Source organism: Anabrus simplex, chromosome 1 (genome assembly GCF_040414725.1).
Source record: "Anabrus simplex isolate iqAnaSimp1 chromosome 1, ASM4041472v1, whole genome shotgun sequence".
Classification (NCBI taxonomy): domain Eukaryota; kingdom Metazoa; phylum Arthropoda; class Insecta; order Orthoptera; family Tettigoniidae; genus Anabrus; species Anabrus simplex.
In genome coordinates, this window is record NC_090265.1 from 1,636,047,352 (window position 1) to 1,636,159,629 (window position 112,278).

General features: G+C 40.4%; 1 protein-coding gene across 1 annotated transcript; it reads left to right on the forward strand.

The window, feature by feature from the left end:
• Positions 1–35,523: 35,523 nt before the first annotated feature.
• Positions 35,524–95,246, forward strand: LOC136858634 (myrosinase 1). Its single transcript, XM_067138335.2, has 11 exons — positions 35,524–35,652; positions 40,129–40,262; positions 40,352–40,486; positions 42,760–42,882; positions 51,949–52,132; positions 62,850–62,944; positions 74,543–74,690; positions 79,239–79,390; positions 89,201–89,335; positions 90,104–90,210; positions 95,030–95,246. Exons 2-11 carry the CDS (start codon positions 40,155–40,157, stop codon positions 95,154–95,156), a joined length of 1,314 nt encoding a protein of 437 aa, XP_066994436.2. The 5' UTR covers positions 35,524–35,652; positions 40,129–40,154; the 3' UTR covers positions 95,157–95,246.
• Positions 95,247–112,278: the final 17,032 nt, after the last annotated feature.

Below are 112,278 nucleotides of genomic sequence, written 5' to 3' on the forward strand. Positions count from 1 at the left end.
CTGAGAAATCACGGTACGAAGTGGGCCATTCACCAACGCCGTGTCCCATTTATCGTTCGCTACGTGCGCAGCACAGCGGCGCATTTCACATCATGAGCATACCTCAGTGACGTCAGTCTACCCTGCAATTGGCATAAAGTTCTGACCACTCCTTCTTGGTGTTGCATTTGCTCTGTCAGTCAGTGTAAATAAGTCCAAAACAAAAGTAATGGAGTGCAGTCGAACGAAGGCAGGTGATGTAGGAAATATTAAATTAGGAAATGAAGTCTTAAAGGAAGAAGATGAATATTGTTACTTGGGTAGTAAAATAACTAACGATGGCAGAAGTAAGGACATAAAATGCAGACTAGCACAAGCAAGGAAGAGCTTTGTTAAGAAAAGAAATTAGCTCACATCAAACATTGATATCGGAATTAGAAAGATGTTTTTGAAGACTTTCGTGTGGAGCGTGGCATTGTATGGAAGTAGTATAACTGGATGGTTCGGCCGCCACCACCCCCACCGGCTCCCAGAGGCCTCCTCCACCACCACCACAGCCAGAGGCCTCCCTGGGGCCTCCTCCACCACCACCACAGCCAGAGGCCTCCCAGAGGCCTCCACACCACCACCACCATAGCCAGAGGCCTCCCAGAGGCCTCCTCCACCACCACCACCACAGCCAGAGGCCTCCCAGAGGTCTCCTCCACCACCGGCGGGAAATTTGAATTTGTAAACAAAGCCACGTGCTTTTTGACAGCTATCATCGACAACAACGCATCGCTAACCTCAATGCTGCCATCTTGACGGGCCTAAACCTCAGTAGTACCAACTTAACCTAACTAGCGCGAGGTAAACAAAGCCACGTGTTTTTTGACAGCCACGTGCTTTTTGACAGACAACAACGCATCGCTAACTTCAGTACTACCATCTTGACGGGCCTAAACCTCAGTAGTACCAACTTAACCTAACTAGCGCGTGGTAAACAAAGCCACGTGCTTTTTTGACAGCTGTCATCCGCCATCTTTGAACTACAGAGCACCGTGCTGCCTTCTTTATCGCAGTAGCTGTAAATTCGTCACCTGTCATCCGCAGTGCTGACATCTTAACGGGCCTAAACCTTAGTGCTACCAACTTAACCTCACTAGCGCGAGATAAACAAATCCACGTGCTTTTCTGACAGCTGTCATCCGCCATCTTTAATCAACAGAACACCATGCTGCCCTCTATATCTTTGAAATGTGGTGGCGGATAATTTGAAAAATGCTTTTTGATAGCAGCCATCTTTAATCAAGAGAGCACCGTGCTGCACTCTATGTGGTAGCGGCAATTTGAAAACTTCTAAGTGCCCCTGTTTGGAAACAAACCACGTGCTTTTTTGACAGCTACATCCACAATCTTTAATCAAGGGAGCACCGTGCCGCACTCTTTAGTTGAAATGTGGTGGCGGCAATTTGAAAAATTCAACGTGCTCTTGTTTGGAAACAATGCTACATGCTTATTTGACAGCTACCGTCCGCCATCTTTAATCCATAGAGCACAGCACTGCCCTCTTTAGCTACTTACCTTTGAAATGTGGTGGCGGATAAATTGAAAAATGCTTTTTGACAGCAGCCATCTTTAATCTAGAAAGCACCGTGCTGCCCTCTTTAGCTAGATACCTTTGAAATGTGGTGGCAGGCAGTTCCACATGACAGCAGCCATCTTAAATCAAGAGAGCACCGTGCTGCCCTCTATGTGGTGGCGGCAATTTGAAAAATTCTACATGCTCTTGTTTGGAAACAAATTCACGCGCTCTTTTGACAGCCGTCATCCGTCATCTTTAATCAACAGAGCACAGTGCGGCCCTCTTTAGCTAGATACCTTTGAAATGTGGTGGCGGAAAAATCCACGTGCTCTTGTTTGGAAACAAAGCCATGTGCTTTTTGACAGCTGTCATCCACCATCTTTAATCAATAGAGCACTGTGCTGCTATCATGCGGGCAATTTCGTCAGTTGTCTTCCACCATCTTTAATCCGCAGAGCACCGTGCTGCCCTCTATCTGGTGGCGGCAATTTGAAAAGTTCTGTTAGCTGTCATCCGCCATCTTTAATCAAGAGAGTTCCGTGCTGCCATCTTTAGCTAGATACCTTTGAAATGTGGTGGTGGCAATTTGAAAAATTCTATGTGCTCTTGTTTGGAAACAAAGCCACGTGCTTTTCTGACAGCTGTCATCCGCCATCTTTAATCAATAGAGCACTGTGCTGCTATCATGCGGGCAATTTCGTCAGCTGTCATCCGCCATCCTTAATCTACAGAGCACGGTGCTGCCCTCTGTAGTAGCGGGCAATTTGAAAAGTTCTGTTAGCTGTCATCCGCCATCTTTAATCAAGAGAGTTCCGTTCTGCCATCTTTAGCTAGATACCTTTGAAATGTGGTGGTGGCAATTTGAAAAATTCTATGTGCTCCTGTTTGGAAACAAAGCCACGTGCTTTTCTGACAGCTGTCATCCGCCATCTTTAATCAATAGAGCACTGTGCTGCTATCATGCGGGCAATTTCGTCAGCTGTCATCCGCCATCTTTAATCTACAGAGCACGGTGCTGCCCTCTGTAGTAGCGGGCAATTTGAAAAGTTCTGTTAGCTGTCATCCGCCATCTTTAATCAAGAGAGCACCGTGCTGCCATCTTTAGCTAGATACCTTTGAAATGTGGTGGCGGCAAATTGAAAAATTCCACGTGCTCTTGTTTTGTAAACAAAGTCACGCGCTCTTTGTCAGCTCTCATCCGCCATCTTACATCGCAAACCTCAGTGCTACACTCTTTAGTTGAAATATGGTGGCGGATAATTTAAAAAGAAAAATTCTACATCAGCCATCTCTCGACTCTAATTGCACAAGATGGTGGCTATACATGACTCCTTAAAGGTGCTTATGCAAGATGGCTACTATACATAGGTTCTTATGAGACTCCCTTGGGATGCTTGCGCAAGATAGCGGTTATACAAGGCTCCTTATGAGACGCCCTAGAGATGCTTGCGCAAGATGGCGGTTGCTGTTATGAGGCGGCTTAAGGGTCCTTGCACAAGATGGCTAGAGACGCCCTAAGGATGCTTGCGCAAGATGGCGGACGCAAGATGGCGGCTATACACGACTCCTTATGAGACGCCTTAAGGGTGTTTGCGCAAGATGGCTGCTGCTCTTATGAAGAAAGCTAGCTTAGAGGCTAAGGTATCGTGCTAGTTCGATTCATTAAATTTGGGGCTTAAATGCAAAATGTTAAATATCTCAAAAATGGTGCATCGTAGAGCAAAACGGACAAAGTGTTTCTACCCAATACCTCGGTTCGCAGTAAGGGGAGCAAGCAAAACATAGTCTATTGATGAGATCAACGGTTCGGTTCCTACTTAGGCCCTTTGGCATTCGCTCTGTTTTAGTTTGTGTTGAAGCAAGTCTTCGCAACATGATCAAGTCTAGCTATGGTAGAGAGTATAACGTGCCGTGCAGGTTCGATTCATTAAATTTGGGGCTTAAATGCAAAATGTTAAATATCTCGAAAACGGACAAAATTTTTCTACCTAATACCTAGGTTTGCAGTATCAGGAACATGATAACATAAGAAAAACATAGTCTAATGATGAGATCGACGGTTCGATTCCTACTTAGGCCCTTCGGCATTGGCAGCTATCTATTTCTACAAGGTGGCAGCTATACATAGCTTCTTATGAGACAGCTTAAGAGCGCTTGCACAAGATGGCTGCTGCTCTTATGAGACGCCCTAAGGCTGCTTGCGGGAGGTAGCAGCGACAAGACGATGACTATGCACAGCTGCTTATGATACGGCCTAGAGGTGCTCACACAAGATGGTGGCTGCTCTGATGAAGAAAGCTAGCTTTGCATCGCGCAGGTATTTTTACAGCACTCAACCTCATACCTTTGAAATTTGGTGGCGGGCAATTTGAAAAATTCGACGTGCTTTTTCTTCACAGCAGCTATCTTTAGACAATAGCGGCTATACATAAGCTGTTAAGGCCTCCTCTTATGTCAAGGCATAGCTCTATCGAACAAGTTTAAACCTGCATCGGAATAGCTAGAATAAGCACGTGCTGCAGTGATGACGTCATTATGCATATTTAGACTTGCAAATCACTAAAGAAACATAACAAGACTAGAATCGAATACTGCACTCTATACCGTGATCATGTGATCGGAACATTGATTGAAGTGTTTAGAACACTAAATAAGTGATCAAGACTATAATAGAACACTGTACTCGATACAACATGTGTTTAGAACATGTCAGGGATACCTTTGTTCTAAGAAGATTAGATTACCGCACATTCCTTGTAGGGCTAATAGGCGAAAGGGCTAATGGGCTAAAGGGCTAATGGGCTAAAGGGCTAAAGGGCTAATGGGCTAATGGGCTAAAGGACTAAAGGGCTAAAGGAGCGATAACCTCATCGATCGCTATCAGCAAGAACTCTTGTACTTTGTTAAGTGTAGAAAATTAATCTTTATTTGTAAATGGTTTCATGTTCAGAACAAGGAATGGAACCTAGGGGTTACGTCTTACCTAATAAAATCCCCGAGGTGCGATGAGTTACGTTTTTCGAACTAGTGTTTGGAACACTGAACTTTTCAAGACGATAGCAGAGAGTTTAGCAATGTTCTGTTGTTGGATTATAAATTCCGCGCTACAACATGCATAAAGTGGCAGCCTTGAGGTTTACCGCCGTAAAGATGACCAGAGTGAGGTTAGCAATGTTCCGTTGTTGGATTTTAAATTCCGCGCTGTAACATGCACAAGGTGGTAGCCTTGAGGTTTACCGCCGTAAAGATGGCAGCAGTGAGGTTAGCGACGCTCTATTGTCCTTCAAAGTGCGGTTAGGGTTCGTCAAGAAGACAGCTGTCAAAAAAGCACGTGGCTATGTTTACCAAACCAGAGCACGTGGCTGTGACGTCACGGTCACGTAGTATGCTGCGTCAGCATGAAAAGATTAATGTCTACACCTACGTAGTTAACACTCTGCTATGTTCACAAGATTTTTTACACATAAGTATTCTTTATGCTTTACGTTCGTGTACATAGGTTATATTAAGATAGCAGCAGATACAAGCGATGGTCACACGCTCTAGTAGAAGATGCATGCATTATCAAAAGGTGGTGTGTACACCCTGTTAAACCGCGCTATTCTTACCGCTGCCATGTTCACAAGATTTTTAAACATCGCTATTCATTGTACTTTAAGTTCATGAACATAGGCTATGCTAAGATAGCAACACAAACACATGGGAACTTTGTACATTCTAGTGTAAATTTTTGAACTGCGTGCATCATGGATACATGATGTGTACGCGCATTTAAACATTGCTATACTTAATGCTGCTGCTATGTTTACAGGATTTTTATACATTGCTATTCTTTATGCTTTAAGTTCGTGCACACTCAAGCGATAGTCGGATAGTCGTACGCTCTAGCAGAAGAAGTTTAGTACGATAGTCGATACATACATTATCGATAGGTGATGGGTACACGCTTTAGAACATAGCTCTTCTTTGTGCTTTAAGTTCGTGCACATAGGTTAGGGATACACAAAAGCGATTTCTACATGCTCTAGCGGAAGAAGCCTAGTACGATACTCGATGCATGTAAAATCGATAGGTTATGCTAAGATAGCAACACACTTACACGATTTTAGCACAATCTAATGGGAATAGTTTAGTATGATAGTCGCTTCATGCAAAATCATTAGGTAATGTGTACACGCTTTGAAACAAGGCTATTCTTTGTACTTTAATTCATGCGTACAGGTTATGCTAAGATAGTAGCACAATCTAGTGCAAGAAGTTTAGTACGATATTTGTTGCTTGCGAAATCGATAGGTAATGTGTACACGCTTTGAAACATGGCTATTCTTTGTACTTTAAGTTTATGGGTATAGGTTATGCTAAGATAGCAGCACAATCTAGCGGAAGAAGTTTAGTAAGAGAATCTATGCATGCAAAATCAATAAGGAATATGTACACGCTTTGAAACATGGCTATTCTTTGTACTTTAAGTTCATGTGTATAAGTTATGCTAAGATAGCAGCACAATCTAGCGGGAGAAGTTTAGTAAGAGATTCGATGCATGCAAAATCAATAAGTAATATGAACACGCTTTGAAACATGGCTATTCTTTGTACTTTAAGTTGATGTGTATACGTTATACTAAGATAGCAGCACAATCCTGCGGAAGAAGTTTAGTAAGGGGTTCTATGAACGCAAAATCAATAAGTAATATGCACACGCTTTGAAACATGGCTATTCTTTGTACTTTAAGTTGATGTGTATAAGTTATACTAAGATAGCAGCACAATCTAGCGGAAGAAGTCTAGTACGATATTTGGTGCATGCAAAATCGATAGGTGATGTGTACAGGCTTTGAAACATGGCTATTCTTTTTACTTTAAGGTCATGCGTATAGGTTATGCTAAGATACCAGCACAATCTAGCGGAAGAAGTTCAGTACGAGATTCGATGAATGCAAAATCAATAAGTAATGTGTACACGCTTTGAAACATGGCTATTCTTTGTACTTTAAGTTCATGTGTATGAGTTATGCTAAGATAGCAGCACAACCTAGCGGAAGAAGTTTAGTACGATATTTGTTGCATGCAAAGTCGATAGGTAATGTGTACTCGCTTTGAAACATGGCTATTCTTTGTACTTTAAGGTCATGCTAAGACAGCAGCACAATCTAGCGGAAGAAGTTTAGTACGAGAGTCGATGCATGCAAAATCGATAGGTGATGTGTACACGCTTTGAAACATGGCTATTCATTGTACTTTAATTTTATGTGTATAGGTTATGCTAAGATAGCAGCACGATCTAGCGGATGAAGTTTAGTACGATGGTCGATGCATGTAAAATCGATAGGTGATGTGTACACGCTTTGAAACATGGCAATTCATACTGCTGCTCTGTTCCCAAGACTTTTAAGCATAGCTAATCCTAATGCTGCTCTTAACGACGACGAGCTAAGGATTGATTACGTGACCGTGAAGTCATAGCCACGTGCTCTTGTTTGGTAAACATAGCCACGTGCTTTTTTGACAGCTGTCTTCTTGACGAACCCTAACCGCACTTTGAAGGACAATAGAGCGTCGCTAACCTCACTGCTGCCATCTTTACGGCGGTAAACCTCAAGGCTACCACCTTATGCATGTTATAGCGTGGAATTTAAAATCCAACAACGGAACATTGCTAACCTCACTCTTGTCATCTTTACGGCGGTAAACCTCAAGGCTGCCACCTTATGCATGTTGTAGCGCGGAATTTATAATCCAACAACTGAACATTGCTAAACGCTCTGCTATCATCTAGAAAAGTTCAGTGTTCCAAACACTAGTTCGGAAAACGTAACTCATCGCACCTCGGGGATTTTATTAGGTAAGACGTAACCCCTAGGTTCCATTCCTTGTTCTGAACATGAAACCATTTACAAATAAAGATTAATTTTCTACACTTAACAAAGTACAAGCGTTCTTGCTGATAGCGATCGATGAGGTTGTTGCTCCTTTAGCCCTTTAGTCCTTTAGCCCATTAGCCCATTAGCCCTTTAGCCCTTTAGCCCATTAGCCCTTTAGCCCATTAGCCCTTTCGCCTATTAGCCTTACAAGGAATGTGCGGTAATCTAATCTTCTTAGAACAAAGGTATCCCTGACATGTTCTAAACACATGTTGTATCGAGTACAGTGTTCTATTATAGTCTTGATCACTTATTTAGTGTTCTAAACACTTCAATCAATGTTCCGATCACATGATCACGGTATAGAGTGCAGTGTTCGATTCTAGTCTTGTTATGTTTCTTTAGTGATTTGCAAGTCTAAATATGCATAATGACGTCATCACTGCAGCACGTGCTTACTCTAGCTATTCGGATGCAGGTTTAAACTTGTTCGATAGAGCTATGCCTTGACATAAGAGGAGGCCTTAACAGCTTATGTATAGCCGCTATTGTCTAAAGATAGCTGCTGTGAAGAAAAAGCACGTCGAATTTTTCAAATTGCCCGCCACCAAATTTCAAAGGTATGAGGTTGAGTGCTGTAAAAATACCTGCGCGATGCAAAGCTAGCTTTCTTCATCAGAGCAGCCACCATCTTGTGTGAGCACCTATAGGCCGTATCGTAAGCAGCTGTGCATAGTCATCGTCTTGTCGCTGCTACCTCCCGCAAGCAGCCCTAGGGCGTCTCATAAGAGCAGCAGCCATCTTGTGCAAGCGCTCTTAAGCTGTCTCATAAGAAGCTATGTATAGCCGCCATCTTGTAGAAATAGGTAGCTGCCAATGCCGAAGGGCCTAAGTAGGAATCGAACCGTCGATCTCATCATTAGACTATGTTTTTCTTATGTTATCATGTTCCTGATACTGCAAACCTAGGTATTAGGTAGAAAAATTTTGTCCGTTTTCGAGATATTTAACATTTTGCATTTAAGCCCCAAATTTAATGAATCGAACCTGCACGGCACGTTATACTCTCTACCATAGCTAGACTTGATCATGTTGCGAAGACTTGCTTCAATACAAACTAAAACAGAGCGAATGCCAAAGGGCCTAAGTAGGAGCCGAACCGTTGATCTCATCAATAGACTATGTTTTGCTTGCTCCCCATACTGCGAACCGAGGTTTTGGGTAGAGACATTTTGTCCGTTTTGCTGTACGATGCACCGTTTTTGAGATATTTAACATTTTGCATTTAAGCCCCAAATTTAATGAATCGAACTAGCACGACACGTTAGCCTCTAAGCTAGCTTTCTTCATAAGAGCAGCAGCCATCTTGCGCAAGCACCCTTAAGGCGTCTCATAAGGAGTCGTGTATAGCCGCCATCTTGCATCCGCCATCTTGCGCAAGCATCCTTAGGGCGTCTCTAGCCATCTTGTGCAAGGACCCTTAAGCCGCCTCATAACAGCAACCGCTATTTTGCGCAAGCATCTCAAGGGAGTCTCATAAGAACCTATGTATAGTAGCCATCTTGCATAAGCACCTTTAAAGAGTCATGTATAGCCACCATCTTGTGCAATTAGAGTCGAGAGATGGCTGATGTAGAATTTTTCTTTTTAAATTATCCGTCACCATATTTCAATTAAAGAGTGTAGCACTGAGGTTGCGATGTAAGATGGCGGATGACAGGTGACAAAGAGCGCGTGAGTTTGTTTACTAAACAAGAGCACGTGGAACTTTTCAATTTGCCGCCACCACATTTCAAAGGTATCTAGCTAAAGATGGCAGCACGGTGCTCTCTTGATTAAAGATGGCGGATGATAGCTAACAGAACTTTTCAAATTGCCCGCTACTACAAAGGGCAGCACCGTGCTCTGTAGATTAAAGATGCGGATGACAGCTGACGAAATTGCCCGCATGATAGCAGCACAGTGCTCTATTGATTAAAGATGGCGGATGACAGCTGTCAGAAAAGCACGTGGCTTTGTTTCCAAACAAGAGCACATAGAATTTTTCAAATTGCCACCACCACATTTCAAAGGTATCTAGCTAAAGATGGCAGCACCGTGCTCTGTAGATTAAAGATGGCGGATGACAGCTGACGAAATTGCCCGCATGATAGCAGCACAGTGCTCCCTTGATTAAAGATGGCGGATGTAGCTGTCAAAAAAGCACGTGGTTTGTTTCCAAACAGGGGCACTTAGAAGTTTTCAAATTGCCGCTACCACATAGAGTGCAGCACGGTGCTCTCTTGATTAAAGATGGCTGCTATCAAAAAGCATTTTTCAAATTATCCGCCACCACATTTCAAAGATATAGAGGGCAGCATGGTGTTCTGTTGATTAAAGATGGCGGATGACAGCTGTCAGAAAAGCACGTGGATTTGTTTATCTCGCGCTAGTGAGGTTAAGTTGGTAGCACTAAGGTTTAGGCCCGTTAAGATGTCAGCACTGCGGATGACAGGTGACGAATTTACAGCTACTGCGATAAAGAGGGCAGCACGGTGCTCTGTAGTTAAAAGATGGCGGATGACAGCTGTCAAAAAAGCACGTGGCTTTGTTTACCACGCGCTAGTTAGGTTAAGTTGGTACTACTGAGGTTTAGGCCCGTCAAGATGGTAGTACTGAGGTTAGCGATGCGTTGTTGTCTGTCAAAAAGCACGTGGCTGTCAAAAAACACGTGGCTTTGTTTACCTCGCGCTAGTTAGTTTAAGTTGGTACTACTGAGGTTTAGGCCCGTCAAGATGGCAGCATTGAGGTTAGCGATGCGTTGTTGTCGATGATAGCTGTCAAAAAGCACGTGGCTTTGTTTACAAATTCAAATTTCCCGCGGGTGGTGGAGGAGACCTCTGGGAGGCCTCTGGCTGTGGTGGTGGTGGTGGAGGAGGCCTCTGGGAGGCCTCTGGCTGTGGTGGTGGTGGTGTGGAGGCCTCTGGGAGGCCTCTGGCTGTGGTGGTGGTGGAGGAGACCTCTGGGAGCCGGTGGGGGTGGTGGCGGCCGAATCATCCAATTATATTACTTATGGAAGTGAAACATGGACGATAAGTAGCTCAGAAAGAAAGAAAATAGAAGCTTTTGAAATGTGGTGTTACAGAAGAATGCTGAAGATGAGGTGGATAGATCGAATCACGAATGAAGAGATACTGAATCGAATTGGTGAAAGGAGATCGATTTGGCTAAATTTGACGAGAAGTACAGATAGAATGATAGGACACATCTTAAGACACCCAGGACTTGTTCAGTTGGTTTTTGAAGGAAGTGTAGGTGGTAAGAACGGTAGGTGTAGACCAAGGTTTGAATATGACAAGCAGATTAGAGCAGATGTAGGATGCAATAGTTACGTAGAAATGAAAAGGTTAGCACAGGATAGGGTGGCATGGTGAGCTGCATCGAATCAGTCTATGGACTGATGACTCAAACAACAACACATGTATCTACGGGCTTATACCGAATGCATTACTTTTAACAGTACTTAAAAGATACAAACAAACTCTCTTTTACGGCATCGCTTTAATTATAACCCTTATTATAGTAACTTTTTAGAAGACAGGATACAATACATACAATAGTGAAACAAGAAACATTCCTCCGTAAACACCTTTGGAAAAAATCCGTTAGCCTCTTCTGTTTGTTACAGGTAACCTTTTCTCCCTTCACGTTGAAACTTCTCGTCAATACCACGCAGCCGAGATTCATAAATGGAGCTTGTCATCCGCGACTTCAGGGGTTGCTTTGGTACGTAACCAGTTATTAAATCACACCTGAGAAACAGCGAGGTTTTGCTGATTTTCCGATCACTAGAAGTTTTAGTTTTTCGGTTCCTGTCATATTAGCCCTCGGCAACACTGTAACTCTTTCTTTACTAGTTAAGTGTTCTTCACAAACCACAAATGCCGTATTGCACAGTTAATGTTTGCTTCGAGATATCGAGAAATTCGTGTAACCGAATTTCGGGCAATAGAGAAATAAATGCACGTGTAGAATAGAACAAACGGCTGGGAAATTTAAATTACTTCGAGATACTGGAAATTCGATTTATCGAGGTTCGACTGTAAATAAACCTAAACTCAGCAGATTCACTCTTGTAACACTGACCTAAAACCAATGTGATCTATATTCCGTCTAAAATACCAATGACGGTGGCTTTCTGGCTCGGCTGTATTCTGTATGGGCATTTGAGGCTTAGTCCTTCAAACCCGCCTCCCCTTTTATGATTCCTTTTCTTCTTTCATTCATCGAGTCACCATTTATGTTCTTCTTCTCATTTCTATTACCTCGTTAATCAATACGGGCTAATGACCATGACCATGACAGTTACGACAATAATCACCCCCATCACTAGTTAGTTCGACACCGAGCTCGATATCTGCAGTCACTTAAGTGCGGCCAGTATCCAGTATTCGGGAGATAGTAGGTTCGAACCCCACTGTCGGCAGCCCTGAAAATAGTTTTCTGTGGTTTCCCATTTTCACACCAGGCAAGCTGCCTCTGTGGATCAGCAGTAGAGTGTCGGCCTCCGGATCCCAAGATAGCGGGTTCAAACCCGGCAGAGGTAGTCGGATTTTTGAAGGGCGGAGAAAAGTCCATTCGACACTCCATGTCGTACAATGTCGGCATGTAAAAGATCTCTGGTGACACATTTGGTGTTTACCCGACAAAATTCATTAAATCTCAGCCATAGACGCCCAAGAGAGTTTCGGTTTACTCGGTCTGCCATCTAGTGGGCCTAGAGTAAAACGGAACGTCGAAACTGACGAGCAGACAGCCAGATGGCGTCAAATTGAAATGTCTGCACACGGTAGCTGAGGCCATACGATGATTATTTTTACACCAGGCAAATGCTGGGTCTGTAAATTAAGGCCACGGCCGCTTCCTTCCCACTCCAAGTCCTTCCCTGTCCCATCGTCGCCATAAGACCTATCTGTGTCGGTGCGACGTAAAGCAAGTAGGAAAAAAAAAAAAAAGAAAAAAAAAGACACTATGACGACCGGACAATAATACGTGTTGTGTAGCACCTACAGTAGAATACTGTAGCTCGCAGTAGGTCTGTTTTTAGATCATGTCTGAAACTAAGTGTTCCGGTGCTAAGCGGCGAGAATTTGTGCACAACATTGTTATATTATATTATATTATACTAGCAAATGTACCCGTGCTTCGCTACGGTATTCTACATTGTATACGGATATCGACGTAATTACTGTGCGTGCAGCAAATGAGATTGTTTTAAAATTGCATGTCTCTTAGCCTTATCCGAGAAATAGCGTGGGGAGGTCCACATACGTTGTTTCCAATGTAAAGTGAGGGTTGCGGAGTTGAGATGATAACGCCAGGCTCACTTGCCTACTGCCATTCACAATCGAGTTGGCAAGTTTACATTATAATTGCAGGCCCCAATGCCTACTGCGCGCTCACAATCGATTTGGGGAGTTTTAGTTACAATGGCAGACCCATTTCCTATATACTTTCAGACAGGTTACAGTTGAGGAGTTTTTATTATAATACCAGGCAACTTCCCTACCACCAGTCAAAATTGAGTTGTGCAGTTATCATTATAATGACAGTCCCTTTTTACTGCTTACTGCCAGTCACACGGAATTAGTGAGTTTCCATGAAAACAGCAGGCCACTATGCCTAATGCTAGTCAAATTTTAGATTGGAACATTTGTTTATAATGGCGGGCACCCTGGCCTAGAGCCAAACACAATAGAGTAGGGGACTTTCGAACAAAACTGCATGATCCCTTGCCTTCTGCAAGACAAATCGAAAAGTGAATTATTCATTAAAATGGTAGGCCCTCCTTACTAATGCCAGTTACACAGGAGTTGGAGAAGGACCCCATTCCTACTGCCAGCAGTCAAAGTCGGTGTAGGGAGTACTGATTACAATAGCAGACACATCCTTTCTCGATCGCTACAAATCGACATCAATGAATATATACAGATGGACATACGAAAGTATATGAATGTTTACAATATTGCAGACCTTCATTTACAGATTAACTGCTGCTAAACGGTACGTCATATCGACAAAGGATTGTACCGTAAGGCGCAGTATTTAGCGATCTAAATGGCTGGTCCTATGAAATTTTCTCGCATCTAATCTATTCATGGGTCAGATTGAATCAGAAACGTTGAATAGGTTGAAATTTGTGTAAGATTATCTTACATTGCATTACTTTTCGGATAATTATGTGACATAGCATTTGGCTCACATATGGGTACTGGGTGGGCCAATGTTCGTGAAGAGTTTGATCATACTATCTTTCCTGTAAGTGATTGAAATGATGCACATGAGAAGAAAGGGTTTAGAAATTAATTTCCATTAAGGCAGGTAGATTTCCATTAAGTTTGGTTGTGTGTATTTTGAGGGAGTGCAAAATCACGGTTTCGGTTTCGTATAAACCCCCAATTAGTTCAGGGATTTAGAAACAATATTTGCCCTAAAACCTCCCCAAAGGATAGGTGGATTCTAAATATGAAGTTTGGTGGAAATATATCCAGTAGTTTTCAAGTTAGAAAAAGACAAACAGACCAAACAAACAAACAAACAAACTAACTAACTAACAGACACCAAGGAAACCTACCCTTGGACAGATGGATGCTATACATAAAATTTGGTTCAAATATCTTGTTAGTTTTCAAGTTGTAAGAAGTACGCTTTACACGCACCCGCTCTTGCGTTAAGTCCGCTGGGATTTGTACCGAAAAACGGTCCGTTAATGATATCTCCCTTACTAAATCCTGTTATCGAAATGATGCACATGAGAAAAAAAGGTTTAAAAATTAATTTTCATTAAGGCAGGTTGATTTCCATTAAGTTCGGTTGTGTATACTTTGAGGGAGTGCAAAATCACGGTTTCGGTTTCGTAAAAATCCCCACTCAGTTCAGGGATTTAGAAACGATATTTGCGCTAAAACCTACCCAAGGTGAGGTGGATTCTAAATATGAAGTTTGGTGGAAATATATATTTAGTAGTTTTCAAGTTATAGAAGGACAGACAAACAGACAAACAGACAAAGAGACTAACAGACAAACAAACAAACAGACACCAAAGCTAAAAATGATGCAGATGGTCATTATTACACCTGAAACGGATAACTGTACGGAAATTTCGCCAAAATAATCAGTGTACAGACACACAGTTTGCGCTAAAACCTACCCAAGGACAGGTGGATTCTAAATATGAAGTTTGGTGGAAATATATCCAGTAGTTTTCAAGTTATAGGACAGACAAACAGACAAACAGACAAACAAACAGACAAACAGACACCAAAGCTAAAAATGATGCAGATGGTCATTATTACACCTGAAACGGATAACTGTACCGAAATTTCGCCAAAATAATCAATGTACAGACACACGGTCGTTACGATTTTATTTATATAGATGACGGATAAGCATGAGCACGTTGAAAAGTGCAGACTTCCACTTCGAGATTCATATATCCTAAATGGTTTATGATATTAAGAAACGGTTTGCGCCATCAGACGCCTCATTTATCGCTCTACATGTTTGTTTCTAAACCATTTCCTCGTATCTCCCATATTAAGGGGGTAAATTGAGTTCAAATTTTGAATAGGGTGAAATTTGGGTGCATTTTAAACATTTTACATTACATTTTGCCTACTTATGTATAAGCTAGAATCATGAAATTTGGTACACATATGTCCCTTAATCGTGCCAATGTGCGCACACAACGTGATGATCCTATCATTCTTATAAGTGTGTCAAACAATAAAATATACTTGTAAAAATCACCAAATTTACGAACAATCCAGAAATACGGCCAAATTTAACGTATAAGGGAGAGAGATACGACAAAATGTCACAGGACCAAAGTTGTAGATCACTCCGAATTGAAGGGACATTGTGCCATCCGTTTTGTGATACGACTTACCGTTTAGCCAAAAAAAATAGCTCAGAAGGAATGTCTGCACAGTCATTAAAATTGCCTCCATATTTCGATATCCTTGGGGGTAAAAAGTGAAAAATTTGAACATCTTGGAATTTTCCCGTCGGTTAGGGTTCAAAAGCTATAATTTCACCAAATTTCAATTGTCTACCTCGTCTCGCAGGTTGTGCCGCCATCTTGATTTGGGGGGATGGGGGATAAAAATGAGGAAATTCCCGAAAATTTTTAAGCCCACGAAACCTATAGGTTATCGTTTTGGATATACTATACGACTGTGTTCTTATACTGAGCCCAAAATTTGAGCCCCCCCCCCAGCGTGCCCCCTTCAGGGAATTTTGAGAATTTCCGATTTTTCTAGGGATCCTGGGGTCATCAGTTTCCCTCGTACCAAGTTTCAAATTTCTGAGATTTCTGGAAGTGCCTCATTAATTCACGTCTTTTTTCATTTTTAAATATTTATATATACATCGCTCCAGCCCGACTTGCTTTTATATATATATATATATTATATTATATTATATTATATTATATTATATTATATTATATTATATTATATTATATTATATTATATTATATTATATTACTAGGTGATGTACCCGTGCTTTGCAACGAAATTTACATTTTATACAGTATTCTAAGTTAAATAGTGTACACGTTGTGAGCAAGATTGTATTAAATTGCGTAGCTCTTAACGTTACCCTAGAAACGCGACGGGGAAGTCACAAAACATTTTTTCTTATATGAAGACTGTGTTAGGGAATTTCCAATGTAATGGTAAGCACGCTTGCCTACCATCAATCACAATCAGGTTGGGGAGTTTTCATTATAATGGCAGACACACACCACCTGCCTTTTTGCATCCTCAGAAAGACGGTCTTAGTGGTTTTCCCAATTGAAATGAACATAGGTCATTACAATGACGTCAGTAGGAATGGCGCCGTCTTTTTTTCGGGGGGGGGGGATCGAATAGTGGAGAGTCGCAGGGCGAAAACTATTCCCTTTTACTAATCTGTTTCCTAGGAGTACCCGATGAGTCGGAAAATGTCAATTCACTACACTGGCGGCAAATGTTTACTCCAAGCCAGGGGAGAAACCCGCTCTTCACTGCTAATTTGGCTACTACTAAGTGAGTGTGCATACTGCTCATTCAAAACAGCAAAACAGCGCGTCAGAGTAGGGATCGAATAGCTGGAATAATATGATGAACCAGTGTGTTACGTACCAGCAGTATCAGAAAATGTATGAACCAGAGGAATGGCATGCTAAAGAAGAAAGCTATTTCCCGCCAACATTCAGTCAGGCTATTATACTCGATACGCAACAGTAATCCCATGTATCGGAGTTGAGTGGCTGCATAAGAGAGAAAGAACATTATAGCAAACAATGGTCAATGTAACGTTATTGTTGATCAATGTTATGCGGTTCCGATATTGTAGGTCTTCACGTTAGTTTTCTTCCGACTCTGAAATACTAGTCGGTACGATAATACTGAATAAAATATAAGTGATCGGAAATTGATTCTCTGTAACTTTTTTATGTAGTACTTTTCGACAGGACCAAAACATAAGTACATAATTTTTAGGCGCCTTCCTCTAAACTACAATTTCATCCAGGGTGAATAAAATTGTTTATAGCTTAGACTGCAGTTTCTTATTCCCCGACTCTATATACCGATTTTCATTAAATTCTTTTAACCCATTTCCTCGTGGTTCGGCGTTGATATGGACTTAGCAATAAAAATACAAATTCATGGATATCTGTGTTATCATAGCCGGTACGATAAACATGTATAAGACATAAATGACCTCAAATTTAATTATGTATAACTTAATTATGTAGTATTTATCGATAGGAACAATAATAAAAATGAAAATAATGAAAATTAAATTTGAGACCTTCCTCTAGATTGTAGTGGCTCATCCTCCAACTTTATATACCGATTTTCATTAAAATATCTTCAGCCGTTTTCTCGAGATGCGTGTACAGACAGACAGACAGACAGACAGACAGACAGACAGACAGACAGACAGACAGACAGACAGACAGACAGACAGACAGACAGACAGACAGACAGACAGACAGACAGACAGACAGACAGACAGACAGACAGACAGACAGACAGACAGACAGACAGACAGACAGACAGACAGACAGACACGGACGGACGGACGGACGGACGGAGGACGGACAGACAGACAGACAGACAGACAGACAGACAGACAGACAGACAGACAGACAGACAGACAGACAGACAGACAGACAGACAGACAGACATTACGGAAAAGTAAAAATGTGCATTTCCTTGTTACTGAGGACTGGCTGATACAGAAATGCCATTCTTTTCAAATTCTGAGCAATGTACAGACAAAACCGTTATTTTATATATAGAGATTTTAAATACATTTATAGGAAGCTACATGTTTACAATACCGTATGTAACACGCACTAAAATCTCTATTAAAAGTGCTTGAGATCTTTCCTTTTCCGCTTATATTGGGACGCAGTTGATTGTTGCAGGAACAGGAATAATTCACCCATCATGCTCGGACCGTATTGGCCCTGGTACCTGGATACCATCGTTGAGATGTCCTGATGTAATCTCTCAGCATGCTTGTCACTTACAATGCCGAGATTTGATGATAAAAAGTTAAGGTGTGGAAAGAGAAAGTACATTTTAAAGACACCCGATAACCTAGATAACATGCTCAGATAACATGCTCTAAGCATGTTATTATTTTAAAAATGTACCGTGATAGAAAAAGAAAACGGACTTCAGATCTGTGATCAGCACACTCAAAATAGGGCTGGTACACGTGTTTTTATTCAGTAGAAAAATTACTGTAGACCAGTGTTATCGACATACTAATGTAAAACAATCAACAGTTCAAGATGTTTCTGACCTCTATGCGTACCTTTTCTACCTGTGTTGAGAAGGACTAGGATAACCACCTATTTGTATCTACCTTATCAGGCTTATTATATAAAACATAACAACAGCTTACACGAATCACTTAACGACTCATTCTTCTTCAATAACTTGACGAAGATCATCATTATCTTCATTATCTTTCTTCATGAGAGCTACAGGTGTGTGTTTCATTAACATGTCGATAAGATTACGATAAATTTTGTAGTGTTTACTGTGTAGGAGTACCCCTAAGCAGCCCAATCAGCTGTTGGATCCAAGGCTCTATACTGAACCCATAAATCTAAGTTAAAGGGTTCAATACTTACTAATAAATGTTAGAAATACTACTACTACTACTACTACTACTACTACTACTACTACTACTAATAATAATAATAATAATAATAATAATAATAGTAATAATAGTAATAATAGTAATAAAATCCCTGTAACTCATGTACAAAACAGCACTCTTCCTCCACCCAAATAACACGCAATTCCTCCTAAACGGAAGATTCTGCCCACCCTCCTCGGAGGTCCTGCCGTACAAGAGCTGCAACTGGATAGAAATAACCACAGAAAATCATAAAACTACTAATGAAGGCATTTTATGCCACTTAGGCTGCCTACATGTCAATTTCAACGTTCTGTTTTACTCTTCCAGGTGGCAGAGAATTCGAATCTCTGTTGGGCGATTTATGGCTGAGTTAGTTTAAATGTTGCCATGTAAGAAGCAAATATATAGCCAGATATTTGTTATGCGTCGATATCGTACGACATGGGAACGTGAATTTTTTTCGACTCTTCAAACATCCGATTATCTCCACCGGAGTTGAACCCCGCCATCTAGGGATTTGTTGACCTACACTCTACTACTGACGTGCATAAGATATGAAAGTATTATTATGGACAACGTAATTTAATGAATATTTATGAAGACAAGAAAAGTTCTTGCAACTTTCCATACTTAAGACCTAAAAATGTTTATAAAAATTACATAATTTGAACTTAAGCGCTACATTTTAGGACTACTAAAAGTGGTGTTGTACTGTACCTATAGTGGTTCATCCTGTCTCTTCACATGCCGTGTTTTATTTATTCTTCACCTATCCAACTTGGTCAGATTCTATTTCATGGTCACGAGCATCAACTGTAGGCTGCCTTCTTCTCCTTCTTCTTCACGGCCGCTTTCTTCATTCTCAAAGAGAATTTCGTCCTCACCACTAGAAGAATTATTTAGCGAAGTACTTATGACTAGACCTGGGATATTTATGTGCTAAAGGGTTTATGTTAAATGCTTAAAATAGGTTCTCAAATATTACAAAATAGGTTAAATTTTTTGTTTTAGGTAGCTTCAGTTTTACGTATTAAAAAAAAACATGTATCAATTAAGGCGACACTCCGGAGATAAAAGTCGATATTTTGGTCATTTTGGTGAAAATTTTTATCACTGATATTGAAAGGATTGAGTTTCTTTTTTTCTTGTGACGAAGTAATTCCACTGAATTCGAACGATTTACCACTGTAATAATGTTTTGTTTGTCTATTGTAATTTTACATTTAAATCCCATTTTTCTCCCAAAATATTCTGCCAAATGTAACAAATTATGAATGGTATGTATATCACCTGCTTATGGAATTTCCTATTGCAGAATTTTTTAAGTAGTAGGGATTTTAAATCAAAAATATAGAACGTAAAATTTCCACAAAATTTAGTACGATATATCTCCTTATATAAATTATGTACAGAAAAATCCAAACGTAGTGCTTTTAAAAGAAGAATTATCTACCTAATTAAAATTTTCATTAATATGTTAATTAAATTTCATGAAAAAATCAAATTAAACACCTCAAAAAATTATTATGGAAAAACTGCTAATTGTATCCGAAATTGTATATTTTCGTGGTATCTCTACTTTTATGTAGATGACATTCCCACAAAGTTTCGTGAAAATCCATGTATTAGGAAACATATATATTTATCACCGGAGTGTCGCCTTAAAATGCCATTTTTATGTTGCTAAATTGATAATAACTTATGGTGTAATATAAAACATATTTCACTCTCCTCTTTGCTGCAAACATCACAATAATTTTACCATCCGATGTGGAATGGGGTCCTGTAACGACTGTTTGATTAAAGGCAACTTGGCAGCCGGCTCTTTCGGCATAATGCATACACTGAACAAACGGAGAACTGAAATGTTCTCACAGAAAGAGTTTTGTTTCCTGCAGGTCAGTGGCCGCCTCGTGACACACAGACTACGAGAGTGTGCACTGCGGGGGGTCCTTAAGGTCACCCGGAGATTGTGGTTTACGGCTTGCGACTTTTAAGGCTTTGTTTCAAACGTATTTCAAATTACTGAATATTCAAGATACTGAATACGAGTCGGCAAATAATTTAGTTCTCGGGATAAATTCGGATAATTTTAATCGATTAGGTAATAAAATATAAAAATTACAGGAATATAGGCAGATACTGTGTAGGTTCTAACGACAATTTAGGCATTTTTAGGCATTATAGGACCACTGTGTTTAACCGTAAATACTTCATTTTAAGTGATCCCTTCAGGAACAAAATAGGATTTTGCCTAAAATTGGCGGTCTACTTATGACCAAGGTATCCACAGTGCTCGGAATTATCTTCTTCTTAGGTTTTTTTGAGGTTTTATTTTTATTCTCAACATAGTATATTACAATACATATAATTCAAATACAATATACTTCAAACGAGAAGATTGCTAAACAACAAACACACACCTTTTGTGAGTCAATGACTAACTGGAGTATTCTATGCCAGCGAACACAATATACTATACAATAAGTGAATAAAGGAGCGATAATTTACATCAGATACACATTCCCTGTCTACAACAATACACACCAACCAACCAGCGTCACAGTAATCGGAGCTAAAGAAGTAAAAAAAAAAATAACACAAGCTAACCCATATAACGCGTGCACCACCGTGTACGTTCGCGTAGGAAACGACACTCTTGTGACAGAGAGAGAAGTTTTAGTAGGTACACTATTCACACAGTTGCATAGTTAGATGACTGCTACCAGTTTATTAATAAAGTCTCCAATATAGAGCTTCTTCTGGGGGACGAGAGGGCTTTGTATACACTAACACTGATGTCTGCGAAGAGCTCTTGTTTGGTGTAGGGTCTTTTGGCTTGTAACACACAACGTACATAAGTGCCTAAGAGGAGCACTACAGTATTATTTAACTGAACCGGTCGCAAGCTAAAGGTAGGTCGAATTGTCCACTCAGAGGCAATATAGATCTTAGGCTGATTTATGATATAATGTAGTTTCACTTTAAATTCACTCCACACTTGTTGGGTGACGTCACATTCCGTCAGTCTATGTTGGATTGTATCCCTAGGAGCTCGGCAAAATCCACAGGCATCGTTGTCCTGCATATGGATGCGATGGAGGTTGCTATTTGTAGGAATGATGTCATGAACTACCTTATACCACGTATCACATATTATCTGAGGGAGAATGTGATTTGAGATGTTCCGCCAGACGCGGTGCCAGTTTATTAACATCGCTGTCCGAACAATTTTCGGGGCTTGATATTGCTGTGTATGCACATACGTATAAAGTTTCTTCGTTGTTATGTCTGGAGATAGGAGGAGACTACGAGGAACGTAGTAGATCATCTCACATCGCATATATCGTGCATGTGGCGCGTGGTGGTGGACATCGTAAAATGCTGGCGGGTTCTTAATCTCTTCCGGGTTACACATTCCCAGTAAAAAATTGCTGGATCTGCGGTTGTCTGCTGCTTGCATCATTCTGAGATTCCGTAACAAGAAGAGCACTTTACTTTTAAGCTGTACATCAATAAGACCAAACCTCCTTCAGATTTAGCGAGCATGAGTGTAGGTCGTGTGACGCGGAAAAGTGATCCTTGCCAGATATACCAGCCTACTGCTGAAACTATACGGATGCCAACTACTCTTGGCATTGGTAAAATTTGGCTTAGATACCAGATTTTGCTTAGACCGTACATATTGACATATCGCACTCGTTGTTGTAACACCACGAATTTATATTTAACTTGGTGCAGTATACTTTTCACCGATGCAAGGGCAAGGGACCAATTTTTTTTAATCATCTGATGTATGCTATTACAGAACTGGATGCAGAGTATCTTAATCTCATCAGTTACCTGCATCCATGAGGGAACAATTTCGGAAGTCCTGCTTCGATACCCTATCCGCATAGTTTTAGTTTTTTGGAAGTTGAGATGTGCACCGAAATAGCGTCCATAAGTGTCAAGCTCGGTGAAAAGACGCTGGTAGTCAGCATTGCGATCCAGAATTAATGTGACATCGTCAGCGTAGACAAAGACATCGATCATACCAGGGGGGAAGGTACGTAATACATTGACAATAAAGGCTTCCAAGGATAGCACAAAAAGCATCATCGATAAGGGACAGCCTTGCCGTACTCCTCGTGTAATTTTGATAGGGTTTGAAAGGTAACCGTTCACAGTTATTTTAGAAGAGCCGCCAGTCAGTATCTTAGCCATCAGAGTGGTAAAAGGCATAGTGAAACCTAATGCTTTAAACACTTCGATCAAATAACCATGGTTAACTCTATCAAATGCGTGATCAAAGTCCAAAGAGAGCAGCTGTCGCCGTTGCTTCTCTACGAGTGACTTACTAATCATATCGCGAATGGCACAGACAGTGTTCAAAATACTTCTTCCCTGAACAGCTCCTGACTGTTGGCTGGAGGTTACGTCTGCTAAGAAATTGTTGAGCCGTTGTTTCAAGCAGCGAGTAAGTAACTTGTAATCAAAGTTGAGGAGTGTGAGAGGTCTAAAGTCGGCTGGGGTCGTTGGTTTCCTTTTCTTTGGAATTAGAACTATTTGACCTTCCTTCATTTTTGTAATGTTCTTGTCAGGTTGCAGGGCGTTATTTAGTATCAGCACAAGTTCGGCTTTGATGATGGGCCATAGCTGTACATAGAACTCCTTCCCCAGTCCATCTATTCCTGGTGATTTATGGGATGCGCTCTGCTTGATTGCTTGATATATTTCGTCTTCCGTTAACTCAGCCGTCAGACTGTCTTGTTCACGGTGCTGAATCCTTCCACGAATTCCATCGAAAAACGTGTGTCGGTGATCAAGATGGGTTACCTCGCCTTCTCCATACAAGTCTTGAAAGAAGTTTTCAAGTGTTGCTTGTATTCGTGGGTGGTCTTGAACAATTTGGCCGTCCTGGGTAGTAAGCTGATGAATATATTTCTGTCGCCCCCTGCGACATTCTCGAAGGAAGTGATATATGGAAGGAGCCTCTTCGCTGTTATAATGGTTGTCTCGAGCGCGAATTTTCAAACCTTCCTGGTATCGCCTGTGCAGTGTCAATAGCTGGGCTCGTACCTGCTTAATGCGCTGGTACGTTCGCGGGTTGGTAGGATCTGCAGTATAGAGCTGCCGTAAACATCTGTAATAAAAGTCCGTAGTCTGGTGGAGTAGCCGTCGACGTTGGGAACTGTAGGCCTTCAATAACCCTATTGTTCGAGGTTTAGCATATAACAACCACCAATCTAATATATCTCGATATTGGTGTATATGTCGTTTCCATCTTTCCCATTCAGTTGAGAAGCGGTCCTGTAACTCCTCTTCACGCAAAATATTGCAGTTTAATTTCCATGTACCCCTTCCACGTGCCGGCCCCATAGCCGGCTGTCTGACCTTACAAATATAAGCACAGTGATTCGAAAATTCCACCGGGCATAAATCAACTTCACGTAGCTCGTCTTGTAACTGTGTACTTATGTAAATGCGGTCTAAGCGAGATGCTCCCGTGTTGTAAAAATATGTGTAGCCAGGGCTGTGGGGTTTCTTCATTTCCCACGTAACTTTCAATTGTAAACCTTGTATCAGCGCAGCTAACGCAGGGCAGCCCTGAAAGTTACCTGTTTAGTCTTTAGGCGAAAGTACTGCATTAAAATCGCCTCCAAGGATCATGTTACCCTTAAATTGTTGAAGAAGTCGTCGTAAAAAAGGTCCTTCGTTCGAGTCTTCCGTTCGAGCCCGATGGTGAATAAATATTTACTATTAATAGATCGTTAATACGAATACTGCTTCCGCGAGAGTTTAGAAGCAGAACTGTATCGGTGTATTGGATGTGGTCTTTGATGTATATAGCAGTACCACGTTTGTCTTCGTTAACATTTAAGATTTTCTCATATCCAGGTATTAATTCCAGATCCTCCGTAGCTACTTCTTGAAGAAGGGCAATATCAACATCCTGGTCACGCAGAAGTTGCCGGAACAGAAGTTTATGTTAAGAGATAATATCGTGTAAGTCAGCAGCATGATCCTAAGGGGGACCATTGTATGTCGTCTTCCTAGTAATTATGGGAAGGAAAGTGGCGAGTATTCGTCGCAGTCTTGGACCGTTGTGTTTAATGTTTACTAGCTGGCGTCCCATTCAGTAGTGTTGTCTTCATTGTATAGGTTGATAGCCTCAGCATTCGAGGTGACATTCCTGATAGGGCAAAAGAACAGAGGGGTGAGCGGAGGGCAGGGGGGGGGGTGTCAGGGAGAAACTATCTTCTTTCTGCAATTCTACTCCCGTGTAGACGCGGATCTCTTGTCGTGTAGGGCTTGTGGGTTTCTTCCCGCGAGTGTCGTTGTGTTTTCAATTTTGGTGTGATTTTCGCCATGGCGGCGTCTTTTAATGGTGGTTCATCGACCTGTATGCTTGCCGGGGTCCCTGACCCCGTGTCTTGAGTTTCCATAAGGGTAGAGGTATCGTCTTCTATTTCTGCAACCCACTGCATGCTAGTGGTCACTGGATCGGGAGTGGGGTTCTGATTCGGGGGTGGGACATTTATGTCCCCCTCCCCAGCTGTCTCTAGTACCGTAGCAGGCAATACACTCTCCACGTCATTGTTGGTAGGTGCGCTGCTAGTTCCTTCTGGAATGTTGTTTATAATCAAGCTGTCTGTTCCTACAAGGTTGTCTATCTGTGGCTGAGTATTGGCAGATGTTTGGTATTGCTCATGTGTGTCCAGCTTTGACTGTTGTGGTTGTGGCTGTGTAAATATTGCAGTTGGGGAGTCGACCCGGCTGACTGGTGTCTGCGAGACGTGAGGTGAGTCATCCGTTTGTTGTTGTTCTGCAACTTGTGGTTGGACCGGGACCGGGTTTTCTACGTGTGTGGTACTTGTGGACATCCGCTCTGACTCTAGTACAGCCGGGGGGTCACTGTGACATTCATTATCGGCAACTATCTCACTAAGGAGTCTAGGCCCCGATTTATTTTCTTTCTCTCCGCGCCGTATTGGACAGTCCTGTCGAAAATGATCTGTAGCATTACAGAAAAAGCAGGATTTCGGTTGCCCTTCGTAAACTACCTGCGACCTGTATCCCTCTATAGATACAGTGGGGGGTATGGCAGTTTTTAACTCTATGCGCATGGCCCTAATTCCACTGTCGATATTATAAATATAGGTGGAGGACCACCTCTCATTCCGGATTTCTCTTACTTTGCCATACTTGCTAAAGAAAGATATTATTCTTTCATTTGGCATTTCTATGGGGAGGTTCATTATTCTCACTAATTTGCTATCCACGTCTGCACATGTTATCACCACATCAGATATAGAGCTATTAAATTTTCGTACCTGTGAGTGTCCATTGGTCGTGAGTAGGATCTTCTCCATTAACAGTTTACTGGTTAACTTGATGTAGACTGCCGTTTCCAGATTGTCAAGTTGTATGGCCTCCAGTTGGTCGACATTCAACTTTAAAGTTTGCTGTATCCACTCGTGTATTTCTGCAGGGCCGGGTTTATTTGCCTTATCAGGGAAAGCACATTTAATTGTATTTTTCCGGATGCCGTTGGTTGCCATTTTCACTTTACGTAATTATACTATAGAATAATAGAACACTACATGTCACACGCAATGAGGCAGAGTCGCGCGAACCGCCTCCTGCCACAGCTCAAGCTGGACTGTTAGGTGGTAATATGATAGGAACTAAAAATTACTGATGCCGTTATAACAGTGCGTAATCCTATGCTTACCAAAATGTACATTTAGGTATTCCCTTACATTTATTATGGATATGAAGGGAAATAAGCATAAAATTTACCGTGATTCAAAAGAAAAGTTGTTTTACGAATAGGCGCGTGAGGGACACCCGTGACCGAGCAGTGTTCAACGTCTTCTGGCTCTGATACGAAGGCAGCGATGGAAGGTATGGTTATCAGATATTATTCGTGACAATCTCCTTGACGGTACTGAAATATACGCGAACCTAGAGTACATGAGTTATGTTCCCTGCCTACAGTTTCCGAGACGGGAAGTCATATTCACTCAAAACCGCTCGAGGAAACCAGATATCAATTTTAAGCGGAAGTAAATAATTAGTATTAGTGTGTCACAAGGCACAAGGAATGTGTTTGTTCCGACCTTTAAGACTGTAAATAGCTGATTAATGTTATCCTGTCCTAACATGTCCCAAGTCCCTAAGAAGGCTGTCGCCAACCAATGTGATAATGTGTTTGTCCCAATTCTAAGATTGTAAATAGTTACTCATTGTTATCATGTTTCCAAAGGAAGCTGCCGCCAACTAATCGCTTGAGGCAACTTCCTCTTATTGACTGTTTGTCTCCTATCACCTGCGGCACTGCTGACCAACATCCGCTCATGTGATATTGTATCAAACTTGTTGTTTTCCCCTTAATGATAAGTAAGGGATATCATAGTATAAAAGCAGACTCCACAATGTATCGGAGCTCACAACATTAGATTAAGTCTTAGTGTGTAGACCACCAGGTCATATTCGACTTGAGAATAAAACATTGATAAAATTTGTGACTTCTTCTTCTACCAGTCAGTACTGCGAACCGACGGTCGAACTTGTGACCATTGTAGTAAATCCAAAAACGACTACAAAAACTTAACTGGGGGCCCGCTCCGGGATAGGCAAGCCGTCTATCTTAGCCAGATCGACTACAGAGCAGATTGGAGGTGAGCGACAACTTCTACGAGAGGCTTTCGGCTTTGACCACACTAGTTGGACTTCGCTGCTGCCCGCCTGCCGATTTGCCAGCTGCCTATCCGTCAAAACTGCCGCAACTGACGACCAGAGGGGAAGCCGCCGACCATCCACTGCAGACCGAGGATGCTGAAATTGCTGTTCATCTTCTCAAGCCTGTAAGTGAATATCAACAAATTTTTTCAATGTGCTATTTCTAAAAACGTGCTAACGGTAAAATAGCCGCCTTCACTTTACGTGCCAACGGTAAACTGCCGCCTTCACTTTAGAAATATTATTCTGTGAGCCCAAGTTCAGAATAGCCTGGTTCATTTTTTTAAGTTCAATTAAGTTCAATTAGTTTAAGTAAAAAGAATAATACAAATTATTCAAACACTAAATAAGCATATTTTCCTTTCAATTAGATGGCGAATTAGTGGGATTGAATAAATGCGCTGCTTTTTCAATATCAAATCGAATTAAAACATTACGAATAATTAAATAAGCATATTTTCCTTTCAATTAGATGGCGAATTAGTGGGATTGAATAAATGCGCTGCTTTTTCAATATCAAATTGAATTAAAACGTTACTAACAACTAAATAAGCATATTTCCCTTCAATTAGATGGAGAAATAGTGGGATCGAATAGATGCGCTGCTTTTTCAATATCAAATTGAATTAAACTTTACTAAAAAGAATAAATAAGCATATTTCCTTTCAATTGTAATGAGAATTAGTGAGATCGAATAGATGCGTTGCTTTTTCAAATATCAATTGAATTAAATCAATGAATTACTAACTACTTAATTTATATATTTATTTTAATTGAATGTGAATTAGTAAGATCAAACAGATACGTTACTCTTCACAATCAATTACATTAGTTAATTAATTAAATAATTGTATTTACGGCAAAACAAAATTTTTAACTTAAGAAATGGAAGGAGAATTACTCTCAAAATTTGAATATGCCCACATACAATTATTGCCAGAATTTGATGGCACCTCTTCTTGTAGCCTAGATTATTTTATTGCTAGGTGCGACTCATTTCTGAATAATTTTAGAAGAGTTGCAACAGTCCCTCATGCGGACTTAATTAACGATTTCCTATTTAATGTAGTGAAATCAAAACTCAAAGGAGAAGCGAGAAGTATATTAGACTTAGATGCTAATACTAACTATGACAGATTCAAAGAAAAGCTTGTCTCAAAATACGGAGATGTTAGAAACGAGCGACTTCTGCTCCAAGAAATTTCTAACTGTTTCCAAAAGCATAACGAACCTTACACCAATTACCACGAACGATTAGAAGCACTAATTCTTAGATATAAGAGCCTGTGTAAACTCAACTATAGAGATCAGGTTCTAGACTTGAAGTTGAGAGAAATAGAGGAGCTAGGTCTGAGCACATTTAAAGCCGGAATATTAGAACCATACCGAGCATTCTTACGTTACGCTCATGTCCCAGATTTAAGTCATGCACTTAGAATTTGCAGATCTTATGATAATGATAGAGCACATGAGAGCTATATGGATCAATTAAGAGGAGGACATAAACAATTTCTCCATAAACCTGTTCCTAAACACTTGCCTAACACGAATCACAATCCATTCACAGCTCAGAGTTTCTTACCGAGGTCAGGTCCTCAAATTATGCATAATACGCACAATCCAGTACCACAGAACGTACAAAGTCAACCCAACAATCGGACCAACTTTGTCTCGTCCAATACACCACCACAAATCACGCAACAAAGAAACACAATACCCATGAGGCCACCACAGCCGACAAATCGTCCTTATCCTACTCCGAATAATATTGGAAGACGTTTCGCTCCGTCAGATCGAAATCTTCCAAGACCCATGTCAGGTGTCTCAACAATCAGAGGTAATTTAAATTCTCACGCAGAGAATCCCCAGCACGCAGAATTTGAAAACTGTCATTCTGAAATTCCACATGTCGAAGAATTGGAACAAGATTTCCAATACCGCTACGACTCATATTTGGAGCCAGTAGAACAATTCGAATCGGAAATTGAAACACAGAATCAGGGTTTTCGCTTGGCCCAGCCGTCACGGTCGAAGACCTAAACAATATCTATAATGCACCTCAACTACCATTTATTAGTTTGCACGGACTTAAAATCCTAGTTGATAGTGGAGCTTGTAATTCTATAATGAATCCAAGCGTAGCATTCGCATGCTTTGCTGATCATTTATTTAAGGAACCATTTTGTATTCAGTCAGTTCACGCCCAAACAATAGGCAATGATAATGTAAGCTTTCCAATTTTTTCTGAATACAATATTGACTCTCCAGTGAAATTTAGAGTAATGAAATGGCATAAATATTTCGATGCTTTAATTGGTACCGCAGATTTCGCCAGACTAGGCGCAAAGATAGACTACAGTACTAATAAACTTACTCTATCAGGACACGAAATACCACTTCATTTTCACTCGCCTGCCAAGCAGAAACGCACACAGCCTGCCGAAGAACCACATTTCATCTCAAATAACATTAAACAGGGAGATGTATATATTCCACAGTTTGAGCATTATGGAGCTCACTCTCCTGACGCAACCCTGAGTGCGAAGGGTTACCAAGTACTTTACCCAAGTAAGACACATCAAAAACCAAATTTCAAAGACCCCATATCGGTCGAACCCATTGAAAACGTGGATATTCAACCACTAGAAACCAATTCTATAACAGATAGAGAAATCAATCTGAAAGTACAACTGGACAAGACTGAATTCCTTCATAAGGAAGTAGCCTTTTTGGGTCACGTTGTGACACAAACTGGAATCAAACCGAATCCAGACAAAATTAAAGCAGTCAAAGAATATCCCGTCCCCAAGACCACCAAAGAGATTAAGCAATTTCTCGGATTGGCTGGTTTTTATAGGAGATTTATTCAGAACTTCGCGAAAATTGCACAACCTATAACACGGTATTTAAAGAAAGGAGCCAAAATTGATACAGAGAATTCTGAATATCAGAATGCGTTTAAAACACTCAAGACCCTTCTAATAAATGCCCCTGTCCTAAGCTATCCAGATTTTAATGAATCTTTCACTCTGACAACTGATAGTTCAGACTTCGCAATTGGAAGCGTTCTCTCACAAAAGGGACATCCTATTGCTTACTATTCACGGACACTAAATCCAACCGAACGAAAATATTCAACTATCGAAAGAGAATTACTCGCCATAGTAGATAGTTGCAAACATTTCAAGCCCTACTTATATGGAAGGCATTTCCAAGTAGAAAGTGACCACAGACCACTACAGTGGCTCTTCACTTTGAAAGACCCGAGTTCGAGACTGTATCGCTGGAAAATTAAACTAGAAGAATTTGATTTCGATATCAACTATGTAAAAGGAAAAACAAACTATGTCGCGGATGCCTTGTCTCGCATTGAGATAAACGCAAACGATGAAACAGACTCTAAATTAGCTATAGCTGAAAATGACGGATATCAAGATGACATTGATAACCAAACTGTACACTCTAACCAGGAGGATCCCATTTTCACGCTAAAAGCTTCCGAAAGGAACTTAAATCAAAACCGCAATCAAATCATTGTAAAATATGGAAACTCTCCCAAATTAATTAAACAGACACTATTCAGAAAGAACACACGACATTACATGATAGTCACAAAAACAAACCTTTACCAAGATTTGAAAGATCTCCTACTAAAGGTAATAATAACTTCAAACAAATATGCTGTTTTCTTTGATGATATAACTTTAGAAATTCCCTTCATTAGAACTTGCCAGAAACTGTTCACTTCTGAACTCATAATTATCAGAGCATCAAAATTGTTAGAAGATGTAGAAAACTCCGAAAAACAAAAGCATTTAATTTTGCAATACCACTCAATTAATCACAATGGAACCTCAGAGACCATAGATCACTTGCAAACCAAGTACTACTGGCCTCACTTAAGAGAACAAGTTCGAAACTTGATCAATCAGTGTAATCTATGTCAGCGAAATAAGTATGAAAGACATCCCAACCGGGTTGAGAACCAAGGACCGATAACAGCAGACCACCCTTTCGCTCAAGTCCACATAGATACATTCCATTTTGAGCAAATACGGATTTTGACAATACTAGACGTATTCTCCAAATACGGCCAAGCCTATATATTGTCAGATGGCACAGCTCTTGCTGTATTAAATAAGTTACAACTTTATTTCTCACACCATGGCCTGCCTAAAAAGATCACACACGATCAAGGCGGAGAATTTGAAAACAATATTATAAAAGAATATTGCAAAGCTTCAAACATCGAGTATCACGCAACCACTCCACTGAACTCCTCATCTAACTCTCCTGTAGAGAGGTTCAATTCTACACTGCTCGAAAAACTACGCATTTCAAGAGACAATGACAAGTTCTCTCCTATATCCGAACTCTTAGTGAACATCATCATAAACTACAACTCTTCAGTACACTCGACAACCAAGAAACCACCTTTTAATATACTCTATGGACCCTACTACGATGTATTAGATCACATATTTTCTCCTACGCCAAAAATCAATGAATACGTTCAAAGACAAAGTGACCAATTTCGAATCCTAAATGAAAAGAATCCTAAACCAAACAATCCTACATTCGAACACTCCTACAAAATCGGAGAAACTGTTTACGTAGCAAATCCATTGACTAGAAATAAAAAGTCAAAGAATTTGTACAATGAAGGTGTCATAACTAAAATAGAAGGTAATAAAGTACACTGTACAATGAAAAATGGCAAAGTGCATGTCAGAAATTTTAGAGACATAAAACCTAAGAGGAAAATCTCTTCTCTTCCAGATTCCTCTCAGGATATGGCTCAATTAACGTCAGAAAAATAAAAACCCAGGGATTCTACGCAGATTCACTTGGACCTGCGGTAATAATCAACAACTATCACAAATTCATGTTTCATTTCAACCTAACTAATTTATTCCAATCGTATATTAATACTCAAAATGCAGTTTCATCTCTTATAACGTATTCTAATAACACTTTTCCATATCTATCACAAGAGTTAACTGATACACTAAAAGATACGCAGGATGAGCTAAATAAACTTCTACCTATAAAACACAGAAATAAACGTGGACTCATTAACGGCCTAGGTAAAGTAATTAAATTTATCTCAGGTAATTTAGATCAAGATGATTTAGATAATTTACAAAAACAAATTAAATCATTAAGGCAAGGCAATATTAAAGAAATGCAACACATAAATAGTCTTGTATCATTTAGTAACTCTGTTGCTAATAAATTTTATAAAGAAATGAACCATGTCAACCTCAATCTGGGTATAATTAAAGATAAGCTAGAGAAGGCAGATTTCAAAATAAGCACATTGGAACATCATCAATACGTGTTAATGTGTGTGAACAAATTAAGAAGAATCATCAAGACATTGGAAGACACCATCAGCCTTTCCTTCAACGACATAACCAATATAGAACTGTTTTCTCAAGAAGATGTACGAAATATTGTAAAACATTTGTATTCTATTTATCCTACAAAATCCCTAATACATGCTGATCCTTACCACCTGTATGAAAATTTAAAATTCACCAAAACCCAAACAATAATGTTGGATACAGAGTTAATTGTAATCCTTTCTGTACCTATTACAGATGAAAATAATTATCAATTGTATCAGATTTACCCTGTACCTACTGTTGATAATATTGTATTTATTCCCTCTGAAAAATATTATTTACAGGGACCCACATCAAAATGGTCTACTATACCATGTATTAAAGGAACACAAACTTATGTGTGTATCCATTATACAATAAGGGTAACACCTTGTAATTTAACTAAAACCACTGGATGTGAATTTGCTAGTGTTAAAAACAATGTGCAAATATTTCAAGCGCTAAATAATGAGCGTCTCCTTTTCTTTAGTGCTAAGCAAGAGACACTGTTACAAACGTGTGATAATAACCAAAAGACTGTACGAGTTACAGGACCAAACATTGTGTATTCAAATGACTCATGTTCAATTTCCACTATGGGAATCACGTTGGAACCAAAACCAACGAATTACTTTAAGCAATTTCCTCTTTTGTATGTGCAAAAAGAACTCTATATAAAACATGAAGTAAACTTCATATATTCGCATCTCGATGCAAATGAACTGAAACTAAATATAAAACCAATTACTCCAAAGTATGATGTTGTAAAAGAATTTACTCCAATTAATGGAATAATTATTTGTATTGTACTATGTATTGTAATATTAGTATGTAGAAAAAGATTGTATCAAATATGTGAAAAATTGTATGAAAAATGTAAAACAAGAAAGTTAAGGGTTACTGAGGTCAGTAACGATAATCTAAGGGGGGAGGAGTTATGTTCCCTGCCTACAGTTTCCGAGACGGGAAGTCATATTCACTCAAAACCGCTCGAGGAAACCAGATATCAATTTTAAGCGGAAGTAAATAATTAGTATTAGTGTGTCACAAGGCACAAGGAATGTGTTTGTTCCGACCTTTAAGACTGTAAATAGCTGATTAATGTTATCCTGTCCTAACATGTCCCAAGCCCCTAAGAAGGCTGTCGCCAACCAATGTGATAATGTGTTTGTCCCAATTCTAAGATTGTAAATAGTTACTCATTGTTATCATGTTTCCAAAGGAAGCTGCCGCCAACTAATCGCTTGAGGCAACTTCCTCTTATTGACTGTTTGTCTCCTATCACCTGCGGCACTGCTGACCAACATCCGCTCATGTGATATTGTATCAAACTTGTTGTTTTCCCCTTAATGATAAGTAAGGGATATCATAGTATAAAAGCAGACTCCACAATGTATCGGAGCTCACAACATTAGATTAAGTCTTAGTGTGTAGACCACCAGGTCATATTCGACTTGAGAATAAAACATTGATAAAATTTGTGACTTCTTCTTCTACCAGTCAGTACTGCGAACCGACGGTCGAACTTGTGACCATTGTAGTAAATCCAAAAACGACTACAAAAACTTAACTCATGAACCAAGAATGGAATAAAGAAATGTAAGCGCGGGTAACACCTGTCCCTCCTCGCGCCTGCTCCACAGTTATGGGTCGTTATGTACATTCACTTTCGAATGGTCATCATGTTCCTTGATTACCCCCGCCTTCCACCTTAAACGATTTCTCACAGACTGAGATAGTAAAACGATTGTTGGACTTGTAACAATAAAATAATGGAAATAAACAATTGTTTTCGCCCTTAAGCGCCCAGATGTACCGCAATCTACGTGCAAGCGCCCTAGACGGTATGCAAACATTTAGAGTTGTGAAGAAAATGCCTGTGAATATTTTTATATGAAATATAACTCCACATCCTATTTCTTACAATATATTCGTCATTTTGGTTTTTGATTCTCAAAATCATCAACACTGTGGACTCCTTCTCCATGGAAGAGATTTGGAGACCCCTAGGGAACGGTGGACCACACTTTGAGAAATACTGGGATATGACGTGGCAAAAAGTGCGAGCAATTATTATTAATATCTTACAAATTGCTTGCGGTAATAAGTAAATACACGTGAACTTTTATACAGAGAATTGAATTCTAAATAGACTTGGATAGCTCTAGTTTTAATGGGACAAGCAATTCACGTAAAGCATTCACTTTTATAGGCCACAGGTGCACAGTCTTCCCGACTTTCTCTACTATTTTAAGAACTGCTCCCCAGATAAGTCGCCATATTAATACATAGCCAGTAATTACCTAGAAGAAATAAGATTTAAAAATGGTGAAAGAATAACTGAAATCGGTTGAGTAATTTTCAAAGTTACTCTCACATACAAACAAACAAAATTTCTCTTTTTATAATATTTGTATATATTATCCCAATATCTGCCAGGCACTTCGCATATGTTCCTTGTTAGATATTTTAAATAGCTTCAGCTGATGGTATATCAGTTCTGTAAATGTTGTCTTTGAGTACGTCTCTATGAGCTTGTGTGCTGCTCTGACCTCTGAGAATTTCATATCATATTGCCCCAATTCATTGTTGTATTTCTGAAAAGACAAAACTTCCAATTCTAGATTTGAAAAATCACGCAGGACATCAATCAAATAATCATGTGACAGCATATTGTCTCCATGCAGAAACACTTCTCTATCTTATCATGGCCAGTCCTTGACGAGTGTTTGTCCCCTTATCGAGATAATATGTGGTATAAAACCGATACTCTGTTGAATAAGATACCGCTGTCAAGATGTGGTCCTCAATCTCAACATGTCTACTGCTAGTAGGTTTGGCTCACGGCGCGGCAAGGTCTGGAGTGGCCAATACTCGATTTCCAGATAATTTCCTCTTTGGATCTGCTACCGCTGCGTATCAGGTGGAGGGAGGCTGGAATGCGGATGGTAAGATAGTCCTACGTTACATTAAATTAAAGAAGACATAGGTAGGGGCAGCTCTAGACTCCAGAAATTTAGTGGACAGAGTTTGGTGTACTTACAGTAGATGCAGAGAAGTGCAGAAAATTCTGGCTTCTACTAAATTGATTTTATTGTTCCCCTGAAGGGGGAAACGGGCCTCTTAGACGGTGACGCCATCTCTCAGGCCAAGAGCTTTCTGGTAGTGATGGAGATGTGCGGAGAAGGTGAAAGGTTGGGACCCGTGGCCTATACTAGAAACTGTCACGGCGTTCGCCTTAGTGCAAGAACATGTAAAACCATGGCAAACAATTCTCAGGACAGCCCTCAGTGGAGGTCAACCCTTATCCGTCTCCCATATGCAGTGGTGTAGCCCCACGCTAGAGCCGTGACCACCCCTCCCCTGTTCGGTTGGTCGGTCGGAGTGCAGAGCTGTCGGACCACGGACCAGCCGTGGCCACTTGTAAGGAGAAGCCTACTCTGCAATCGCCAACGAAAATTCTCAGTATCATCTCACAATAACATATCTATTTGAGGAAATCTATTTAATGTCTGCTGACTTACAAAATGGAAAATCACGAAAGTTCGTCTAAAGTTACGTACGCACAGTACGTAAATATTCGGCATTATTAATAGTACGAGAATGAACGCTGTTTTTGATGAGTGTTCATAAATTACACAGATATATGCTTTTACGTACCGAGTGCTAGAGATACATACAGCTTAGTAAGGTGGGTAGCCTAAGACACCAGGAGCTTCGAAGAAGTAGATTTTCAAACCAAACTCCTAACGTGTCGGCAAATTTTCTACACTACCTGCGCACCGGGTCAGGAGTATGCTGCAGGGCGAGTCTTTCATCACTCAGTGGGTGGGGGTTGAAGTATTGTGCACGAGAGAACGTTATGACTTCGCTTACAATAGAGCATTAGCAAACGTTCCGATTGCATGTCGTTTGTTCTTAAATGTGGTAGGGACGGTATAGTAAGGACGATTAGATGGGTATGCTGTTAGTGTATGAGGAGAATCCAAGAAATTGATTTCTTACCTGATAAGCTGGGTGAATTAATGGGAAGGATTAGTGAAAGATTGTGTAAGCAAATATTATGAGGGGTATGTGTAGAACAAAGTGATAGTAATTTTGAACTTGAATTGTAAAGAAAATGGATTTGCACAATAACGGAATTGCATCATTTATGTATGGTTTTCCTCTTTTAAATTTTATTATTCGAGGCTTTTTCCTTTGGAGTAGCACATCAACAGAATTGCACCGTTTATTTACCTTCTTTTCATTTCGTTATTTGAAGCTATCTCCTTTGGAGTAGATCGACCCGCTGCGCAGATGAAGCAGAGAGAATGCCGATGCATCAGGTGGTCGAAAGAAGCAGTTGTTTACGAGAAGTAAACTTTCAGTACTAAACATAGTACACATTAGATCATTTACTGAATGGTATAGAAAGCCAGAAAAGGATACAGTTGGGTGGAAATACAGTGATAATTTTGCCTGTACCCTGAAAAAAATAACAGTCTATAGTGAAGATATATGTGTGTATTCATAGATTATAATTATGTACTTTGGTTTCGTTATTGATGTTTCTCTCACTATTTTTCTCCCCTTCTGATTACTATCAGTTGTGATATTTTTTAATTTTGTAGAATTTTAATTAAAAGCATTAAGCGTGATGAAGTGTATACAAGGGTCTAGAACACTAACACCACCACCAATAAAGATGATATCTTGCCTAATCCTATTTTAGGCCTATTTAACTCGAAGTAAATGAGCTATTCGTAGTGATCATATATAAGGAAAGAAACTAACTCAGAATTTAAATGGTACATATCTCTGTTATCAATGTCTGAAAGAAACAACAGTATAGGGTATTTTCTAATACTTAATGTCATTTTATAGTTTTATCTGTAATTTTTAATGGGATTAACGTTACTGGAGTTACTTTCTATTTCGTTTGCATATCTGCCTTTCTACAGAATTATTATTTTCTAAAAATTGTTTACACAGTCACCTTTATATAAATTTGAAAGATATAACTGCAATTTCACATATACTATTTAAACATGACAAAATTCTTGCTAGTTACGTCTTGCACTAGTACTTAATTAATTTGGTTTTAATTTATTTAAACTCGTTTTCAATTCTATTAATGTATTAAGTTTTAACTATTTTCATTATGTAATAAAAATATAGTTTATAATATGAGAGAACCTAGAACCCATAATTTGTCACTGTGAAAGGGAATAATGATATTTAAATAACGACATTTCATTTTGATCTATTTTCGAAGTTTTATTAACAGCTTCAAATTCCTCCGTTATATTTTTATGTTTATATGACTGCAGAAAGGAAACACGTTTATTTGTGTACGGTACACTGATAAGGAAGAAAGTGCTAACAGAATAAAACTTTTAAAATTGGGTAATTTCGCGTCCAACACTGTAAATATCACTGGATAACATTTCGTCATTTTGACTGAAGAATTTGTTATACACTTAAACTACTGTATTTGTAATGTAACAGTGACATTCACGAGGTGTGAATAGTGTTACATGCAAAGGCTAAGTATGATGGGAGTATTGAGTGTTGTTTGATTCAAATAACACCCTCCAGAAAATCATTGTATAACGCATCACGGTGGTTTATCATGCAGCGACGGGCGGAATGCATCATCAGGTAAGTTGCTGGAAAAAATCATTCTGGGCATTATCAAAACGATATGGCAATCCTATCGCATGTCCTTGAATTATTCTTAAGACCCTGCGATTAACAGACCCTTGCGATAAAAAAATACAGCATCGCTCAGACGCTAAGAGACTCTGGTTATATTGCACGAAAAAGTCCACGGCTTGTCGGTCGACGATAGCACCCGCAGGATGGACATGATAGTCTGCAGGGACAAAACTGATGGATAATTCGTCCAACAAACAGTCCGGTTTCAATCTGACGCCAATGAACCTAGTGAGGCCAACGATGAAAAAATAGAGAATAAAAAATCCGATCACCTCATTTCTACCACCGAGAGTATGGACTTCGGAATATAGAAGTAATAGCCCTGCTAATCGGAGCAAGAAGAACAATTCGTAAGACTTAGTTTTGTCATGCCTGAAAGGTTCTCTTCCAGTACTATGACACCATTTGTATAACATGGTACTGCAAACTGTATCTGGCAAGCAAATAGTGTAAGTTAGTTTTCTTTCGTCTACATATGAAGCACAATAACAAAGATTGATGGCGCAGAGGAAGATGTCAAGGCTCGCATCCGGAAAGCAAACAGTTCGTTCATTTTACTGTATCCTATTTGGAAGAACAGTAACCTCTTACAAAATGCCCGACTCGTTGGCTGAACGGTCAGCGTACTGGCCTTCGGTTCGGAGGGTCCCGGGTTTGATTCCCGGCCGGTTCGGGGATTTTAACCTTAATTGGTTAATTCCAATGGCACTAGGGCTGGGTGTATGTGTTGTCTTCATCATCATTCCATCCTCATTACGACGCGCAGATTGCCTACGGGCGTCAAATAGAAAGACCTGCACCTGGCGAGCCGAACCCGTCCTGGGATATCCCGGCACTAAAAGCCATACGACATTTCATTTCATTTCTTACAAAAAAACCTAGATCTGACTTCTCAATACCAACGTGAGGTCTGCTCTCCTTTACGGCTGTAAATGGGTGAAGGTCACTAAACAAATCACACACCAACTCCAAGTGTTCGTAAATCGCTGTGTGCGATATATCATCAATACAACGTGGCCTGAAGTGATCACAAACGAAAACTAGTGGAAGGAAATCAAGAAAAAACCCACTGACGTAGAAATAAGGAGAATGAAGTGGGGGCGAATAGGAAACTAATTAAGAAAACAGGACGCAGCAGTAAGTTTTGGAATGGAACCAAATAGGAAAGAGTTAGCGTGGAAGACCTAGGGACGCTTGGAGGCAAACAGGTGGAGCGGAACTGGTTAGGATTGGAAGAAATGGGATGAAGTAAAAGACCTGGCTGAAGAAAGTACCGAATGGAGGTGTAACTTGCTCCAGAAGGAGAAATAGGAATTTGATTAGATTAGATTTGTATAGCAACACATAAATTGCACTGGTACATTTTGCCGTTTCAGGTAAATTCCTCTTGCTACAAGTGCTGGTTCCAGTATAGAATAAATTGTACGTGTAACACGTAACAATTCAGAATGAAAGAGTACTAAAGCCCATTTTGTTTTCTGCCAAACATAATGTTTAATAACCAGAGTGGAAACCAAATTTTGTGATGTTTTTATAAGTATTTTACGCAATTCACGTCTTTTCACATACTTTTAGTGGTTTTACACATGTATGAAAGCAAACAATAACCTCATTTTATGATGTTTTGTAAGTATTTTATACAATTCACGTTTTTTGCATATTTTTGTGGTTTTACGCATGTAGGAAAGGTTTTTGTGCCCGTAATTGCACATCTCTGGTTGCAGGTAAAGGAGAAAGCATTTGGGACCGTATGTTCCACGAGCACCCTGAGTACTCACCAGTTGGGCAGAATGGAGACGTGGCGAGTGACTCATATCATCTCTACAAAGAGGACGTGAAACTGCTAAAAGAACTGGGGGTGAGTTCATTCCCTTCGTATCATTTTAAAGAAATATATAGTTACTGTACTGTTACTTATATCACTCACTCACTTGCGACCTGTTTCAGGTGAACCATTACCGTTTCTCCATCTCGTGGCCTCGAATCATGCCAACCGGAGAAGCGAACAATATTAACCAACCAGGAATGGACTACTACAATAACCTGATTAATGAGCTGCTGGATAACGGGATAGTGCCAGTGGTGAGTTGATTCTTTAGCCATCGTTAATATCGAGTGCAGCATTAAGTATGAATGAATTTTGAGACGGGAGGAACAGTGAGGCTGACATCTAGAGTTACCAGCCCAGTTGAATAGAGCACAATACAATATCTATGTACGGTAGAAAATTAGTTGTGAGTGATTCCTATATTGGGGCTAATGCCTAGTATCACTACCGTGCTTATATTCCTCAACTGCGATCAAGTCTTACTGGGCAACAATGCTTGAACAATATTTCACCTGCAGAAATGATTTTTGAAAAATAGTTCTGTCTTCCAACATATTTATTGGCCTCCAAACTTACCTGACATCAATCTCTGACAACTGAATGCGGTTGTGGTTAGGTACGTCAACTATACCACCAAATGGAAGGTCACATTACCTTTTCCTACAGGTACTCTTAGTTCAGTGACCCCTCAAATTTGCCATATGTACCAAATTAGCCGTGTCTGATAAGTGTTTAATATTTTAGGGTAAATAACGCCTGTTACTTTTGAAGGATATTTATTATATTATTATTATTATTATTATTATTATTATTATTATTATTATTATTATTATCGGAATCATTTAGGCCAACTATAGACCACGTGGTCATTAACTCTAGCGGGTGCATGGTGGGCCTTTTTCTTAGTCTAGTACTCTCTCTTCCTTGCGTTGTGAGTGTCTTTTCATACCTGTGTCCATTTCACCCCCACTTCAAGGCCCAGAGTTTTGGCTGTTATTGACGGGGGAGGGTCTGATGTTTTGATCATCATTCTGTACATATGTCTGTTGTAGATCTTATTGGGGTCAATTTATACTCGTTATACGTCTTTTCTAACTACTCTAAACCACTTTGTGCTAAAGTTGGTTTTGTAAACACTCATATTGAGTCTGTTTTTCAATCCTTACTACGTGACCACAGAAGATCAGCCATTCTTCTCGTGGCAATTATAATTCTCTCTAGTCATTGGCATAGTTTATTACTGTGGCCGATTATGTATTTACCTTCCTCTTTGATGCGGCCCATGATATTTCTCACGATCAATCGATCCTTCATATCCAGTTCCCTTTCTTAGCAGGTCTTTGGTCAGGCAGCTGACTGTTAGTTTACCCTTCCAGTAACTGATTATCAGGCCGGAGCCGCCTGCTGGCGTGTTCATTCATTCATTAACGACTTTCCCCCGTTGGCAAGTGAAGAGGATTGGATATAAACTATTCCCTTGCCTAACAACAATTGTCTCGAAGCTCTTTGATAGCTCCCATCTGAATTCGTATTTGTAAGCGGATCGGTCAGAGTCGCTTTCACAGGACTTAGGTCTTGTTATCTAATCCTAGTTCAATGAATGTTTGAAGACGGGTTTGCCTCTTAACCGAGTCTTAGGCCTTCTAGAATTCGACGAAGATTGCTACGTAGGGGGAATCACCTAGCTTCTTGCAGATGAGGATGGTTTTGAGGGTCAGGACCTGTTCTAAGTATGACCTAGACTTCCTGAAAACAGCTTAATACATTCTTATGCAGGAGTTTATTTGGGCCTGTGATATCGTGAGGGGTGCCTTGGAGAGCATCTTGTAATTCAACAATAGCAGGGAGATCCGTCTGTAGTTGTTAAGGTCTAACTTGTCTTTCTGTGCAATTGGTGGCTGATAGCCGAGTTCCAAAGGCTTGGTAGATTTTATTGTTAATTAATTAAGAATGAAATAACGAATACAAAAGGATGTTTTAAGAGCTAGAGAATAATGCTTATTGGTCATCTCCTCGGAATTTCAGAGTCATAATGTCCCGATTTACATTTCTCTAGCTGTGGGATTCAAAAACACGCAGGATACCCAGACTGCATGGATAATACTCCAGAATGGCCCTCCCCCTGTCCGTCGGCCATATTTGGAAAGGTTATCCATGACTGTCACATTTCAAACCATATGATGGGTTCTACTATAGATCCTAGAGGTAATCAGGAATGTTTTAGCCCGTTTGGTTAGTTACGTTATTTCTTGTGGGAAAATTTACTGGCATATAAAAGGACTCCTGCGAGAATGGAGTTCTGGCATACCACAACTTGGCAGAACTGTTGGTAATATTTTTGAGGCATATATTATTATTATTATTATTATTATTATTATTATTATTATTATTATTATTATATCTTAATTCTCCTTCTTATTTCAACTCTTCTCTTGTTCTCTTTGTCACCAGATTTTCCACCGAGTAAGGTGAAATATATAGTCGAATTCTGGTGAGAGAGGTCTGATTGCTATTTTTCTGCTCACAGGTCACCATGTACCACTGGGATCTCCCTCAGTGGCTGCAAGACCTTGGAGGATGGGCCAACCCCATCATTGCTGACTACTTCGAGGACTACGCCAGGGTGTTGTATGAGAACTTCGGTGATCGAGTGAGTTCGTCTGACTGTATAAAGTGACGTTTCAACTTCAGAAAATATCACATCACTTTTATAATAGGTCAGGGTCAGTTCATGTAGGACTACAAAACAAAACTAAAACAAAAGCCAAATAGAAAAAAAAAGAAAACTTAAAACAAATCAAATTCAAGCAAAAACAAACCAAACAATACGAAACCAAACAAAACGCGACGTGATGTGGCGTGGCATAACGATAAACAAAGAGAAGAAAATAATGATAAAGAATAAATGAACTTAGTAAAATAAAAACAACAAAGGAACACAAAATATGCGAAGCATAATAAAACCAAACCATCGAATATAAAAGCAATGCTAAACTAAACAAACCAAAAACAGAGTAAACTAAACGAGCCTGAGATAAAGAAACCAAATTGGAATAAAAAAAGGAAAACACATAAGGAAGAAGCGAATCGAAATATGTGCAAATAAAACTAATAGCTAACAACGAAAGGAGAGCTATTTAATTCTCCGCCTAAGTCGTAGGATATATATTTTATAGCCATTATTCGTCAACGCACTCAACAAAAGACGACTACGGGAAGAATCATCCCACACCCCACCAGAATCCAGCCCTTACCATTCTAGCATGTATTTGCCATTTCCATTACGTTGTATATTTTACGCACACTTTGCAATAACAACTCTTTTGTTTACTTTTAATTTAGTCTATTCTGAATATTGAAAATTCATTGCTTATAAATACTTCAGTCTCTCAACGGAGAAGGTCCAAAAGACTCAGTATACTCACCTCCTGATGAAGTACAGTACAATAGCTAAACGAAAATACGTGTGAGGACACGGGAATGACCGTTTCGCAGCGTTTTCGGGACATTGCCAAACGGGCTGAAAATGAAAGACATTTTAGATATCTACGAAATCGCTGGAGAGGTAGAGGGAATATTTTGAACATCTTCTCAATGTAAAACGAAATCATCCTGGGGGTATTTCAAACAGCCAAGCTCATGGGGAGGAGGAAGATGATGTTGGTGAAATTATGCTTGAGGAAGTGGAAAGGATGGTAAATAAACTCCATTGTCATAAGGCAGCAGCAATAGGTGAAATTAGACCTGAAATGGTGAAGTATAGTGGGAAGACAGGTATGAAATGGCTTCATAGAGTAGTAAAATTAGCGTGGAGTGTTGGTAATCGAGGTATCTCATTGATTAGAATACCAGACAAAGTATTCACTGGCATCTTGGAAGGGAGGGTGCGATCGGTCGTTGAGAGGAAGTTGGATGAAAACCAGTGTGGTTTCAGACCACAGAGAGTCTGTCAGGATCAGATTTTCAGTATGCGCCAGGTAATTGAAAAATGCTACGAGAGGAATAGGCAGTTGTGTTTATGTTTCGTAGATCTAGAGAAAGCATATGACAGGGTACCGAGGAAAAAGATGTTCACTATACTGGGGAACTATGGAATTAAAGGTAGATTATTAAAATCAATCAAAGGCATTTATGTTGACAATTGGGCTTCAGTGAGAATTGATGGTAGAATGAGTTCTTGGTTCAGGGTACTTACAGGGGCTAGACAAGGCTGTAGTCTTTACCTTTGCTGTTCGTAGTTTACATGGTTCGTCTGCTGAAAGGTATAAAATGGCAGGGAGGGATTCAGTTAGGTGGAAATGTAGTAAGCAGTTTGGCCTATGCTGACGACTTGGTCTTAATGGCAGATTGAGCCGAAAGCCTGCAGTCTAATATCTTGGAACTTGAAAATAGGTGCAATGAGTATGGTATGAAAATTAGCCTCTCGAAGACTAAATTGATGACAGTAGGTAAGAAATTCAACAGAAATGAATGTCAGATTGGTGATACAAAGCTAGAACAGGTCGGTAATTTCAAGTATTTAGGTTGTGTGTTCTCCCAGGATGGTAATATAGTAAGTGAGATTGAATCAAGGTGTAGTAAAGCTAATGCAGTGAGTTCGCAGCTGCTATCAACAGTATTCTGTAAGAAGGAAGTCAGCTCCCAGACGAAACTATCTTTACATCGGTCTGTTTTCAGACCAACTTTGCTTTACGGGAGCGAAAGCTGGGTGGACTCAGGATATCTTATTCATAAGTTAGCAGTAACAGACATGAAAGTAGCAAGAATGATTGCTGGTACATACAGGTGGGAACAATGGCAGGATGGTACTCGGAATGAGGAGATAAAGGTTAATTTAGGAATGAACTCGATGGATGAGGCTGTACGCATAAACCGGCTTCAGTGGTGGGGTCATGTGAGGCGAATGGAGGAGGCTAGGTTACCTAGGAGAATAATGGACTCTGCTATGGAGGGTGAGAGAAGTAGAGGGAGACCAAGACGACGATGGTTAGACTGTGTTTCTAACGATTTAAAGATAAGAGGTATAGAACTAAATGAGGCCACAACACTAGTTGCAAATCGAGGATTGTGGCGACGTTTAGTAAATTCACAGAGGCTTGCAGACTGAACGCTGAAAGGCATAACAGTCTATAATGATAATGTATGTATGTAGATAGCTAATTCAATACAGTTTCATTTACGAGTGGTTGATGATGAGTACAAAGAGAGATGAGCCGGACTGAATGACTCAGGCGGTTGAGGCTCTGGCCTTCTAATCTCAACTTGCCAGGTTCCATCATGCCTCACTCCGCTGCCATTTGAAGGTGTTTATTTATGTCAGCCTCGTGTCAGTAGATGTACTGGCATGTAAACGAACTCTTGAGGGACTAAATTCCGAAACCTTAAACTGTGAAAGTGGTTAGCGGGACGTAAAGTCAATAAAATTATTATTATTATCATTAGAGAGAGATGCGTGCGTTCGTAGTGGACAAAAACACGCCACTAAATAACTAAAATCAAAATTGAAATAAATAAATACTCATTAGTTACTTGTAATGTTATTATTTTGTTATTTTTCACGAACTAACTTATCTGGCTGGTCACCTAGCGATATAGATAGTTAATTATTTTAGCCCGGATTTTAAGGCAGTTATAGGTTAGAATGCAAATTAATTTGGTTATTAGGAAGTATAGCGCATCCCTTCTTCCGTTATGTAGCGAGAGTAACATAAATTCTAGGGGACCTGATGGGTAGCACCCCTATGTTTATGCACAGCACATAGCAGAACGGTTGTACAGGATGCATTTTATGAACTTTTGGATGTATGCTTCTCAAGAAAACAAGGTGAAACTCTACGTTTCCAAGACAACTTTGCTCCGCGTCTTCAGAAGGAAATCTCGACTGTTCACGAGGAAGATTTCTACAATAATGAGGGTTTGAATTGAAGATTGTTTTACCGTTGGAGCTGTAGCGGTACGCTCGTTCGTCACCAGGTGGCTCGCTGTATGCTGGCACAGTGCTCCAAGCGGGAGCTGACGGCAACATTCAGCTCCAGTTAAGATGTTCATCACACCGCGTTTGCGTGGGGAGAGGACATCAGACGAATCAGGGACGAATGTGGTAGAAGACGAAAACAGAAACTAATAAAATGCAACGAAATACACCAGGATAGAATAGAACAGAGCTGCAGAATGAACAGAAAGTATGTGGAGAAAACCAAGGGATGATAATGATGTGGCACGGTGCGAGGGGTGGGGGACATAACCGGTGTACACACGTTATGAAAGTATGCCATTATCACATAACACATACCTTGGAATGAACCAACTGGTAATGACGAACTTACGAATTTGAAAAACACCGAAGCTAAATAACAATATGCGAAGGACAAAGGTCAAGGAAGCTAACTACCTACGTAAATCCTTAGTGGCTAACAACCACGTATTGCTTAATTGATAGCCAGTGTCCCTGTTGAAATTGTTAGGATTTTTACGTATTTCAATAGCTTCTCGTATTATCCTAGACGCACGATTCAGTACGTCCTATATGAGGCTGAAGCAACTTGCTTAGGACTTACGTAGGTAGTTCTCTTCCCTGTCCCTTCTCTACTGTTCTTTAGTTTCGGTGTTTTTCAAATTCGTAAGTTCGTCATCACCGGTTGGTTCTTTCGAAGGTATGTGTTATATGTGATAATGTCATAATTTCATAACGTGTATAAACCGGTTATGCCCCCGCCCCTCTCACAACGTCCACATCATTATCATCCTCTGGTTTTCTAAACATACTTTCTCTTCATTCTTCAGCTCTGTCCTATTCTATCCTGGTGTCTTTCGTTGCATTTTACTTTATTAGTTTCTATTTTTTTATTTCTTCTACCACATTCGTCCATGATTCATCTGATGTCCTCTCTATTACTCGTCATGCACACACAGTGTGATGAACATATTAATTGGAGCACGGCCGACTGGATCCTTCGCTGTAGCTAGAGCGACGCATTTAGTCGGCCGTGATTGGAGCTTTATGTTGTCGTCAGCTCCCGGTTGGAGCGCTGTGCCAGCATACAGCAAGCCAACTGGTGACAAACGAGCGTACCGCTACAGCTCCAACTGTAAAACAATCTTCAATTCAAACACTCATTATTGTAAAAGACATCCTCGTGAACAGCTGAGATTTTCTTACGAGGATACAGAGCAAAGTTTTCTGCGAAACTTAAAGAGTTTCTCCTGGTTTTCATGACACGGCATAAGCCCAAAAGCCCATATCATGTGTACATGTACGGGCCGTGAAAGCCTCAATGTCAACATTAGATTATACTTGTACCCACATTATTAAGTTTCCATTCTAAACTTTTGTTGACAAAAAATCCAGGCTCTAGATAGCTCGAGCATATCATGTTACAATACATTTGATATAGATGCATACAACTTCATTATAGACTGTTATGCCTTTCAGTGTTCATTCTGAAATACTCTAATTAATTAAACACCTCCACAATATTATACTTGAAAATATATCTTATTATTAGAACATTAACAACTGAGACTAACCGTCGTCAGCTTGGTCTGCTCCTACTTCTCTTACCTTCCATGGTCGGGTTCGTCATACTCCTAGGAATCACATCCACCTCCATCCACCTTACATGATCCCATCAACGCAACTATTTTATGCGTACATCTTCATCAAACACATATTCTTGAGTTAGCCTTTATATCCGCATTCGAAGAAGACTAACCTCTTGTCATTATTTACAACTGTTGGTACCTGAAATCATTATCGCCACTTTCGAGTACCTTACTTCTCTCTTATGAATAAGTTATCTTGAGTTTACCCAGCTTTCACTCTCGTATAGCAAAGTGAGTCTGAAAACAGAGAAGTACAAAGATAGTCTACGACAAGAACTCACTTCTTTCTTACAAAATATTGTAATAATAATAATAATAATAATAATAATAATAATAATAATAATAATAATAATAATAATAATAATAATTGCAGAGATATTTATTTATTTATTTATTTATTTATTTATTTATTTATTTATTTATTTATTTATTTATTTATTTATTTATTTATTTATTTATTTATTTATTTATTTATTTATTTATTTATTGATCTGAAAGTACACAGGTTTTACACCCAATTAAGTACCTTCTTGACATTCATTAACAATCTGTATCTATGAAGTTAAAGTTTAACAAAATCAAAGTTAAAAATCAACAAAAAGAAAAAGAACAAAATTAACATTATATCTGATACCATTTACAATTTATAGGAAATGAAAAATTCACTACGATATCACACGGTAATACAAAGCAAAAGACAATACCAAAAAAACAAAGAAACTTAAAACACGAATGAGTACACTGGGAAATATGGTGAGTACCAGAAAGAAGGAATTATTAAAAATTTACAAATTGTAAAGGCAGGCTTCTAGTTTTTTATTGAATTCATTATCCGATTCGGTGAATATATCGACTTCTTTGGTTATAGTATTATAAAGCGCTGTCATTTTTACAAACGGTGAATTTGACTGATGCAAAGTTTTTGACCTTTGAACATAAAATAATTGGTGCTGACGTGATCTTGTCTGCGGAACATGGAATGAAATGCGTTTTAACAGATCCATAGAATCAAATCGTCCTGTTACAATTGTTCTTAGTATTTGTATAGAAATTAGGGACCGTCTGATTTTCAATGAAGGAAATAGAAATACATTCCTTAATAACTGGGTTGATGTGTCGAAAGGGCAAAAAGTGTTAAAAGTTTTGAAATAAAGATAACGTACGAACTTGTTTTATACAATTTCAATAGCATTCACTTGTTGCTTTGTATACGGGCTCCAAATTATTACAGAATATTCCAGTATGCTCCGTACTAAGGTAATGTATAATTTATTCAGTACAGACGGCTGGGTAAATGGTCTCGAAGTGCTTATCAGAAATCCTAGCATTCGGTTAGCATTCTTTGTTATTGTATTAATATGATCTTTGAACATTAGCTTACTGTCAAAAATTACACCAAGAAATGACATTATTAATGTCCTTTTGCAACTCGTCCTGGTCTTGATGGTCACTAATATATTTGAAAAGTTTCAAATCATCTGCAAAAAGTAAACAGTTAGAGTGGTAAATATTGTCTGGTAGATCATTAATTAGAATTAAAAACAAGAGAGGTCCAAGATTTGAACCTTGCGGAACACCAGAAGGACTGATAAAATTATCTGAAATTCCATTGTTAAAATAAACAAACTGCTGTCGATTTTTTAAATATGAACACATTAACTGCAACAGCTGTTTAGAAAAAAACAAATTTATACATTTTTGTAATTAAAATTCTATGGTCGACTTTATCGAATGCCTTTTCTAAATCCATATAAACAACATCAGTCTTTCCGTTGGTATTAATTGCATCATACAAATTTTGAGTATAACCCAGAAGATTGGTGATAACTGATCTGTTAGGTACAAATCCATGTTGAAATTCAGACAGAGTAATCTTAACATGGTTATAAATCTTACCGTGCAATATATGTTCGTATACTTTAGCTACAGCGTTGATAATGCACACTGGACGATAATTAGATATCATCACAAAACTGCCTGTCTTAAAAATGGGCGTAACTTTAGCGACTTTCCATTTCTCAGGAAAGGATGAAGTGCGAATAGAAAGATTAAAAATGAAAGTTAATTGATTAGCCAATAAATCGGCACAATCCTTAATTATATATGGAGGTATGCCATCAGGACCACTCGATCTTTTAGGCTTTAGTTTACCATTAATAGCCTTTTTCACCTCTTCAACAGATATCTCACTGACATGTAATATATCAACAGAGGGAAATAGAGGAATGTCATCTAAAGCCAAATTATCTAGTATATAATTAAAATCTGATCTGACGTAAACTGACGAAAAATATCGAGCAAAGCCATGAACAACATTATCGCCTTCGTAGCTCTCACCATTATACTCGAACGAAGTTCGTCCTGATCTCGTGAATCGCTTATTTTTAATGTGCCTCCAGAAATGTGTTATATCACGTTTTAAAATAACCTCTAATTCACTGATGTAATTTCTATATGCGGAATTTATTTTTACTTTCAAGTCAGATCTGAGCTGTTTGAAACGTTCATCATAGTACCTAGAGAATTTCCTCTTTTTGGCACACTTCCTTTTCTTTTTGATTATCTGAATGATATCGTGATTGAACCAGACTGGAACTTTCGATTTTTTAATGACTTGACCCTTAGGTATGCAATTATCGAAGCATCTATATATTGACGAGTAAAGGAAATCCACAGCCTCATCCACATCCTGATATGTATAATAATAATAATAATAATAATAATAATAATAATAATAATAATAATAATAATAATAATAATAATAATAATAATAATAATTCTACCGCTTTTCCCACACTTGTGGGGTCGCAGGTGCGAATCGCACCTTTGGATTTGGCACTATTTTACTGTCGGATGCCCATCCTAACACCAACGCTATATGGAGGGATGTAATCGCTATTGTTTCTCTAGTGGCTGGTAATGTTTTGCGTTGTCTGAATATAAATAAGAGAGAATTGGGACAGACACAAACACCCAGTCCCCGAGCCAGAAGAATTAATCTGAAGCTATTAAAATCCCCGATGTGGCCGGGAATCGAACCCGGGACCGTCTGAACCGAAGAGCAGTACGGTGACCATTCAAACAAGGAGTCGGACAATAATAATAATTATCATCATCATCTGAATCATAATCATCATATGGGATAACGCTTGGAGGGAAACAGTTTAGGATGGCAGAGAATTTCAGTTTCCTGGGAAGTATCATAAAGGAAAGTGGAAGAAATTATAAGGACATAATCGAGCGTGGAAGACAAGCAGGAGCTTTCCTGAAATGTGGCAGAAGCCTGGTTTGGAGCAAAGATGTCCGGCAGAGCAGCAAAAGAATGATATACAGGACGTACAATGTATCTATTCTGACGTAAGCAGCAGAAGCTTGGGTAATGAAGCAGAGAGCCATGACTAGGATACAGTAAAGCGAAATGAAATTTCTGAGACGGAAGATAGGAGTGACATTAATGGAGAAGATGAGAAGTACGAAGGTTAGATATAGCCTATAGTAAAAGAGGAGCCACTGCAGAACAGGATAGAGGCATCTAGACGTAGATGGTATGGACACATGAAGAGAATGACAGAGGAAAGGATATCCAGGAGGATCCATGAAATGGAGATAACAGGAAAAGTACCAAGTTGAAGACCAAGAGACAGGTGGATAAAAGGAGTGCAGGAGTGTGTGCAGAGAAGAGGAAAAGGAATGGGCAAGAGTGAAGAGGGAGTAGTGGGAAGACAAAAGGAGATGGAGGAGCTTATATTCCAAGAAGACCCGGCCAGCAGATGGATGATTTTTATCACCGTCATATGGCCTCGTCTAGAGTGTGCAAGCTTTTTTGATTCGACACTTCATGTTACTTTGGGCTATACATTTTTATTGTAGGCTACTAATAGGCAGATAAACCTAACTGTAAACAGGGCTGAATTTTAATAATTTTGTCGCGTGAACAACAAATATTTCACGAGAGATCTTTTACCTGGTGACATCGCACCATTTTAAGAGCTGAATGAACGTTTTACACTCATCAAAAATTCGACTAAAGCTGCGGGATTTGAAAGCATTGCACAACTACACATTGGTACTAATACTTCTAATTGTAACAGAAAAATGTTATTGTTGGTTTCAGGTGAAATGGTGGATTACGCTAAATGAGCCTGCGTCTTTCGTGTCTGGTTATGCATCGCAAGGTGGACTAGCGCCCTCAGTCAATAAGCCAGGTGTTGGGGACTACCTCGCCAATCACAACTCGCTCATTGCTCATGCTAGAGCGTATCACCTCTACGATGAGCAGTACCGCGCCAAGCAGCAAGGTGAGTGGGGTCTAACTGTTTCTATCCTTCTCTCCACAGCAGGTTAATCCTGCACACATAGCCGGAACTCCTGATCGAAGTGGCCCTTGCTTCTGAAGCCTAAAAGCTGGTGTAGATAAGGGCAGCCGGTTAGGTTAGGTTAACGCGTGGTCAGCGTGAAGTCAACCCTACACTCAACCAGAGCGTACGTTTATGCCAGCGTACGCAGCCCAAGCTCGTCACCAAGCCCTTACGCCGGAAGTCTACAAGCTGGTGTAGGGAAGAGCAGGCGATTAATAATAATGAGAAAAAGAAGAACCTGCCGAACTGTTACCATTTGTCCCCATGTATAGCCGCCATTTTGCCTAGGAACACAAGCCTAGGGTCTTATAGGAAGCGAGCGTGGGTCTGTAAGATTGGCACTCCCTCCCTCTATCAGGTTGGCACACCATTAAAATTTCCCGCGCTTGTGACATCATCAGTCACGCGACCCCTTCACCCCCACGCCTGCTTCACTCACCCCCCCCACCCCCACCCCGACAAAAATCCCACATAGCTTGCCTATCTTCTTTTATACTTAACTGACCTTTGTTGTAACAACATTTGGTCATCATCCATGTACAATGAACACTCACAGCACACATACAAAAATATTGTCAGCGCAAAGTATATATAAGAAATAGAAACCAAATCGTCCACATTCTTCAAGTATATAAAACCATACTGAATCTCTCTTTCGGGAGGAGAGGGAGAGAACAAACAAAACACTGGCAACAAGGCGATTAGCACAAAGTCAAATTCTTATATTCGCGGTTCTCAGAAAGTCCATCACAGCATTGAGAACTAAATTGTTTTCACCTAACAACACCAATGCATCCATTGGCGAAGCGTGCTAGTATCCACTTTTATCACTGGTAACAGTTTGAAAATATAAAAATGGAATTTAGAATATTAATATTTAATATTATTGTTTCTTCGCCGGGACGTGTCGCGAGCAGCTGGCCACGGTCAAAGCTGAGCGAGAGGCTGTTACCACTCCATGCAGTGGTTACGCTTTGAATCTCTTCTAACAGCTAACCGAGTATTACTGCGCCTGCGCCAAGCAAGGCCCCTTTTCCCTCGACACTGAGATATATCCCGCTACGTTCTCCGGTCGTGTTACCACAGTGGAAAGTGGAAACAAAGGCTTATAACGTCGGTGCTGAGCTGTTCCCTTCGTTCGTTCCGCCGCGCTCAACAGCTCTATTATAATACGATGTGACTTATCTTGTTAAAGTGTGAATTCATATTTCATTTGTGCTAGGTAAGGATAGCCTATAGGACTGCACAACGTATTAAACATTAAAATGAGTGCTGTCGTTTCCAACTCGAAAATAAATGAGTTTGAGGGCCCAGAATGTTGGTGTATAGTAGAAAGCTTAATGAACAAGCCATTTTCGTTAAGAACTTTTGAAGAAATTAAAAATATAATTGAAAAAAGTAGACCCACGCCTTCTCTTAAAATGTTATTCAGGAATCGAAAAGAACAGTACGTTATTTTCATGACTCGTGGTTTATAAATCTGGACTGGTTATGTGGTTGTGCAAAAATGAATAAACTGAAATGTTGGCCATGAATTCTATTTCCCTCAGAAACTAATGCTTGGATTAAAGACGGTGTGGACAATTTAGACAATTTCAGAGTTTTAAAAAGGTGCCATGAGGTTTCTCAAGCACTCATCAACGCTGTTGCCGATAAGATTCAGTTCGGAAGGTCCAGAATAGAGCTCTGTTTGAGTGGGTTTGAGTATAGATTACACAAAGGAAACTGACGAGCATAATAAGCTAGTAAAAAATAGCAGATATATTGTCAGCACTTTAAATAGATGTCTATGAGTGCATGAGTAGCCTGCCATACGTTTTCCATGATGTGAACTATTTTCAATTAGTGCATAATTGAGACTGCTACTCTCTATAATTTTGATGCTCACTAGTGTTCAATATATTATTTGCCATTTCATCATTTTCAAATGATGTTATCGTATACAAAAGTAATATCAATTATCAAGTCTTTCACTTTTATGAAATGACATCTGTACTGCTCATAAAAATGCTGCGGTGCGAGCGATAATAACAGTGTACTCTCAGAAGGAGTGTGATAACACTTTTCAAAACATCGCGCGTCCCCACTGAATGCAGCGCTGGTCGGGAACGGCACTTGTAGATAACATAGTAGAAAGCGGTTTCGAGAAGCATCATTAAGGCCACACTTTTAAACAAAATGTGGTTGAGATTTCCATCCTCCGCATACCGACATCGACAGCGCGGTGAATCCAGAACTCCTATGCGATGTAGACGTGAAGGGAATGATCCATGATTTAGCTTCATTCCGATTACTGAAACCATTAGACCTCGTGATCGATGAAACTCATAATATCATGGCTTAGGAGGGATGTTAGGTTGTACGAAAGCATAAGTTCTACCTTTGTGCAGTTTAGATGTTTCCTATTCCGTAGACCACATGCGACGAATTTGTTGTCGAATAGTGGGAATAAAGTGGGAATTGCAGCGCTGTAAGTAGACATGCCTATCGTTGATCTCGTATTGTCATAAGTGTCCTACTCTTGTCCGGCTCTATGGCTAAATGCTCAGCTTGATAGCCTCTGGCCCAATGGTTCCCGGGTTCGATTTCCGGATGGGTCGTGGGTTTTAACTCTCACTGTTTAATTCCTCTGGCACGGGGGCTGGATGCTTTTGCCACCTTCAGTATTTGAATTCACATAGACGCAGGCCACCTATAGGGCGTCAACTCTAAAGACCTGCACCATAAGCCATACGCCGTTTATTTCTTATTTTCACATTCTCGAGAGTAAATTTAAATGTCCTTTTAGTTTATATCAATTTTTCTTAACCATCCAGGTCTGAATTAACTCGGAATTCTACACATTTTCCACCGTACAAATCACGACTTAACTCGGATTTTAAATGTCGCATCTCTCCCAGTCCCGAGGTCAGTCTGATGCCTGATCTTTGGCAGGTTGGAGTGAGTTTGGCAGGTTCCTTTGAGTTTTCTATATATTCAAACGGAGTTCGTGGCCAATATATCGTGATGATGTCGAAAAAGTATTGGCCAGTGGCGCATATATCATTAGGAACAAGGTCAACTCGCAAAGTAATGAGTAGGACCCGTATTTTTGTGTAATGTCGAAGTGCCAAATATTTACTTACGTATGTAGTAAATATCAGTGAAATATGTATTTTTATTTTTTTACCTTTTACAACGACACAGATAGGTGTTATGGCAACGATAGTACAGGAAAGGGCTAGGAGTAGGAACGAAGTGGCTATGGCCTTAATTAAGTTACAGCCCCAGCATTTGCCTGGTGTGAAAATAGGAAGCCACAGAAAACCATCTTTAGGGCTGCCGAGAGTGAGGTTCGAATCCACTATCTCCCGAATGCTACTACTACTTCTACCAAATTTTTTTTCATTCCTCCCCTGAAGGGGGAGGCGGGCCTCTTAGATGGTGACGCCGTCTCTCAGGCCGGGAGATTTGTTACGGTGAAGGAGATGCTCGGAGAATTTGAGCGGGTTGGCAGCCGTGGCCTATACAAGGAACTGTCCCGGCATTAAGCTTAGTGCAGGAGAATGGAAAACTACGGAAAACCATTTTCAGGATAGCCAACGGCTGGGGCCATCCGTGAGAGTCAGCCCTGTCTCGTCTCCCGCATGCAGAGGCGTAGAGCCACGGTAGGGCCGTGGCCACCCCTCCTCTGCTCGGTTGGCCGGTCAGAGTTCAGAGCTGTTGGACCACGGACCAGCCGCGGCCATTATGGGCAGAGACCCACTCTGCACTACCGACCTCCCGAATGCAATATTCATAACTTAAAATATGTAATATTCATGTAGTAGTATTAATGCATTGAATTAAAATTAAAAAAGGGCGAGTATTTCTTTTTTTGCTAGGGGCTTTACGTCGCACCGACACCGATAGGTCTTATAGCGACGATGGGATAGGAAAGGTCTTGGAGTTGGAAGGAAGTGGCCGTGGCCTTAATTAAGGTACAGCCCCAGCATTTGCCTGGTGTGAAATGGGAAACCACGGAAAACCATTTTCAGGGCTGCCGACAGTGGGATTCGAACCTACTAACTCCCGGATGCAAGCTCACAGCCGCGCGCCTCTACGCGCACGGCCAACTCGCCCGGTGGTATTTCTTTTATTATGACTTGTTAATATATGGGACAGTAAAATTGTTTTAAATACCTTCATATTTTACGACAAACTTGTCATTGTAGTTTCAGATAATTTACATTGTCTCAGGCGCACTGACTTTGGGTAATTATTGGAGGGGAGGGGGTTCATCTATGACATGAACAACGGCATGTGAAATGATGATCAACTATTAACACAAACATTCCTAAATATTACCAGTATTCACAAACAAACACAGAAAAACATAACAATAATAGAGCTTAGTTTCTCACGCACATCTTGAACTAGTCTTGTGTACGGAGTTTTCAATAATATTCACAAGTAAACAGAAAAATGTCCGCCTCTGTGGTGTAGTGGTTAGCGTGATTAGCTGCCACCCCCGGAGGCCCGGGTTCGATTCCCGGCTCTGCCACGAAATTTGAAAAGTGGTACGAGGGTTGGAACGGGGTCCACTCAGCCTCGGGAGGTCAACTGAGTAGAGGACGGTTCGATTCCCACCTCAGCCATCCTGGAAGTGGTTTTCCGTGGTTTCCCACTTCTCCCCCAGGCGAATGCCGGGATGGTACCTAACTTAAGGCCACGGCCGCTTCCTTCCCTCTTCCTTGCCTATCCCTTCCAATCTTCCCATCCCTCCACAAGACCCCTGTTCAGCATAGCAGATGAGGCCGCCTGGGCGAGGTACTGGTCATTCTCCCCAGTTGTATCCCCCGACCAAGAGTCTGAAGCTCCAGGACACTGCCCTTGAGGCGGTAGAGGTGGGATCCCTCGCTGAGTCCGAGGGAAAAGCCGAACCTGGAGGATAAACAGATGATGATGATGATGATGAAACAGAAAAATAGAACTTGATTCATAAATAAATATTTTTAACTAAGGTCATATGTACGAAGCTATAAAAATGATCACAAGTTAAAAAATAAAATTAAAAAAAAAGCAGAACTTGCGTCAGGGACACATTTTCTGAATAAATGTCCTATTACTGTATATTGTTCATATAATGACACGAAATGTGAAAAGCTCTACCATCAGCTGTATCGCCTGAACAGTCTCCATTGGGAAATTTAGTTCTCTGAAGGAATGCCCGCTTTCTAAACTCATTTCTTGATATAAAATAATCTGCCACCTTCTCCAGAATTAACACTTAATAGCCTCCTTGTGCAGGCCCATATGCAGAAGGCTCAATTAATTTAACCTCTGATGGCTGTTCTGTCGTATTTTAAGACCTGACAAAAATTTCTCAGCTATTGAAATTTTCACGGAAATTGTCATCACAAGTTTTTGTTTAAACTGAGCAGTTCTGAGAAAAAAACCCTTAAGATAATAATAGCGTACGACGTCCGGAGAGGTCTGGTGCAGGTATTTTTTCTAGTAGAGAGCCTATAGGTGACCTGTATATCTGTGAGGATGGGGCTCTACCTAAGATTACATCTAATTATGAAGACTGGTACACATACCAATTAAAGTTCCCAACCCGGCTGAAAATCGAACTCGGGTCTCTCTGGATCAAAGGCCAGAGCCTCTGAGCCGGACATCTTTAAGATGAACTACTTTCTTGAAGTGATTGGTAATGTCCTCCTAGTTAACAATTTTTTCATTCATTCAACAAAGATTTATGAAACATTACTCTATGAAGCAAAAGACGATCAGAGTCAGCATCATCTTCATGGAGGTGTAAAATTTTGTCACGGTTTCAATCACTCCCAAGTAGAAACTGTTCGAATTCAAGTAAGAATGTGTAATATGATGTTCCAAGACGGGAAGTCAAACAATTAACATTGGTATCTATGACTGCAGTCCACCTCCGTGGTGTAGTTAATAGTGTGATTACCCGCCCCCCAGGCTCGGGTTCGATTCTCAGCTCTGCCATGAAATTTGAAAAGTGGTACGTGGACTGGAACGGGGCTCACTCAGCCTCGGGAAGTCAACTGAACAGATGGGTTTCGATTCCCAGCTCAGCCATCCTCGAAGTGGTTTAGCATGGTTTCCCACTTCTTCTCCAGGAAAATGCCGGGATGGTACCTAACGTAAAGGCCACGGCCAGTTCCTTCCCTCTTTCTTGCTTATACCTTCCAATCTTCCCCCACAAGGCCCCTGTTGAACATAGCAGGTGAGGTCACATGGGTAAAGTACTGGCCCTCCTTCCCAATTGTACCCCGGCCCAAAGTTTCACGCTCCAGGGCACTGCCCTTGAGGGGTTATTGGTCGGATATCTCGTTTAGTCCGTAGGGTAAACGGATGAAGAAAGAAGGCTAAGTTAACATTTTGCTATAGTCAGGCTACAATTGTATAAATCGTTATCATCATATTCATCATCATCATCTGTTTCTTATTTATTGTTATTATTCATTATAATATTGTATTGTTTAGTAGAAGTTTCAATTGTAGTATTTTTACTTTAATTCCGCACACGTAAATATAATTTTTTTGGTTAGAAGGAATAGAGGGCGTAATGTTTTATTTTGCCAGACAAAACAAATCTATTGTATCGTATTGTATTATGTAGCAAACATTGAATAATATTGCTCATACTGCTTTCACTATACGGATATAAATATGCTGAAGCAACAATGAAATATTGTATGTGGGAACTGCCAATGGTTTTATTACTATATCATATATTAATTCTATACCGCAGATGTTTTAGAACTGACTCCATATTCTTTTTGATCACCAACAACTTATTTTTCTGACGTATCTACGGCAATCGAGCTAATACAGTCAGAAAGCTGGTTACGCAGAGATTTGTTGCCATGTGCTGTAACTCTGGACAGATACTCGCTCTTACGACATGATCGCACTGACAGATGAGGAAGTGGAGTAGCCTTTCAATACAGGAATGATGTAAAATGTAAGATTATCTGCACCTCAGATCCAAGCCCTCCCCTGCGACCTGATTATATATTTGTTGAACTCAACTGTAGTAAGGAAATATTAATAGGAATTGTATATTAGCCACCTAATATTAGACAAATGGAAGACTTCGAAGCAGCTTTAACAGATTTTATCTCGGTCTGCGAAGATGTCATAGTCATGGGTGACTTTAATAATGACTTGTTAAAACAAACAAGTGAATCGGATAAATTGTTTCACGTATTCCATGCTCTGAGTATGGAAATCCTACCACTTAACTCTAAGGGCTGCCTGGCCGAGGCGGTAAAGGCGTGCTCGGTTCGCCCGGAAGGACGTTGGTTCGAATCCCCGTCAGGAAGCCTTAAAATTTAAGAAACGAGATTTCCACTTCCGGAGGTGCATATGGACCTGAGGTTCACTCAGCCTACACCAAAAATGAGTACCAGGTTAATTCCTGGGGGCAAAGGCGGCCGGGCGTAGAGTTAACCACTCTACCCCATCACGTGCCGAGGTTAACAAAGGTGGAAGCCTTTACCTTCCACTCCTCCAAGGGCCTTCACGGCCTGTACGGAGGTGACTTTGCTTTGCTTTTTGCTTTTACCACTTAACTCTACGAACCACTTCAACTACCGTGATCACTCGGCTCACACATTAATTGACCTTATAATTTTAAATCAAACCCAGAAATTCATTATGCACGGCCAGATTCCAGCTCCTGAGATTTCACGTCACGACTTTCTGTATTTATGTTATTCTATCTCAGGACCGAAGGATAAAGCACGCTACGTTAATTTAAGTGACATGAAACATATTGAATCAGATGATCTACGCAGTGTCGCATATAACTTACCGTGGGATGACATACGTAATCTTCATTACATTGACTCAAAATTTAACAGATTCAACTCATTAGTGCTGGACTTGTACGAAATCATGCTCCAGAAATGCAGGTATGATTTACCCGCCCCCCCTTCCCGCTGGCTGATGACCGAGATAAGATCTGCTATGGCCAGCCGTGACCATTGGTACAGACAATTCAGATGAACACGTAATAAAGATGACTTTGAGCAATACAGGAAACTGAGGAACAAAGTTAAACAGCTAATTAGAAGGAGTAAATGCCAGTACTGTCAACAGTTAGTGGGAAATAATAATTTAAACCAAACCTGGAAGAAGCTACGGTCTTTGGCCATAGGCAAAGCCGTAGAAGAGCACATTCCCACCATACCTCTAGATACGTTAAATGATTACTTTTCTCATCCAAAAGTCGGACCAGTCGGACCCAAAAACTCCGCATGCCGTTCCTAGCGCGACCAGTTTTCTTTCCACACCGTTAGCGCAAATGATGTTAAACGTGTGCTGTACTCTATCACTGCTGAAGCGAAGGGAAATGGCGGTAAAAACATAATCGGGACTGTACTGCCAATACTTATTCTCATATTCTAGTTCTGCCTGACCAATGGAGTATTCCCTAACGTTTGGAGAAACGCACTAATCAGGACAATCCCTTAAAACACTACCTTGTATTCTCCATCAGATTACCGCCCAGTGTTAATTCTACCACCCCTCACAAAATCACTCGAACGTCTGATTCATGCACAAATCACTGTATACCCGACCCACAATTCCCTCCTTGACCCTTTTCAGTCCGGCTTTAAAGAAGGACATAGTACCGCGACAGCATTACTGTGAGTTTTTAAAAATGATATTTGTTCGTGGTGTCGACCTCTGTAGATATTTTGCCACTACTTTCACTATATGATAGGAACCTGCCTGTAAGTGGAATTGTGGAAGTGTAGAGTATTGAATGTGAGGAAAGGAACGACAAATACAAACACACAGTCCCCAGGCCAGGGATATTAATAATTTACAATTAAAATCCCCTAACCCGGCCGGGAACCGAACCCGGGGCCGCCGGTGACAGGCGGACGCTTTTCCCTCTACACCGCTGGGTCGGACATTACCTTGAGTTACGGACGATATCAGATATGCAATAGACCAACGATATGTGACTGTAGCAATACTACTAAACCTAAGCAGCGCCTTTGACACAGTTATACCTGGGTTACTACTGTTCAAAATTCGTAGTCTCTACGTTAATGGGACATTTCTTAATTTTTTTAGTTCCTACCTCACTGACCGTCGGCAACGTGTATCATTGAGAACAATGTACTCAGCATGGCATAACAAGTAAATGGATGTCCCGCAGGGGTCGGTTTTGGGCCCACTTTTGTTTGTTGTTAGTGTGGACGACATAGGGGACGCATTGAAATACGTATATGGCAAGTACCACATCTATGCAGATGATCTTCAGATTTATTATCACTCATATCTACAAAACATAGATGTAGCCATTGGCAGAGTAAATTTTGACTTACAACGACTGAATGTCTATGCCAAAATAACAGCTTGCTAATAAATCCTAACAAAACTCAAACTATAATATTTGATACAAAAAAAAAAAAAAATCAACTTGTTTCTAACACAACCACCCTGCCAAATGGAGGTAAGCCGCATGTATCATTTTCACAACACACCATCCCTCCCGCCATTCTTAAATATATGGCTTCACCAGGAATCGAATCAGGACCTTAAATGATGGCAGGTAATGAGGCTAACTGTTACGCTACGGAGGCGAACGTTTGGTGCTAAGTCAGTTTTTTTTGTTCTTTTAATATACAACGGGATGTAACTATACAATACAATACATTACAACACAATCAATACTGATCTGCATTTAGGGCAGTCACCCAGGTGGCAGATTCCCTATCTGTTGCTTTCCTAGCCTTTTCCTAAATGATTTCAAAGAAATTGGAAATTTATTGAACATCTCCCTTGGTAAGTTATTCCAGTCCCTAACTCCCCTTCCTATAAATGAATATTTGCCCCAGTTTGTCCTCTTGAATTCCAACTTTATCTTCATATTGTGATCTTTCCTACTTTTATAAACGCCATTCAAACTTATTCGTCTACTAATGTCATTCATTCCACGCCATCTCTCCGCTGACAGCTCGGAACATACCACTGAGTCGAGCAGCTCTTCTTCTTTCTCTCAATTCTTCCCAACCCAAACATTGCAACATTTTTGTAACGCTACTCTTTTGTCGGAAATCACCCAGAACAAATCGAGCTGCTTTACTTTGGATTTTTTCCTGTTCTTGAATCAGGTAATCCTGGTGAGAGTCCCATACACTGAAACCATACTCTAGTTGGGGTCTTACCAGAGACTTATATGCCCTCTCCTTTACATCCTTACTACAACCCCTAAACACCCTCATAACCATGTGCAGAGATCTGTACCCTTTATTCACAATCCCATTTATGTGATTACTCCAATGTAGATCTTTCCTTATGTTAACACCTAGATACTTACAATGATCCCAGAAAGGAACTTTCACCCCATCAAGGCAGTAATTAAAACTGAGAGGACTTTTCCTATTTGTGAAACTCACAACCTGACTTTTAACCCCGTTTATCAACGTACCATTGCCTGCTGTCCATCTCACAACATTTTCGAGGTCACGTTGCAGTTGCTCACAATCTTGTGTAACATGTGTAACGTTTCACAGAACAGTACTGCTTACAGCAGTTCTTGCGGAGAACTCTACCTATCTACGATCGATTCTTCAGCGCACAGCACCTGGAATTTACTAAATATGACAAGTGGCTATTTTCAATAGTTTTTGTCTATTTCTTCTAGGAAAGGTGGGCATTACTCTCAACACTGAGTGGTACGAACCCCTGACCAACTCCACGGAAGACATCGCCGCTGCTAGCCGTGGTTTGCAGTTCAGCGTAAGTACCTCTACCATTAAATAATAATAATAATAATAATAATAATAATAATAATAATAATAATAATAATAATAAGAAGAAGAAGAAGAAGAAGAAGAAGAAGTCGTGTTGTGTACATGTTAAGACTCTTTTAGCCTACACTTGTTATTCAATTTAGAAGTACTTAAACACGAAAGAGCCGTGTTAGTAGTATTAATAATAATAATAATAATAATAATAATAATAATAATAATAATAATAATAATAATCGTATGGCCTCAGCTACCGTGTGCAGACATTTCAATTTGACGCCATCTGGCTGTCTGCTCGTCAATTTCGACGTTCCGTTTTACTCTAGGCCACCACTAGATGGCAGACCGAGTAAACCGAAACTCTCTTGGGCGTCTATGGCTGAGATTTTTAATGAATTTTGTCGGGTAAACACCAAATGTGTCACCAGGGATCTTTTACATGCCGATATCGTACGACATGGAGTGTCGAATGGACTTTTTTCCGCCCTTCAAAAATCCGACTACCTCTGTCGGGTTTGAACCCGCTATCTTGGGATCCGGAGGCCGACACTCTACCGCTGATCCTCAGAGGCAGAGTAGTATTAATAGTATATTATGAGCCAGTTACTGGACAAAGCTCCGGCAGTCCATCGTCTTATAATAGTGATAGTAAATAAAGTGGCTGAGTGGCTCAGACGGAAGAAGCGCTGGCGTTCTGAGCCGTTGTTGGCGGGTTCGATCACGGCTCAGTCCAGTGGTACTTGAAGGTGCTCGAATACGTCGGTCTCGTGCCGGTAAATACACTGTCATGTACAATAACTACTGTAGGACAAACTTTTGGCTCATCTGTGGCTCTACAAAGAGCGAAAATACAGCGAGTTTCTCTCATCTGTTGGCCGGCAGAAGCGCGCAGCTTATCTGCCTCCCGTTGACTCATCACTCCCCGTTTCGCGGCATGACCACAAGACAGCATTTCGCTCACTTCATCCGTGCCTGACATGAGATAACAAAATGAAGAAAATAAGAATTAAGAAAATAAAAATTAAGAAAATTCGTAATTAAAAATTAAGTTACAATGTATGGTTTCAATTTTAACATCTTCGTAGCCCACCATGCTGAACACTTAGAAATGCCGCCTACTTTTCCAAGACGTGTTGGGGATTTCTAGGCGTATGTTCTAATTTTTCTGCAATTTCATTTACTCTTTCTTGTTGATTATTCGTTTTTTGACACTTCGCTTCTTATCGAGTAAAGAATCAGTTCCTCTCAATTTGTTTACGAGTTTCCGCACGGTCTCTCTATGTGGAGGGCGTACACCTGGAAACTGTGTTACAAATCGCCTAACGACTTCCCTAGAGGACTCTGTTTTCACATAATTATCGTATGTAAACACCCTTTCCTCTACAGTGTACACACGTAGAGGCATTATGAGAACTATACCCTGAAGTAACACTTCACAACTCAAGAACAGCTGGAGCGACAGATCAACGCTTAATACACGTTCTACCGGGCGAGTTGGCCGTGCGGTTAGGGGCGCACAGCTCTGAACTCGCATCCGGCAGATAGTGGATTCGAAACTCACTGTCGGCAGCCCTGAAGATGGTTTTCCGTGGTTTCCCATTATCACACCAGGAAAATGCTGAGGCTGTACCTCAATTAAGGCCACGGCCCTTCCTTCCAACTCCTAGACCTTTCCTATCCCATCGTCGCCGTAGGACCTATCTGTGTCGGTGCGACGTAAAGCAAATAGCAACAACAACCAAAAAACGTTCAAGTTCTAAGCACGGACCTGAACTGCGAAGTGCGAGTATTCCGGCGCTGTCACTGCGCTGTGTAACGGGAAGTGATGAGTCAAAGTGGAGGCAGATAAGCTGGGTGCGCCTGCCGGTCTACCGCTGAGAGATACTCACTGTAGTTAGTTGCACGCAAAATAACAAAGCTACATTATTATTATTATTATTATTATTATTATTATTATTATTATTATTATTATTATTATTTGTTGTTGTTGTTGTTGTTTGAGTCATCAGTCCAGAGACTGGTTTGATACAGCTCTCCATGCCACCCTATCCTGTGCTAACCTTTTCATTTCTACGTAACTATTGCATCCTACATCTGCTCTAATCTGCTTGTCATATTCATACCTTGGTCTACCCCTACCGTTCTTACCACCTAAACTTCCTTCAAAAACCAACTGAACAAGTCCTGGGTGTCTTAAGATGTGTCCTATCATTCTATTTCTTCTTCTCGTCAAATTTAGTCAAATCGATCTCCTCTCACCAATTCGATTCAGTATCTCTTCATTCGTGATTCGATCTATCCATCTCACCTTCAGCATTCTTCTGTAGCACCACATTTCAAAAGCTTCTATTATTATTATTATTATTAACAACAATATTATCGATTTTACGTCCCCCTAACTAATTACATGGTTTTAGGGGACGTCACGGTGTTTAAATTTGTTCCGCAAGAATTCTTTAACGAGCCAATAAATCTGCCGACACGAGGCTGACGTACTTGACCAACTTCAAACACCACCGGATTGAGCCAGGATCGAACCTGCCAAATTGGGCTCAAAAGCCAAGCGCTCTACCGTCCGAGCTATTCGGCCCAGTTCAACTGCTGGGCAGCAAAACAGTGGCTATTCCTGTCCAAGGTACTTATATAACATGCAGCCGTAAATTGAAGCACTATTGTATTATATATCCTGAATGTTTCTCTGCTGCCCCCGGGACCACCCATGAAAAACGCAGTCTTGACATTTGTGTTGTTTTGTTAAAGCACGCCAAAAATTTCATTAATAATTGAAAGTTGTTCTTGTTTGTAATGAGTACAAAGTCGGCCAAATCAAATTTGAAACTTAGCACATTAGTATGACCCGGAGGATCGACTCACTTCGCTGAAGCTAGCAGAATGCCTGGAGATTTGAAGCTTCACAGAACATGGAATTCTAGGTATTCTAAAGATACAGGCAACTTGATGCCTTTGGAGTCTACAGGCCTAGCACTGATGCTCATTCAGAATTATTTTATAAGATAATAAGCTATGTGGGAAACGATATGGAAAGGAATGCGATTGTAGTCGGAGATCTCAATTTGCCAAATGCATTTTGGGAAGGTAATGCACACGACAGGAAGCATGTACAACAAATAGCAAATAAGTTAACATGGGAAGGACAGCTGATTCAGAAAGTGGTGGAAGCAACTGGAGGGAAGAATATTCTAGACGTTGTACTGGTAAAACCGGATGAGGTCTATAGAGGAACAAAAGTAATAGATGGTATTAGTGATCACAGAGCTGTTTTTATATAGTTAAAAATAAATATGAAAAAAAGGAAGGTCCTAATAGTAAGACTGTTAGACAGTACCTGATAAAACAGGCATGAGGGAGTCTTTAAAAAATTAGCCATGGTCGGAGGAAAACGGCAAGTAAACAGGCAAAAATCTGCGATATGTTTAAAGCAATTGTTGAGGAATGTGAAAACAGGTTTGTACCTTAAAAGATGGTAAGGGGTGGTAAAAATCAACTGCATTATAACAAAAAAGTGAGGGACTGAGAACGAGGTGTAAATTGAAAAGAAAGAGAGTTAGAAATCGCTGTGGAAGTAAGGAGAAATTGAAGGGATTTACTAGGAGATTGAATCTAGCAAAGAAGACAGCTAAGAATAACATGATGGCAAGCATAATTGGCAGTCATACAAATTTTAGTGAAAAATAGAATGGTATGTATAGGTATTTTTAGACAGAAACAGGTTCCGGGAAGGACATTCCAGGAATCATTAATGAACAAGGGGAGTGTGTATGTGAGGATCTTCAACAGGCAGAAGTATTCGGTCACCAGTATGTAAAGACTGTTGGCTACAAGGCTAATGTCCAGATAGAGGAGGTGACTAATGCTACATACATACATACATTATCATTATAGACTGTTATGCCTTTCAGCGTTCAGTCTGCAAGCCTCTGAGAATTTACTAAACGTCGCCACAATCCTCGATTTGCAACTAGTGTTGTGGCCTCATTTAGTTCTATACCTCTTATCTTTAAATCGTTAGAAACACAGTCTAACCATCGTCGTCTTGGTCTCCCTCTACTTCTCTTACCCTCCATAACAGAGTCCATTATTCTCCTAGGTAACCTATCCTCCTCCATTCGCCTCACATGACCCTACCATCGAAGCCGGTTTATGCGTACAGCTTCATCCATCGAGTTCATTCCTAAATTAGCTTTTATCTCCTCATTCCGAGTTCTCTCCTGCCATTGTTCCCACCTGTTTGTACCAGCAATCATTCTTGCTACTTTCATGTCTGTTACTTCTAACTTATGAATAAGATATCCTGAGTCCACCCAGCTTTCGCTCCCGTAAAGCAAAGTTGGTCTGAAAACAGACCGATGTAAAGATAGTTTCGTCTTGAAGCTGACTTCCTTCTTACAGAATACTGCTGATCGCAACTGCGAGCTCACTGCATTAGCTTTACTACACCTTGATTCAACCTCTCTTACTATATTACCATCCTGGGAGAACACACAACCTAAATACTTGACATTATCGACATGTTCTAGCTTCGTATCACCAATCTGACATTCAATTCTGTTGAATTTCCTACCTACTGACATCAATTTAGTCTTCGAGAGGCTAAATTTCATACCATACTCATTGCACCTATTTTCAAGTTCCAAGATGTTAGACTGCAGGCTTTCGGCACAGTCTGCCATTAAGACCAAGTCGTCAGCATAGGCCAAACTGCTTACTACATTTCCACCTAACTGAATCCCTCCCTGCCATTTTATTCCTTTCAGCAGATGAACCATGTAAACTACAAACAGCAAAGGTGAAAGTTTACAGCCTTGTCTAACTACTGTAAGTACCCTGAACCAAGAACTCATTCTACCATCAATTCTCACTGAATCCCAATTGTCAACATAAATGCCTTTGATTGATTTTAATAATCTACCTTTAATTCCATAGTCCCCCAGTATAGTGAACATCTTTTTCCCCGGTACCCTGTCATATGCTTTCTCTAGATCTACGAAACATAAACGCAACTGCCTATTCCTCTCGTAGCATTCTTCAATTACCTGCCGCATACTAAAAATCTGATCCTGACAGCCTCTCTGTGGTCTGAAACCACACGGGTTTTCATCTAACTTCCTCTCAACGACTGATCGCACACTCCTTTCCAAGATGCCAGTGAATACTTTGCCTGGTATACTAATCAATGAGATACCTCGATAGTTATTGCAATCCTTCCTGTTCCCTTGCTTATAGATAGGTGCAATTACTGCTTTTGTCCAATCTGAAGGTACCTTACCAACACTCCACGCTAATTTTACTGTTCTATGAAGCCATTTCATCCCTGCCTTCCCACTATACTTAACCATTTCAGGTCTAATTTCATCTATTCCTGCTGCCTTATGACAATGGAGTTTATTTACTATCCTTTCCACTTCCTCAAGCATAATTTCACCAACATCATTTTCCTCCTCCCCATGAGCTTGGCTGTTTGCAACATCACCATGATGATTTCCTTTTACATTGAGAAGATGTTCAAAATATTCCCTCCACCTCTCCAGTGATTCCCTGGGATCTACTATGAGTTCACCTGAATTACTCAAAAGACTGTTTATTTCCTTTTTCCCTCCCTTCCTAAGATTCTTTATTACTGTCCAGAAAGTTTTCCCTGCTGCTTGACCTAGCCTTTCCAGGTTATTACCAAAATCTTCCCATGACTTCTTTTTGGATTCAACAATTATTTGTTTCGCTCTGTTTCTTTCATCTACGTACCAATCCCTGTCTGCCTCGGCCCTTGTTTGGAGCCATTTCTGATAAGCCTTCTTTTTACGCTTACAGGCTGCTCTCACTTCATCATTCCACCAAGATGTTCGCCTTTTCCCATCTTTACACACAGTTGTTCCTAGGCATTCCCTTGCTGTTTCTACTACAGCATTCCTGTATGCCACCCATTCACTTTCTATATCCTGAACCTGCTTACTGTCTACTGTTCGAAACTTCTCACCAATCATATCCATGTACTTCTGTCGAATTTCCTCGTCCTGGAGATTTTCTACCCTTATTCGTTTGCAGACAGATTTCACTTTCTCTACCCTAGACCTAGAGATACTTAGTTCACTACAGATCAGATAGTGGTCTGTATCATCGAAAAATCCGCGAAAAACTCGTACATTCCTAAAAGATTTCCTGAATTCAAAGTCTGTTAAGATATAGTCCATTATGGATCTGGTACCCCTAGCCTCCCACGTGTAGCGGTGAATAGCCTTATGCTTGAAGAATGTATTCGTAACAGCTAAACCCATACTAGCACAGAAGTCCAGCAAACGCTTCCCATTCCCATTAGCTTCCATATCTTCCCCACATTTACCAATCACCCTTTCGTATCCTTCAGTTCTATTCCCAACTCTCGCATTGAAATCGCCCATTAGCACTATTCTATCCTTGCTGTTCACCCTGACCACGATGTCACTCAATGCTTCATAAAACTTGTCAACTTCATCCTCATCTGCACCCTCACATGGTGAATACATGGACACAATTCTTGTCCTAATTCTTCCCACTGACAAATCTACCCACATCATTCGCTCATTTATGTGCCTAACAGAAACTACGTTGCGTGCAATGGTATTCCTGATAAAGAGCCCTACCCCAGACTCTGCCCTTCTCTTTCTAACACCCGTCAAGTACACTTTATAATCTCCTATCTCTTCCTCCTTATCTCCCCTTACCCGAATATTACTTACTCCTAGCACATCCAGATGCATCCTCTTTGCTGACTCAGCCAGTTCTACCTTCTTTCTTCCGTAAGCCCCATTAATATTGATAGCTCCCCATCGAATTCCATTTCGTTCGCCAAGTTGTTTCCAAGGAGTCCCTCGCCTGTCAAATGGGAGTGGGACTCCATTACTCCCATAGGTCCGAGGCTTGCTTAAAGTGTTCTGAGCTCGGTTAATTCATGAAGCAGGATGCTGCCCTACTTGCACATAGTCCAAGTGAGAATCTCTGCCCTAACGGGTTATGGACCACCGGTGAATTGTATAGTCCTAGCCGCCTGAGCACAAGGAGGGCCCCGACTCAGAATATGTCCGAGATGCCCACTCCCATTCCATAGCAACTGGTATCCCGACTCTCAGGACCACTTACTAGGCCACACAGCCGTTGCCCAAGAAGTATTAAAATTTACATATCATGACAATGACATGTACAGTAAGATACAATAGTTGAAAACTAGAAAAGCAGCTAGAATTGACAAGGTTTCAAGGATATACTGAAGACAGTGGGTTGGGGTATAGTACCATATCTGAAGTACTTATTTGATTATTGTTTGCATGAAGGAGCTATAGCAGTTGTTATAGAATCCCCTGTGTATAAAGAAAAGGGTGATAGACTCAAAGCTGAAAAGTACAGGCCAGTCATTTTGACAGTCATTGCATGTAAGTTTTGGGAAAGCATTCTTTCTGATTATACTAGACATGTTTGCGAAATTAATATCTGGTTCGATAGGAGACAGTTCTGATATAGGAAACGTTATCGCACTGAAGCTAAACTTGTAGGATTCAAGCAAGATATAGCAGATATATTTGATTCAGAAGTCAAATGTGCTGTGTCGCGATTGACCAGTCTAAGGCCTTTGTTAGGGTGGATCATGGGAGACTACTGGCAAAAATGAGTGCAGTTGGACTAGACAAAATAGTGACTGAATGGGTGGCTATATTTCTAGAAAATAGATCTCAGAGCATTAGAGTAGGCGAAGCTTTATCTGACCCTGTAATAATTAAGGGTGAAATTCCTCAAGAGAGAATTATTAGACCTTTATGTTTCCTTATATACATAAATGATAGGAGTAAAGAAATGGAATCAGAGACAAGGCTTTTTTGCAGATGATGTTATTCTGTATAGAGTAATAAATAAGTTACAAGATTGTGGGCAACTGCAAAATGACCTCGATATTGCTGTGAAATGGACAGTAATCAATGGTATGATGATAAACGGGGTTAAAAGTCAGGTTGTGGGTTTCACAAATAGGAAAAGTTCTCTCGTGTCTCATTACTGTAGTGATGGCGCGAAAGTTCCTTATTGCAATCATTGTAAGTACCGAGGTGACAATGAAATGAAAGATCTTCATTAGAGTAATCACATAAATATGATTGTTAATAAAGGGTGCAGATATCTGCACATGGTTATGAGGGTGTTTTGGGGGCTGTAGTAAGGACGTAAAGGAGAGGGCATATAAGTCTCTGGTAAAACCCCAACAAGAGTATGGTTCCAGAGTATGGGACCCTCACCAGAATTACTTGATTCGAGAACTGGAAAAAATCCAAAGAAAAACAGTTTAATTTGTCCTGGGTGATTTCCAACAAAAGAGTGTTGCAACGTTTGGGTTGGGAAGACTTGGGGGAAAGGAGACGAGCTGCTCGACTAAGTGGTTTGTTCCGAACTATCAGTGGAGAGATGGAGTTGAATGACATCAGTAGACGAATAACTTTGAGTGGTGTCTTTAGAAGTAGGAAAGATCGAAATATGAAGATAAAGTTGGAAATCAAGAAGACAAATTTGGGCAAATGTTCGTTTATAGGAAGGGGAGGTAGAGATTGGAATAACTTACCAAGGTAATCAATAAATCTTCAATTTCTTTGCAATCATTTAAGGTAATGCTAGGAAAGCATCAGATAGGGAAGCTGCCACCTGGGCGACTGTCCTAAACGCAGATAAGTAGTTATTGATTGATTGATTGATTGATTGATTGATTGATTGATTGATTGATTGATTGATTGATTGATTGATTGATTGGTAACTACCGGAATGGAAGATGTTCACTCATTTTAAGTTTTCCTCGAGCTCGCTCAAACTAACAAATATAAGGAGAGCCAACACGGAGAAGGGAAATCACTTTAAGCTAGCAAATACAGGGAGAACTACAGAAGAGACAATAAAATCGTGCTGAGTAGCTTCTTCTCGGCCAAACGACTCGACACAACGCAGACTGGAAGAAGCCGAATAGAGATGGACAAACTATAACACAACATATATTTTGGAACGTTTCCTGTCTCTGAACTTTTCTTAAAATGAACAATACTCCGCAACACCCTGTTCCGAAATAACCGAGTTTCGTTTTGGTTCCTTATCGCCTGCCCTCCAGCGGAATTGTTCTAGCAAAATTTTGGTGTTCGGATGTTTGATAGCTTTGCCGCAAGCACCGCTGGTTTTCTGATTGCTGCGACTTCGGAAAAACGTGAGTTCTAGCTCTCTACACTGGTTTTATGTTCTTTGAAACTACATTATTTACTGGGTGCAATGAACAGCAGTGGACATTAAAGGGCAAGGGAAGATAAATAGCATAGTATGAATATGTGAGCGGCGCACGTCTTAGTGAGCAATTCGACAGACAGTGAATTCGCAGCAATTGTCCATGACATGACACTGACAGTTTATCTTTGTTCCTTTTAATTTTCGCTGCGTTTGAACACGTACATCGACAACTACCACTGATTTTTACCGCGGTTTTCAACTGTTTGTGTTGTGCTATATAACCTAGGTGCATCAATTTGTAAATAAGAGGTATTAGAATATATCCTAACAATTATTTTACCGAGCTCGATAGCTGCAGTCGTTTAAGTGCGGCCAGTATCCAGTATTCGGGAGATAGTAGGTTCGAACCCCACTATCGGCAGCCCTGAAGATGGTTTTCCGTGGTTTCCCATTTTCACACCAGGCAAATGCTGGGGCTGTACCTTAATTAAGGCCACGGCCGCTTCCTTCCCACTCCTAGCCCTTTCTTCTCCCATCGTCGCCGTAAGACCTATCTGTGTCGGTGCGACGTAAAGCAACTAGCAAAAAACAATTATTTTAAAAGTATAAATACCGTCGTACGAGTAAAGGTAATCATGCGCAAAGCTTATTCATTCAATGCAGATTTATTGGTATACATACTGATATTCTTGCACACCTTTGCAACCGATGCTCACTGAGTAATGGTATGTGGTCCCTTGCAGTTTACACGTTGGCTCTTCGCAATGGCACCATTCGTCTAGTCACGATACATAATCAAGTCTCGTTAAGTAATCACGTCTTTAAGTAATTCGCTCTGAATTAATGCGATCCTACTCAACTACCCTAAATGCATCTATTAAAAGAAAGCATGAAACTCGCAGTGAGGAAGCACTTTTTGAAGTAGCATTCACGAAATCGAGGTTTACTTATATTTTCTAATTTCTCATCTTCTAAACCGAGGACTGTTATTTTGAAATTGTTATTTGGAACATAGTATTTGTCCGGGTCAGGAATAACCGGAACAACATCGCCCATCTCTAAAGCCGAAGTACAGCTGATCAGGAAGACGTCTAACTGAGCATGCGTGCTTACCCCCTCCAACCTCCTCTTTCGTACCACATGCCTCAGCGCTCACGGTTCAGGCGGCCTTGAAGTACTGGCGAGCACTTTGGCCAATCAGAATGCTATATTTTTAAAAATAATTTCAAAGTATACAACAAGAAATGTTTATGTTCTTAAATACATTCTGAAAATCTACAGACGAAGAGCTTTCGTCAGAATACTTTACGATGTCAATCGGTTCAGCCGTTCTCTCGAAACTCGCGCTAACAAAAATCAGCTTAGTGTTTTAAATATATAGATTAATGGTTCGACGATAGGCAACTTTGATACGTGAGACTCAACCATATATGGCGTGATTGAACCAGAAGACGAAGAAGAATGCTGAATAGACATAAACTCGATCATTAATTGATTGGATGTTAAACATTATTAACGAAACGAAGGCAAACGACACCAGTAATTCTAGAAGAAATTATTCTGAGGATTAAATTCAACAGTGAGACCATCCAAAGTGACTTCAGAATCTGTTGTCACGGTGCCCTTGGTCTCCATGGTAGCCTGCATTTAATGTACTGTAGGATGAATTGAAAATAATTGGCAATGTAGATAATGGAAACAAGACATCAGAAGTTCCTGTCCCAGGAGTCGGTTGCTGAGAAGGGTTGTTTTAAAACTGTACAGGTATTTACAACCTACCGTTGAGAAAGGAGTAGTCCAATCCTGAATAGTACATATCCATTTTCAACTGTACATTTCCTTTTGCTTATGGAAGTGAATAAAATCAAATTTATTTTCTCAGGTTTAGATAAAAACTAAGGTAAAACTTAAATTTTCAGAGTTCTTTAAAAACGAAGGTTGTATTGGTATAATTATCAGTCAGCCAACCAGTCATCACTAATCTGAATTTAAGGCTATCTCCAAGATGGCGACAAGTCTTTTCTGAAATTATTTAAAATAAATAAGGTTTTATCGATTATTTCCCATGGTAATTTATTTCCATTCCTAATTCCCCTTCCTATAAACATATTTTCCCCAATTCGCGCTCATGAATTTAAACTTTAGGTTATTAACTCTTCTACTTTTAAGAACTCCATCTACTAATGTCATTCCATGCCATCTCTCATCTGATAGCACGGAACATACCAGTTACTCGAGCAGCTCATCTCCTTACTCCCAAATCTTCCCAGCCCAAAGATTACAACATTTTCGGAACACTACTCTTTTGTCGGAAAGTTTCTGTCATTTGTATATTTCTTTGTGGTCGCAGTTCGGATTGTACGCTCATCCTATCTTCAGCCCCGAGGGTGACTACCCTCCTATAGTTCGGGAGATTGTGGACAGAAACAGCAAGGCTGAAGGAAGAACTCGCTCTCGTCTGCCTGTCTTCAGCAAGGAGATGGTCGAGTACATTAAAGGTAAGTACTTAGCTTTCGAAAATCTTTCCGTAATTTAGGGCCTATAATTTAAAACAATGACTGACAGTTTACGCATGAGTATATTTTAAACAGTTTATAACAATTTATCATGTAGTGTCCATCAGATGATTTACATAGTCGAGTGACCACCATGTAATAAACCTGACTAACCGCTAAAAGAGGTGAGAGCTACTCAGTGCGGTGCTAGTACAGTAGGTTGTCACAGATATCTTGAGTCATACTACCTGCAGTGCATCCCACAGCTGCAGGAGGGTTGTAGCGCAACATCGACAAAGCCAACACGACGGTCAAGGTGTTTCTATAGATGCTCAATTGGGCTCAATTTCAGAGAATTACAGAGCAGGGGAAGTACTTGGAAGTCGTGATCTTTCAATCATTGTCCGATATTGTTTTCTAACTGCGTGATATGTCACTCTGTCATGCTCGAAGATTCCATACATCACAGGGAAGACAGTATGTACGGGGACACGTGATCTGCAAGAATGGATTCTTAACCAAAACGGTCGAAAATGGCTTCCATATGGATAGGTGGTGCCAGAGAAAGCGACGATGACTTTCTCCAGACTTCAATGCTGCCTCCATCAGCTTGTTTTCTTCGAGTTGGGTGTTTCTTCTCCCCTATTTCTCGCCTTGCATGCTAATGTCAATCTTAATCCATTTGAAGAAGCAGTGAAATGAAATGGCGTATGACTTTTAGTGCCGGGAGTGTCCGAGGACATGTTCGGCTCGCCAGGTGCAAGTCTTTTGATTTAACGAGCATAGGTGACCTGCGCGTCGTGATGAGGATGCAATGATAATGAAGACGACACATACACCCAGCCCCCGTGCAAGCGAAATTAACCAGTTAAGGTTAAAATTCCCGACGCCGCCGGGAATCAAACCCGGGACCCCTGTGACCAAAGGCCAGCACGCTAATCATTTAGCCATGGAGTCGAATCGAAGAAACAATAAACGGGTGTCACCGGATAAAGCAATTATTCGCCTAACAGCGGAGGTCCAAATTTGATGTTGTTACAGAAATTGACGCCTATTCTGCCGGGAGCGTAGGTGTAGTGACGTCCATTAACTTCAGAGCCCTATACGCAGTCGCCTTAGACACACACACGTCGGGTAACCCTATGATTCATTCATGGTGAGTGCTCCACTGCAGTTTGTCTGCTGGTTCTCGCACACCTTCGCCACCGATGCTCATCGAGTATGTCGTCCCCTGCAGTTTATACGATGGTTATTGGCAATGATGTCATTTGTCCGGTCACGATACATATTTAGCACAGCAGCGCATTACAAATTATATTGATTCTGAAATATTACGAAACTTAGGTCGAAAGTTGGTAATCATCAGTTTTTTGCAATGCAAATAACTTGGACCTTTTACACATCACAGCAAAACGTGCTGTGTGGCAAGTGACGAAACGCTGGTATTATAGAACTAACGCCTGAAAAAGCCTTATAAGTGATGTGTGTGTGCAGACAGTCAATTACGGACCTTATGTATACATCTCCCCAGCTCACAATTTGTGATTCTCTGTAGAAGTCAAATGCTGCTGTTAGCCATAATGATAATTTGACTGTGTAGTACTTCGATGTGGAGCAATTCCTAGACACTAACTTCCTGTACATTATATGGTGCAAGATTTTATGATGACAATGACGACGATAATGATAATGATGACAATAATACAAACAAGCAAACAAACAAATGGAACCAGGACACATTTATCTCATAAAGGGCGACTACTGCCCAGAGTTACGGGTAAAGGAATGTCACATGATTATCATGACAACCATTTCAGACATATTCTTGACCGTTTCGGTACCCGCCAGTTTTATCTCTTGTGACTGGTAAGTTCCTTGAAGCTTGGTTCACGTATTTTGAACATTCGAATACTTCTTAGTTTGCCTTTATCTTAAAATCGGCAGTCTCACAAACACTACATGCACGTTCTCTTATGTATAGGGGTACATCAATGCCTATAAATTAATTAAAAGAACTTCAGGATACAGCCTTTTTACACATTCAACAGTCTTTCCTATACAAAGAAGAGCTCCAGAATTCACCTAGAGAGAATCTTGAGTTCAATTTCTATCAATTTATTCGGACTATTTAGTAAATATGAAATTAAGTAAGTAGGGCTCGGGTGTTGAAGACTTATAATTTGTATAAAAAGATAAAACCACCCGAAAATATCCTAAAAGATCCAAAAACTGGCAAAAAGTACGTACAAGTGCGATCCAAATTAATTCATAATTGTATTTTTACTTACATATTTAGTGAAGGAATATGATGTTTTATAAATGTAAAAAGCTTGTGGTACGCAACATGCAGTGCAAAAATATGTTTGTTGGGTATTCAGCCCGAAGGTTGGTTTGATCCTCCACAGTTCCACCATAGCTGTCATAGTAAGCCTAGACGTCACTGAAGATTAATACTAGGGAAATGAGGAGTGAGGTGGTTTCCAATTGCCTTCCTCACCGAGCCAGAAATTGCTATTACTTATCATTCTGCCAAGCCCACTGAAATGCATGCACCAACCGACCCTACTGAGTGATATTTTCACACCATTCATAATAGAGACTGGCTGCATTAGGAATGGTATTATACTAGAATCGCTCATACCCGGTCACTTTCATGTTGTCAAAGCTAAGGATGAGACTGAGACAGGTCAATGAAAGTAACAAATTTATTCTAGCCAATGCCAGAAAACATAGTGCTCGGTAAAAACTACATCTCACCAGCAAAGGCATTTGCAAAAATATATACAGTATGTGAAATACTTCTTTCAGACAGTATATATATTTAGATCAACATAATTTAAAGAAAGGAATTCCGTGTTTGTTAAAAGTACTTGCAGAATTTACACTGAAATACTTTTTCCACCTAAAATGAATTCAGTTAACCCGCAATGGACATCCTGGAGAAATAAACTGAAATTAGTATAACTTAAATCATATTTGGCTTGGAATTCGGAAACCTTACTTCAGTTGGCTTTGCAGTATATTACAATAGTCATCTCCATGTTGTTAGCTGTAAAGGATTGTCGGTCATCAGACAGCACATTGCGAAACATCGAGAAACTTCCCTCCAAATCAACAGTTGTTATGGGTTCATACTTGAATCAAGAGCGATCTTCCTCTTCAAAAACACTCACACCCAGATTTTCTTTCAATATTTCACTTATCTTGCACATAATTTGATACCCCTGGATTGTTTTAAGCACTACTTTCATTTTTCTTTTCTTTTTTATTTCAGCTTCTCTCTCTTCATATATGGTTCTAATATATATTTACTAGAGAAAATATGTTTAAGAGGTGAAATGAAATGTATGGTTTTTAGTGCCGGGATATCCCAGGCCGGGTTCGGCTCGCCAGGTGCAGGTCTTTGTATTTGACACCCGTAGGCGACCTGCGCGTCTTGATGAGGATGAAAATGATGATGAGACAACACATACACCCAGCCCCCGTGTCAGTGGAATTAACCAATTGTTAAAATCCCCGACCCGGCCGGGAATCGAACCCGGGACCCTCTGAACCGAAGGCCAGTACGCTGACCGTACAGCCAACGAGTCGGACTTTTAAGAGGTGATGGATGAACCAATGGTTCGAAATGAGAATTGGCACTAAAAAGGAATATAAGTAAGGCGGAGTTGCAAAAAAAAGGAACAATAAGCCAAAAACGCCAAGAAAGGCAACAAAACAAATAAAACCCACCATTTACTGGCCTACATTGGGCCTCGTCTTCGGACACTCGAGAAAGAAAATTCCTCAACTTTCGAGCCCTAGAAATAAGTAACGATAACAAAAGTGGACACGTGGAAGTCATAGGTATTCATAACCTGTAGAGTGAGCGAAATTTTCAGCTACCGCAAGGACGAGTATATCGATTACAAAATATCGTACGAGTCCACCTCTGTGGTGTAGTGGTTAGCGTGATTCTCTGCCACCCCCGGAGACTCGGGTTCGATTCCCGGCTCTGTCACGAAATTTGAAAAGTGCTACGAGGGCTGGAACGGGGTCCACTCAGCCTCGGCAGATCAATTGAGTAGAGGTGGGTTCGATTCCCACCTCACCCATCGTGGCAGTGGTTTTCCATGGTTTCCCACTTCTCCTCCAGGCAAATTGCCGGGATGGTATCTAACTTAAGGCCACGGCTGTTTCCTTCCCTCTTCCTTGTCTATCACTTCCGTTCTTCCCATCCCCCACCCCACAAGGTCCTTGTCCAGCATAGCAAGTGAGGCCACCTGGTCAGGTACTGGTTATCCTCCCCAGTTGTATCCCTCGACCCAATGTCTCACACTCCAGGACACTGCCCTTGAGGCGGTAGAGGTTGGATCCCTCGCTGAGTCCGAGAGTAAAACCAACCCTAGAGGGTAAGCATATTAAGAAAGAAAGAAATATCGTGCAATATTCAAACGTATAACAAAAATGTTGTCAGATTTAAATGTTGTCAAATTTCCCTATGGGAACACCAAGGGATGGTGTGTGGCCTTTTCTTAGTTACATCTTATGACCATCTGTTCTGGTTTTCAGGCACTTACGACTTCCTTGGTCTAAACTATTACTCTACCAAGCTCATTACATCGGGAGAAACTGGAGAAAATCCGTCCATGAGTAGAGATTCTGGAATAGTATCTTCTCAAGATCCTTCCTGGCCAGCTTCGCCAGTAACACCCTGGCTTAAGGTATGTATCACAGACGATTATTGTGAGAATATACTTCAAGGTATGTGTAGCACTACTGCAGCTGATGCTGTCAACGCAGTAGGCCTACTTCTCAACAACGGGTTCTGCTACAAAACTTCCAAGACTTCTGTTTTTTGATTCGTTATGCCCAACTAAGAAGCGCGCTTGAACTTATTAGTACGTTTTAGTTTTTCTTCTCTTCATCCTCTCACTCTGTCCCTTTCTTCGTTGTTCAGTCCATCCTATATTTAATCGGGTGGGCTTTACAGAAAACTCGTGTTCGTGAATTAATGTTCTGAATTTGATTCTCTAAAGGTCAGTCAAATGAAAACCGAACACCCACTACAACATGACCATGGAATGGTTTTATTCAAAAGTAATTATTAAAAGCGTCAACACGTTCGTTGCACTGGGAGACGAGAGGATCAATTCCAGTTTTGTAGAAAGAGGTAGGTCGCTGACGGATCCACAACCGCATCCACTCTTGCACTTCCTCGTCCGAACGAAACTGACGTCCACGAATGTTTCTTCATCTGTGAGTCGTCGGTAGGCTATCAATCCGCCCTATCACATCAGGAGTAATGGTTCAATGGGCCTGTCCTGGGAGCGCATCACCGTGCAGTGATGTGCACCCTTCTCGGAATCGCCTATGCCACTCGTGCAATTCGTCATGAACATGCAGTGTTTGCAATACACAGCAGACATGCCACGATGAGTTTCGCCTACTCCAGTATCCTCAGCCACCAAAATAACGAACCAAACTCCTCTGCTCTTCTTTGCTTGCCTTCATTTCGAAAGCCGGACAAACACACAAGACTACCCCGCGCACCAACAAAGACATAACCCAACAACTGCGTGCACCAGTGAGTTGTCACTATGCAGTTCTTCTACCGCAATGATGGCAGTATCGATACGTAACAACGGAATGTGTGTTATGGCGGGTGTTTGGTGTTCATTTGACTGTCCCTTATATCTCGAATGGTTTAATCATGAATGCCAATTTCATTTATTTTAGCCAGTTATTGCTATTTGTCATTGATAAGGCTAAGTTTAAAATTTTCTATGTGATCCTGTTATTACAAAATTGTATTCACCGTTTCCTGATGGTATCTGTGATGTTTTTTGCTACTTGGTAGATTTCATGTGATTTTTTTCATCCAGTCGCATTTTGGTCCTAAGATTTTTCTGAGGACTTCCAAGACTGGCATAGTGCTGGTGAAATGAAATGTGGTATGGCTTTTAGTGCCGGGATATCCCAGGACGGGTTCGGCTCGCCAGGCGCAGGTCTTTCTATTTGACGCCTGTAGGCGACCTGCGCGTCGTATAGTGCTGGTAAAAACTATATATACCGAGCTCGATAGCTGCAGTCGCTTAAGTGCGGCCAGTATCCAGTAATCGGGAGATCGTGGGTTCGAGCCCCACTGTCGGCAGCCCTGAAGATGGTTTTCCGTGGTTTCCCATTTTCACACCAGGCAAATGCCGGGGCTGTACCTTAATTAAGGCCACGGCCGCTTCCTTCCAATTCCTAGGCCTTTCCTATCCCATCGTCGCCATAAGACATATCTATGTCGGTGCGACGTAAAGCAAATAGCAAAAAAACAACAAAAAAAAACTATATATATATATTGTACCGTCACCCAAAATAGAATGAGCGTATGCTTATTTTACACTTATCCTCAGAAACAATTGAACTCATAGGTATAATTTTGTTGTGGGAATGAGAGATGCGTAATGAATGGGCCAGTCTGCCAGAACGCAAAACTGAGCATCCTCAAGGAAACTGTATAAATCTTGTCAATAACAGATAAATTTTATTGCAGAAGATACATGCAAAATTTTAATTCTATCTATATGTTTAATACATATAGGAAAATACTCCATGATAGAGATGGCTGAAAAATAACGTAGCAGTTACTTGGTCCCAGTTACGTGCCTGTCACTGTTGCAAATGTAACGAGGACGAGAAATAACAGGTTATCGAGTAACGACAACAGAAAAACGTACTAGTGAAAACAGTAACTTGGGAAGTGGGGACCTGTCACTAGTAGCAGCTTACAGACACAGAATGTGACCTTCAGATAGTACGCATGTCTTCCAAGTGAGAGCGCTTTCGTAGGAGATTACTTTAAGTTCCTGCTGTCATCTGGTAACTAAACTGTAAACACATTCAACTGTTCGAGGGTAATCGCTGACTCAGACATCGCGCAAGGGTACCTACATTATAATATTATTATAAGTTTCACCCGTATAATTTTTCTTGTACCATAAGTAAATTATTATGCTAACTTTCCATTCTGATATTATAGAATGAACGTAGATAAAAAGCATTTTGTAATACTATTTTACTTTGACAGAACTTTCCCACTGCCCTCAATTCCTTTCAGAGTTAATATTAGATATAATTTCTGTTACGATGAAAAGAATTACAGTGTTGGCTACACTAATGTAAATACAGTGATAACGTCTCTTTACCCACTGAAGTTTTTATTAATTCGTTTCACACAATTCATTATAACACAACATTCCCGGTACTTTATTTTACTTAAGCGATCCTCTTGTACCGGTTTGTGCCAGGTTTGGCAGGCAGATCATCATGTTTTCTTGTCTTCCATCCTTAACTCGGGCATTGTCAAACTCACTCCTCTAGATTTCAGAAAAAGATGCTATGTTATCTTCTAATTTCATCCGCTGTCTGCCTCTTGATAACTTTATAACAAACAGGAATGCGTGTTTTGCTGTTCAACAGTGTGTGTAGTGATGCGTGGGCGCATGTGCGAGTGAATGAATGGCAATTTGCAACACAGCTGTAAGGGGACAAGCTTGAAGCCGTGACCAGGCTGTGACCGCACAGAACACCAATGTGTGACCGGTAAAAGGCGAGTAACGGTGGACGTTATTTTTCAATAATACTTTTCACAGTTACCTTATTGTAGCAGTGGCAGATGTAGCAGTTACACAAAAATAACCGTTTGTCACACCTCTACTCCATGATTACAAAACTAATTAGATTTAGTTTTAGAAATTGAATATTTTGTAGAGATTAAAATACAGCATAAATAATTGTGTGCTCATGAAAATCCTCAGCCTGTTTCCAGTCGTTCGACCGGGTCAGGAATGGAATGAAGAAAGCCTCCATCTAGTGGCGAGGATAGGAATTGTGCCGGCTGCCGAAGTCTGTCGCACTCCTCTGCGGCAATGATTAAAAATGAAACGAAATGATATTAGAGAGTGTCACTGGAATGAAAGATGACAGGGAAAACAGGAGTGCCAGGAGAAATATCTGTTCCGCCTCTTCTTTGTTCAGCACAAACGTCGCATGGAGTGACCAGGATTTGAACCACGGGGTCCAGCGGTGAGAGGCCGCCAGAGCTACGGAGGCTCTAATTATGTGCTTATTTTCTTATAGTATTAAAACATCACTGTACTCCCACCAGACTATAATGAAACTAGATCAAGCGATGTGCCTTCTAGGATGCAGAGGTACAAATTATTTCACTGCATCATATTCGGTGTTGAGAAAGTTGAGTTCACCGAGTCCGTATTGGGTCACATAATTTCATACACAGTTCTTTATGCGTTCTGTTTTTGAAAATGGTAGTTCTGTGGAGGAGAAATTAAATTTAAAAAAAACGATTGGGTTATCTATTGCTAATAGCTTTGTAATAATCCACAGCGGTTGGAAGGTGACTTTCTTTACATCATTTAGTGAGAGAGTGTGCTACTCCTCTTATGAGAGATGTATGTACTAGACAGACAAAGAATACAGAATAATAATAATAATAATAATAATAATAATAATAATAATAATAATAATAATGCGGACTGAGTAGCTCAGACGGTTGAGCGCTGACTTTCTGACTCAACTTGGTAGGTTCGATACTCACTCAGTCCGATGGTATTTGAAGGTGCTCAAATACATCAGCCTCGTGTCGGTAGATTTACTGGCCCCGTAAAAGAACTCGTGCGGGACTAAATTCCGGTACCTCGCCGTCTCCGAAAACCGAAAAGAAGTTAGTGGGACGTAAAGGGAATACCATAATAATAATAATAATAATAATAATAATAATAATAATAATAATAATAATAATAATAATAATAATAATTGCAGCTAGATGCAACCGTCTGAGAATTCTTCTACTTACGAACTGTATTTTTTCAACAAAACGTCGTGATAAGAATTTTCATTTCAGAATTAGATTCAGGTAAAATTAATTCAATATTATCAGGGATAGTCTGTATGGGCCCGCCTGCATTGCAGGCCTTGTAAGCTCTAACGTTATGCCACTGCCAAGGGTTTATATCTACATAAGTGGGCACCTGTATTTTGACAATAATAAAAATTACATTTGAAAAAGTTTTAAATGCGAGAAGCACACGGTTACAAAACAGCTGACTGTTTTATTGGACTAATTTAGTTTAGGATGACCCACTCAATATACATCCATACACACACAATCATACTGGGCAATGAATGAAAACACTTCATTAATTATTGGTTATTTCAAAAGGCTCTTGTCGCCCTCTTAATGGTATTTACCTGGAACGGCCGACCACTCTCTTAATCTTGATTGTCATTTTTCACTTCGCTTCGCACGCACCAGACTGTTCATACAGCAGCTTGATGCAGCAAGGCTCCAACTTATGCCCGCTGGTTATCACAGCACTCGACTGCTGTTCAGTATGCTCGATCCATACAAGTCCGATAACTCTCACAATAAATTAACGTGACTGTTCTATACACAGTTTCATACTCAGCAGTATAACTCGATTACACAACAACACCAACTCAACACCAAACACTAAACAAAGGTAACTCTCCACTCCAGCAACGACAACTATTACAATTACTAATGGTAATAATTAAAGTATTTCTCTCCTATAAGCTACAAATGTAACTCGCAGGCTCTTGTTAAATCTATACCTACGGTGATTACGTTCAAACCGGTTTAGTTTTGTTATACTTTTAGTTCGGTTCTAAACGATATGGTTATTAATTATTTTCATATTCCTATTAATTCGTATTTTACACTCCATATAACCTTTAACAGTTAAAACATTTGCAACCCGGCCACCTTTGTCCCTATGAATTGACCTGTAATCATTTTAGGTGTAGGCTGAATGAACCTCAGTGCCATGTGCACATCCGAAAGTGGATACCCTGTAACCTGTAAACCCTTACAAGCCCTTACGAATGAACCAAGCACACCACTACCGCCTCGGCCACGCAACCCCTTACATACATACATACATACATACATACATACATACATACATACATACCATCCTGTGACAGTATGCTTCCCTTAACAATGCCATTCTTTGGAATTATGCGAGTGTCATGTCTGTCATCTACCTTGTTTACAGTACGTACTACTACCTCGTCGCGCGAGTATGATTTCTTCTGGTCTTGTGGTTATTTTAATGACACGCCTCGGAGACAGTGAAGTTAACCGCTACAAGGTTAATTGATAATATTATCAATTATTATAATTATTATAACTTGTAGAATACCTGAATCTCAATCTCTAAACCAGTAGATTTATGGGAAGCAAATATTTCACATATTGGAATAAGTATAGTAGCGCTCCGGTAACTAATTACGTAGGTATTTATCAACGCTAATTAAGTAAATCTGTCTGCTAGGAATAATTACAAGAAGTTTTATCGTTATTCTGGATAATATATTTGAGTTGTAGATATGCAGTGGTGATAATGTGTAACGACGATTTAATAATTCAGAATTTCCACTGACTACACCTCCGCTTGTGGGTAAGCAGCGATAGACTAAACCATGTGCAGGGCGACCCTGAACTTTCTCTTGCATTCTGAAGTACGCCGTGAACGTCTCATCGATAGGAGATTGCAACTATACATGATGATCAGGCGTAGACAGCTGATAGTGGAAAGCTATGCTCACTTACCTGTTTGCCAGGCACGTTACAGGCCAATCAACGTAGGTCAGTTCTCGACTTTTCCATTTAATTAAAGTATTTTTATGAACTGCCTCCGTGGCTCAGGCTGCAGCGCGCCGGCCTCTCACCGCTGGGTTCCTTGGTTCAAATCCCGGTCATTCCATGAGAGATTTGTGCTGGGCAAAGCGGAGGCTGGACAGGTTTTTCTCCGTTTACTCCGGTTTTCCCTGTCACCATCCATTCCAGAAACACTCTCCAATATCATTTCATTTCATCTGTCAATCATTAATCATTGCCCCAGAGGAGTGTGATAGGTTTCGGCAGCCGGCACAGTTCCTATCCTCGCCGCTAGATGGGGCTTCATCCATTCCATTCCTGACAAAGTTGAATGACTGGAAACAGGCTGTGGATTTTCATTTTTTTGACTATTGAAGAGTATCTACAAACGGGACATACAGTTGGCTTTTCCCATTTAAGTGGGGCTCGATTTGGCTTGATTTGGCATGGGTTAGTATGAGTTGCCCTGTTGTTTGTACTAGATATCTCTTATGCCATCCTGTATAAATAGAATTTTATCGAATTATGTGAATTTTGCACTCTTTTATGTATTTAGTAGGATCTTGCGGAAAAAGGCTTATAATAAACGTTGATTGTGTTTTGATTTTACCGATACCATAATAAACGTTGGTTGTGCTTTAATTTTGCTGACACTTTCGGGGCGAAGTCTTTACATCTCGGCGTCTATTGGCACAGGCCATTGTATACGATAATATCTCATGGATATGGAGCAAATTAGGAATTTAATGGAGGAGAAGAGTTAGCTGAGAAAAGTTGGACATCCCTGACGGATATTACAGGGGAAGGAAATAAACCTGTCCGTGAAGAAAGGAAAGCTATCCGCGAAGAAAGTAAAAAATAGTAAAAAGTCGTTAGAACAGTTAGAGCAAGGAACTGATATTATAGGGAAAGGAAATAATGCTGCCCAGGAAGAACGTTGAGCTGCCCGTGAAGAAAGTGAAAGTTCATTAGAGCAGCTGGAACGACGAATGAATATTATGGGAACAGTAATACAAGAGGGAAACAAAAATGTCCAAGAAATGAAGGACGAGATCAATTGTGTGCTACAATGGAAGAGACACGATTTCGAATTGATAATATTGCTCTGGAATGTCGGGAGAACCAGAAGAAAACTCTAGACAATGTTGTGAACTTGACACCCAATTGCAAGAAGATAACAAGGTGATAACGGGAAAGGTTACAGCGCTTCAGAGTGACATGGCGATTGTCCGGTCGACTTGGACTCTATTAAGGATGAAGTAGATTCTGTAAGACGAGAAATTTATACTGCCCAAAATACAATGTCAGAGAAGATGTTAGAGGTCCAACGAGAATTGATGAAGGATGTTGAGGAATTGTAGGAGAATGTAAATGATGATATTAAGGATATAAGAGAGAATCTGCAAGTGAATCAGAACGAAATTCAAGAGTTGGCACATCAATTCGAGGATGTGAAGCTTGTGATGCAGAACGACAAAGTTGATGTATTAGATAGAATTGTCAATCTTGCAGAGGACGTTAAAATTAGTATCCAGAAGATGGAAGAGAATGTCGATGTTATTAAGAAATTGTAAAAAGAGATCGGTTTACTTAAGCTTCAAGATCGAAGTATGAAAGTTTTGACAACTTGTTTCCGACAGAACAACGTTGAAGAGGTTACTCAACAGTAGCGTAGCCAGGATCGGCCAATGGGGGGGGTTACAGTTACAAAATTAAGATATAACATAATGAAAGTGCTTGTGCTTGTGCTTGTGCGTGTCTGGTACGCGCATGCATGACTGTCATAAGGATACTGATACAAGAGTGAATTACTGTATGTGATATTCAGATTGCAATACACTACAAAATTCTTACTTTAAAATACAGAACAAGAACAATATGATCGAGGTTAGCAGTTTTATCTCAAACGGTATGTTCAGTTTACAATCTAAAATCTAATTTTCGAGGCTTCCTAGAAAATAAATTTAACACATCTGTTGGTTTTACAACTATGTCTCTGTGAATGTTCAAGGGAGCCAACCCGTTGAGTCGACTTTTACTTGTGGTATTTCTGAGGTAGGTTTTAAGGCGTCTTAATGTTGAAAATGATCTCTCACTGGCTGCAGTGGTGACAGGTAGGGTGGCAAACACTCTCAACAAGCAGTAGATTGCAGGGAGTTTATCTTGATCACATAAAAGAAGTTTATTGTTTACTGTCAGTTTCTATTTATTTTCTATTCGTGAAAGTTCAATGGGGGGGGGGTTCTAACCCCCAGTAACCCCCCCCTGGCTACGCCCCTGTTACTCAAAATAGAGTAGCTGTAACTTACCGGGTACCGACTAAGGATCATAATATTCAACAAAACAGCAATCTTGTAGGAGATCAGGAATTGGTTGTATCTGCTTCGCAAACTGCTAATGTCCATCAAATCGTCAATATGAGTGATGATAAACCTAGACAATTTAATGGCCTTAATGAATTATCTCCTGAAGTTTTCATTCGTGACCTGGAAGAATAAATTAAGGAATATAAGATTCCACCCGAAAGGCATCTCAGAACGGTTCCTTGATGGAAATGATATCAACTGGTATTATGCTTTTCGATACATTTTTGAAGGTTTTGAGAGTTTTAAGCGATTACTTCTACAGAAATGTTGTAGTCTTGAAGTTCAACAAAACCTTAGACTTGACTTATAACTAGAAGATGTGCTACCTACTCGATACGCTGACTACTTCTCACTGTAATTACGACGTATGAAAGAGCTAGATACTCCTCCATCTGAAGTTAAACTCATTCAGGCAATTGCGAAACACTTTCTTCTGGAACTGCAGCGAATTCTTATTGCTGCCAACGTACAAAGTGCCGTGCAGGGTCAGGCTGTCCTCAGACAGATAATACGACAAATACCCAGATGATGTCTAGGCTTAATAAAACCAATAATCAACAATAATCAATCACAATTACAGCAATTTTAGAGACAAAATGAAAGAGAGACATCAAGAGAGCATGAAATACATTGACGAGTGAAGGAAGACAAGAGACTAGACAGAAAAATCTAAGCAAGTCATTAATAGTCAAGACATGAAACCGAATATAACTGGGGCGGAAGGTTGAGAATATTAGAATTATCGGAAGCAGAAGGCCGAAGAAAGTCGATTAGATACTTCAGCACCCCAATATGTACCTCAGGAAAACTCTAAAAAATTAATTTAGAACCAAGTCTCACACTCGCCAATAAAGCTCACGCGTTAGAAGAAGAAAACAGCATTATACTACATTACTTGACGATTATGCTCTACCTCAGCTGAATTCATTATACGTTCCAAATAAAATAAATGTTTATAATTATTATTAACTCAAGTCGGTTATTGATTATTATGGACTTAAATTATTAGCGTGACCAATTATTTATCAAGTAAATGCTAATTATGAAGACTTGTATGATTTGACAAATTTCAACTGACGTTAATTTCTTCTCATTATTATTATTATTATTATTATTATTATTATTATTATTATTATTATTATTATTATTATCCTAGGGATACTCCTGGTCTATGAAATGTCTCTTTGTTAGAGACCTGGGAAATGCATTCACTGAATTTGCTGTAGGTAGTTTTCACATATAAAAAATTGATAAATTAATTAATTTATCCATTGGGCTATTCGCCTTATGGATGCAATACGTTCCATACGCTTAAGTGTTCGTTTTCCTGTTTTCCAGCAGGTTTATACAATTCATAACTTGATTTTGTGAACAACAGATTCAAATGTAGTTGGAAGCATTCCATTACATAATATCATAGAAAATAAAACTTAATTGAACATGAGTGTACGAACAGCTTGTATTTCTGTTCTTAGGTGGTGCCTTGGGGATTCCGGAAACTAATCAGTTGGGTCAGTCAAACCTACAACTCGCCAATCATATTCATCACAGAAAATGGCTACTCTGACGAAGGTACCCTCCAGGATACGGACAGAATTAATTACTACAAGGTGAGAATTACACTAGCTAAAATACCGTGACTAATGGAAAGAACATTACATGGATTTTATAGATTTTGGAGAAAGCCTAACACTGCATCCTTTGGGATACTCCTTGGACTGGAATCACTATATGGGACTCTCACCAGGATTACTTTATTCAAGAACTGGAAAAAATCCAAAGAAAAGCAGCTCGATTTGTTCTGGGGGATTTCCGACAAAAGAGTAGCGTTACAAAAACGTTGCAAAGTTTGGACTGGGAATACTTGGGAGAAAGACGAGCTACTCGACTAAGTGGTACGTTCCGAGCTGTCGGTGGAGAGATGGCGCGGAATGACATCAGTAAGCGAATAAGTTTGAGTGGTGTCATTAAAAGTAGGAAAGGTCGAATTATGAAAATAAAGCTGGAATTCAAGAGGACAAATTGGGGCAACTATTCATTTATAGGAAAGGGAGTTAGAGACTGGAATAACTTACCAAGGGAGACGTTCAATACATTTCCAATTTATTTGCAATCATTTAAGAAAAGGCTAGGAAAACAACGGATAGGGAATCTTTCACCTGGGTGACTGCCCTAAATGCATATCAGTATTGATTGATTGATTGAATGATTGATTGATTGATTGATTGATTGATTGATTGATTGATTGATTGATTGATTGATTGATTGATTGATTGATTGATTGATTGATTGATTGAAGAATGAACGATCTCCTAAGGTCGTATGACGTACTGAACTCTCATAATTTTGTGTTGTTTACGGAATTATATTCCTTACAGGGTCACCTGACAGAGCTACTGAAGGCTATACACGAAGATGGATGTAACGTCGTCGGGTATACTGCATGGAGCCTAATAGATGACCTTGAATGGCTCACGGGATTTAGGTGAGTAACACTATTCGATATTTCCTTTGCTAGATTAATAGAATGGTGGTCTGCAGAGTGAATCTCTCTGATATGGCAAAACACAGGGAGGTGACTTGAGTGATAAGGAGGACAGTAAGCGAAGAAATATGGTTTAATACACTATTGAAAAACCTATAACATTTTTTCCAGTCATTGACCGGGTCAGGGTTGGAATGAATGAATGAAGCCCCCATCTTGCGACGAGGATAGAAATTGTTCCGGTTGCCTAGGTCTGTCGCACTCCTCTGGGGCAATGATTGCTGACTGGCAGATGAAAAGAAATGATACTGGAGAGTGTTGCTGGAATGAAAGATGACAGGGAAAACCGGAGTAACCGGAGAAAATTCTGTCCCACCTCCGCTTTGTCCACCACAAATCTCACATGGAGTGACCGGGATTTGAACCACGGAACCCAGCAGTGAGAGGCAGACGCGCCGCCGCCTGAGCCACGGAGGCTTTTCAGTACACTGTTAATGTTTGTGAATTACAGTTGATCAAAGTTTGAGGAGAAGGTGCATTGTGTGGCGTTGCCTCTGGCAAGCGCTGTGAAGCTTGAACCTGTGCCGTCAAAAGTCGTATCGTTGTTCCTCGCCTGGCCCAGTGAATACCTTGTTACACGAGGTGCGCTCGTCAACAGTCTGCAAACAGATTTCAGTACGAAAAGGCCTCGTACATATTCACTATTTACACTTAGACTTACACTTACACTTACACTTAAAATGCTTATGTTATGTTACGACAGTCTAGTGTCATCAGATAAAGACCTGGAAAAACTGCTGTCTTAACAGCGTATCGCGTTCGATAGCTGAGAACGAAAGAGTTGCAACTAAAAGAAATATTTAAACAAAACATTTTTGAGATTTTATTTAGGTCTCTACAATCTTCGAAAGGGTCATTTTTTCATTAAAAGAATGCTATTTGTTCGGGGCGTCGACCCATGTGGATCTTTTGCCCCTACTGGCACCATATTGTATGATAATGTTATTTGCTTTACGCCCCACTAACTACTTTTTCGGTCTTCGGAGACGCCGAGGTGCCGGAATTTAGTACCGCGGGAGGTCTTTTACGTGCCAGTAAATCTACCGACACAAGGCTGACGTATTTGAGCACCTTCAAATACCACCGGACTAGGCCAGGATCGAACCTGCCACGTTGGGGTCAGAAGGCCAGCGCCTTAACCGTCTGAGCCCCTCAGCCCGGCCATATTGTATGAACCTGCGTGCAGTTTGAAGGGCGATAGAGTGAAATGTTGTGTGTGAGGCAACGAAGATTAAGGACGTCGCGAACACCTAGTCCCCAGGCCAAGGATATGAATCATTACAATTAAAAACCCCTGACTCGGCCGGGAACCGAAGCCGGGGCCGCCGGGTGACAGGCGAACGCGTTGCCCCCTACACCGCGGGGCTGGACTCCGAAAGGGTTGCAGCACAAAATGTATTGTATTCGTCCCAGGAAGCACTTCTAACGGTTTTCAATATTCTGATATTAGTCACTCGGTTAATTTGAAAGGGTTACATTTTTAGGAGAAGGCGGATCATGTTGCCTCTAGCAAGTGCTATGAAACTTGCCGTCAAAATTTGCATCAAGCAACTGCTGTGACGTTGTTCCTCGCTCGGCCCAGCGAAGACCCTGTTATCGAGTTGTAGTACAAAAATTGTAGTGACAATGTTGCAAACTTCGGGCTGGGAAGACTTGGGATTAAGGAGAGGAGCTGTTCAACTACGCGGCATATACCGAGCAGTCAGTGGAGATTTGGCGTAGAATGACATTAGGAGATGAATAATGATGAAAGAACTGTGTAAAAACCAATTTTCTAAAAACAAGTGTATTTTTGAGAGACTATGATGTAAACTGCTAAAGCTTTAATCTACTCTTCTTCTGAAAAATCATGAGTTTTGAATTGTAACCCTTTGGTTGTCGGTCATCGAATTGTAGTACAAAAGCTGTATCGTAGTGAATTGTACTGTACAACTTGGCTATGTTATCTTGATTTTTACCTACGGAATTGCTGCCTTGCTTCGTAAATAAAGGCCAAAAATCCCTTCATGTAGTTACGAAGGTATTTAGAGGGGTTGTGTTCCATTTGCGATCACTGTAAAAGTTGTTCCATTTGCGATCACTTCCATTACAGTGGAAAACAAGAATGTGAAGAAAGACCAGTTCTGTCCCATTTGCGACCACTGTAAAATTATCAGTGGCCTATCAGGATTTTCCAACGTCCATGCAGCAGGGGGACTGCTAATTAGGACGTAGTCCACACAACCTCCCTCTTGAAGAATTTTTGAGGTAATATTAGTCTATAGTGTTTAACATACTGAAATTATTCCACCTGTAGACATCCATCATTGATGTAGGTTTTATTGTTATGTTGTTATCTGCGTATTTACTTACGATATGCAGGTCATTGAGACGAAGAAAGGCAATCCTTGTGCTTTATATGATGGATACCCTTAGATAAATGTCAGGGTTGTTTGGTGACATGAGTTTTTTATCGCTGGATTTACGTCGCACCGACACAGATAGGTCTTATGGCGACAATGGGATAGGAAAGGGCTAGGAGTGGGAAGAAAGCGGCCGTGGTCTTAAGTTACAGCCCCAGCATTTGATTGTTGTGAAAATAGAAAACCACAGTAAACCATCTTCAGGCTACCGACAATGGGGTACGAACCCTCTTTTCACCGAATGCAATCTCATCTTTTCGCGCTATAATTATAGAATTATAATTTCTTCAACTTATTTTAATCTAAACATTTTCTTAATATTAAGTTCTGGAATCTTGTACATCTACTCCGAGCGTACAAACACAAATTATCATTTTATTTATATAGGTAGGCTGAGTGGCTGCGTGTTATAACGCGCTGTAGCTATGGCGCCAAGCATTCGGGAAACGCGTGGATTCGAACCTCACCGTAGGCAGTTTTTAAAATTGGTTTTCTGTGGTTTAATATTTTCACTTCCAGGCAAATGCCGGTACAGTTCCTATCCATAGGCCAGAGGTGAGTCCTCCCACCCCTTACCCAATTTCATTCACCATAACACATTTCATCTTCATTAGCTCCTCGACTGAGGTTGGTGCCAGGAAGGGCATCTGGCCGTAGAAACATCCCGTATAAATTAATCTCATTTCATCCCGACCCGGTAACAAGAAACCAGACTAAGGGGTAGACATACATACAGATAGATGAAAGTAGGCTACTTATATTTTGAGCATCTGTTTACATAAGTGTCAGTATGAATGTTTGAACAGTTTGAGCATTATTTAAGCAGTAATTTAATAGTTCCCCCTATTGTATAAGAAAGTATTAAGTCTGTTAAGTCTGAGATGAGCTACAATTGCTTCAAAAAGGGTAGCACTATCGAAGAAGCAATGTGCCACCGCAAAATCCATTGTTTTGAAATTGGAAGGTGTAAAATTAAACGGTTATAATACGTCCATCTTTTGACTTGCTTCGTAAAATTTAACCGCCTTTACACCCACAACCATCTGGTAACTCTAAATAAAAGGTTCCCTTGAGTCCTGTTCATTCTCTGTCAGTCTCGATATTAACGCATCAGTCTCAATATCTGTAAGTAAATTTCATGCTTCTGAAACGAATAAAGAAAGAAAGTCTTAAACGGTAAATATAAGTAATTTAATGAGTTTCAACATACGATTCGTAAGAATCCTAGTTGGGTATGTAGTTTCGCCATTTACTTGAGGGATGTCTTCCTTTACCAGTCCTTCGGTAAGGAATTCCTTTTCAAAATATGAAAGATAAAATTGATAACATTGGAATTCAGTAGGACACGCTGGGGCAAATATTTGTATATAGGAAGAGGAATAAAGGCTTTGGATAATGTGTATGTATGATGAATACTCATCCTGGAGGCTGGTTTGGACCTCAACAGCCCCACCATCAGGCGTCACTGAAGAGCCGTATAAGGGAAATGAGGAGTAAGTTTCCCTTTGATTTCCTCACTCAGCCAGATGTTGCTATTACATATCAGTCTATCAAGCGCACTGAAATGATTGCACCAACCGACCCTATGAGAAACATTTTCACATCATTCATAACAGGGACTGGCTCCATAAGGAATGAATGGCATTACTAACATCACTCATACCTCGGTCACTTTCATGTTGTCGAAGCCAAGTATGAGACTAAGACAGGTGAATGAAATTAAGAAATTTGTTCTAGCCCACGCCAGAAGACATAGTGCAGTGTAAACACTAGATCTTGCCAGCAAAGGCATATGGATAATGTATTGAGGAAATGTTGGATCAATTTTCAAGTTCTTTAAAATCATTTAAGAAAAGACTTAAGCAATAGACAGGGTTTCCGCCACTTGGGCGACAGTCCTAATTGCATTTCAATGATTGATTGATTGATTGATTGATTGATTGATTGATTGATTGATTGATTGATTGATTGGTTGGTTGGTTGGTTGGTTGGTTGGTTGGTTGGTTGGTTGGTTGGTTGGTTGGTTGGTTGGTTGGTTGGTTGGTTGGTTGGTTGGTTGGTTGGCGGGTGGTTGGGTGGTTTGGTGGGTTGGTTGGTTGGTTGGTTGGTTGGTGGGTGGTTTGGGTGGGTGGGTGGGTTGGTGAGTTGGTTGGTTGGTTTTGATTGAGAGACTCACCGCGTGAAGGTAGGTGTACATAGGGATGTGGTTATGTTTACAAACAAACTAAGGGTCAAATCACCGGTCTGCAGACGAATATTCAACATTCATTGACATACAGTGCTCATTCTTACTTTTTTTTTTTAATGAAAGAAGGCAATCCATTCTGAAATAATTAAACCTGCTTTCATTTATTCAGGGATAGGTTTGGCCTGCATTATGTCAATGTCTCCGACCCGGCGAGGCCCAGAACTGCGAAGGCTTCTGTCCAGTTTCTGAAGGAGGTCTTCCGCACACGAGAAATACCAGACAAGTACCTGAACTAATGAACCTCTAAATTTAGAAAGAAATGCCTTGAACGAATTATACTTGTTCTCTTGTAAATATATATCAATAAAATATTATTGATTAATTCATCACATATTTTTATTTGCAACGAATAAACTTTATCCCTATAAATTGTGAAGAATACTATTCTTATAAGCGGCTGTGTAGGATTCCTGAAGAAGGAAAGAATCTCCAATTTAGTGGACGTCTAGTAGACCTAGATCTTGTTAATGAATTGAATATCTTGGCTACTTGTTGAACAATAATGGCAGCTGGGAGAAAGAGATCAGAAGAAGAACTGCTGTTGGAAAAGTTGCTATAGGTAAGGTCCGAACGATGTGGCGTGACCGAGTAATCAGTAAAAACACAAAGAAACGACCGGTTTTCGTGTTGGTATTTCAGTCGTCTTCTATAGCAATGAATCATGGACAGTGAGGGTCAAAGACAAAAAGAAGTGCATCAATGCATTTGAAATGTGGTGTTGGTGGAGGATGTTATGAATACCTTTGACGGAGAACAGATGTATCTCACAGACATGATACAGGCTTTCGGACTTATGCCGTGTCAAGAAAATAAGGTGAATTTTTTTACGTTTCGCAGAGAACTTTGCTCTGCGTCTTCAGAAGATTATCTCGACTGTTCACGAGAAACGCTTCTCAAAGAATGAGGTTTGAATTTAGACGTTATAATAGAAGCGGAAGTGGTACGTTCATTCGTCATCAGATGGCTCACCGGACACGGTACAGCGCTAGTGTTTGAAGCGGTAGCTGACGGAATCAGTCTGAGTAGGAATCACATAACATAACAGGAGTACACACACATGAAAGTATGACATAGACACAATCCTGAACGTATCATCTGGCGATGAGGAACGTACGAATTTGGAAAACACTGAAACGAAATAACAATAGTCAAGGGACAGGGAAGGAACTACCTACGCAAATTCCTAATGGCTGGCAACCTCGTATTACTTAATTAACAGCCAGTGTACCTGTTGACATTGTTAGGATATCTACGTATTTCCACAGCTTCCCGTATAATCCTGGACCTGTAGTGTTCAGTGTGGGTAAGAGCTCGATCATCTTGAAATACAACGTCATGATCCGACGACAGGGCTTGCTCAGCTATTGCTGATTTGTCTGGCTGGTTGAGACGGATATGTCTTTGGTGTTCCTTGAGGCGAGTCCCAATGGACTGACATATTTGGCCAATATATACCTTGCCGCAGGTACAAGGAATTTCGTATAACCAGGGTTGTAAAATTGAGGTCAATTTGTCCTGTGTTTTACCCAGACTGTGAACAATTTTAGTAACGGTACCAAACACGGTTTTTAGATTGTGTTTGCGGGGATCCTGTAATTCGATCTGTGGTGTTGTGAATGTAAGGAAGGTAGGCAGTTCCCTTCACTTCTTCCTCCTGTGAGCTTTGCTTGGTTGTTTCTCTGAGATGCAGGGCTCTATGAATCTGCAAATCGCTGTAACCAATACCCTTGAACGTGACTTTGAGTGTGTCTGTCTCCACCTGGATATTAGATGGCTCACAAATTCGTCTCGTACTCTTGGTGAGTCTCGTGCGAATGCCTAGTCTTTGTGCTGGATGGTGGTGAGAATCTGCACACAAATCGCTATCGCTATCGAAGATGGTTCCGTCTGCTTCCGCTTCGAATGCTAGTGCTCTACCACATCTGCTGACGAATGAACGTACCACTTCCACTTCTATTATAACGTCTAAATCAAACTTTGTTCTTTGAAAAGCTTTTCTCGTGAACAGTCGAGATTTTCTTCTGAAGATGCAGAGCAAAGTTCTCTGCGAAACGTAAAGAATTTAATCTTATTTTCTTGACACAACATAAGCCCAAAAGCCTGTATCCTGCCTATAAGTACGGGCCGTGAATGCATCAATCGATAATCGAAGAGTTTGGTATCTCTAATCGACTTTTAATTCTTGATAGGTAGAAAACCCTGCATTTATTTGGACATGTTATAAGGAGAGAAACTAGAATTGAAAACTGGTTGTCCAAGGAAAAGTCAAATTGGGATCAGGCCGCGTAGAAGGGCTCCAAGAAGAAGGGCAGACCAGATCAAAGACCCAACTCACACATATCTTCTGGTGACAACCAAGATAGCTAAAGACCGTACACAATGGCAACTGCTTGCGAGCTCCATGAGATTACGATACTCAGATAAATGAGGCTTTTTAATTATGTTTTTAAGAATTGGTTTTACGTCGCACCGACACAGGTAGGTCTTACGGTGACGATGATGTAGGAAAGGCCTAGGAGTGGGAAGGAATCGCCCGTGGCCTTAATTAAGGTACAGCCCCAGCCTGGTGTGAAACTGGGAAACAACGGAAAACCATCTTCAGGGCTGCCGACAGCGGGGTTCGATCCCAATATCTCCCGGATGTAAGCTCACAGCTCCGCGCCCCTAACCGCGCGGCCAACTCGCCCTCTACCGGATGAAGAAGGGACTAAAGGAACTAGCCTCCGTTGACTCTGGACATGGGAGCGGCGTCTGGTGTTCACGGGTCACCTAGTTGAGTCTGGGATTGCTTCCACTTACTTGTACAAAGCTCTTCACATTCATATTTCACATCTGACACCTCCCTTCGTCAGTTCTTGCTCTCTTCCCACCCTGACGGTAAAACTACCGACACTTCGCTGGCGTAATGATGCACCTTTAAATACTACCGGACTGAGCCAGGATCGAAGCTGCCAACTTATGCTGAGAAGGCCAATGCCTCCATCGTCTTAACCACTCAGGTTTGCAGACACAATAAATGTCCGACTCGTTGACTGAACGGTCAGCATACTGGCCTTCGGTTCAGAGGGTCCCGAGTTCGATTCCCGGCCGGGTCGGAGATTTTAACCTTAATTGGTTAATTCCTACGGCACGGGGGCTGAGTGTATGTGTTGTCTTCATCATCATTTCATCCTCATCACGACGCGCAGGTCGCCTAGGGGAGTCAAATCAAAAGACCTGCACCTGGCGAGCCGAACACGTTCTGGGATATCCCGGCACTAAAAGAGCCATACGACATTTTATTTTGCAGATACAATGGCACGTCTATGTTCTATTCTAATTACTCATGACGCACAGGAAGACAAGGAGCAAGTTTTGTGATGCATGAACATAGCAATTTAATTCTGTACCACCTCGGCACTGACCGTCATGCTTCGGTACGAACCTGAACTCAAGGTTCGCAGCGTAATTTGTTATCCCCTCTCCAATTCACAGTCTTAGAGCAAGAGCAAGTGTTAACACTTTATGACTGACGTAAGACTTAAACATTTTATTGTGAAGCTGAAGAAGCTGAGATTTGGTCCTCCAGGAAACAACTGAGGTAAGTCTTTGTCTTATTTATTCACTCAAACAGCCGCCCAGCTCCATGGCTTAATGACCGCTGTCTTGAATTTTGGGCCTCGAGGCCACGTGTTCTGTCCCTAGCTGAGTCGAGTAATGGTTCCTTCCCTTGGCCCGAGTGTATGCTTGTACTGTTTCCAACGTCCATTTAACTCACACACAATGCGACCCCTCTACCACAAAACTCAAAACTCACTCAGTTTTACATACAGGGGTTACACCGCCTACCCTCATCGAACGGTTTGCTTTACAAGGGCTGAATTCGGTTATAATACTCACACATCAATATTATTGTTATTAATTTACAATTTGTTTTACGTCGCACCGACACAGATAGGTTTTATGGCGACAAAGGGATGGGAAAGGCCTGGGAGTGGGAAGGAAGTGGCCGTGCCTTAACCAAGGTACAGCCCCAGCATTTGCCTGGTATGAAAATGGGAAGCCACGCAAAGCCATCTTCAGGACTGCCGACGGTGGAGTTCGAACCCACTATCTCAAGGATGCAACATATTATTATTATTATTATTATTATTATTATTATTATTATTATTATTATTATTATTATTATTATTATTATTGTACCGAGTAGGGTGGCCACGGGTCTCTTAACGCGCTATGGCTTTGGAGCCTAGTTCTGCATTCGGGAGAAGAGTGGGTTCGAACTCCACCGTCAGCTGTCCTCTTGAGAACGGTTTTCTGTGGTTTCCCATTTTGAGTTCCAGGAAAATGCCGAGACAGTTCATATTCAAAAGCTACATTCCACCTTCTTACCCAGTTTCATCCACCATTTCAAGTTCATTAATTGGTCAACTGAGTTTGGCGTCGGGAAGCGCATCCGGCCGAAAAACACGTTATATAATTCCACCCTGTATCACAAAATGGGACTAAACGGTAGACATAATTATGCTTTAGGGCTGGGGATCGATCTGGAAGTAGTGTAAGCAATTTGGCGTGAACACCGTCGTCGTAACCAGGCAACGAGCGTACGTCATAGGGATGGAACAACGACGTCATTTTGGTGGACGGAAAAACACGTTTCTGGAAGATGCTGATGTTGGACGAATTAGAACTATGACGAGAGGTTATAGTGATTAATTTTTGCGGGAAATCATTAATTAAAATTCGGAACACCACCAAAGGAAGAGAACATTTTTTATTAGACAAATCATGCGTACTGTACCAATAGCAGGTGCTATTTCTCATTATACGTATCTCTTCGGTTTAAAAGAGGGAAGTTGATTACGCTAAATCTTTCGACTCGCTTAACCGAGTAAAACTGATGGATAAATTAACAAATTTATTGGGCGAGGAAAACCCTTTAGTCCATATAATGAATAACGTTTTGGCAGAAAACAAACTTCAAGTTAACGACTCTGTATGCATATCTACAGGAATTGATCAGGCAATTGGGGTATCAGAAAGGAACCCTTGAGTCCTATATTGCGACCCATGATATGATGCAAGTATTTAAGACGAATGGAGTACAAACCTATATCCATGCTGATGATATGGTCCTCACATCAGCTTCTAGGGATGCACTTCAGGAAGCCTTCGACAAGTTACTAGTTTGGGCTCGAATGAACGAATTAAATATAAACAACAAAACAAGTAATGATGACATTCAAACGAGGTGGAAGAGTCCATTATGTACGAGGGTGTCCGGCTCCATGGCTAAATAGTTAGCGTGCTGGCCTTTGGTCACAGGGGTCCCGGGTTCAATTCCCGGCAGGGTCGGGAATTTTAACCATCATTGGTTAATTTCGCTGGCACGGGGGCTGGGTGTATGTGTCCTCTTTATCATAATTTCATCCGCATCACGACGCGCAGGTCGCCTATGGGAGTCAAATCAAAAGACCTGCACCTGGCGAGCCGAACATGTCCCCAGACACTCCCGGCACTAAAAGCCATACGCCATTTCATTTCATGTACGAGGGTGAAGAGCTGGAAACAGTACACAAATTTAAATATGTAGGCATAACGTTTCAAACTCACGGAACAACTTTCACTATCCATTTTAAGGAGAGGTTGTCGGCAGCGATTCTTGCTATTCATGATATTCAGCACCTGCAAAAATTACCTCTGAGAACTGCACTAGCGTTATTTCAGATGAAAGTAAAACCGATCATCACATATGGACTTCACTTAGTATGGGAACATCTCACTAAATCAAATCTGAAAAATTTCAAGAAGCTTAAGGCTACTTTTCTGAAAATGCTTTTTGTTTCTAAGCGGACACCATCCAGACTGGTCTATGAATTATGTTGAGAACCAATGTTCTTGGAAGACCTGAGATTCAGCCTGTCACTACCATCTACGTCGCCTTATCAGGAACTACTGCAAGAGTATTACTGGAAGAAAGCAGAGATTTGGAGTGACTTTTACTCTACTGACGCTACGATCAGCAGAGAATGGTCAGTTTCCAACTACGAGTTACGTCATCTTGTTACTAGATTTGCGGTACATGGTTTTCATTATAACGTCTGCCGCCCAACCAAGTTTCATACACCTACTGTGTATGCTCTCTCTGCCATAATACTTGTGATCGATACCATCTCGATAAGTGCACGAAGAGGAAGTCCTTGAAAGAATTATGCGACTAGTTATTTATTCAATATTTATTGTAACATATGTCCATTGGTTGCAATAAATTCTATTATAAAATGTTGTGCTAAATCAGCGACCATTTTGTTGGACGTAGTTCTTGATAGGTGACATGGCATGGGAATGTTGTGTGCTTGATCAGCTGCCATATTGTTGGACGTAGATATTGGCAGGTGGGGCTATCTTGTGTCATGACATGTGTGCTGGATCAGCTACCATATTGCTGGACGTAGATATTGACAGGTGGGGCTATCTTGTGTCATGACATGTGTGCTGGATCAGCTACCATATTGCTGGACGTAGATATTGACAGGTGGGGCTATCTTGTGACATGACATGTGTGCTGGATCAGCTGCCATATTGTTGGACGTAGATTATGATGTTACATATTTCTTTCGATTTATCGGAGCTCTTCATCTCCTTTGTGGGTGGAGTCGAAAGAGCCTACTAAGAGGGAAACAACCACATAATATGTACTCGTTCTCTGCTCTTCTAAGCCACAAAACATATGCATGTTTCTATGCTTTTACGTGTATTATTATTAAACTGAAGGAGCTAAGATGTGGTCCTGAACTTTCCGTAGCATTTTACGATTGATATAGGTCTGTGTTTATTGTGAAGCTAAAGGAGCTTGGAGTCAGTCCTACAGCTTGGTTTACATTTTATGGTTGAGGTAAGTCTTCGTTATATGGTGAAACTGAAGGAGGTGGGGCATAGTTAAGAGTATTTTCAGATGCTTCCCTTGAAACCTCTACATTTCGCAAACAAATGACACAGAATGGTTTTGTTTGAAGGAATTCATAGAAAGAGCTTCATTATTTATTTATTTATTTATTGGTAGCATTATCATAAGAATATCGCTACCTAGAACGATGTGGATGGTACATAATTCAGTGCTAGATTGTATGACTATATATAATGCATCACTTGGACGGTAATTTTCGGAATTTGATATTTTAAATATTCAGTTGAAGCAGGTTTGATGGTGGTAGTCGTTATTGTTTTAAGAGGAAGTATCACCGGGCATCCACCCTCTATAAATAGTGATCAGAAGGGGTTCGGCCTGTCGAAGAATGAAGAATTCGACAAAAGAGAAAGGAGGTCCAATAGGGGCGTGAAAATGGAAGAAGCCCTGGGCTTCGTAAACCTAATATTGTCGGAGTCTGAAGAGAACAACAGTTGGCTAAGGAGGTCAGATATGAAAGAGAAAAGTGAGGAGCCTGGCAAAAGTAAGAGGCAGCAATGGGAACCGTGGTCGCCAAGTCACGTTCGCGAATTCAGAGACCCTGGTGAGTCGCGTTTTATAACAGACGGGCGAAGTATTCTACCGCCCCCACGCACAGGGGGATGGAAGAGAAGAAGCTGGCACAAGTAACTGGTAGGTGCCTCATGGTTACCAAGTCTCTCGAGATGAAAGCCGCTGGTGTTTCTCATTTCAGTTACCTCCTCCAACAGGAAGAGATTACCGAAGGTGTGTTCTATCTCCATCCACCCATAAGGGAATCAATCAATCAATCAATCAATCAATCAATCAATCAATCAATCAATCAATCAATCAATCAATCAATCAATCAATCAATCAATCAATCAATCAATCAATCAATCAATCAATCAATCAATCAATCAATCAATCAATCAATCAATCAATCAATCAATCAATCAATCAATCAATCAATCAATCAATCAATCAACCAATCAATCAATCAATCAATCAATCAATCAATCAATCAATCAATCAATCAATCAATCAATCAATCAATCAATCAATCAATCAATCAATCAATCAATCAATCACAATAGATCTGCATTTACGACTATCGCCCAGGTGTCAGAATCCCTATCATTTGTTTACCTAGTCTTTCAAGGAACTTGGAAATTTATAGAACATTTCACTGGATAAATTATTCAGTCCTCTAATTCCTTTTCGTATGAAAGAATAATTGCCCGAGTTTGTCCCCTTGACTTACAACTTTATCTTCATATTATGATCTTTCCTATCATTACAAGGTCCACTCAAGCTTATTCGTTTAGTAATATCTTCTCCGCACACAGCTCAGAACATACTGCTTAGTCTAGCATCTCGTCTCCTTACTCCCGAGTCTTTCCAGCCCAATGTTTGCAACATTTTTGTAACACCACCATTTTGTCGGAAATACCCAGAACAAATCGTGCTGCTTTCCTTTGGATCTTCTTAAGTTCACGTTGAATATTTTCAGTTTCTCATAAAATAAAGATTCCTATGATGTTTGAGTCATCAGTCCATAGACTGGTTTGATGCAGCCACCCTATCCTGTGCTAACCTTTCCATTTCTGCGTAATTACTGCATCCTACATCTTCTCTAATCTGCTTGTCATATTCATACCTTGGTCTACCCCTACCATTCTTACCACCTACACTTCCTTTGAAAACCAACCGAACAAGTCCTGGGTGTCTAAGATGTGTCGTATCATTCTATCTCTTCTTCTCGTCAAATTTAGCGAAATCGATCTCCTCTCGCCATTCGATTCAGTATCTCTTCATTTGTGATTCGATCTATCCATCTCACCTTCAGCATTCTTCTGTAACACCACATTTCAAAAACTTCTATTCTCTTTCTTTCTGAGCTAGTTATCGTCCATGTTTCACTTCCATACAATGCCACGCTCAACATGAAAGTCTTCAAAAACATCTTTCTGATTCCTATATCAATGTTTGAAGTGAGCAAATTTCTTTTCTTAAGAAAGATCTTCCTTGCTTGTGTTAATCTGAATTTTATGTCCTCCTTACTTCTGCCATCGTTAATTATTTTACTATCTAAGTAACAATATTCATCTACTTCATTTAAGACTTCATCTCCTAATTTAATATTTCCTGCATCACCTGCCTTCGTTCGACTGCACTCCATTACTTTTGTTTTGGACTTATTTATTTTCATCTTGTACTCCTTACCCAAAACTTCATCCATACCATTCAGCAGCTTCTCGATATCTTCTGCAGTCTCAGATAAAATAACATTATCATCGGCAAATCTCAAGGTTTTGATTTCCTCTCCTTGGATTGTGATTCCCTTTCCAAATTTCTCTTTGATTTCTATACTGCCTGTTCTATGTAAACGTTGAAAAGGAGGGGGGACAAACTGCAGCCTTACATCACTCCTTTCTGGATTGTTGCTTCTTTTTCAAAGCCCTCAATTCTTATCACTGCAGACTGATTTTTATACAGATTGTAGATAATTCTTCGTTCTCGGTATCTGATCCCAATCATCTTCAGAATTTTAAATAGGTTGGTCCAATCGACATTATCGAATGCCTTTTCTAAATCTACAAATTCTATGTACGTGGGCTTGTCCTTCTTTATTCGATCCTCTAATATCAGACGTAAAGCCAGGATTGCTTCACGTGTTCCTACATTTCTTCTGAAGCCAAACGGATCTTCTCCCAACTCAACTTCAACTTGTTTTTCGATTCTTCTGTAAACAATACGTGTTAAAATTTTGCAGGCATGATATACTAAAATAATGGTGCGATAGTTTTCACACCTGTCAGCACCGGCTTTCTTGGGAATGGATATAACAACATTCTGCCGAAAATCGGATGGGACTTCTCCTGTCTCATACATCTTACACACTAAATGGAATAACGTTGCCAAGCTGGTTTCTCAGTAATTCAGAGGGAATGTCATCAATTCCAGGTGCCTTGTTGATATTTAGGTCTCTCTCACATCTCTGTCAAACTTTCACCTCAAAATTGGGTCTCCCATTTCATCAGCATCAACAGCCTCTTCTTGTTCCAGAACCAAATTATCTACATCTTCAACTTTATACAACTGTTGGATATGTTCCTGCCATCTTTCTGCTTTGTCTTCTTTCCCCAGAAGTGGCTTTCCTTATGAGCTCTTAATATTCATGCAGCTAGATTTTCTTTCTCCAAGGGTTTCCTTGATTTTCCTTTATGCAGCATCTACCTTTCCTAGGACCATACAACCTTCGACATCCTTGCACTTCTCCTTCAGCCAGTCTTCCTTAGCTACCTTGCACTTTCTATCCACTTCATTCTTTAATCGCTTGTATTCTTTTCTGCCCTCATAATTTTTAGCATTCTTGTATTTTCGTCGTTCATCAATCAGGTCTAGTATCTCCTGAGTTATCCACTGATTCTTAGTTGATCCTTTCTTCCTTCCTAACATTACTTCAGCAGCCCTGCTGACTTCATTTTTCATGACTATCCACTCTTCCTCTATTGTGTTTCCTTCAGCATTTTCATTTAGTCCTTTTGCAACATGTTCCTTGAAACAATCCCTCACACTCTTTTCTTTCAACTTGTCTAGTTCCCATCTTTTTGCATTCTTCCCTGTCTTCAATTTCTTCAGCTTTAGATGGCATTTCATGACCAACAAGTTGTGGTCAGAGTCCACGTCTGCTCCTGGGAAAGTTTTGCAATCCAACACCTGGTTTCTGAATCTCTGCCTAATCATAACGAAGTCTATTTGATACCTTCCAGTGTCTCCAGGTCTCGTCCACGTGTAAAGCGTTGTTTGTGGTGTTTGAACCAAGTATTGGCAAGGACTAAATTATGATCAGTGCAGAATTCAACCAGCCGACTTCCTCTTTCGTTCCTTTGTCCCAATCCAAATTCTCCTACTGTATTACCTTCTCTTCCTTGGCCTACCACTGCATTCCAGTCTCCCATCACCTTTTACATATTGTATTAAATCTTCTATCTCTTCATATGTTCTTTCGATTTCCTCATCATCAGCTGAGCTAGTATGCATATAGACCTGCACTATTGTGGTGGGCATTGGTTTGGTGTCTATCTTAACGACAATAAATTATTCACTATGCTGGTCATAGTAGCTTACCCGCTGAGCTATTTTATTATTCATTATTAATCCAACTCCTGCATTTCCTTTGTTTGATTTTGTGTTGATAATTCGGTAGTCGCCTGACCAAAAATCTTGTTCTTTCTGTCAACGTACTTCACTTATACCAACTACATCTAACTTTAGTCTATCCATCTCCCTTTTCAGATTCTCTAACCTACCAGAACGATTCAAACTTCTAACATTCCACGCTCCGACTAGCAGAATGTCAGTACCCATCTTCCTGATGATCGCTCCCTCTCGTGTAGTTCCCACCCGGAGATCCGAATGGGTGACTAGTTTACCTCCGGAATATTTTACCCGGGGGGAAGCCATCATCAGTACATCATTCGTACAGAGAGAGCTGCATGTCCTAGGGAGTTAGTTACGGCTATAGTTTCCCGTTGCTTTCAGCCGTGTAGCAGTATCAACACAGCTAAGCCATGTTGAGTATTATTACAAGGCCATATCAATCAATCATCCAGACTGCCGCCCTTGCAACTTCCGAAAGGCTGCTACCCCCCTTTTGATGAACCATTCCTTAGTCTGGTCTCTCAACAGATACCCATCCGATATGGTTGTACCTGCGGCTCGGCTATCTGCTTCATTGGGACACGCAAGCTTCCCCCCGCGGCAAGGTCACATGGTTCGCAGGGGAGAAAAGATTCCCAATGGTACCATTTCTAATTTTATCCAGTTTAATAAAACCGCTAGTAGAGCGTCTTCAATTTTTAATTGCTATATTCCTCTCCATATATAAACCCTAGCTGATGTACCCGTGCTTCGCTACTGGATTCTCAGAAAGACTGACTTTGCGGTTTTCCTAACTGAAATCAACATACGTCATTACAAAAACGTATGTATGAATGTAGCGATTAAAAGCAATGCTATCATATAAAATACTCGATCAAATGGAAAGCCGCACGTTTTATCACTTTTAAAGTACAGTGCTGCAGTTAGATTGCGGTGCCAATCTAATAGTCCAAAGTTCCAGAGCTGGGATGACCAGGCCGCAGCTTGCCATGAACACTCATCTGTCATTATTCCGCTAAATATGCACACTGTTCATTCCAATCAGTACCCCAGAGTAGGGATTGAATAGCCCGAATGCTATGATGATCCAGTGTGTTACGTACCAGTAGTATCAGAAAATTTATAAACCACGGAAATGGCATGCTAAAGAAGAAAGTTATCTAACTCACCAGCTACTTCCCATCAATATTCAGGCAGGCTGTTACACTCTGTCCGACTGGGCGAGTTGACCGTGTGGTTAGCGGTGCGCAGCTGTGAGCTTGCATCCGATAGTGGATTCGAACCCCATTGTCGGCAGCGCTGAAGATGGTATTCCGTGGTTTCCCACTTTCACACCAGTCAGATGTTGGACCTGTACCTTAATTAAGGCCTAAGTCACTCCTAGCCCTTTCCTATCCCATCGTCGCCATAAAACCTATCTATGTCGGTGGACGGAAATCAAATAATACTCTGTACGCAGCAGTAATCCTATCTACCGGAGATGAGGGGCAACAGAAGACACAAAGCACATCACGACAAACAATGGTCAATGTAATGTTATTGTTGATCAGTGTTATGAACTTTCTATATTGTAGGCCTACACATTTAGTTTTCTTTCAACTCTGTGATTTGTAAAATATTTTATACCGTAAACTGTAGTTTCTTATTCTCCGACTTTACATACCGATTTTCATTAAATATGTTTACCCATTTTCTCGTTACTCGGCGCTGATATGGACTTAGTAACAAAAATTCAAATTCATGAATATCTTGGTGATCTTAGCCAGTACGGTAACAATGTATAAGACATGAATAATAGGAAATTTAATACTATATAACCTTAGTTATCTAGCATTCATCGACTACACTTCTAATAAGAAATATTTGAGAATTACATTTTAGGCCTTTCCCTAAACTACCATTTCACTTAGCGTGAATAAAATAATTTACAGCCTAGACTATAGCGACTTATTTCCTAACTTTGCATACCGATTTTCATCAAGATAGTACTACTAATAACAACAATATTTGAGAATTAAATTTTAGGCCTTCCCCTAAACTACCATTTTTCTCAGCGTGAATACAATTATTGACAGCCTAGATTGTAGCAATTTATTCCCCAACTTTGCATACCCATTTTCTTTAAAATATTACCACTAATAACATAAATAGTTGAGAATTCAATTTTAGGCCTTCCCCTAAACTACCATTTCACTCAGCGTAAAATGATTTATATCCTAGATTGTAGCGGCTTATCCCCCGACTTCACATACCGATTTTCATTAGACCACTAATAACATAAATAGTTGAGAATTCAATTTTAGGCCTTCCCCTAAACTACCATTTCACTCAGCGTGAGTAAAATGATTTATAGCCTAGATTGTAGAGGCTCATCCCCCGACTTCACATACCGATTTTCATTAAATTCTCTTTAACCGTTTTCTCGTGATGCGTGTACAGACAGACAGACAGACAGACAGACAGACAGACAGACAGACAGACAGACAGACAGACAGACAGACAGACAGACAGACAGACAGACAGACAGACAGACAGACAGACAGACAGACAGACAGACAGACAGAATTACGGAAAAGTGAAAAGTGCATTTTCTTGTTACTATGGACATGACCGATACAGAAATACCATTATTTTCAAATTCTGAGCAATGTACAGACAAAACTCTTATTTTACATATATTGATAGCGACGTCTGTATGTCTCTTTGCCTATTCGAAACGACACCATATCTAAACCACTGGACGAAATTTTATGAGATTTGCACCATCATTCTCAGAATTAACTATCACATGATTAAGAATATTTTATTCAAAATATAGGCCTGGAAACGTATTACTTGCAACTTTTTTGCGTAAAATCACGTAGTAGCTTTTTTGCTGACCAAGTACCATGGTTACGAGAGTACAACAATGACACATATTAATTGATATGAAGGTGATAGGCGACATATTGATACTCCGTGGTTTGCCGGGCGAGGTGAACGTACGTCGGCCTGTATAGAATTCTCCTACATCAAAAATATCCCACTGTAAGTTATCTTTCTTAGTTGACCTCAAATGTCTAACATTGTAACTGTTACAGCGTTAAAAGCTTCAGAGCTAATCAAAACTCTCGGAGAAATAAAATTAAAATTTTCATCTTCCATTATATTTTTAGTTTATAATTTTAAAACCCAGTTAGAATTAGAAATTTTAACCGCAGTTGTACATTGAATTTCGTTATATTAGAATATAAGCCAAAATCTAGAAACTTTTTATGCAATACCCTTAATCGGGGTTATTTTTAAACCAACAATAGGTCCTATGTGCTTGTTATCATTATTTCCAAAACTAGCCCATTATTATTGTAAAAAGTAGCTGCCGGGTTATTGGACGAAACTATCTTTACATCGGTTTGTTTACAGAATGACTTTGCTGTACGGGAGCGAAAGCTGGATGGACTCAGGATAACTTTCTTTATTAAATTTTTGCTATTTGCTTTACGTCGCACCAACACAGATAGGTCTTATGGCGACGATGGGATAGGGAAGGCCTAGGAGTTGGAAGGAAGCGGCCATGGCCTTAATTAAGGTACGGCCTCAGCATTTGGCTGGTGTGAAAATCGTAAACCACAGAAAACCATCTTCAGGACTGCCGACAGTGGAATTCGAACCCACTATCTCCCAGATACAAGGTCACAGCTGCGCGGCTCGAACCGCACGGCCAACTCGCTCGGTCAGGTGGTGGTGGTGATTATTGTTTTTAGAGGAAGTACAACTAGGCAACTATTCTCTATATAACACTAATCAGAAAGAAAAATGGAAGGGAACCGACACTTCCAAAAATGAAGGCATCGGCCAAAGAAAGACAAGGCCACGAAGGGCGTGAAAATGAAAGACTCCGTATGCCTCCGTACGTAATAACGTCGGGGTCGGAAAAGAACAAGGGTTGACCAAGAGAGGTCGGATAGTATAGATGAAAGTGAGGAGCCTGGCACAAGTAAGTGGAAGCAATGTCAGGACTCAGCTGAGGGCCCCGTGGTCGCCAACCCACGCTCAAAAGTTCACAGCCCCTGGGGTCCCTTTTAGTCGCCTCTTACGATAGGCAGTGGTACCGTGGGTGTTATTCTACCGCCCCTACCCACAGGGGGACGCCCGGTCGCGATATCTTATTCAGAAGTTAGGAAAGTAGCGAAATTATTGCTCGTACAAATCGGTGGGGACAATGGTAGAAGGCTAAACGAAATAAGAGGGAAAAGAAGTTAAGCTAGGAATAAATCCAATGGATGGAACTACATACGCATCAACCATATTCGGCGATGGGGCCATGTGGGGCGAATGGAGGAGGATAGATTAGTACCTTCTCGCTGAAATTTGTGACAATCACTGAGTAATTATTTCTATTTCGAGCTTCCTGTATCTGGGTTGCCTTGCCGTGGATTTTGAGTCTCTTTCGGAGTTCCCACAAACACTCAGTTGTCGTTCCTCTTCTGTAATTCTTAGCTTTCTCTCATGTCTTCTCTTCCTTCTTAGTATAGTCTATGTTTATGAAATGGTAAAAGTATTATTGTAATCTCTTAGATGTTCAGTTTTTAATTTTATTCTTATATCCTCAGTAAGAAAATGTATCTTACGCTTTTCATGTATTCTTTTTATTAAGTTGTGTATATTAGTTCATACATTTAAGTTAAAGTGGCTGTTAGCTACAGCAAATGAGACATCTGGTCCTACTTGCAATTAACTGTAAATATAATAAAAATATTTCTTTCCTTCTATGATCAGCTGGATCAGCTGTATTTGTCATTTCTATGGATGTGGTCGAAATAACGTCGTTTCACCTGTGAAAACTGAAATATTTCAGCTTAGTACTTTGCCCGGTAAGGTTGTGTCATCAAGGGTTCCATACTGTACGAGTTAGTTCGAAGAATTCTCGCCCTTGATAATATGTGCTGCGGGTCAGTATTTCTTCCACAATACTATCACATAGCGGAATTTTTTGCAGGCGCAACGACAAGTTACTTTTCTGTGTTTTGTGAAGGTTAAGACTTTGCATGATATACCGGCACGACTCCTCTTAGATGAAGTAGTCCACCTATAATATCTTGAACATTCTACGATATAAATATCTAATGTCATCACATTATGAAATAAATAACGGTAACTCAGTATAATCACAAAAAGCCTGTAAGTGGGGTCAGTATGTAATTACAAATTCATAAATGGTACACTTTACGGTATATTGGTTGACACTCCTGAGTCTTAGAGATGTGGAATGTACGAGAAATTGCCACCCCTACTTTGATCTATCCTTTAATAGCCAAGCCTTTAAGGTGGCGCCTGTTTTAATATTTTTCCTCCTACCTACTGGATCAGTAACTATAATGAAGATTTATACACATAAATTACCGAGTTCCCTTTACAACATACTGAGGTTAAAAACCTGAAAGAAAATATCTCCCACTGTTACCAACATTTTAAATGAACGCATTCCTAAGCCTCGAATTCAACAAGAGGTAGGCCTAGATTTATGAGCTAACTACTAATGTAGGATGTTTTAATTAAGCACACTTAGAGGAGACAGCATACATTACAACCCAGCGAAATGCTCCTGGTCTTGTGTTTCAAATTTTCTTTCAAAATATTTTAATGCCATAATCAAGAAAAAGTCGTAGTACTTAACTTTTTCTCAAATTTCATGAACGGTACAACTATTGTTGTATATCAGATTGCTGCACAAAGTCTTACAAACATATTATATTAATTCCAAGTTGATTGATGCTATAGTTTTGGAAGCAATTTGCCTTATACTCATGAAAGATCAGTCGGATAGGATAAAAAATGAAGAAGATATAAGAAGGCTGAGGATGCTATTTAGAGGAGCATAAAAACTAGAAGGACAAAATTAATACGGCATGTACTAAGACAGGATAGTTTGCTTAAATTGATATTTGAAGGAATGACTGAACTGGGACGCCGTACCCAGTATATTGAGGAGATAATGAGAGACGTTAAATGTGGAAGCTATGCTGAACTCAGGAGGAGGGCGGAAAATAGAGCCGAGTGGAGAGCTGTCGCAAACCAAACTACGGATTGAACACTTGAGGAGGAGGAGGGTTCTCTAATTGCGTCCAGTCTTTTTTTCAATTACTTCTGCTAGGATCCTCATGATAATTTTTCCTATCCAACCTCCCGTCTTCAACTGTTCACCTCCAACCTCAATGGTTTATGAGGTTCAAGATGTTTTTCATCCCCGATCTTTTTCCGATATCTTCAGTCCTGGAAGGTACGATCCTCTTTCATTTCTCCCTATG

Excerpts from the sequence above, each read along its gene's own strand:
- LOC136858634 (XM_067138335.2), top strand. The coding sequence starts at position 40,155 with ATGTTCCACGAGCACCCTGAGTACTCACCAGTTGGGCAGAATGGAGAC. Across the intron at positions 40,487-42,759 it reads ATAACGGGATAGTGCCAGTG|GTCACCATGTACCACTGGGA; the intron begins GTGAGTTGATTC and ends TTCTGCTCACAG. Across the intron at positions 52,133-62,849 it reads GTACCGCGCCAAGCAGCAAG|GAAAGGTGGGCATTACTCTC; the intron begins GTGAGTGGGGTC and ends TATTTCTTCTAG.